The 121,896-nt window shown below is 45.5% G+C and overlaps 1 protein-coding gene across 1 annotated transcript; it reads left to right on the top strand.

Moving 5' to 3' along the window:
- Window positions 1-24,005: 24,005 nt before the first annotated feature.
- LOC131262434 (uncharacterized) lies at window positions 24,006-120,492 on the top strand. Its single transcript, XM_058264435.1, has 16 exons — window positions 24,006-24,324; window positions 71,084-71,206; window positions 87,090-87,260; window positions 95,002-95,146; window positions 96,461-96,588; window positions 107,226-107,807; window positions 110,541-110,954; window positions 117,904-118,144; window positions 118,256-118,647; window positions 118,730-118,893; window positions 118,958-119,315; window positions 119,382-119,446; window positions 119,516-119,744; window positions 119,818-119,945; window positions 120,017-120,127; window positions 120,208-120,492. Exons 1-16 carry the CDS (start codon window positions 24,006-24,008, stop codon window positions 120,490-120,492), a joined length of 3,855 nt encoding a protein of 1,284 aa, XP_058120418.1.
- The last annotated feature ends 1,404 nt before the right edge of the window (window positions 120,493-121,896 follow it).

Raw genomic sequence — 121,896 nt, forward strand, 5'->3', positions numbered from 1 at the left:
GCACACCCGGGAAGGGAGGAGTGTGCGATGATGGTGCTTTCCGTGGAATTACCATCGCTTCAAAAATCACCGGCATATGGGGCTGCTCCAGATCGGCGTGGTCGTAACGGCATCGACCTGGCAGAGGCCTGGGTGGGGCAAGGAATCGCGTGGCTGGGGGGGTTCTATTTGGCTTTGGAAATTGATCGAAATCCCGCGGGAGCTTTTACGCCTGCTTGAGAGGATGGTTGGGTTTTGTTTTGCTTTTTCTCTCACCACCATTTTCACGGATTTTCCAAAACGAAGCACGTAGGTGGTAGGTAGCGATGTAGCATCAATAATAGGTCCTAAAAGAGAGGTGGAAAAACTAAGAGATTCGGATAGGATTTCTTTTCGAAGCACGGCAAAGGGTATAAATCTTGCAAGTTCATTAACGGTAGTCAATTAGGGGAGGAAAGGTACAGCGGGAAAAGACAGAAGGGATGGTATTCGTAAAAAGCAAGCCGTCAAAGAACGGAACCGAATTTGAAAGTCAATTTAATCTGGCAATGGGCTGCCGGAATCGCTCGGAAAACAACCGAAACTGTCATCTGATTAGCTAATGACGTGAAGCGCCCATTAATGTAGTAATTTTATTGTACACTTTCCGCCTCCCGAAATTGCGTATCATATTGCGTGAGCTAATTAAAAATCTCAAATAACACCCATTTCCCGCTTGGAAAGACCTGGGCTTGCTGTTCGCTTCCTCCCCCCCCATTTTCTCTTTGTGGTCGGTACAGTTCGGTGCAGTGGCAATCCGAAAAGATACTCCAGTCTGGCGCAATCAATTTGAATGGCAAGATCCAAACCCCGGTGCTGGCGGTCGTGCCGTTGTGTTTGCTAATTAAAAGCTTTTCCCCCAGCCTCCATCCAGCTGCCCGCCGGTGTCGGTTGGATGCGGGGAGGGAGAATGATGAAACGAGTCCGATTGTGGCGAAACCGCAAGGAAACCAAGCGGCACTCATAAGCACACCGATATCCTTCCCAAGGGCTGCCAAGATCCGGCAGCTCTCCGAGGGAAAGATGATCCCATTGCCCGCGGGAAGAGCGCCGAGAGGGTGGAGGGTATTGTACATGGAAAACTAAGCGGAAAAGATAACGCCTAGCCTTGGTGCGCCAGGGGGAAACAAGGAAATGGAGGAAAGTCTTGCGTAGCCATCCGACCAAATAAAACCTGCCAGCTAATTTGCCATTTCCTGATTAAATTCATCGCTCTTCCGGCCAAGAGTCGAATGGGACGAAAGGGGCCATAAAATAGAGGGGAGGGAGCGGGTCTCAGACGGCTTATTGAGGTCCGAAGATAAAAGATTTGATTTCTGATGGGCCCAGCACCGTGGGCGGCGTGGTTCATCCTGGCGGAGCACTTAATAAGATTCACTTTTGATCTTATAAATTTGCTAAGTGAATCTCGGCTCACTTGGAGGAATGCCAGGGCAGGGTGGTACGGTCGTGTGAAGGGAAAAAAAAACTGGACATCGAATCAAAAACCGGATTTTAGGATTGCGTCCGACCCATGTTTCAGCTGGTGCTGGTTCCACGAAAGGCGGAGAAGATTGATGGTCCAATAAACATGCGACAGATGGGAACGATGCAAAACATCAGCAGCAAAAAAAAACAGATGTCAAATGAAGGAAAGTTGACTAAGAATACTTTTTCATTGTTTAGAATGTTCGCTACAATTTTCTATTCTCAGTACGACCACAAAGCAACGAACATCCTTTGGGGCAAAATTTATAAGCTGCCCACAGCTTAAATTGTTATTCAAAATACTGTCACGCGCTGTCCATCTGTCCAACACGGACAAAAAAAAATGTTATAAATTAACTTAAATTTCTTTACGACCTCCCATTCGGTGGGTAGAAACGAGATGGGGTGGGAAAGAAAATCGAAACACGAACCGGGAGCACTGTGAGCAAGAAAATATGTGTCGGAAACTTGGATGAAAAATAAAGCTACTGGGCAACAACAAAAAATAAAAGCTACCATAATCTCATCGCCCGCATATTTTCGGACGCTCCGTGCGGGAAGATTGTTGTCTTGTTCATCTTTGACCGTCGGTGGCTCGCTTGCTGATACGTTTTTTTTTTATCAATTTCGGTGGTGGTCAAAACAAGAAGGAAAAAAGTGTAAGACAAACCTCCACCTACACTGGGATCTTTTTTGCTAAAGAGCCAGGTGGGAAAAATCTCTCGAAAAAAGGAAAAGTTGAAGTCAACTAATCCAAAACTCACCTCAAAAGTGTCTTTTTGTGTTGACGAGCCCAGACGAGGCCTTCTCCTGGGCCAGGGTACCGTAGGCTAAAGTAATGCTATTTGTTGATTTTGTTTTGTTCGCTGTTTTCTTCTCCGGTTTCGGGGTTTTTTCTTGAGCCACCACACGCCACGGTACGGTTTGGTGAGCGGAAATGAAGACTGACAGGGCGAGAAAAATTGACAATAGCATGCACGAAACCGAGAAGCGAAACAGTGCGCAAATAAAACGAATGAAAAATAGATTAGGCGAGTGGAAAATCTCGCGGTAAGCGCTTTATTCCTAGGGTCACCGTTGGGTCCTACCGTGCCGAGCGTTTGTTGTAACTGTTGTTGTGTGGAAAATGAAAGCATAATGCCGTCAACATTAAAAGCATCAAAGTCGACGGCTCGACGTGTAGCGAACGAGAAACCGAAAACAAAACAACAACAAAAAAAAGATTTATATTTTAATTTGCCGCCCGCAATGGTTTTGATTTTTGTTCGCCATTTGAGCGTGAAATGGAATTCCATATTCGAGTATCAATCACAAGTGGAGCCCGGCGTAAACTTCCCTCACCCGCCCCACAACATTACTTACGCCACAGCCACCAATCAAACATTCCCACCGAACCTGTTGGTGTGCCCGCACACTGGCGCGCCGTACCGATAGCCGGGCCAGCGATGATTGGGTTGGAAATTGTTGCATAAAATAATCATATTAATCCAGCACCATTAGCGGCGTTTGGGTACAAAAGTGGGCCTGGTTGGAGGGCGGTTCTGTTGAAACCAATGCCGTTTGATTGTGGTTGTGCACTTCCGCTTTTAGAGTTCAAATAAACTGACCACTTGCAGGCAGTGCTATCGTGAATTACTTTGAATTTTATTAGCATTTGGTTTTGTTGAAAAGGACGTTTTGGTTTCGTTCTTTTCACATCAATTCAAAAACCGTCCAATCGGTGTTTAATGCTGGACGACCAGTTATCGGTAAATGGAAATGGTTTAGTATTTAAAACTTTTACCTTTCTTTCTCTGTTTACTCACATGCAAATACTGAACATCAATGTTTTACCGTTTAGCTTCTTGTTTACACTTGTTTGATTTTAAAATAGATCAGATGTTTAAACACAATCAAAATGAATAACTCATATCAAAAATATATCTCGTGCTTAAAACTGTAAAATAACACTATCAAGCTACCAATGAACGCAGGTAGTTTAGCGAAAAAGGTTGTCTCTTTTTGATAAACCAATAACTACAAAATGCTGTAATAGGATCTGACATTTTCATTCCACCTAGAACGGTCGTAAAACTGTAGATTAAATCAAATCGACGACGGTACGGTGCCCTTGCCCACGGCTTAAGTCCAGCTTTACTTCCGGTTACAACGGAAGCGGCGAGAACCTTCCTCACCGCGAGGTGGGAGGAAAATTTATTGTTTGATTGATCATCGTCGCCACCCGTTGATGTACGTCCTGTCGGGGGCGCTGCCAACTCGAAAATAGGGAAGGCAAACAGACCACCTTAACATTTCCACCCCCTCCCCGCTGTCCGCCGCTGTTTGTCCTTCCTCCGCGCGGTCTCAAGGCCAACGACTGCCGAGTCAAGACGAATTAGCATTTTTATATTCAATTTGACGTCTCTATTCGTCATTCGTTTGGCGGTCGTCGACTTGCCGACGGTGGGGAGGTCTCTTCAGTGGACACCTGCTGGTAGGGCGCGTACCAACTCTCCCGAAGGGTCCTTGCCAGGCCGCATTAACAGGCAATCGTCATCGTCGTCGTCGTCATCCTGACCAAAGACGGTCGCTTGGTACTTCAGAACGCATTTGCTCGTTCACCCGATGTGACTCACTTATTGAGTGGCTTATTTACGTTTCATTAAAACTGTTACGATTCACCTTCCGCCTTCAGCGTTTGCAGGCGCACCTGACTGGGGCTCGGAACGATGTACCTTTCTGGGGAAGTGGGACAGACGGGTTGCACCGAACAAAGGTACTGAGACCTCGCGACGTCGATGGAAAAGGAAAATGCAAACAATGTTTATCGATTACCGCTATATTTGTTTGCTTTCGCTGATTGGAGTTCGGAAATGCCCCACGGGACCACGGGAAGGGTGGAAGTAAATGTTCCGAACAAACACAGCGTTCGGCACAAGTTGCGTCACCGTCGTGGCCGGTTCCGTCGTTCGTTCCTTCGCCTTCAGCAATTCGCCAACGGAACGGAGAGACATTCTGGAGCGGGAATACCGGAAGAAACGCCATTTAAACGAATCATTTCCAACCGTGCGCGAAGACTGAAAGGTTCATCGTCGAGCCGAACGGGTTTTGGAAGCGAGTGAAGTAAAGCAAGCCCACCGGAAACACGCGCCGTCGTCCGGAACGTTTAATGAAAACTAATGAAGTGGGTTCGTTGGGCGGTGGGTTATAGGGGTGGAAATCGTAAAAATCTTAACGACCGTTGGCGGTTACGAAAAAGAAAAACCAGGGAGGTTTGTTAAACAACCAGCAAATAGGGCAGGACTTATCTAACGATCGCAGCTGTTTGCATGAAATGTCGATCGCACGCACACTGTCAGTTTTAACGCACGACTTAATTGAAACCACGTTGTTCTCAAGATGTGCTAATCGTTACGATCAAGATAGAGTTGCAACTATAAAATTGTATCATTAAAATATAACGGTTTATTGTTTTGTAGTGGTTTTTGTTTAATTACATGTGCTATATTAGATAATTTTCCTTGTTACTACTTCTGCAACCCTCTTTAACGTTTGTGTTCCTTTAGATCTTGAATAAGCTTATGTGTTCACACACCTATTTAACAGCCACACCTATTTACCAGTTTTCAAATGAAACCAAAACGATTTTTGTTCAATTGGATATGTTTTTAAATAATGCTTTTCTTATTTATTTTTTTTCTTGTAAATATATATTTGTAGATTGATAAGGGCATTTTAAATATACGTGCCAACATTTTTCCTATTTACCAACCATAGAAACAGTGTTACCAAATGAAAATGAATTTCAAAAGGATGTTGAAGCTCCCTAAATCCTTTTTTTTATATGTTGCTTTCAATTCGATAGCATTATTTCTGTTCATTCTCACCGATATAACAAAACCAAAATAACGAAAGCGAAAAACTTCCTCCCATAGACAGTCGACCAGTCAGTTGCAGACCGTTAACGAATGGACACAACTTCCGTGGCCTGTAATGTTGAAACATAAAGTCTATTCTTTCCGAGTGGCGCAATCGGTAAGGGTTAACCTTTCGTACCTTCCGGTGTACCTGTGGGCCGGCCCGTTCCGGCCCGGTCGGAGGCATTTTTATGCGAATGCGTACGAACCGGAGCGTGGCTCGAAAGCGGACTAGAAAGCAGAACTACACAGAGTGGCAAGAATAAAAGCGACGCAGACACAAAATCACCGCTTTGCAGCGCTAACCGAGCGGGTTGCCCATTTGGTTGTTCCTTTGCGGTCAGGTACCGCACACAACAATGGCGTGGAGTCGGGGTTTTTTTTGCTATATCGTCCAATCCCACCTACTAAATGACCGGGACGCAAAAAGGACTATGTTTCGAATGATGCACAAAGGGAAAAAATCGGACGTACGAAGGAGCACAACAATGAACAAAACAGAGGAAAAGCGGACCCGAATCAGTCCGACCGGAAAACAGGTTCACCCACGCAAGGGTCTCGCAACCTCACACCCCAAACACCGTCGGCCCGGTGACAATGGGCGAAAGGACCCTGCGTCCGGGGAGAAGGAAGTTCAAAAATGAGTGTCAACAACAGAGCAGCTACAAGACTAGATGAGTTTGATCGAAAGCTCCCTGGCATTGCTGCTAGATCTTGCCAAATCAACAGAGCCGACTCTGCCGGGGGGGAAGGAAGACGTGTTTACTCATAGACACCTCGGTCAACAGCGGGGGGTTCTGGGGGTCTGGAAAATCATAGTGCAAGCCGGCACGACAGCCTGTTTGTGGGGTTGGCCGTGAGAGGAAACATCAATTATTTAGATTTATGAGCGCCGCAGTTATAAAAACGGAGGATTTATTTGTTATAAAACTGCTTTGAATATTTCAACAGGATTTACACTCTTACGCCGTGTCGGTGGAGACTTACGTTACGCACCGACCGAGCTGGGAAAGGATTTCACCTCGTGCCATCCTCCAATGTACCCTGCTCGTGGAGTGGACGGCATTGTTTCCTTCGACCACCGTCGGAATGCTGTGAGGCGTTGTCAAAAATAGGATCCATCAACGGTCGGTTCCTAGGATTCAACTCCTAGCGTCCGAGAGGGGACCATTGTCGAAACCGGGTGGATTAAAATGCTGTCCCACCGCCGACGGATCAAGGAACCCACACGGAATAGAAATACCCAGCAACCGAAAGGATACCGAAATTAATTACATGATTAAATATGTATTATCATAACTTCTACACCTCAACAAACAACACTTCTACCCCTCAAACGGCTGGCACTCGGGGTGATAAAAGAAGTACCCCACTCGTACCGGCACACACACACACACCCTCACAAGGGCATTCTCAACCGGGGGTGCGATAAAGATTATGGGACGGGTTGAACCACAAAAGACGGTCGCACGCACGTTTTTCCTGCTCGGAATCGTGCAGCGAAGGCGGAAGTGCTTGGAAACCGGAGTGACATTTCTGCCGCGGGAGGCGCGGATGCGGGTAGACCTAGTTAAGGGTTAAGCTGTTGTTCAGGAATAAAATTTTATACCTCTTAAGCAGATTAACTACCGTTTACGGCCGTGGTTTTGCGTCGACGCTCACCGTCGCTGCCAGTTTATCGACATAGCGTTACGTGACGCAGGTGGGAGCAGAATCGCATGGTGTGTGTGTGCCTCGCTCTACGTGCCCTTTTTTGGGGGCATTGATCGAGGTGGGTTTTTCGCAACACAGGCCGATTTTCTATGGGAATCATCCGGCAAAGATAAACATTTTTGACAGAATAAGTATGCTTCAATGGGTTGACATTTGGAAAGGCGAAATGAAATGTCAACGACTTTATTTGCTTATGAAAAAGAGGGAGAGCAATGACGATATTCAATTATTTCTTTATCGTCTTGGGTATGAGTCTATTTTTCCTAACTAGGTGTTAACAACGGAGGGCTGGAAAGAAACTCCACTCATGCAAAACTAATAATTTTCACTACATTTAACCCCTCGCTGGTACCGTTTGGTGACTTCTTTTGTTCGGGGCGATGATTTACACGAACAGCAAGAGTGTCTAGTGCTGGAGGAATAAATTTGGGACACCATTTGCTAAATTATTGATGAGCGGAACTGCCATGAGCTGGCAAGAATCGAGCAGCAAACATAGCCGCCGGGAAGGAAACATAGTGGCGTATGAGAGTGATTCCATGGAAGCCAAAACCGATTCCGAGTTTCGGAGTGGGGCAAAACGCAAAACCATCCCCGAGGAAAAAGGGGTTAAAGATCGGATCTCGAGCGGGCCTCAAAAGGTTGATTGCGAATTTTTGATTAACTGTCAACCGCCCTCGGTCGCTCCGAAAACCCCTTTCGAAAGCACTCTCACCTGTTAAGCAAACCGCAAAGGCATCCAGGCAGGTCGAGGGCAGGAAGAAAGACAAAACGATGCGAAGTTGTTGGAATGAAACCGGACCGAAAAGGTACACCCGACCGCGCTGAGGGATGCTTTGGGTGTAGAATCTTAATTATTTACTTTCACATTCTGACCTGCGGGCTTCTGAGTAGGAAGGGGTGATGGGGTAAAGTCTCTCAGGTGTGGTAAGAATGTTTGGAATGACTTGCCGATGATTAGTGACTGGTATCACGCAAAAGATGTTTAAGGACTGTGTGATTTGAAATTTTATGTTGAAGGGTTTGTATAATATTAGCTTGCACTGTAGATGAAGAATATAAAGTTTACTGTTGATTATTACTAACCTGAGAGATTCATATGCAATTAGCATTTTTTAAATGGGAGTGAATTCACTATGCACACTCCTTTACGAAGCATTTTCATTTTCCAATCAGTAATGCTTCACAAACGATTCGGAAAAATGTTCCGTTTACGGCTCATTTAAGAAAATCAATACGTAGCACTATTCGTCAAGAATATCCTCCCACTCTAGCCGAGAAATACCAGGTTTGCCCAATTCTGCCCCCATCGAACACGTTCTCGACACATTTTGCCAACTAATATGATATGTATGTTCCACATGCGCCTCATTAGACACCTCGTTCCGGGCGGGAAGTTCGACGGCTTCGGGAGAGTTGGTCAGTTGGTCTTCCATTCCTTACGGCACGTCCCGGAAACGAATGTTCGTGCTTGAGTATGATTTGCAAATCGAACGTGGAAAATAGTACCTCCCAACGCTGCTTTCCGAAACGAAATCCCACTCGAAACATGGCGCTCCAGTGTAAGTGTGTGTGTGTGTGTACGGTTTCGGCGTGAGACAGCAGAAAGGGCAGCGCAAAATCAATGCCACAGCGTACCATCCTTACATGTATCACGAAGGTGGGCACATCTTTTACCTTCCCCGTGCTGTCCTCCACTAGATCGGACTACCTTCAATTCCGTTTCGAGCGTATCGATTAATCTGAAACGGTAGCAAGCACACTTGAACACTTTAGATCGTCCTTTTCAAACGGTGGTTTTGCTTACAAGCTGACGTGCGCTGTCAAAGGTCGAAAGCGAGGGTAACAAAAACAAGCAGGCAGTAGCGTCATAAGTTGCTAACATACAAGAACAAACGAAGTGGAACTTTTTGTCAAGAGTAAAAGGATTTCGTTGTTGCAAATATTAAGAAAAATAAAAAATCCTCAACATGATTCATTTAGTAACAGCTATATTTCATATTGGCCCTTTTTAAAATGAGCTCCGTGTGTTTATTCCGTTCGCTCAATTTATGCGTTCAGAACATGAATGAATAGCCTATATGTATGTACAGCTGGCGACCGGAAAGCTCTTACCCTTTCAAATAATTGACTGCTTATTGCCACAAAAATGAGCGCATGAGAGCTGTTCCCTTTAGACTTGAAAGAAAAGCCTATGTGTTAATGTACGTTCTACAATGATGGAATTCTCTTCATCCAATTCCCTTTCACTTGAAAAGCACTTCTAAATCCCATTCTTTTTATAAGACGGCTTTTCATAAAAATTACGTCAAAGGCAAACTCCTCCAACACAATATGCTGTGGTTGCATACATATTCATTGGGACTAATTTATGTAAACATTCGTAGAAAAAAAGTTGTGATAATGCTAGATGCTGCCAATGAATAACGATATTGTGTCTCAAGAGCAACCATTGCTGAAAAGCCTACACTTATAGAATAACGTTGACCTAATTACGAGGACTGTTTGAACCGACTAGCCGATTGTGGCTGCTGCAATGAATGCTAGAGCTGACTTTTCAGATTCCAAAGAAGGTTCACATGTTTGTTTATTATTTTTCTTCAATTTTTAAATGCGCCTCAACAAATTGAAAAAAACTCACCTGGTTGTTAAGGATGTGTTTTCAGCGTTGACAACATAGGTTCTTTAATAACATATTCCATTTCATAACATTACAAAGCTCAAACTTGTCCAACGTCTTAGTGAGCAGTTATGCGTGTCTTAAACATAAATAAAAGATGATTCAACCGAACAATGTCGAGCCTCTTATGTTAAAAAAAATACTGCTATTTTGAACCTATAGAACAACCATAATTGAAGGGCCTTTATTCATCCAATGCGGTCGCTTTAAGAAATGCCTCATATTACCCCAACGAAGCTCATCAACAGCTGCATGAGTCAAATGAAAAGGATTGCACCGTTCCTGCTCGCATTCCCCGGAGATGACATTTGGAGGGTCTAAAAATCCCCAGCCCTGCCATAAATGTGTCTCCATTACGGGCGGAACCACTTGGCGCCGACCGACCTGCTCGCGGTGCAAGCGTGCCTCGAATTCATTTCGCCCGCTGTCCACCGGTTTTCGCCTTCGAACCCCTTCAGGCCGCCAGTTTCGCTTAACGACCCTTAGGTGATACTCCGTTTTAATCAACCGGCGTCGCCATCCCCAGGATGATGAAAACGGCGTCCGTGGCGTTACGATTGCCGTACGTACTTGCGGCGCTAAATGGTGATACCGGTTTTTATGAGCTTTTTATTCATTTGGTGTCTTCTTTTTTCTCTCTTTTGCTCCCTTTTTCTCATTTCAAGCAGCGCGACCATGTGTGAGCCGTTGGGTTAGGTTGAGGACAAATTATTCTTCCATCCCCACGCGCCACGAGACGACCGTTAGACAATTTCTGGTCGGTGAATGAAACGCGACCGGGAGGACAAAAGCAGCACCGAACGCAGTTGCGCCATTTCCCGCGAGCCGCTCGCGAAGTGTTGACAGAGTGGCCACGAGCACAGCTTCAAGGATTACACCCGGGGGGTGGCGCGAAACAACCACCACGTAACAGTAACGAAAACATATCACCATGTTAGTGACACTGCTGAGAATTTTCCTCATCGTTTCCATTCTCGGTAAGTAAACAAACCATGTTTTTCCAGGAACTTGAGGGATGAGCGGGGCGAAAAAATAAGACCCATGATGACGAACGAAAGAAAATCCCCTCCATGGGAGGGTAAGGGTAGGGACGCGGGATAAGTAAAGCGGAAAACAAATCATCCGTTCGGTGTCAGCCTCGCGTTAGAGGACGCCGAAAATTAAGCCATCGATGGTACGACAGCTAAAGGCGCCGCGACTATAGTGACGGCAGGAAGGAAGGAAGGAAGCCATTTTACGATGGGTGGCAGGTGCACAAATATTGGATGACCTTGAATGAAGCCGGTTGCCTACTTTTTCTGGGTTTCCCTTCTCTTTTTATCAATGCATCCTGCTGAAAAGAAAATCCACAAGCTTTGCATGCGATAGGAAAGTTGGCTTTCCACAAAGCTCAAAATAATGTTTTATAGAAAGCAAATTTTACCCCAGAGCCATCTTTGCTTTGGAATAGAAAACAGTACGGCCATAAAGCTTTTCGCAATGCAACATCCTTATGGAAAAAAGCGCATGCGCCAAAGCATGCTAGCACAGCTTTTGTCCCAAAAGAAGTACAGCGGTGTTTTGAAATGTTTCGCCGTGTTTGAAGGTACATATTGCACGCAACTGAATGGTTCACTGAACATGGTTGTATAATTTTGCATAACTTGGTTTTAGAACTGAAAAAAGCTTTTTTAAAGCAGAGTGAAAGTTCATTAATATTGAATGGAAATTTGTCGTGGCACCGGTAATAATTTCCACAACGAAGCTTTTTGGCTATTTCAAGGTTTATAAATCCTTCCACTTTACACTTGTTTCGAAAAAATATTAGTAAGAGAAAGCATAATCGTTAATAACGGTTTTGATGGAGGCGCATGGTAGTTTATTCATTTTGATTGCAGCAACGGGAATGCATGAATATTACATGCGTTTTGTTTCTCATTACGTTTAACCATTACGAATTTGACAAAAAAAAAGCGGTTTTCAGGAATGTGGTTACTTTAGTTTAGTAAAGGTTATTCATAATATTCTCTGTTTTATGACAGTGACACGGGAAAGCTCCCCTTAAACTGCTTCAATCTGTCTATCAATCTATGTTTTATATCATTAATAAAAATATTATTTATACTTCACGAAACATCGTAACCTGAAACCTCCATATTCGCACCCGTTAACGATTGTCATTTTCGGAAAGTTTTCCTCACATTTTTCCGAGTGGTTTTGAGGGCGGATATGAAATCGAAATCAGCAGACAATTTATGGCACTAAGTTTGGGCCGCAACGCAACGGTACCGATTCCGGCTGGAGGAATATGTTGTGTATATTTCGTGCCCTATGGGCCAGCGTAACCGCCAAATGAGTAACAACGGCACTCTTTTCCGGGCACCAGGCGTTGCGGGGTTTTCGGCAAGGGAAACGAAAAACGGCGGAAGAATGAATAATTGTTCACTTTTAAAATGTAGCGTACGAAACATGGACGACGCCGGCCAGCATGTTATAGCATGACGCCGACAATACAGGTTGTTTCCGGTACTGTCGCAACTTTGTGCTCCCGGGTCCGTTTCCAAAACCACCCAGCCGCCAACTTTTACGGCACCTCCCCAAGCCGAACGAAAGAATAGGAAAACAGAGGGCCAGCAAAGGGCCAACCCTCGCGGTTGGACGGTCGAAAAGCTCCCACCGAAGGAAGCTTTCCCGGTCAGTTGGCGAATGGTGCAGATGCAAATTTGTACGATTAAATTATAATTAGCCTTCTGTGCACCGTGGCGAGGTCACATTTCCTGCGCCAGCTCACTCGACTCCATTGGCTTGCCACGCCGAGTCGTGTGCCGACTGCAATGATTTACCTACTCATGATCAACGATTTTTAATGGTATTTGTACAATCGTGTTCGTCGCTGCCGGTGGGTGGGGTGGCGGAAGTGGAGGTCGGAAACGGGTTGGAATATGGTTTGCCATATTTTTAATGTCGCTGTCGTTTCTCGTTCTCGCCCACCTCGCACCGGGAAAGTAATATTTCTGAGCGAAACTAACACACATGAGTTACGGTACATTGGTTTCTCACATGATTCCCAGCAAATGTGTTCCGAGTGTTGTTTTTTCGCTTGTTATTCACCGTTCACTTCTTTTGTTTGCGTTTCCTCACTTTCGTTCCTGAATGTCGGTCATTCAATTCGATTGTATGAATATTTAAACTATGTTTCTCTGTAAGACCCTCCATTTTCTATCATTTTCTGCTTAAGTTCCTCCTTTTTCTCTCTATTCTTACGTGGTTTATTCCGGTCTCTGCGATATAATATGAAATAAAGCACACTTTCAAGTGCATGTGATGCAACCACGGACGATTCTTTTGACCACCAACTGGGATCCGTTTTTCGAGTGTAGCCCTCTCCACTCGCTGGATGCTTTTCTCTGTTCACTTTTCCATCCATCCTTGCGCTCGCCCCTTGGACAGAACATCAGTCTGCAGCCGGTCGAGCACCGTCGGACCATTGACAACCATTAATGTGGAAAAATTTCATTATTTTCGTCTCAATTGATTGATAATCAGCATATTATGTACGGCAGCTGTCCTTCGTTCTAAGCGTTGAGTCCTTCCTCCCATCCATCGTCCACCACCCTAGCGGTATTCATTGTTCGACTTCCATGCTTTTCCATGCCATTCGCCGTGGGAACTGAGCGGTACTGACACACATAGCCTGCACGTGCATATCCTTCGCTGTTGAAAATTAAGATTTACCCAACCGACCCTTTCCCGTGCACGGGGAAAAATGGCTTCACCGAAGCGTTGTTAGATCTGGTCAAATTAGCGTTGAGCCAGCGGGATCGATCCGGTCGGGTTTGTGTGCTGGATGCCATCCGTTTCAGCACTTCCGCCCAGGATCCATGCCCTTGCACAAGGGCTCGCAGCATGTGACTTTGGCGTTGCATCGGGATGGCCACTGCTGGTCGATAAGTGATTCATTATTAAAGATCCTCTGAAAATAGCTCAATTGATTATTTGCCTCAGAAGCGATCGGGTAAAGGTTGAAGCTATGAAAGATATGTTTTATTTCTAGCTTGTTCCTCGTGTGCGGTGCATTTAGAGTTTTGAATATTGAATGAAAGATTGTTAACAGATTTAGATTCGTAAAATAAATTGATTTTTTAATTCCAAACTAAGAAATGGCGTGGAAGTTTTTGGATTAAAACTAACCTAGGCAATTATAATAGCCAAAATTAGAAGTTTATTGTGATCGTTCACTGGTAGATATCTTCAAAAACATATGTAAAGTTTCACAATTAAATTTTTATTTATTTTTATAGAGACTGCGTGATTGGAAATGAATTGTTTTTATCTCTCTAGTTCATACCCTGGTGTTTTATTTTATTCGCATACGAACTGGAAACGTCAAATTTAGTTCCAGAAATTAATAATTGAAAACAAAGATGTGGATTAGGAGGAAAGCTAGTGGAAAACTCTATGCAATGACCAATTGCACCAGATCGGTGGCTTATTTTCTAAACGGTCGAAAGACTCATAATCCGTCATTTAATCGCCGCCGAAAACATTCGCTCGTGGCACAAATCCACTGACAACTGTGCGACACTGACACCGTTCGGTCGAGTTTTCCACTGCCAAAAATCACAGAAGCGTGTCCATCCGACGGCGCTCGGCTTTGGGCGGATGAAGTCAACTTTACGACCATCCCCACCCGGGATGCCGTCGGACGAGCGAAAGTCCGGGAAATGTCATACCGCTGAACGGCGTGGGATTAGGTGGACTTCATCGGCATGTCAGGTCAGGTCTTTACGCGTCCTCGGAGCTCGGACGTCCATTTCCCCCCCTCGGGTGAATGTTTTTCTTTCCTCCATATTTTCCTGCGTATCCCGGAATGTTTGCTTGGAAGACATAATTGACACAAATTGTAAACTCCGCTGCACTCGAGGGACAGGAGCATTTTTGTTCTTGTCTCTCTCGCATTTTTGGGGATTGGGTCAACGTGGGCAGGTTAAGCTGGGAATTATCATTATCATCTGTGGCAGAGTTTTTCACACAAAAAAAAAATGAAATAAACCTAGGATGGCTGATATTTTCTTTATCTCCATTCCGCAGCCGACGGACGTAGAAGGATTTACGCGCGAACAATCGCAACCAGATTACAAACGCTTGGAGTCGCCTCCGAACATAAATTCACGTAGAACCGGGACTAAGCCACTGTTGGAGTTAATATAATCTAGGCTTTGTTGCAGACCCGGGATGCCTGTTTGTCAACTGATATCGATGTTCCGGAAATCGAAAGAGATGTCTTAAACTTGATCTGCTCGTCCATTGCTCATCTTAATTCTAGATAAAAGCATAAAGTGAAGATTAGTTTTAGTGAAAATTTGCTCAATTGAAACCAGGTAGTGGAAATTTATTCGTTTCTTTTTAAATTATTAACAGGTTTGCTTGTCAATATTCTGTATTTATGGATAAACCTCACGATTCAGTCTTTTAGTCTAAATCATAAACTATTATTGTACATATTGTCGCATTAAGAACTGCTTTTCCTAGCCGGTTTCGTTGCTATAGAAATCTTTTGTAACATTTCTACTATCCAAAGAAGGCAAGAATTATCTCTCCAAAAATCGTGCTCTAGATGGACACAACTTTCCTGATGGTTTCCGATTCCAACATACTTAAAATTCTGAATGTTCTAAATTGTTTTGTCCACACACCCTCGACGCCTCGCTTCACTCCAACAGCCGAGAGGTGGCTCCAACATGGGTCAGCTGAAAATAGAACAACACGGGCAACGAATTCCACTTGTCCCGCGATAAGGACACGATGTATTTTTGCAAATAGGTTAAAGTGCACCCTCTCTCCCACGTCCCGCTAGAGTGCAAGTTGGCATGTTTAACTCCAGCCACCCTCCGGCAAGGGTCGAAGATTTATGGTAAGTTGTAGTGTCACCCCATTTTTCGGACTTCTTCGGAGTGCATGCTGACTGTTTGTACCGCCTCCCGCTTTTGGGGTGCGGGGGTGTGTTTGAAGGAGTTTTTTTCCCTCCCAGGTAGGGGTGCTTGAAAACCACACACACACACACACATACGTCTCCCTGCCTTGCGTGGTCTTTTTAGCAGTCCTTCGCTTTCAATGGCACGCGTCTTCTGACAGCCCGCCATGTCCCGTTGAATAATCAATGTGTGCCCGTGCGACTGTACCTGTGTAAGTGGCACGGGGTGTGCGGTGCCATGAAAAGAACGCTTAGACACGACTTATTTACCACCGAGAAGTAAACGTTTACCATCGGATGAAGTACGGGAGGGAAAAAAGAAGGCAAAAAAAAAAGTTTCCGTTACATCACGGCCTGCGGCGTCTCAGTTTGGGGCAGGTTACGGAGCACGATACGTTTATCGCTGGGAATTCTTTTGTGGTGATCGAGACTGAAGCGGGGGAAGGAAGGGCTGGGTAGTCGAAGGGATTGAGAAAAACTCAGCCACAATTCACGCCCAAGGGGCCCAACCGTGAGCGACGTTGTGTCGCACGAAAGGAAAAGGCGACTCCGCTTTCCACTCGAGCTGTTACACTCACACACAGTTTTTCCGAAGCCAATGCATAAATTTCCACCCTACACGCAACCTGCAACAGTGCAACCGGGCGGGTGAGCGTGCCGGTGATTTCGTGTAACCGTCGGGAGCGCCCACAGTCAGAGGTCCTTCGGTCACATTCCGTGGAGTTGGAGGAGGTCTTGTGGTTTCTTGGAAGCTTGTCGAAATGATCCCTTGAGGGCGAGGGTGCGTTGGCGGGGAGGCAGTGGAGAAGTACCTGATTTGATTAACCGTCAGCCCAAGAGCACCCAATATCTCGACGAGGAGGTGCTTGGGAGCGTTCCTCACTGAAAATGGCCTTCTAGAACTTAGACCAGAGTTATTTGGTTCACGAATTGCAAATTTTTCCTTGCATGGGATTGAACCGACAGTTCTTTATAATGTCCTAATGTTAGAATTGCGTAACTTTATTTAAATTCTTTATAAAACAAGAGAGCAGTGAAAGCTATTTTAACACAAAAAACCAAACAGCGGTAATTTTGACCACAACAAGTATTCGATTTTAATATCTCAAAAACGACTGAATATTTTTACAGTAAAAGAAGATTTTTCCTAAAATCCAAAGCTACAACTAAAACAAACATTTCAAATTTTTCTGTTCTACTAGTTCAAGTACCTTTTTAAAACCCTCTTACTTCGCTATTTTTGAAGAACGAACGGAAGGAACGAACAAAGCACAGGATGGTAACAACTTATGAAAAATTCTAAATTCCACATCTTCAAGGTCAATTTGTACCGTAATTTTTTACCTTAAAAATATTAAATTAGTTTGTAAAGGTGTCCTAGTATAAAAGTATTCTAGCGCATGATTTCATAATGATACATTTTGATAAACTAAAGGTTACAAGGGATAAAAATCCGGTAAAATTCGATCTTTGATGCTTTACACCCATCAAGCGGAGTGATGAAGTGGTACATCAACATTAAAAAACAACCAAAAGATAACTGTTTATGGATTTGAAAATTTTTTAAAAATATTTAAGTTATAGAATGTTAAAAAGGGCGGTCAAAATGACCGCATGAAAAGCATTCTAAAAGATTCCAAAGCAATGTGTTCTAGTGTTAATTCTATGTTCAGATTCATTTCAACCTAAATGGGTTCAGCAAATGAACGCTTGTGAAATAGAAAATATGTTAGCATTTATAACGCTTAGTTTGGTGCTTGCTCAATTGTGCTTAACTTCCCCAAATATGTGTTAAAAACTCACACAACAATGATTTTCCCTAATTTGAACCAATAGCTTCGGCTAATTTGCTCAACCTTCGTCTGATGATGTATGGGGTCAAGTTTTGTCCATCAGCAAAACCATTCGCGTGTGTCTGCTTCATTCCGGCGCTGCACAGAAACTCACGCTTTTCTCATCGTATATATTCCAAATCAACCCGTGCGCCCCTTCCCTCTACTCGCTAACTGCTCCCCTGCCGTAAATCCTATTCGAGAATATTTAACAGTGTAATTGTCGTAACCGTTTTAGTACAGCGAGCACGATGCATAACTTTCCGTCGTCCGTCCGTCTCGGGGTGGGTAAAAATCACACACACACATTCATGCAAACGTGGTCGATGGCGGGGAAAACCATTTTCCCGACGCAACACAACCGGTTGTCCTGCTCGCCGGAAAGCTCGCCGGATCGGTGGAGCTTTCATCGACCGAGTTCGGGCAAAAAAGCAGCACACGCTTTTCGCTTCGGGTGCGTTCGGGGCCTTGTTTTGGTTTTGCGCTTCTGTCACACATTTCCACGCTTTTCCGTTGCAACCAGCGCGACGCAGCGGGTCCGTTGCAGGAAAACCCTTCGAGCCGAACGGGACGGAGCGTTCCGGTTGACGGGAAAGCTTTCGAGGCCGAGCGTTTGTTTTGGTGCGAATCGTGCCCGGATGCGGGGCAAGGGTGGAGGAACTGACTGGGATTCGGGTGGCAGGGAAACCGACGGGTTCGGGCCCCGAAGGAAAACCGCCGTCGACGGCCGGAGTCAGTTGCGAAAGGACCGTTCGAAGTGACGTGAGCGAAAAAACCCCCGTGTTTGACTCCGGTTCGGGAAAAAAGCGAGTTGCAAATTTTTGCGCTGTGTCGCTTTTTTGTCAGCTCTACCCCCCTGCTGTGGTGTGTTGTGTGCGTGTTGTGTTTTTTTTCTCCCCCATTTTCGTTTATACACTGCCTCTCGATCTCGCATGGCCGGGAGGGGGAAAATTTATGATTTTTTGAGTTCGTTATGAACCCCGCAAAGCATTGCAGTGAATTCTGGGCGCAGTCGATGAAACCGGTCCGTGGAAAGCTACGATCTCGCTGTCTTGGTGGTCCAAAATGGCGAACCGAGGAACGGATCATTGAGTGCACTTCTCATGGGGAGCGAAACGAAATAATTACTATTGATGTAACCGCAGTGCAAGCATTCGTGATGTTCGTATTGATTGGAACGTGCAAGTTCGGGCGAAGCTACGTTGGGTGTTTGTTTTCCAGAATTTCACCGAAGGAGTATCGTTGGAAAGCGAAATTTCACCGCAATTTACCGCAGCTTTAGATTTAGAAAACAATTTTGTCATTCAGTACCAATGGGTTGAATTTTCTGAAAACGAGTTCTACAAGATTCCTTTCCAACTCAAGTGGCCATTTCATAAAGAACAATTTTGTTTCATCAATACCAATACCACAAATAAAGCGAAATGGAACACACTGACTCCCCAGCGACTTCACTTTCGGCTCCAGAATGACCAACCAAGCCTAAGCCGAAAATAAGGCCACTTGCTCACGTAGGAAAAGGCAAACACCAGTGGCCCATGTTAGGGGTAGGTGGGAAAACTTCCTGCTTTCGGTGCGCGGCGGCTCGAAAGGGATTACAAATTTCGCGTGCACAACCGTGCGTTGCTTGTCGAGGTCACGAGCGCACGGTGAGGTTCTTTGGCACGCAATACTCAACCCGAACCCTAATGGACGTCGTCGATTCCGGGGAAAAGTGGTACCATTTCAATACACAAAGGAAAAATCCTTCAAGACAGTCAAGGCCAGCGTTGTGACACCTTCGACGAAAGTATGCTCCCATCGGAATCGATGATTGAGTTGCTGATTAATCATCGTTCGGCGTTCGTAATGAAGTTCCACCGGCAAAACCCCGGGCTCGAAACTACTTTCTCAAACGCGCCCTCACGTGTGTGTGTGTGTGTGTGTGTGTTGGCTAGCAGGATTGTGCCACAAATTATTCAACACCTCAATACCCTGTGGCACGAAGCGTGAGGAGGAATTTTAATTGCATTCTTGAAGGATTGTGCAGTTGCGATTGGATCGGATCGATAGAATGCACCGACCGGGACATCGAGACCATTATGGGGGTGTGCCTGAATGTGTGTGTTGATTGCACGGGATGATGACATCATTCAACTGTGGCCGGAAAACTCCCACCTCCCGCGGAATCACCTTAGCGTGAACGGTTGACACTTTCGAGTTTCGATTCCCTTTCCTTCGTTCGACTGCCTCAAGGACAACATTTTCCTCCGATCTCCGGGGCCGTGCTGGCGGTATCTTCCCCCTTGCGCGCCAAACACGGAAATTCGTGCCCGTCGAAGATAATTAGTTTATTATTCTAATTTGAACTTTGTGCGCCCGAGAGTTTGGCCAGTAAATAACGTCTCCGTGGCGCCAAAGTGGACCCCGGATGGTGGGGGCTGGAATTGCGGACCAATTGTTGGGCCAATTTAGTTTCGGCATGTTTTGTACGGCGCAAAGTGAAACAAGAACAACAATCATGGAAATTGAGTTTCACTAAGGTTTTGTGAAGACGAAAGGAACGAATAAAACCAGCTGGCGGAATTTGTGTTTCATTTTTTCGGAACGATTGTGAGTTTGCGTTCAAGCAAAACACATCTTCTCCCATTAATTCAGTGTCCTCTAATGGGTCCTCACTTTTTTTCTTTTTTCCTTTCCGTGTACTAATTGAGTGTCAACGAAAAGGGACATTAGTCAATTTTGTTTGTAGTTGCGACTCGTTTTTCAACTCACTCTCTCTCGAAAAACTCGCCAATTCGCGATTTCAGTCGAATGAATGGTTAACTCGTTTTTGATTTGCGTCCCAAGCGCACTCCACGCTCATTCGAGATCACTCGAGTCAATCTCGGTAATCAGTGATGGATCGGAAAACAGCTAGGACACATTCACACCCACTTTTTCGCCCATTTGTTTTAGTGAGTGAAAATTACATTCACTACTTTTTTCCCATCCACGCTCGACTTCAATCACGTCGAGTGTGAAGACACTTCCCAACGGTTAGCGGGACTTTGTTTGCCAATGAACGGGGAGGGCAAAAAAAGTCGGAGTCCTTGCCAGGAATTTCCCGGCTCAGTTTCGAACGAAATGAACCGTTCGCGATGGACTTTGGTTCGCGCTCGAAAAGCACCGAGCAGAGTTGGTGACGGCAAAATGATTGAAGTTTTTGAACACACTACTATCCAACGGGAAAACGACAAAACCGGTCGATGGCTCAGTTTTCGATGGCCACTCGGGGAAGGTCGTTCGGAGCCAAGGGAGGCCAGCGGGTGGCGCTGTTGCTTGCTGGAGCTGGTAGCGAATTTCGCGTCCACTTCTGAACTCATCAAACACTTTGGCAACGGTTCGCTTTTGCACCAACATGGTGCGATGGCGTCCGTTCGCTCGAGGTGCGGGCACATTAAATCACAGTCAGTTCATTCGTTCCGTTTGGAGGATAGGAAAAACAAAAACCCAAACCGGGAAAAGCGTGGACCGATGGCGACATGTGCGCGAACCCGGAAAAATCTAATAAAGAGTCGCAAACACTCACAGAAGAACGACGGTCTGATGCCGCTAACTGAAGCACGATGCACTCGGGGGGTTTTTTTTTGGACGGGAGCACTTTTCCACTGATCTGGTTTTCTGCAGCGAGGGAAAATTCTTGGAAAAGTGTGCTGTTTTCTGCCCACTGTTTTAAAACTCGTTCTCCTCCGAAGCGAGTCCAACGAGGTCGAGGTCGGGAAAATGGGAATTTCGTACCCGTTCGAAAAAGGGCCCCCTTGGGAGCCCTTGGTGTCCGGCCCGTGGTGGTGGCGGTGGTGGCGGTGGGTTAATTTAACGTCGAAAGGCTGATAAAATGTAAACCATAAACCAATCGGAAGGAGAGGAGTCCTTTGGACCCAGTCTCTCGTCCAAAACGTTGTACGGCGCTTTCCTCTCGATGGTGGTCGAGTTGAACGGTTCCACTGTGTTTTCGATTGTGAGTGTATGTGTGTTTCTGCCTCGACCCCATTGTGAGGTTAAAAAAAATGGCCCACAAAATGGAAAGCGCCATGGGCTTCGTGTGCGTCGATTCATTGTTATTTTTTTATTTCCACGTACGTGTCGCGTGTTAATATGTGTTTATAGCATGGCCATACGTCAGTGCTTGTGTGTGTGTCTGTGTGTATGTGACTGTATGTGCCCGAAATGTGGCCAATTTGAAAAAGTCGGCAAAGTGAAGTGCGGCCACTGTCTGCCATTTAAGGCTCGTTCTGCACTATGCCTTCCCTTTCCCCACCCTTGTTTTCCCGTGCGAATTTCCATGCATTCGATTTTCCCCCACCGAGCGGCAAATGCAGGTCACAAAAAGGCGGGTCCACACCGTTCCGCACGCATCCCCACCTCCAGGTGCCGCACAGATTGACGTGACGTATTGTGGTCGTGTCTGCGGGAATGTCGGCCAAAACGTATGCGAGCGTGTGTGTATGTGTGGGTCACATAAATCCCCTTCCCTCATGTCAAGTGCATCCCGGGAAAACCCATGCACGGGGGACAAAAAAAAACAAACAAATCTGGCACGAGGTTTTTCACGCAAGATTTTTTGGGGTTCATTAAAGGTTCCACTCCATTAGAGGCGTTTTTCATCGACCCTTCACGAATAATGAACGACGCGTCGAGGCTTCCACTCGAGCGTATGCGGGAAAGCGTCCCGCCGACAGCGTGACAAACACTCCAACACATTCGACCGAGGGGTTCGAGGACGCGGGAAAATGTGCAGTTGATTTAGGCAGATTTGTCCCGGGGCCTGGAGCCCGTGTGGTCGTGTGGTTTAGTTTCCTTTTTTTTGTTTAGATCCCCTCTTTTTCCTTACCATCAACTCCACTGACCTAGTCCTGTCAGTTTTTCCTCATTTTGTGAACCAATTTACCCCAAAATGGCGCAGGAAAGGTGGTCGTGATGGTGGGGAAAAAGGGCTATCGTATTTATGAACTGCCCGGACTTTCGACTTGATTTGCTTTCAAATCTCGCTAGTGGTCCGGATCGACACAATCGTGTCGTCTGGCCATTTCCACCATTTCCACCCGCACCCGAGCCGCAACAAAGTAGGAAGGCCTACTATCGGCCGAACGGGCAATATTGTAGAAACCCATTGCAAAAGCAGATCAATACCGTCTGGTGGCGTACGGGGAAGGGGGGAGGGGGGGGGGACGAAGGAAAAATAAAATGAAAGTGGCCTATTGTTTTTTTCCCGGGGCCGGACGGAAAGCGGGTGGATTTTCCCACGCCCAAATGGGGCCCACTTGCAATCAACGTAAAAGTTATGTTACAACTATACGGCCCCCAACAATCCCCCCAACAGTTTTCCCCCTCACTCTCTACTTTCCGCCTCCATCCCAATCCCGGGGTAGCGTTTTGCCGTCGATCTTTGCGTTAAGTGTAATGAGCGGACTCAATTCCGGCTGCGGTTCGCACCTGAGGCGAACGTTTTTGATCCCGATTATGGTCACGGCCGGCGAGCCCGAGCGGGTAGGATAAGGAAAAAGGGTGGGGTGGGTTCGGGAATAAACCCAACCAACCTCCCCACTCATCGCGGGGGATGGGTTATTATTTTTAATGTGTTCGCTAGTGCCGTCCACCCGTCGTTATCCGTCGTCGTTTTCGGTGGCCTTGAAACGCAGCAGGAAGAGAAGAAAATGGACCCACTCCCGGGAAACAGTGAACGGAACGGTTTCCCTCACCACAGCCCAGAAGCTGGCTACCGACGGCCTGAGTTGGGTTTCGCTGTTGCCCTTCTTTTCGGTGCGCTTTCCCAACACTGCGGCCTGCGGATCGATCGAAAGCAAACGAAAATTGACCGAAATAGCTCGCCCGTTCCCAACGGTTCGTTCTATTAATTAACTTTTACCGTAATGGTAATGGGCCTCCGGTCGACGGTGGGTTCTCGGGCCGGGGAATCCTTTTTTCTCTGCGGTCTTCCGTCTTTGTTGCTCTGCCGGTTGTCGTCGAGGTTGTCGGATGGGTTGTGGTTTTCTTTCCCCGGTTGAATAACGTCACCGTTTCGCTCCACAGTCTAGCGACGTGCCGTTTCCAAGCGGGTAGCTCACCGGAAGTGTTGGTGTGAAAGCAGGAAGGAAGAAGGAATAGAATTAGCGGCGGCCAGCAAAAAAAAAAAAAGGAATAGCGAAAGCGAAGCCCGCGTGTGCCCCCTTTTGCCTCACTAGAATGAGCTGGCATCGAGTGAAGACGAGCCGCGGAAAATGAGAACCAGATGCAACGTCAGCCGCCGTCAGCGATCAGAAGCAGCCGAACGGGAGGTCCTGCGGGGTCCCAGCATCGCAGCCACGGCGAGTGGTGAAGCCGGCGGGAGTGTGGAAGTGTGCGGGAGGAGTGAGAGTGTTGGCGGAGATGCTTACAGATCGACGACGCACGGTGCAAGGACGAGAGGGAGGCGCCCGAGGCCGCGGATGTCGGTCGGGCTTGCCGTGGCGCTGCTGCTGGTGACCCTGCTGGGAGTGCGCGGCAGCGAGTTCCCGGAGCGTGAGTGCTGCGACCCCGTCTACCCACCGATGCCCGAACCGGATCCGGACCCGGGCGCAGTCCACCCGACGACGACGATTTCCTCCTCCTCATCGTTCCAGACGGGCCAGACGGGCGAGGAAGGCGGCAGAGGGCGCGACAGTGGGACGGCCCTCGGCGGCGGTGAGCACGGTGGAGGAGGCCCGCCCGGCACGGGGCCCGGCAATCATTTGTCATCTTCGCGACCGATGCACATCGGTTACTCGGGTGAGTTTTCCACGAATGAAGGGCCGTTGGTGGGCGAGGGAAATGGGTGAGGTGGGACGTCATCGGCGTGTCTCCATTAGTTTCGCCAATTTCACAAATTGCTAATTACACGCCCGCTCGCCGAGGACGCGTTGATATTGCTGGGAGGCGCCATTTTTAATCGATAAGTGGTGGGAGGAAATGATGAACCGAAGAAAGAAAAACAACATGTTGGCAAATGGGAAAACGTGGTACACAGAAGCGCTTTCCACTATTTCAGATCGACGGTAGAATATTCATCTTCAAATCGGCATTCGACAGAAGTCAGTAAGATGTTGTTCTTGAGATTCGCCACAATTTGATTTTTTCTCATCAAGTTCTATCAAATATTTACTTTATTTTATTACTTTGGATTATTTTGAATGTTTTTAACAGGAAGCGTGTGTGTTATTGAAGTAACCGATTGGTTGCGTACGACAAAGCTGTTATGAGTTAAAATTTCTCATGTTTTAAATGATTTGTTGATGCCAGAAAAGCAATTAGGATATGTTTTCTTTTCTAAACATTTTTCCATCATTTTTGATATTGTGATGATGTTTTTTTTTAATTTGTGATTGCGTTTATATACCAAATTAAGCTTTGACATAGATATTAAAACTGAAGAAAAATTTTTGTTTGGATATTTTTCTTTTCGAAAGAATGTTGTTCCATCAGATTTGATATTGTAATGATGTTGTTTTTTATTTGTGTCTGCATTCATATCCCAAATTAAATTTCGGTACATATTTTACATCCGTCTCTGTCTTTGGATTATTTTAAATGTTTTCAAATGAAAACGTGCGCGTTATGGAAGAAATACATTGGATGCGCACGTTCAAGGTATTATGCGTTGAAATATCTTACGTTTAAATGGTTTACTAATGTTAGAAGAGCTATTAGGATATTTGTATTTTCTAGCAAATGATGTTCTCATGTTTTTGTAATTGTAATTACATATTTTTCCAATTTGTGTTTGCATTTATATCCCAAATTAAACTTGGGTACAGATATTACGACTAAGGAAAAATTATTCCTGGTAGTGCTGAGAATGTTTTGCAAGCTATGTTATTTTACTATAAAACAAACTATTTGAAACCCTTGTATTTATCTCGCATGGTATTGGCCCTTTATTTTGCTGCAATGTCTTCCCAAACCCCGGATGAGTTCGCTCGACAAACTATTCTTTTACCAACAAAGCGGCGAAAGGACAGACCTGTATCATATTTCATCTATTTTTAATACGTTCGCCCCTTGTACCGCCTTCGCTCGGGTTGGCGTTTGCGAGCGATTATTTTTATGAATTATACCCTCCGAATGTTTATGGGTCATTCGGTTCGGATATTTGTTCACCTTAGTTTTCAGCTCGCTCCTCGGTTCGCAGCTTTTTTCCTTCCGACCGAGTAGAAGGATCCTTTTTTTCTTGTTCTTGCCTTGCGTGCTTTTTTTTCGCTTCCCATCCAAATGTGCTTTGTCTCAAACCGGGCTAGCCATACGGTCTGGGGGCACGAAACCCCAACACCCGACACGAGGTCGACCGGGTGCCTCCGTTCCAGGTGCTAAAAGGCCTCGAAAACCCTCATTTTTAGCTGGCTTTATCGAGTGTGAATATGTGTACAGGTGGGCGGCGTGCTGACCCGGTGTTAAAAATGTGTGTGTGCGCGTGTGTGTGGCCTGCCTTACAAAGCCCCTTTCCCAACATAAAAAGGTCGGGTTATGCTCCGGAAAGGTTACGCCCGGCGTAGGCCTCCCTTCCACCTACCGGATCTTCGCCAAGCATTTCCCCCAACTTCCTAGGGTTTTTCATTTGATCCTCGGACAAATGCCGACGGGTTCAAAGTTCCCCCCTAGGATCGAGGCTGATAACTACGAGACGAGAATGCTCTCGCACGACCCATCGACGTACCATTTTGCACCCTGGAACGGTGTGCCGAATGGGTGTAAAAACTCTGATTGCCGCAAATTGTTCCTCTCTTTTTCCCCGTTTTCGTTTTTGTCGTAAAATAAACATCGAACTGGTCATGCATGAGTTTTCCCGACGGGAGAAGCCGGAACAGAAAAAAAAACAAAAAAAAATGAACAAACAAAGCGAAGCCATGGGGCAAGGATGTGATTTGCGAGAAAAACTAGGGTATTTGGTTTCCTAGCAAAGTTAGGAGAAATAGAGGACTTTTTCCGTGCCTTTGCGTTTGTGGATACTGATATGTGCCAGCGATTCAATCATACGATGAATAGTGTCGGGCAAACAACATAAAAATGCTATAATGGACTTGATTGGATTGAAAAAGCATACTCTCGAAAGCGTTTTTTAACATGTTTCTCGTAATTTTAGCCATATTGTTTTGTTAATTATGTAATAACATTGAGAACTATGTTGACTTTATAGGTAAAAAGTTTTCTGTTTCAATTCAAATTGAGACTTTGGCTTGCATCTTATTATATTAAACCTCTATTAATACTATTGCCCAACGTCTTTTTAAATCTTTTATTCATTTTCAAGAAAAAATATATTAACTTTGTAGCTTTGTTAAGCGTTCCTTTTACTATTTTATCGACATTCAAACGTTGTGATAATGTGCTGGTGACGTACTTCAATCAAACACATCGACAAATGTCACCTTTTGTGACAGCGCACCGTTTGATGCAAACATTAGACACATTGGCCTTCAAATCTTATCCTACGGTCTGCTGCACAATCCACTTTGTCCATCCATTACGGAAAAGGGCAGCCAATCGGCCGAGTGTGAAATTGGCATGTGAGCTAACAAAATGGCTAACTATCTGCCTCGGATTGATTGATAGTAACCGATTCTGACGCGACACTCGAAAGGGCATCCGGTAATGTTCGTATGGAAATGGTGCTTCCTTGTGACGACCGCGTTGAAGGCTGGTAATTGTTGAATTCATGTCGGTAAGCAATTTTCACCGGAAAATTGACACAAAAAAATGTAGCGAAAAACTCATTCCCACAGTTACCACCTCCCTGCGCCGAAAATGTCATAAATGCTGACGATGTTATTCGAGTCCAAAAATTGAAAATTTGTCATTATGAAGCCTAATTGAGTCGACGACAAGCTCCGGAAGGCTCGGCTCATCGCGAAACCTTTTTTTTGTTGTTGAGATCTACACGCGGCAGATGTTTTTATTTCATCCATCTCGCCTCCCTCCCTTTTCGTTTAATGTGCCACAAAAAAAAAAAAAAAACGAAGTGCGCGACGGGCCAATTTTCCCGAGTCATTTATCGTGATTTGCTTGCAGGCCATTTCTTTTCCATTAGCTTGCCGCCCATTTTCCAGCGGCAGGGGTTTCCACGAGCGCTATCGGGGGGTGCAAAAAATAAAAACCGGCATAAAGAAATTGAAGGGAAACATAACCATTTACCCTCCATCGTGAAACAAAAGCTCTCTCTCTCTCTAAATCCCCAACAATGCTGTATTGGGGGGAAAAAATATTAAGAGGATACGCTCGCACTCGTCAAACAAAGGGAAAATTTTCCGCAATCCTCCGCAAACGAGCTTCAATTGATTTCACAAGCAGGATAAAAAAACCCCGTCGGAGCGCTAGCTGTGAGGAAGGAAGTGAACAGACAAAACTAGGGCGGGGATGATACCAGCAGATGCAATATTTCGAGTTTGTCTTCCGACGTCCCCGGCCACGCGCTTGCCGGCGACGACAAGGGAAAACCATATTTACGCACGAGTTCGACCACGGGGGAGGAAAAACTGTCAAATATTTACGACGTTCTGTACGCCTGCCGTCAACCTATTCCGACCCGGCCAGCTTAACGGTGACCGGAGGAAGGCGTCCGGGGAATTGGTCTAGAGGGCGGTCAGAAGTATGGTCTTCAATCGTATCGGAACGATCGGCTCCGCGACCGACGTTATCGGTTTGTGCTGGCTTTTGCCTTCCATTCGCATCGCTGTATTTGTGTTGGAAGCCCCAAAGAGGAGCCCCTAAAACCCACCAGGAAAATATCCCTCTCCCTGGCACAACTCTATCTTCGAAGATGAAGGAAAAACTTCGACTCCATTGGGCCTTCGGGTTGCGAGGAAAATCGAACTCGGTCGCTCGAGTTGAGGCAAAAAAAGTGCAAAAGTAGAATGCGTAGAAGCGAACGGACGCCAAATGAAAGTAATGTCATTAAGGCAATCAATGATCCCTCGGGGAAGTGTGTCATCGGCATCATCATCATCACCATCATCATCATAACAAAAGCGAACTCGAGTTGGGTAAAGGAAAAAGAAAAACATAAAAAAACGCCAACCGATTGTCAATAGTACTTATCCAATTGGAAAGTGCGGGTGGAATGTTTGCTTGGGAGTGGTTACTGTTTTGCGTTCGTTTTTGCCGCCTCTCGCTTTTGAAGTTTTCCACCAGCACCATTTCTGGTATTTCTAGAGGAATTTCCACACCCCAGAACCGGGCCGGGGAAAGGCGCGCGGCCGGGTAAAAGCATTCGGAAAATCCTGCAAGAATTTATGATAATTTTAATGGTAGATTGAGGCATCAATGGGACGGAAAAATGCGTGCACTGCTCCCGAGCCGGGAGGTTCGAAAAAGGTTCACGCAAAAAAACAACCAAAACGTAAAAAGAGTGGATGAAGAGAGTATTGAGGCGCACGAGGGTGCAAAATATTGAAACCGAAATCGTTCGAAACACTTTAACGCACTTTGATTTCGCCATCGGGAGGGAGTGGGGGAAGGTTTTCGCCGGCGATAAAGATGGGAAAAAGTGGGAAATTAGTTCCCATTAGTTCCGGGGAAACTCGCCGATTTCCGCCCTACCCCCGGGGTCAGGGTTGTGGTTCTGGTTGGGAGTTTTTCCCCCCGTTCCGGAAGCGAACGCCTACAGGACGGCGTCGGCCTCAAAAACCACCCGGAATGAACTAATTATGTATATTGACCATCGACGATCGCTTTCCGGTACGCTTCGCGAGTTTGTTCCACGCTTTTCCTTTTTTCCCATTTTGAGCTCAGCAGCATCGACGACCTTACAAGCGGTACGCAAAGCAAACGGGTTGAAGCAAACAAAATGACAAAGTTTGGCTTTCGCAACGGTAAAGGAAAAAGGGGTCTCGATGGCGTTGGGATGGAAATGTCTGCGTGATAGAAAAGTATATGGCCAGCGCGTTTTCCCAGAGGCTCGCTTCTGGTGAGCTTTTTGTGGAAGGGTTTTAAAACGGCCGAGACACTTGCGAGACCGATTCGGTTCAATTGGTTGAGGCCGAGGCTCAATTTCGCGTCCATTTGCAACTTTACAGATTAAAGAAATAATTAAAGCATCGCGAGATGTGATATTACGAATTGTGAAAACTCACTCAGCTTAAACAGTTTCGAAAAATACGTTTTGAATGAAAAGGTATTTGAAACTATTTAATTTTCATTTTATAATTGTTATCAAAACATACAGTTTAAAAATGGAGAAAGGTGAAATTCTGCAGTAGAGAGAAATTTACCCAGCTTTTGAAGGTTCAGGAAAGTCCTCTGGAATGAAGAGTACTCTAGAAAGCATTTTGAAGTGTTGCGTAAACTGTTTCGTTTCAGTTAAAATTCAAAATGAAACTTTTTTAAACAGAAAAACGAAGCATTCTGCAGTTGACAACAATTAACGTGCCATCGAGAAATTTCTCTTATTGTATTTTATGTTTCATTCAAAACCAAAAGTATTAAAATGAACTGAAAATAAATAGAAGTGACAGGGGTTCATCTCTTTCGCAATCAAAACGCTTCAATTGCAGCAGAATGAACAGCTTCATAATGATCCCAATCATACTTAGCAGCATACCCACAATCCATATGAGCGGAATTACATAACGGTGCAGTTTCTTTGTGACCAAGCAATTATGTTGGCTATGCTCCAGAAATGAACAATCATAGATCTCTTCCTGCACCCTTTTCTCCCTAAGCCCTTCGTCGACATCGTTACGAAATCGGCCAGCTTCAATCATCCAAAACATGGACATGAACAGGAATTTTCGTTCTCCAGCCACACAGCTCACCCACCGCCGCCCGTTGCTTCGCCGCTTTCTCTTTACTCTACACCCGGTTCATCTCTCTCTCTCTCTTCCCCTCTAGCAAGTCTCCTGCTTCATGCGGCATTCCTTTGCGCGTGGATCGAAATGACCCGCGGTCGAGACTTAATTGAATACACATAATTCTTCCGTCCCGCCGTCCGCCGTTCCGCATACAGAATGTATGTCCTTGGCGTGTCGAGCTGGCCGTAGCCGTGGGTGATTCTATTTCGCATTTCACATTTCGAGTGACGTTTTCCCAGTGCGAAGCTGGTCGACGCTGGTGGCGTTTGATGACGAGCCGGATGATTCGGGAACCCCTCCAGTCAAGTCGACGTTTAGTCGAGGCGGGTTTTCAAAGGGCACACATACGAGCCGCGGGGAGAATGAACATGGGGGGGGGAGGGGGAGTGTTTCAGTTCCGTGCCGGACTTCATGATGCTCTCGTCGAGCGTCGTCTATCAACAGGCTGTTTGGGGACTGCATTAAATCTCTCTTTATATTTTCATTACCACCCTGCCGGAGGGTGGCTGGGAGAGGGAGAGGGGGTCCAGTATGCTCGCCGGGAAAGTCGAACCGTTGGTCGAGTGGTGCAAAGTGGCATTAGTGAAGGGTGAGTGAAGGCTAGAGAGTGATTTGCTCGCTGCGATACGATTGTGACCGCCGAACGAGATGTTAAGTGCCGTAGAGCAGGACATGACTCTATGGCGTGAGGATGTGTGTGAGAGGGAAAAGTATTTGGAAAATGAGTTTAAAAAAGGGATATACAGCAACGAACGACTGGATGTCGAGAGAAATGCGGAACGTGAGGTTGAGCTAGTCCAGCTTAAATGGGAATTTTCCACAAAAGCCGTGCGCTCTATTTTCTTTGACAACAAAACGCTGTGGGTTGTGAGCGAATAATTAGTACAAGCTGGGTGATATACCATCGTTCCGGTGCTTGATATAATTACACATTGTTTGCATGGATTGTTATGTCTGAAAGCATGAGTTTTAACATCAGCTTGGCTTCAATGTTTGCGTTAAATGGTCTTGGGGAGCGTTTTTGAAAGTTTTATTTTCTTTTTTAAATTAAATTTAAATTTAAAATGTTAGGATTAATGTAATACAAAATTGTTAAGAATATCATATTTAATTAAAATATTTTTAAATTACATTCAAAACTTGCTCAATGAAACTGAATTCACAGCATAAGAAAATTAATGGACAGCATATTAATTAGCCCTTTGTATGTAAAGGTTGGTATACGCTTTGCAATATAGTAATGCTCTCCTTCCAAAACCCGTCGAAGATAATGAACAGACTCGTTGAAACAAATCCAAACATGTAACGCTCGCCACATTTCGGCATGCAAACCAGTAATCGAGGTTGCTTTAATCAATCGCCACAACTCCAGTCCCAAAACCACCCGGTTGTTCGAACCCGGTGACCCGTTTTCCTAACCCCTCCCAAGCTTCGGCCTCGATGGCCTAATCAGCTCAAGGTAAGGCCCACCGTGGCCGACGAATTGGCGTGGGAGCCAAAAGGTGGTGGCGTTTCGATCGGAAAAGCGCTCCGAACCTTGCCGACCGAAACCAGGCCACCAGGGAGGGTGCGACGGGTGCGTTAGGATTTGAGCGAGCGGACGACGCACGGTGGTTCCTTTCGCTTCGGCCAGCTTCGTAGCCGCAGGAAGGAAAGGGCAAGAAAAACCCCGACACAATAAGGACGGGCGCGAAACAGAAAACGAGACCGCTACCGGACGAGGGAGAATAAAGCGTGTGGTTAGCCGAATTTGTCGGTTGATGGAAAAGGTTTTCCATTTCCGTCGACCCGTGTACGTACTTTCCGTTTGTGTTCCGCGCTTTGCGGAGCCAAAATCGGGACATCGCGGGAGCCCGAGCAGGTGGGTTCCTTTTCCGCTCGGCGGGCATCATGAATTATTCGATAAAGCTTTCCCGCCGGCGACCGGGTTGCGCACCGGAAAATGCTGGAAAATTCTGTGGACGGATTGGCGAACTGAGGGCAGGGAGGGGCGGACAAATTGTTCGCAAAACTAAATGAAAATATGAACCCAACGAAGCAGCGTATCTTTACGTCGAAGAAAACAAACGTATAATGTGTTAAAGGTCTCATAACAACACTGAATATAGCAAAACAATCAACTGATGGTAGTGAAAAGGAAACATAAAGAAAGAAAACATGATTCTCTAAATGGTTTCATATTCATAACTGCACAATCATATCGTAGTTGTCCGACATTGCCAATAATTGTCGAGAAATCGATCGCTCGAATTTGGCACGACGCGGGTGTTGGCAGAATGCCAGCTGAAGTTTTTCCAACCCTTCTCGACACCATTCGAACAAAGCAAAATATAAAAAAAAACGAACCGACCTCAAGCGACAAATGTAACAAACTGCCGTATCTTAATGCTCACCTCCATTAGGCGTAATCCGCGACATTCTTCTTCCCTTACATGCGAGAACTCCTTTCAACCAATTCACTCTCGTTCGTGGGAAAGGCGAAAAATCAATACCCAAATATCACTTAACTTGCTGCTCCCGGAGGAGCATTCCGGGAAAAGCGGGAAAAGTGAGCTGCCGCCGGATAAACACGTCCCGGAAAAGCCCACTCGATACCCAAGCAAGTCTCGTTTCCACTCGTCGGGGCGGTACGATAAGGGTAAGGAGAAAGAGGATAAGGTTGGGATAAGAAATGGCGACCTGTTTTATCGGTGCAAATAAAACTGGTGAAGGGTTTTATCCGCTCCGTGCGTGCGTTCTGCTCGCCACCTCCGGCTCGTTTACATTCCACGCGAGGGCAGGTTGCGCGAAGTGTAGAGGGGGGGGGGGGGAGGGGAGGTTGTGGCTAGAAGCAAGTCATGGAGGGGGGAAGGTCGTCACAATTCTTGCCGCTCGGAAGCGAACGGAACGCGACAGCAAACATACGTCATGGCGGAAAGTGGCTCTTTGGATGGGTCCTACCGTTGTGAATCGGCAAACACGCACATTTTTATGTGTGTGTGTGTGAGTGGGTGTGTTTTCCAAAGACGTTCGGAAGGCGAGGCGAAGAAAGAACTGATTCTTTCGGGCGTCGAATGGCAAAAACTAAATCCCCCCAGGAGGAATGACGATTGCAAAAGGTCGCATCGTTTCCGTCGCTTCCTTTCAGGCGGGAAGGTGCAGGGGGCGTGGAAAGGATAAGAGATCCTTGGGCCGGGGTGGCACGATTTATGTTTTCCTGTTCGCCATTTGTCTCCCCGATGCAATGATACGCCCCGCAGCCCGGCAAGGAAAAGGGAAAGCGTAAACCCCCATAACCCGAGATAGATACCGAAGGAAAAAATGCCAACCGGAACCGGGAAACGTGCGGCGTGGCACGGACCCGGAAACCGAAGGGCCGAGAGAGCGCCGTGGGAGGTGGCGTTGCCTTTTGACTTGTTGTTTTCTTTCGTCGGTCGTTCTTCAGCTCCCCGGGTCTGTTGTCATTCGATCCGGTTGGAGCTGATTAGATGGAAAGTTTTCGGCGAACGGAGGCTAGTTTGCAGATTGAAAGTTTTGTGCCCGTCATGGTGCTTAGAATATTTTTGTTCGTGATTATTTCCGCACTTCCGCGCCTTTGGCTGTCAGTGAGGCTTCCGGGAGGCAAAGCGGACAATATGCTGAGTAGTGCGGGGGGAATGTGCCGAATGTTTCGTACGATGGAAAAGAGGCTCTACTCTAGCGAGAACTCGCTATTCAAATCTTATTTTCCCGAAGCTGCACGGAAAGTTCTCACAAAAGCTGTCCTGCTCGTGAATTTCAATAAAGTACAGCCAAAAGCAAAAAGGGTGCGTATGAATAACTGAAAAAAAAATCATGTAGTAGCACCTTGGTATATTCCGACAGTAAGAAAAGTTCTTACTTTATGCCTATGTAGAGGAAAGGAAATAAGACAAAAATCATGAAATCCCTTCACTAAATAATAGAATGTAATTTAGGAACCAAAACCTTGAAAATGTGATCTGGATGAACCTATATCAGTAGTAGTTATCGCTAAAAGTATACTTTGGCACTAGACCAGGGATCGGCACACGTTTTCCAAAAAGGCCAGATGATTTAAGAAAACCCGAAGGCGCGGGCCGGATACTTTAAACGATGCTTTAATGTTTTCATACCCTTTGTAATGGAGAGAGGAACTTTCTAAATAGCAAAGTTACATAAAAAGTGGGTAAAGATAAAGTATTTTAAATAGATATAGATAGATTATCGATGTAGATTAAAATAGATATAGATAGATTATCGAAAATAGATATAGATAGATTATAGATATAGAATAGATTATCGATAAACATATAACAGGAACACCTCGTTTAACAATTTTCATCTTCATTTTTGGGAAGAAAACATCCCAAGCAAATCCGATAAAAATTGGGATGGGTTTTTTGTATGAAGCACTAAAATATTCTTTGCCGACCCCTGCACTAGACAAATAAACGAAGCAATGAAATAAGTTGAGAAATAATATAAACTACGAAAGTGTGAGCTAAAACATGTTAAGTGACACAACCTAGAAACTGAAATGAGCTTGTAAAACATTTACTTACCATCAATTCCTACCATTTAAAGTTCTATTTTGAAATACTAAGCGCTTTTTTAAGACGAACAATTGATTGGAAAACTAATTGAATCGTTTTATATTCCACTTCGATGATGCATCTCTCGTTTTCGAACCATTTTGTGTCACGTAATTTCAAAACCATCCGTCAATTAGGTGTTACAAAATAAAAGAGAAACTGTTTAAATGTCCGATTAAATCATTCGAAACTAAGTGCTGTCCGACACTTGTGGAGCATTACGATGCGAGAGGCACATGATGTAAGCACAATCGGAAAGGTAACATGCACATCATTCACGCCAAACCCCCCCGGGCACGAACGAACGAAGAACGTCAGCCTCGCCTGCACGACACTAATGTCCTTGTAATGACCACCATCCTTCCGGTGCAGGGCAACCTAGAAACGGGGCACAACCCTCCTCGACGCTTTCGAGCATGCGACCGAATCGTGATGCCACTCGACGGAGCAATAATTTGCAGCATTATGTTGTAAAAAGGGGAAACTAGTAATAATCGAACAGCGTGTTTAACCTGGAGCCAAGGGAGGGGGTCCTCGACAGCAAGAAGTTGAAAATCGACAGCCAGTAGGAGGCAAACCCCTTTGGGACATTTATTGTTATGACATGCTAATACCCACCGAGCCGGAGGACAACTTTTCTTTTTGGGGGAGGTTGGAAGAAAGTTCCATTTTCCACGGCGACAGAAGACACAGAAGTAGAAAAAAAGTGTCACTCAACGCACTCGAACCCGGGTGAAAACGAACGAATGGCCAGTGGAGTGGAAAACGCGCCGAATGACAGAGGAAATCCTCCGGCAGGCGTTCGATTGCGTGTCGAAGGTAATTTCCTTCGCCTAGTGTCAAACACACGTTGTCAGACACCTTCTGCGCTTGGGACGTCGGGGCGGTGCGTTCTATCACGCACGCACGCACGCACACACGTACACACATTTTACAAACCCACCCATGGATGTCGTCCGTCCTAGTATCGACCTAGTATTTTTGTAATTCACGGTCCCTTTCGGTCACGGGGCAGGAAAAACGAAACGATAGAAGAAAAACAAAAACCTAGGAAACGGACAACCCTTCGAAGGCTCGGAAGTGCACCTGTGTGCGTGTGGATGGGTCTCACCACGTGAGACAATTTAATTATAGGAATTGGGTGGAATTATGTAATAATTAAGTGTTGAAAGAGAACGGGGGAAATCTTACGGCGGGGGACATTATTCAATTGCTTCGCTGGCCGATTAGTGTTGGGTGAAGTTTAATTATTGTACCTCGTTGAAATTACACACATACAGAAGAGCGCAGGAAAAGTGACAGCATGTTGTGCCTGGGAATGATTTTGGGTTGGAAATAAAATTTTAAATGGATTTTCCAGCTGCTCCAGTTGAAACATACGTTACTAACTCCTTTTAAAGGCCACCAGTGTAAACACTCTTTTCCAACCACTGGCAAAGCCTTTGAATTTAGTTTATAAAGCATTACCCGTACGGTGTTCAGAACGTTCAAGCGTAAGAACTGCTCGAAGTAGCCTTAAACTTCCGCTCGGAACACTTCTTCCGCCAGCTGGTGTCGAAGAGAGAAGGTGTTTCGTGTCGTTGCGTCACTTCTTCCGCAGGCTAGCTCGAGTTTTCCCGGCTTGTGTGTGCATATAAATGTATGTGTGTGTTTGTTTTCCACGGTCGGTCGGAGCGCAACCTCAACGCATCGCAAACATGCACACACATGGCCGTTGTTTGCTCCGTGTTCCATGGGCCGGCCGTTTCGGAAGGAAGTCTCGTTAGAAGGCACGCAAAAACTGGCTGCGTCCAATTTCATCGCCAGCTCGCCTCCGCTCGAAGAAGCAAGCAACTTTTCCTTTTCGCAACATCCGGCTCACCTTAATGCCGGCCTCGATGCCGTCTCTACCATATTCCCTTGCGTTTGGCGTATGTCTTCGTCTGGGCAGGCTTTGTTGCACCGAACCGGGCCGAGTGAGACTTTTTCCCGTACACAAAGTTCCCGTACCGGGACAGGTCAGCGTCTTTCGTCACCTTGTTCGGGCCCCCTTTCGGCGTGTATTAGAGCGCTAAACCGCGGCTGGATCTCCAACTGATTGGGGCGGTATTTTGTGAAAATATTCACGGCATTTTCCCGGTTCCCGTGGCTGACCCCAAGTCCTCCGAACGACGAAAAGCAATACTAGGAAATCAGATTTGAGATACAAAAAAAACTCCATGCCTCCCGAAGGCGATGCCTGTGTGATGGGAAACTTTCTCTTTCATCTTTTGCCGAGGAAGTCCGCAACAAAGATCGGCCAGGGTTCGGTCGAGATGGACCGGAACACGGGAAACATTGTTCTTGGGGCACGGAAAGCGTAACTTTCGTGGAACGAGTTTGGGTTCGGTTTTTTCACCCGCACGCCCGGCAGGGGTGGGGGGGGGGGGGGCGGAAAGCTTCTCCCCGAGGTGAAAGGATCACGCTCCGTGCCCATCTATCGTCGCCGGGGACCGTAATGTACTGTGTCGGTTGGTTGGCTGGTATTTTCCCACCCCTAATTACCACGATCCGTGGGCCACAGTACGTTTACGAGGCAATGTTTGTACCCAACCGAACCCGGGCACCCTTTCTTCTTCATTAGTGGTCATCTGTGGATGCGTAACTTCAGGACGCATTTTAGGACTGTCAGTGTTGGCGATGATTGTTGGCGGCTGTCGGAGACAGGCGGGATGTGTTGGCGAGGTGGAGTATACGCATATGCTATCCATTTAATTGCCCAGTAAGACCGCAGTCATCAAATGTTTCCACACAATTGATGGTAACACGTGGTTGGTATGGAATGAGGATGCAACGTTTTGCGAATTTTAATAGTCGCTTCTTAATAATCAAAACGTTTTAACAATTATTAGTAATTTCAATGTATTATTCTTGGCTTGCCAGTGATATATTTGACCAATCCGACGTTTAAGATGATTCTCGATATTATCCTTGAGGTTTAAATAGTTATAAAACATGAAAGGTTTTTATTTAAGTCTGTCTGAAATAGTGATAACTCTCAACTCTTTTTAAAGATTGGAATCAGAGTAAACAATCGTCACGAGGATTCTAATCTTTAAGTCACTCTCTAGGAAAATGAGTTATTAGTTGTCATAGATATTTAAATCCTAGACTGGGATTCGAACCCCAGAAGAATGAATGAGTGAGTTAAAGAGTTGCTAGTCGTCATGGAGATTCGAATTCCAAATAGAGATTCGAATCCCACGAGTGAGTAAAGGAGTTAGTAGTCGCCATAGAGAGTCGAATTACAAACTGATTGAGATTCGAATCCACAGTTTGAGACTAGTGACTCTTTTACTCACTCTTGGGATTCAAATCCTTACTTGGGACTCAAATCTCTAGTTGGAATTGGGATTCGAATCTCTATGACTACTAGCAACTCTTTTATTCACTTATTCGCTTTGTTGGGATTCAAATCCCTTGAAGGATTTAAATCAAAAAGGAGTAATTAAAAGCATCCGTAACAATTTAAATCAACCATTCAATAGTAAGATTCACTTCAACCACTCATTCTTACTCAGTACGCACATCACTAGTATGAAACAGAAACAGGATGATAAAGAAGGAACCCGGAGTCTTACGCCTGGACATTTTAAAGACGTTTTTCTAGAATTGTAACACATGGATGATTTTAAAACTAAATATATTGTAATCAAGCATCGTTTTTAAAACATTTAAAACAAATTACCCTTTAAAACGTTCTCATTATAATTTCGAAGCATTGTTACAAACAAGCTACTGACATTTTGCTATCAAAATCAACTACGTTTCTAAGAAAACTGTTTGGTCACTTATAATAATTAACTTCTATTTATGATTAACTACTCCACGGTATGTTTTAGGGTCTAACAGGCGTTTAAAAATTAAAAGGTCAACCAATATTGGTCAAGTTTCATGACCTCTGCACAACATTTGCTACGCTGTTCCGCCCCATCTGGTCTGATCCTTTCGGCTATTTTATCTTATTAGCTATCGAGTTTTGTCTGGCCAAACTACAGTCAAACTACAGAAAAGCAAAGTAGGAAAAACTAAACGAAACAGCACAAACCTCAGCTGTTCGCTCGGGACCAACATGTTGGCTTAACTTTCATTCCGGTTCTATTAGTCGAGCACGCTGTTATCTTTTCACGCCCCCCCGAGCAGCGAATTTCTGGCGCAAAGGAAGGGCAGGTGGAAAGTTTGCCAACCCTGTTTGCTACCTAAATGGAAAAACAGGAGTTGCTGTAACTGTTTGTTAAATATGAACCGTTGCACGTGCAAGAATGCTCGTTACGCCAACTCGCCGAACCGGGCGTCCGCGTGTGTAGTTATTGTGTGTGTGTGGAAGCAATAAACTCATTACCGCAACAAAGGCTTACACCTCAAGAGTACCTCATCAGCTAATTGAACAAAATATTCACCGGGGGTACAGATTTCGTTCGTGTAATGTACGCACAGTGTTCAGTTCGGATGCAACAGTGCGGTGAACTGTGTCGGGGAAAGTTCCACCGTACAAAGAGTACACAAACATTAATTCGTTGGAAAAAAACACCGCTACCACTATCAAACGGATTGTTGCGAGAGAAGCGCAAGGACTTCGAGGTTCAACGGGTGATCCGTTACGGTGCAGACTTGGTCGACGTGAACGGTTCGGATGTTTATTTGGGAGTAGCCTTTCCCGCTTCCGTCCGGCCACAGGCCGAGGTTCACGCAATAAAAATAAACAGAGCGTACACCGAACGGACAAGGTCAGGATTTTCCACCGGAATGGATCCCATACGTCTCCGATCTTACGACTGGCTCCGGGGAGGTTGGGGGAGGTGCGGAAACGGTAATGCCTGCTTGAACCATTCTTAACTCTCATCCGCTTTTTGTTTCTGTTTTCCTTTCCCCAGCCTTTTCCGGGAGGGGGACTTTCCGGACTACGGGAAGCGTAAGGGTGGTTTTGGCGGGGTAATAAAAAAAGGGCCACATCCACCAGAATCACGTGCTGGCTTGGCAAGCTTGGCCGCCCCCCCCCCCCCCCTCCCTCCTACAACGACCGGAATCGTTCCGTATTCAATTATTCATAATGCTGTGTTGTACACATTCAATCCTTGGCTCCGCGGCAAGGACCTTCGCACCGGATCGGTTCGGATCCGACGGTCCAAAAGGTTACCGACGGGCACCAGAAACGTGGGGTCGAAGAAAATCATTACCCGGTGGTGGTCCCGCTCGGCCTCTTATCTCTTCTATACCTGTGTTTGTGTGTATGCCTATTTTTTCCTTCTCCACTTTCCTTTGCAAGACTTTGGCCCACAAGGGTGTCATCAGTTCCGGACGGGCGGGCAAACGAAGAAAATCAATTTCCGAGAATTACGACGAACGCAGCAGAAACTCCGTGTTTCCTCCCCCCGTCAGCTCGGAGCGGGTCCTCTCGGTTCGGGGCCCAACTCTTCCTTCATTACGCTTTAATGAGCGAAACGGTGCTTGAGATGAATGAGCAACGGCGCGATTCCCCCTCACGCACGGCACGGGTGTACGTGTGGTTCTCGTTCGTTTACCTTTTCCACCGGTGCGTGTCTCTGTCGGTGTGTGTGTGTGTGTGGTAAGTTATGGTGGGAAACTGCGTGTGCTGACCACCATCGGCTCAACTACAATCAACCGCGCGCCAAACGTTTGTTGCTTGGGGAAACCGCCATCTAGGCGGTGGATTGGCACATCCGTCGATCCGATCCGGGGCTTCGATTCGATCCGTTCGAGCGCCATTTTGACGGCGACGCTAACAAGCGTCGAGCCTGGGAGCGGCTGCACATGTGTGCCGCGTGCGAAACGACTCATTCCGAGAAGTAATTCAAATTACAAGCAAGAAATAAAAAAAGGCTTCCCGTAACGCAATTATCATCAAATGCGGAAGTTTGTTCATGAATAAGAAATGGTTCACTCCGGTCGCAGGAAGTGGTTCAAATTGGAAGAAAAGATACGTTGAAAGCATATGAAGCGGTTCGTTCCGACAAACAACTCGTTTACGAGTTTTCACTTCGGGATGATTGTTGCTGCGAAAGGAAACAAAGCTGTACTAATGATTGTTGGCAGCTTTGTTTGTGTATGTCTAGAAACACATGTTTAAATTTATTTAAGCTCTTCTTCCTTCTTATGGATCATAAGGTTTTACATCTTGTACAACTTTTAAATAAAAACAAAAACAACGAAAATTAATTACTTGAATAAATGGGGTTTTTCCCTCCCAAACTCCCGATAATCATCTGTCCGTCCTTGCGATTAAACGCTTTCGCACGGCACGTGTTGCGTCGATGAATATTTTCCGCGAAACGATGGCCATCCTTATCGCCACCATTTAGAAGGCTGCGGCCATCGGCGAACCAACGTGAAGCAGACAGATCAATCATCACGCAGCGTGCCATGCTCCAGAAGGCCACAAATAAAACCGGTCCACCACGAGGGGAATCCTTATTTTCCCCGGAACGAACGGAGTTCCAATGGAATTGACAAACAAAAAAAAAAGGTAAAACGGCAACGCGCAATGAAATGGATCCATCTTCGACGCCCTCAACCGGGCGGTCGCTGTCATGAATGCTAATCAGTGTGGAAATTGGGCCCCGCCGAAACGGGCGAAAACGAAAAACCGACCGCAACGAGCCGAAAGAAGAAAGGGAAGCGAGTGAAAAGAAAACCCCGAAGGAAAAGAAAAATCTTCCCAAACCGACGCCGAAGACCCAGGGCACCAAACTGGGTTTGTGTGTGTGTGTGTGTGCGTGTGCGTCGGGAGGAAGCGGGAAAAACTCCATTTCCACTCGTTTACACGGAAAAGATAACATCTCTGTTCGGCGGCAAGCTGGAAGCAAAAGCGTCCTTAGAATTCTATTCATGGTTTTCGATTCGTTAATTTGCTTTTGAGGGCCGCTTTTGCGCTCCCCCCCCCTAAGCCCAATTTCTTCCCGCTTTTTCACGATTTTCCACCGTGCTGAGGTTCTCTGCCGAAGTTAAATGGAATTATCGACCGGTGATCAGAGATCAACATTCGGGTTTTGTTGGGGGGAAAACTCGCTCCCGAAACCATCTTTGGCATATTGGATTGGGTTCCCCGTTTTCAATGGCTTTCCCGCGACAAAGGCGACATTTTCTCATCCTCATGTTTACCTTTTCGGAATGGTTTATTATCTGGCACCCGTAACGCTCCAAAAACAGCCCGTTACCGCCCGGCTTCAAAGCGAGCAACAAGAAAGCAAACGATCGTTCAAAAGCCAACCATCGCCATAAAGCAAAGCACCCGGAACAAGCCATCGATTTCTATTTCCGCCATCGACGGCGTCGTTTGTGTCGGCGGTGACATTCCACGGAATCAGCTTTGACACAAATTTGTCAGCTCACTTCCTTCGGCAGCGCTTCCCACGCGCGTCACGCCCTTTCCGTGTGCCTCAATCACCTTGACTTTTTTGTGTGTGTCTCTCCTCGCTCGCTATCCTTCCTATCGAACGATCATCGATAAGCTTCATCGGTAGGCGGCGGTGTCATTGTTTCCGGCCCATCTCCGCCACCGGGTGTTGTTTTTTTTTTCTTTTCGTTTTCCTTCAATCGTGCTCAGTTGCTCTTTTAACGCACACGGGTCTTCCCTTTATGGTAGCGACGGTTTTCAAATTGGAAAGGATTTTCCCGCAGGTCGGTGTCGGAAAAACTGCACGCACGGCACGTCGTCGCCACCGAATGGGGCCTGCCGGTGGGTGGATGTTTCGCTTAGGAAAGTCGCCCGCTTTGCCTTCGCCCAAAAGCGATCCAATGAAGACGTAAACTGACGCGCCGAATGTGAACGTGCGAATTTTCACTCGCCATCTGCCACCGTAGGCATCAGTGTACGGGTGTTTCTGTGTTTGTGTGTGTGTGTGTGATGCTCACTTACCTACTTCCGGCAGCAGGTGGTAGAAAATCCCTTCCTAAAGACGAACACAAAAAAAACACGTTAACCAGGTGGGAAAGTTGTAAGACATTGAGCAAACACACTCAGCCCGCACACAATCTCGTGGGATGGGTAAGTCGATCGGTCGAGGTAGCGATGCTTCATGATGGAGCATCATTTTGGATGGTAAGACGAGCAGACGAAGCCGCCGAAATATGTGTGCATTCGAGCGAACCACTGGCAGCGAAACGGCCCGGATGTTTTCTCTTTCAATCATTGTCTATTATTTATTAACAACCGAGATGGCGGGGAGTGAGACGGAGGGGTTGCGGGTGGCAAGGCCAGTTGGGACGAATTCCGTACACGCTTGGAAACGTCTCGGATGGAGGGAAGCTGATGGAGATGGAAATTCTATGAATACAACAACGAGTCGATTCGACGAACGAACGCCGGATTTTACGATCCTCGTGGGAAGTCAAACAAAATCCAGATTTTGAGGGGTCGAGGAAGAAAACGAGGACCCAGGGAGGGAGAAGTAAGAGGTGGTAGTTGGCTTAGCGTATTGTAGATTCAAACAAACTGCCTTTCCTCTGCGTCTGGTTGGGAAAGGCTCTCCGGGCCGTAATTTTCCCAGCAGACAACCATCGACCGACCGAAGGCTGGAATCAGATCACACTACCGTAAAATCATGGAATTCCGGGGTAGCTGACGCGCCGTTGTATTGTTGCGCTTGCGAACCGACCATCAATCAGCCCATCAATCAATCAATCAATTCGCGTTCGCATCGAACCGGATGTTGGAATGTTGGGGGGTGGTGGTGAGGGGGGGGGGGGTGCTTCGTTGCATTAGAGCGTTGCAACCGGCATCCTTAATCGGGTGATTATATCTATCTGCATTCGATTACGGCATCAAATCCCTTTCCCATCCGAACGGCTTATCACAATCGTCCTCGCGGCAGTACGGTCGCTTTTCCGGAGGGGAAAGATGAAAAAAAAAAATCTGGCCGCTTCCCCGGACGGGTGAAACGTCGGCTTGAGGGTCGGTGTGAGCGTGCCAACGCACCGGGAACATACCGCAGGACAACGACATAATCCACTGTCCGGACGCGCCGCGAACTTTCCACAACCCCGAAGGCGAGCTTTGTTTTGGTGCGTAGCTCGACTGCATAAACGAATCCTTGCTCCCGGGGTCGAAGGGCGTATCGATGGAGTATTAATTGAATCAATTGATAACTGTAACTCTATCAACATAAATTCCCCATTTCCCCACCCATCCTTTGCTCTCCGTTCACCACTGGAAACCGGGCGCCTGCGGTCCCGACCGGATGCTTTATGCTCTCTTGTCGAGTGCATAAATCGTACCAGGAACAGTGATTAATGTTTCACCGCGTGTTCGTAGGCCGTATTTTCGTGTTGCTTCGAGGAGGGAAATTCGAGCCCGGTGCATTGATTACACCGGCAATAATCGAATCGGCGAGCCAGTCGCCAGATGGGTTGCAGCGAGGCATTGGTGGCGGCGGGTGGGGTTTGTTTCGATTTTTCACAACGTTTCCGGTGGAGTTGGCGTTTTGAAGGACATCGACGATTCGATTAATGGAGGAAATGAGTGCGTTTATTTTGATACCCGATCCGGTGCACAGATATTTGCGGGAAATTCCATTCTGTTTGTTTTAGCTGCAAGGGAATGTGTCGGAATTGAAAATATTTATCCGGAGATTGAAATACTCAACAGTGCGACTAATATCGATTCTTTGTTATTTATTTGCAGGTGAGTTTCATTAGGCGAAAACGTTGGCGCTATATTGGATTGATACGAACCGGTTCAGGTGACATAGAAATAAGCATTTGACAGTGATTTTGCAACTAGCCCATAGACGCCTTTTTTAAACCAGGGGTCGACAAAGTCCGGCCCGCCAACTGATTTTATCCGGCCCTTAAGGAAATGTTGTTGCTTCATACAAAAACCCATCCCAGTTTTTATCAATTTTTTTCACGATATTGTTCAATGCTACGATTAAAATTGTTCAACAAGGTGTTCCTGTTATATGCTGTAAAACAAACAAATTGCAACGAAAATAAGTATGAAATTTTTTAAAAATGTTTATAGCAGGGGCGGATCAAGCGGTACGCAAAGTAAGCGGCCGCGGGGGGCCTCGAGCTGTTAGGGGGCCTCGAAGCAGCGATTGTGCCTAAAATTTTTTTTAAGCTGCTCTCACTAACAAAACATATTACATATTATGTAAGTAATCGTAAATTCAGAAGACGAAAACAATGTTACAAAAACAGAAGCAAAATCATTAATATCAAAAATGGAAAAATATGAAACAATCCTAATGACCATTCTCTGGAACAAGATTTTGCAGCGATTCAATGCTACTAGTCAGTCGCTACAATCTGTAGAATGTGAATTATTTAAAGGTTCGATGTTACTTAAATCGTTGAATCAATTTTTACAGACATTTCGTGATGAAGACAAGAACTTTCCACGCGAGCCCAAACATACAAGGAAGCTTTAGAACCTTTTAGAACTTTTTTTGATCGTCACATTTCTTTGGAAGACAATAGCAAGGCATTACAATACTTAAAAAATAGGTATAAAAATGATATTGATGGCCCTACATTAGAGGCAGAATCAAAACACTTTTCTGAAATAATACGAGAAGATGAGAGTAGAACTTATTATAGCAAAAATATAAATATAATGGACATATATAAAATAGCTAGGAATATGTCATGTACTTTTCCAAACGTAGAAATATTGAATATTTTTAGCATAACCTTTGTCCAACGCATCAGGTGAACAATCATTTTCAGTTTTAAAAAGAGTGAAAAATTATTTGCGAAGCACAATTTTAGAAGAAAAGCTTAACAATTTGACCATTCTCTACATAGAGCAAGAACTAATGGATTCTATTGATTCTTCAACTATAATAGATGACTTGGCAAGAAAAAGGTAAAAAAAAAATATTTCAAAGAGAAATTTTAAATATAAAGTTTATTATAAAACTTTCCTGTATCGCTTAGGATTATTTGTAATACTGAAATATACCATTGTATGTGGTATAAATTTGCTTTGAGATTATGTGATAGTGAGAAATTACGAATTTAGAATATGTGGTAGTAATAAAAAAAGCTCTTCGCGCTCCAAGTTTGATTGATCCCAAAAAAACACATACATTTTTTTTATTTGGGGGCCTAAAAATTCCTACCGCTGAAGGCCTCCAGTATCCTTGATCCGCCACTGGTTTATAGATAACATATTAAATATTTTATTGTCACTTTTTATGTAAATTTACTATTGAGAAAGTTAACACTGCATTACAAAGAAATTTAAGCATCGTTTAGGTATCCGGCCCGCGCTTTTGGTTCTCTTTTAACCATTTGGTCCTTTTTAGGAAATGTTTGCCGAGCCCTGCTTTAAAAACTGGCTATTCATTAATCGACATTTGATTCGTTGCTTGTCTAATCGACAGAAATGAATCTTTAGATGACAGACAATCATTTTCCATCATCGACCGCGTCGATTGGTTGTGATTTCAAGTTTAAGTTTAATTCCTACACGTGATTGAACGGTTTTGAAAAAGAGTTCAATCAACTATCGTGCAAACGATTCGTTACCAAAACACGCACGGCGATTGTCAATCAGAGGCTTGGATTATGAATTAGAAAACAGAGTGGGAATGAAAATCCACCCTGACTCGCGTGACGCACCGTTCGGGGTGGTTCGTTGTGGCCAACACGTAGCCAAGAGTAAGTTGGTTGGATTTCGGTTGCGTGGCGTTTGACGAGAAGGCGCTTTTTTGTTTTGTTTTTATTTTTGTACCCAGCGCAATGAACTTCCAGTGGAAAATATCGATTTGACGAATATCCTTTTCAAGCAACATTGGCATTGGGTGGTTAGGTGGCGCTGAGACGTTCGAGGTGGCAACGAAGTTTTCTATGATAAACGATCACCTCAGCCTTCATTCGCGCCTACCAAAAGAAAAAAAGGAAAACAAAAGCCGTCCCTTCCCTCCACTCGGACGCCTTTTCGGTCACTCACCCCACGCTTGGTGGGAAATTTGACGGTTCAAATCGATACGGCTGCGTTTCATTACGCCCTTCGAGGTTCGTCCTTCGATAAGTTCCCAAACCCCTCCGGTAGGAACAGGGAAAATAAATTGCAAGAAAATCCGAGAGCCGCTTACGGAGGCTCGAAATAAATTTGAAGTAATAAATATGCCCAGCCGAGGATGAGCATTGATTTTTTGGCCGCGTCTGTGGAAGAATGATTGAATTTCACTTGTTCTTCCTGGCGGAGTACAATCTCGTTTCCCCAAGAAAGGAATTGAAAATTGATTCCTCTCGGATGGCCGATGTCGAGAAGCTTAACATTGCGAAATCTTTCAAACGGTTCGGATAAAAAGACAGACGGCAGACGAGAAACAGAACACCGATAACCAAATATCCCTGTGGGAGCACAAGCCCGTTGCCCGTTCTTTTTAGAGAACTAGGTTTATGGTATAGTTTTTGTCCGCTGTGTGTGTTTGGCACTAAGGAGAACCACTATCGTACCCGAACCATCTACATCCTTTCTTGAGAAAATCTTTTGATTCTTGAGGGAAGAGGATAAAAGGCACCATAAAACACTTGTCCAGGCTCGGAGGACAGGTCCACCTCCAAAACCTCCCGAGAAGCCACTTCATTCCATGGCGTGGCGTTCCATTATTTTCCGTGCCCAACTCTTTCCCCCCCATGGACGCAGTTTGCCGATTTCCCAAACAATTCGTACGGTCAACCATCTTCGTGGTCCGGCTCTGTGATCTCACGCCAAAGCGAGGGATAAGGATGTTTTCGTTGGTAAGGGGTTTTTCTTCTCTTATTTATTTCTCCGCTGTTCTCCGGAGAGTTTTAGCTCTCGTGTTTCTTCCACGGTTTTTCTCGAGGCTCGGGGCAGTAGGGCATGATCGATGCTAGCAAAAAGTAAACTAGCGACCAGCCCCGTTGAGGTCCGTGTTAAGCTCGTTCTAGATGCTCGAGAAGAAACGATGTTTGGCTTCGGCCTCGTTCACCCCTCCGATGCGTCCGGAAAAGCATCCCGCTTTTCATTCTGCTCTGGCCGACCCGTGGCGTTAAGGTCCTTGGAGAAATTCAATGGGAGGATAATAATGGCAACAATCTTTTCCACTTGAAGCCACTTCCTCCGTGGCATCCGTACGCTGGGTTTGGGGAAAAGTGCAAGTGCAGGCGGGTGTGTCCTGTGGAAAACTCCATTGCGGTGTCGCATTCGGCTCGGTTCTTGCAGCCGCCGGTCCGGAAGTCCATCCTTTCGGTACCTTCGAGCCGTGGCGAAACGCAACTTCGACTTCGAAGAGCCGTGTTTGTTTTTTTGCAATTTCCTGCAACAGAATCCGACCGAAGGGGATGATCCTAGTGGAAAGGTCGAAGTCACTGAAGCCGTGCGGTGAGGGGTGAGATAAACTTTAAAATGGGATTTATTATTGTTCGTAAGCGCTTTGTGCGCTGCGGAACGGCGGGCCGGAACTCATTACTCCTATCGCACTCCCGCCGCACGATGGCCAAAAGTGCAACGGGCAGTACAATGTTTCGGCGTGGAAAATGTGTGCACCACCTTGGCGCCACTGCCCTATTGCACTTGTGCTCTATTAATAATGGGACGGTTGTATGTGAGGCAGAACCGTGCAGCTAATCGGATCAAACGAGATTTGGTGCAGTCCGTTGTACTGCATCGGGATGCGTGGTTCTTTCGCACATTTCCCTGTTTTCGCCACCGCCATGTGGTATTATTTTGCTGGTATTATTTTTGTTACTCCCTGAACTTTGCCAACGCACTCATGCCCTTCGCCTGACGCTTGTGACTAACGAAATACCGTTGCTCGTTCGTGTGCTGTTTTTCCGAAGCTCATCAGACGAAATGCCCTCCCCGTTCTGGCACTTTTATTTCACGCATGAATTATGAACCAGTTTTTCACTCTCTGCCCCAGAATCCACAACGAGTGCTGGAAAGGAAAAGTTTCCATCGGCACCTGTCGAACTTTAAGGATTCCGGTAAGCACTCACTAAAATCAGCTGTAGCTATTCGCGCTGTTGAAGGGCACAAGTAGCTGAAGGATGACGTTAATCCGTGTTCGGAAACGTTAGCATCCTCATGGTTCATGAACGGAAAATGCATTTTAATAGGAATTATACTTGTATGGTGTTAGAACATGGTCTTGTTAAATCTGCTACGAAACATTATTTATATTTCAAAAACCCGTTGCAAACCCGATTCATCCATTGGAAAATTGCCATGGACAAAACGTGTAAATGGAAAAGTTTGCTAACTCCTACGCGGAAATACGCGGGTCCGTGGATTTGTAGAGTTTTACGCTCAGCTATAATCCACTAGAAATTTATTAAACTCGAAGAAAAGTTTGTTGTTCCTACACGTCGGAGGTTGATTCGTTTAATTCCAACGATTTAATTTATATAAATTTAATCAATTTTACTTCAAAACCATGGTAACCCTCCTAACTAATTTTAATTGCATCAACTTAAAACAAATGCGGGCTGAATTTGAAACGGATCAAAATATTAAGTATTTTGAGTGGACAATCGGGGACTTTTAATTTCTGAGCAACATTATTAAATAAAAAATAAATATCTTCGCAAATCTTTCGTCCTTTTAAAGCCTTTCTTAGGCTGTCCAGTTGAAATCAATAATCGAACTGGCTCGAGCCAGGTCAGTGGCTCGATGGTAAATAAATAATTCAACTGTATCGACCAATAACTGCAACTGAACTGAAAACACTGGCAACAGTGCGTAGGATTGAAATAAAAATGTACCAATATCGTGTTTGTTGGGTCAATGTTCAGCCGATCGATCGAGACTTTATGTCAACCTTTTCTTATTTTTCACCCACACGAGCTTCGATCGAATGTTTCACAGAGCTGACGCTAGACGTCACGAGCTGGTAGGTAGCACTTTTGGACTTTTAGAGTGTCACCGCATAAAGTCCGTCAGCGGTCGGAAGACTCCACGGAGCCGCAATGCACCGAAAACTCCTTCATCGAAACCGAGGCCCCTCTTACACAGGCGGCGGAACATCAAAAGATCGACCCGGCATTCACGGTAAATTTAACATGAGCCAACGCTGATTACTTGGGAAAGAGCCCGAGGCCAGGTGAAAAGGTTCCCCGGGAGAGGTGGGGTGGGTGGCGGTGGAGGGCTAACGCAAACCGAAATGGGCGGCCGGAGGATAATGAATCACACTGGCATCCCGGGCCCCGGTCGGAATGGTTTCCTTGGGATGGGGTGGTGCTAATTTACTCGTAACTCAATTAATGTTTTAAAGGTGCTCATGCCGTGGCGATGTGCCATTGCGAGCGGATGATGGAAGGCGTATGATTATTTTTCCGGACACCCCTTTAAAGGTTGGTGTGCTTTAAACTCGGAACGATCGTCCTGGTATGCGCGCCGAACAATTCTTATCAGAGTGAACACATCCGAAAGACAGGAGATGCTCCTCGAAGTTGTTTCTTCTGGAAAAGAAAACCCATCGGTATGTCTTACGGCACACGCAAAGGCGGACCGCTCACTTGAGGCATAATAATCCCGATGTTTAGCGATAATCTCTCCGAAGTGTCAGGATAACGGGCCCCAGGACGGCTCCGAATCTCGCTCCGAGCGGGATTGCCGCCTAAGCCCTTCGCTCACAAAACCCAAAAGCCGGAAAATCGCAAACGCGTCCCGAAGCGAGCAACAGCGATCGAAGTGGGAAAGCTCAAGCGCAAGGCAAGGAAATAACAGAAAGGAAGAAAAAAAAAGCGGTGGTAGAACAGACAGCGTGAAGGGTTCGCAAGTGCAGAAAGGTGGAAAAAGATCAAAGCGAAAAGATTACGCAACAAACACACGTAAGCTGCCATCAGCCGGAGTGATCGGTTTGGGGTCGGATTAATTTTCGCTTCCAGAAAAAACCCCAACAGAAGCGCTATGGAACGTCCCGGCCAGGTGCATTGCCCGGCTTCCCTCGTGATGGGGCGGGGAAAAGCATGCCGAGGTGGAAAAGCGGTGCGCATTGATCCATCGAACGGCAAGTCGGGAGAATTCGGTTTTTCCTTCGGCTTACACACAGTTCGTTGCGTCGACGAAACAACGAGCAGCAAAGCGGACCATCGAGTGACGAACCGAACCGTAAGTCCTCGATTAGACAATGGTAATGGGAGGGGGCTTTTCCCTGCTTTTTCCACGATGTTCAAAGGCTTGCTTACGCCCGTGGCCGATTGCGAAAAGGGTTATCGAAACCGGTCTGCACCCGGGCGGCCATTTCGACAGACGACTCCGGATCTTCTCGATACGATAAGGACGCGCTGGAAACACATGTTCGGGTCTCACCTCTTCATTTTCCTATCGCTTCGGGCCACCGGGCAGAAGTGCCGCGAGCGTAAGCCCCCGATGCCGGGGTGAACTCAATCGAAAGTGGAGTGGTGAACATTCCAAGAAATCGATCGCCCCGAGCCTTATTATGGCTAGACGGTACAAACATTTCGGACCGGGTGCACCACGGAAAGCTGCCTCTTAGAAGGAAATCGAAAATGACAGCATCAGGACCGGGTCTTACAGCTTTCTGGGAAGCGAAATTTTAACATCAGAAGCCGTGAACTCTTCACACCGGCTGCATTTAACACAGCGTACACATTTATTTACCTTCCGAGAGCAGTCCATTAGCGCTTTTCCGAGTCGTAGAAAAAATCACAAATCCCTTTCGGAAACAACTCACGAGTCGCAGCTAGGATTACCAATTTTCTCCATTTTTCCCGACGTATGTAAAAAACAAGCGGTCAATTTTGGAATCTCTATTTTTGAAGCATGCATTTCATAAATAATTAAAATATGCAGAACCGCCTGTATGAGCCAAATTTGTTTTGTGAATGGAACGGTTTCAGGTTACAGCTGCCAATCAAAACGTGCACACGACAGGGAATACGCTTCAGAGAATGTCAAGGCTCGCAATAACTAACACAGAAGTTCCAAAAAGTACGTTCTTGCACGCTATGGGGAAAACTTTCATCCATCTGACATTGAAGTCCGGTCAAAGATCCATTGGAAAGCGTCGGTTTAGAGTTTTGGATTTAAACAAAGCGAACGAATTATTGAACATAAGTATTTTGATTACTATTTAATGATCGAATATGTTGTGAAAGAAACCGAAACCGCTTTGTTTTTTGGGGAGGGTTTTCGAGTGGAAAAACGCTTGGCTAACGGTCGGAAAATCGGCTCTTGTTCGGATAAATCAATCTCATACCTTCGACCCACCATGGCTGGTGTGGGTTGATGAATACCACCAACAAAACGGCTGATTGACGTCGAATGAGTGTGCGTCCGGTGGCAAAGCGGGTAATGCGGAGACACGAATTGATTTTCCACCCGACGCAGCAGCAAAGAAAAAAAAAATAACGGAACCACGGAGCCATCGTTTTCACTCGCAAGTGGCATACGAAAACTGATTAAAAATTGAGCAACTGACAGACAGAATGTCTGGGGCCAATGAATGTTTGATGCGCTCGGGAAACGAAACTTCTGGCCTGACGTTTCCGCTTTTCTTTGTGGTGGACGAAGGCGAAGGTGCTGCAATGGACACATTAGATTTGTGAACGATATGAAAATATTTTGCATTCGTTACTTTTTTATTTAATTTACTTAACTTCCTTGACTTAAAGCATCAGAGTATAGCATTAAATTGAAGGCAGGAATCGTTGCCTGTTGTTCAATTATTAAAACATCATTTAAACATGGTGGATATAAAAACAATGCTACACATTGAACGTGTATCCTTGTAAGCAATATACTAGCAAGAACTACCATAATAATGTATGTTTACATCGGTACGACATTAAAACGTAATTTATTTGATTCCATTTGAGCACACTTCCGTAAAAATGATGTCGCTCACGATGCTCTCTCTCATCCGCTTCCATTTCCTCCCAAACCCACTGGAACCTGGCGTAGTGGTATGATAAAAAACCATCGGGGTACTTTCTGTCCCCGGTAGCCCACTCTCAGCTGTTTCGATGTTCCGGGGAGTCCTCCAAACGACACGATGCTTAATACGAAGCGTACCGTAATGATCTGCAAGGAAGGGTGAATGATGTGGAGGTTATCACCGAGCAAGGATGAGGGGTTTTCAATGGTGGTGGAAGAGGGTGTGGTAAAAAAAGGGAACGGACGGAACGCAACATGGAACAAAAATGAGTGTAACGTAATTTATCGTAATTGATTCAACGGGGAGAAGGGCGAGATACATATCATGTGTTTATATGTGCCAGTGTGTGTGTGTACGTAAAGAGGGGGTGATAAAAGTTAATCCAGTGCAAGTGTTTCTGAGCGTTCGCTCGCCCGCACGAGACATGGGAAATCCATCCTCCGACACCAGGGTGCTACAGTTAGCGGCAAAAAGGAGCCTTTGAAGACACCTCAGGCGTCGGCTTACTGCTTCGAGTAGCTCTCAACCGTAACGCGCCCAGGGAGCAAGGACACCACCCTGGCTGGCGTGAAACCCTTTCACCGAAGGCAGACACACACACGCACACATGAGCCAACTGGCCAGAAGCAAGGCGTGGGAAGGTGGTGTACGTATAAGGATGTATTTTTCCTTGTCTCGTTCGGCAAAGCTACATGAGCACATAAATTTCAAAATTAATTAATTTGATTCAATTTTCCCATGCCATTCGCCCGCGGCGGGTGTTTTCCCCGGGTTTACGGCTAGCTGCTAGTCCCCCCCTCGGGTTGGGTAGAGTGAGGGTACAACACGGTGTGTGACAGTAAAGGAGCTTTTTCTCCCCGGCAACGAACCGGTTCAAGAGTAACGAGCGGCGATGCACCTCGCGATACCGCAGGTCGCCGGTCGGTTGTGTAAAATCTGCGCAATTCTCAACGGGTTTTCCTTTCGCCGGTGAAAAAACCGGGCACCATGGAAGCGGAAAGAAGACAAGGAAAACTCATCACGCCAATGATAGCATCGGCGGTTTTCCCAAGGCGGTTGCGAGCAAGAAGCGCTTTGTGGTTATGCTAACATTTCCTGCACGTTTCCTAAATACACTCGTCCTTGAGTCAAGGCTAATCCCGCACGTTTGCCAAGCTCGTGGGCATATCGGGGAAAATTATGTCTAAACAGATCCACGCTGACTCCCCACAATTGGACTTTCTAACTGGACCAGGGGAAATGTTTTCCGATAATCGAGATCCGAACTCATCGATCTAACCCCGGAGTATTGGCAAACGGCAAAGCGTATATTGCTTGCTTCCTGATCGTACTGAATTATCGCTTGCCGGAAGCGCTTGCCGTGGAATGTCACAGAACTTTTCCTCGCCAAACGGATTGCCGGGTGAATCCGGTGAGCTTACGCGGGCGCTTTATTTCGGCACGCGTCGTTTATCGAACGAAATGTAGCTGCGGCACGAGTATTTATTGCAGCACTTTGCTTTTCCCTATACAAACCCACCCCCACTCTAACCCGCCCCCGAGTTCCAGACGGGGAAGGGTGGGAAATTTTTGCTAGGCCCATAAAGGCAGATCAATATTTTATGTTGAGTTATTCGATAAACTTCAGCGATTTCCCCCCGAGCGAGAGGGGGGGCAGAGATTGTTTGAGAGGAAGTCAAATGTTGGTGTATTTTTTGCCTTGGTCTAATTTGTTCTAGGCTTGGGAAAACTCTTTAATTATTGCTGGAAGATTGCCGAAGGTTATTTCAAAAGCTTGGATGCTTGGATCCAAGGTACTTGCTTTTCATGGAGGTACTTGCTTTTCATTTACATTTCTTTTTCTTAACTTTTCCGACCAAAAATAAAAAATAATTGAAGCAGAGTCTTGAGCCCAATTTTGCTTCGTCTTTGTAATGCTATTCTTGCGAATCTCACATGAAACATGACCCTCGCTAATTAGTCCCAGACGGGCGGAAAGTTGTACGTAGTACGCAGATCATCAAACCATCGTTTAGTTGGTCCCTCAGATCTCACGAAAACCTTCATTGGGTCGCCGTCTTCGCTCACCAGCGGACGGTAATGTTTACTTTAAACCCACAAACGGATAGTAGTAGTGGATAGCCTTTGGCAAACACAAACCGTTACATGTTAGGCGAGCAAACATCGTCCACCCACAGGAGTTGGTTCCGATGACTCACGCAAATCCAACCATAGTGGGATCCGTTTGGGGCACGAGGCGAAATTGAAGCAGAATCGTCACGAATGGCGAGACGGTTCGGAAACCCGTCCTGGATGGGTGGGTGTGGGTGTATGTGTGTGAGGCAAGCAAATATTGACCCCCGTCTTGATGGTGTGGGAAGGCGGAAGGCGGCGGGAAAATGGCGCTAATCGTCTTGACGACTCCGCTGTTTGTGGTGACTTTTCCTGGTGACCGGGGAAAACCGAAGGTTCTAGAAGGGAACTATCTGTCCGGACAATCGATATTGCTTCGAGTCGGCGTAAGCAGGGGGGGTTGGAGGGCTGTTACGCGATAACAATAATGATGATCACCGACGTTCGCCAATCGTTACGTTTTCCTGGGTTAACTTCATCTACCGACGGTCGGTAGGTCGCTGGAAGCTGGCTTAAGGTAAGCGAAAATACTGGTGACGCTCGTTTGCTTCCAAAGCGGCGCAAAAAAAACACGACTTCTTCACCAACGACGACCAACTAATGGCGGTCAGCGGATGGTGGCCATAAATTTCAACACCCAGAACTCACCGTGGGAGGTGGACGGCACCAGAGGAAGAGTATCGGCAGACGAAGGAAAATCGGGCAAAACTCGAACCGCCAGCATCAGAATCGGTACGAACAACCGCCAACAAGACTCCCGGCCGAAGATGGACGAGATACGGACCAGATTTTATTGCGTCGTCAGGCCGCTATATTTCCGGCTGGCTTTCCCGGTTTTCCCAGCTTCCCAGCCTCGACGAGGGACGACGCACAGGATAATGAAGAACCGTTTGCAGATGAGCGAACTAACGAGGTCAGAACGAACGTCAGGCTCGAGGTAAAAAGTGCGTTCGAAGGCAAAATTAATGAACTCGATGCCACCCGCCGTGGGAGGCAAAGATTCCCGGGGAAAATGGGGCCACGCGAGCGGGAACGGAGTGTCATAAAAGTGTTACGTGATAAATCGAGAAATTACCGAACGTGATTGGTTTCGGTTGTGATTCGATTTTTGCTTCGGTTTGTAAGATTTATTCTTTTCTACCGTTCGAGTCTGGATAGAAGAAGGTGTGAGGCAACGACATTCTTTATGGGAGTTCGATAATTTTTTTGCACATATTTGTCACCGGCTAACGAACGATGTAACCCAGTTTTCCCTTGGTTTGTTTCTGTTTTATAAAGTGCCTTTTAATTCACCGGATCACGTTGTTCACCTGGCCATTGAACCACCCATTATTGCACCCGACCGGTGCGTCATTACTTCCGCCACTTGTCGGTGATTTCATTTTAATTGCCCGTTACCGCAATGACACACTTTGAACACAATTCAAAACCGGCTGTAAAGCCCGGCGAAACAACAAAAACTAATAACACTTAACCGAAGCATAAGCTAAAACAATAATCCATCCGGTCAAAAGCATCCCTGGCGGGCGGTTGGTTCGATGGAGGTGAAGCGAGAAAAACCCCGAAACGGAAAAACACAGAAATCCCACCCAGCCACAACCAAAACGGACGCTCACCGATGGGACGTCAAAAAAATAACTTTTCCAACCAATTTTATGACCCCATCAAATAGAGCAGTTTTTCATCGAATTTTAATGAATCATAAAGTGGCCGGGAGGGGGCGGTGTGGAAGGCAAAACAGTGGGTGGGCCAACATCGTTTCGTGTTTTCGGTTGTGGCGGATTGTTCTCGCTTTTCTCAATGCTTTTGCTAACGCTGAAGTCCGTCCGCCGCAAACCCACGCCATTTTTGTACGTTTCCAGTCGAGTTCGATGCGTTTCTTGAGCTGTTTTTCTTTTCCCTCGCCAGTCCAATGTCACCTGATGGCATGCACAGCGGATATTCTTAACTTTTGTGAAGTCACAACCCACTTCCCTCTTTCTCTCTCCTTGTGGGAGTTTGTCTGCAGGCAAACCGTTGTGTCGGTTTTTTTTATCGATCAGTTAACTGCAACTGAGACAAATGTTCATCAACAGGACCGTTTACATCGTTAGTTTCTTTTTGTTTTTAATACACTTCGTCCCTTTTGCCTTCTTCTATAATCGTCCTGTGAATGTTCTTTTTTTTACAGGCTTCATAAATTTGTTGGTAATAATTCAATTTTGTGTGGACGAATCAAAGGTTGTCTGGAAAAATGTTTTTATGCTTTGGGTTTATTTTTTGTTTTGGTTGAAACCTTAAGGATGGTGAGAAAACTTTAACCAAGTTTGACAAACTCAACAGCGTGCCATAATTGAGGCGCGTCATCTGGCCATCTCAGGCTGTTGTTTATTGATTCCCAACCCCGCCAAGAGTTGCACCAACAACCATTAATGAAACGGTTCAACCGAACGGTTATTACATCGGCCCAAAGTGTACTGAACCAACAAAGGAGGATTACAACAAACAACTCTACTTATCATGGAGTTGAGAAAGCATGTTTCGACTACATGCTGTATCGGTTCGGTGAAGCTTTTCGTTGTCGTTGGGGAAATCAGAGCAAAATCCTGGAGCACGCAAAGCGCAATAAATTTCATTTTTGGATTCGGTTCAAACCATGCTTGCACATTTGCTTTGCGGGCAATTCTGTCAGCATTTTTCACTGCAATTGATGCATCTCAACCGATGTGCATATGTTCCACTCTATTTTGAGGATGATCTGCGCGGGTAATATTAATTTCCCGAAGCGGAAGATGAACTCGTTTTGGGAAAGTTCAACCTATCAACGCAAAATCGAGCGCAATGAATGGTGGTTGTGAAATCGAGTGAGTTTATGAGTAGAAACTGCATTAACGGATGCAACAAAGTGCCTACGCTAGCAGTCAGTTTCGGTATCCATTTTACTTGTATCAGGTTTTCTCCATCCTGTCCTTTAGATAAGGCACCGGATGGCAGTGTGTGTGAATTTGTGTGAACTGTGTAGTAATGTTACAACCCGGTATTTGAAATTGTGTGTTTTCTTTTTCGGAGAACAGATTTATTACCGTTGACATGTGGTTGCAAGTGCATCGCCAACAGTAAAAGCAGGGAGAATATAAGGCTCGTTAGGAATCGAGCAACCCGTTTTAGAGGTCGTGGATCGGATAGTCTACACCGTCTTGCTCTTGAACGCGGTAGCTATCAATCAACTTTCGCCCGAGAACCAAAGTTTATGCGCTCCGGTCTGGAGGGCTCCGTGTTCGTCTGACCCGACTCTTGTTTGGTGCGCTTTTGGGAAACGGTTGGAAAAAGTTTGAGGGTGGATTTAGCGTAGAATGTTCGCCGAGTTTTACTTTTATTCTTTGTTAGCAGAAGCTTTACATGCTACCTTATGCTGTCAGATATGAAGTCTTACAAGATGTTGAAAAAAGATTTAAGACAAGGAAAACATTATGTTAGGTCTTGCCTTCGAACACAATGTACTAACCAAAGTTAATGCAATGAAATAAATAAAATGAAGTTTCCATTGTTTTAAATGTATTATTCTTTTGAGATTTAACAGAAAACTAATCTGTTGACAAATCCCGGGGGGATTAACCTTTTCTCGCCATCTTCTAGTCATTCACGGCGTACCGGTATTTGATTAATTCAAAAAAGAGCAAACATGTCGTCAAGGCACGTACCGACACGTTCCCTCGTCCACACTTCCGTTCGGTTTCAATTTGACGGCACCCCCCTTTCGGGGTGAAATAAACAAATGCTGATTCCATTCCGTATCGCAACCGACCCAAGTGCAGCATGATCGAACAGCAGCAGCAGCTCCACCGCAACCGAACGCCAGGCAGAAGGTTCACATTTGCATATCAATACCGATGTAAACCACCGGTTGTAAAGTGATAAAGCGCTTTCTCCTGCCGGTGTACGGGCGGGGTGTGACTACCGGATGCCATTTCCGAGCCAGGGCCGCGATGCAACGTACGTGTGTCCGAGATGATGGGCAGCATAGAAACACACATACACATAGTCTTTCCATTTCTATGCAACCTGGTGACGCTGCATGCATGTCCGAAACCGGCCGTTCACCTTCGATTCGGGTGAGCGAAACCCGGGGAAATGTTGGAAAAACATTAAAAAAAAAAAATGTCGATCCTGTTGTACCGGAAGCGAGCTGAAACTAAGCCGCACATTTTCGGTGCTTTTTTCGGGTTTCACCCCGAACCAGGTTTCACACGCCCCATGCAATTGCGTTGGATCGGTTTACGGTGGCACGTTGTCGTAGGCCACTGTTCCTAAATCCGAAACCCCCCGACTAGGAATGGAACTGCGGTTCAGGACGGACACTGTGGACATCGGAGGTTTGGTCGATTGTTCGGAGTCGCTTCGGAGGCCCGGAACATGTAAAAGAAGTCGATGGACAGTCGGGAGGCAACTCGGGCGCAGGGTCATTTGCTGGAAAGATAAATGGATTGTTGGCAACTGCTGCTCGGGCTGCTAGCTTCCTTTGTGCTGGCCGGCGCAGCTTATCCTTTGCCAGGTGTGTTCGCAGTGGCAGTGGCGAGTGATAGAACCGTACCATAATGTCCACCGTCCGGTACCATCACCGTTTGACGATGACGACGACGATGATGATGATGATGATGATGATAAAAATCACTGCCCGAAAAGGTGAGTACCGGTGAGTGACGGTCACGCCGTAGAGTGGGACATGCACCGAGCTAGGACGTTTCGGAAAAGCACTCCCGAAAGCATGGTTAACCTGGCCGTCCCTAAAGCCACCGCCATCGGTTGTGTTCGGAGCGCAGTTCGACTGATGTTTGACCAGATTCGCCCGGTACGTGACCGGGGGGATCTGTGGTGCATGAGGGCCCTCAGCCGAGAGACCCAAAAGGGGGCGAACGTACGAAGTGCGGAGTCACCGGGAGTCAAAGTAATAACGTCGCAGTGAAGGAACTTCTCGGTCGGTAACTGCACCCGATGACAATGTGACTGCACGGTAGTTTACAAATGCTCACCCAGAGCTGCCCTGAGCCCTGCTGTTTTGTGTACGTTGAGACGAAGGAGGTTGCCAACGACCCTCCCATTTTCCCTTTGCAATCCATCAACTTTCACCTTCGAATGGTGAAATGTATTCTCCACGCTTGCACATGCCATAATTTCGGACCCACCCTCGGGGCCATCCGGTCGTTGAACAAAAATGAGGTTCATTGAATGGACGCCACAATCATGGTGCGTCGGTGCAACCGTACATAGTTCGCCATTTTCCCCGATCCCGCATTATGTCGCATGATTGTTTGCGCACGCACCAACACTAGCACCGCGATGCAACTCCAACGCCGGGCCGGGACAAAAAGGGAGGCCGCATGCCGGGCGAACCCTCGGAAGCTCCTGCGGATGGAGACCGGAGCAGAAATCAACGATTTGATCGCTAAATTGAAACCAAATGCGCTTTGACCGTAGCCGGACGCTTTGATCGTGAAATTTTGCTGATAAGCGCGTCCGGGCGTCCCGTTTGGATTGCATAATTACTGTGGCCCGATCGAAGGCGCGCGCACGGAACACATTTGATTGAGAGGCGACTTGGCGTTGCTGGAGCTGGAGCATCGCCAGCAGAAAATTGCGTCCGACAAGCTTTTGGTTTGGTCGACATCGTTGCGTGCAGTTCGTTTACGTCATCGGAGTACCAATGCACGGAACCGGGTTTGTGTGTCCTTAGCATATTTTGGAAAAGGGCTCGTTTCATAATATGTAAAATATAGGCGTTATTAAATTATTAGTATTAACATATACGTGGCCCACAAATCGCTGTGTTTTAGTTTTAGATTTTAGAAATAGTGTTTATCTAGAATATTCCCGTATTTTTGGGCAATATCAAATTAAATTTCAGCATCTTCTCTGCCATTTAATCTTTCCGACATTAATATAGACTGTTTGATGTTTTGAAACATTATTTACAAAACTATTGTGCACCTTCATAAATGTCACATCGAAACACAGAATTATTTGCGAACGTGCCTCTTCCTGCTTCGCCTAACGGGAATGTCCATTTTACTGTGGAATTCACTCCATTTGCAACGAAGTTTGGATGAGTTTTTATTGCTCCATTCGTGCGGATGCCGCGGCCACTTCACACTGCTGTCACTAACTTCATTACGTGCAAGTTACGTTTTCATTTTGCAAATTTCATGTTCCTTTCATTTTATTTTTTCATATAAAACTGCAGCGTACCGACTGTTTGCACGCTTATCAAATGTTTTTGTTTGTATTTCTGCTGGGATGTTTCTTTTGCTCTTTCCCTCTCCGACACTTTTTTCCGTAAATCTGTTCTCAACGTTCGCGTTTTCCGTTAATTTGACGTAAGTGTAGGTTCATTACGTTCAATGTTGTATTTTTTAATTTAGTTGTTTCTCTTTTTGCCTCCATTTCCGTTGCCTCATCATGAAAAGTTGTGGGAGAAGTTGTAAACGGTGAATTAATGCTGTTGCCAGCGTCATTTAAACGTTGTATAAAGAATAACTCATCGAGATCATTAAGTCATAATTAGGCTCCGGACTACCTGCCAGCTATTCCACCGTGGTCCATTGATTCACCATTTTCTCTTCATTCATTCAAAGCTAATTTTTGCTTTTGCTCGTTTCAAAAAATAGTCAACCGCACATTTTTATTCGATTTAAAAAAACAAGCAAGAAATTACTGGTCGAAGTGGTTGCTTTAGATTGACTTTTGTTCGTTCGTCGACATTTTCGTTCATGAAATAGCAGCGAATAAAACAAGCTCACAATATGGAGCCATTTTGGAAAGCGGTTGGTTTTAGATTAAGCAACCCAGAGCCATATTTGTAGCCGTGCTGGTGTAGTTCTTTTAATGAAGTGAGCTTGCTTCGAATGAGGATGATGAGAAACATTAACCAAAGCGGAAACGGGTGGAAATGGACGTGGACGTTTGGGGCAGGAGAACGGAGAAAAAAGGGTTCCGAAGCTATCATTGTGAAATAATTGGTTTTATGAAGCCGTGCCCCGTTAGCCGCTATTATACGACATCCCGTTGCGGTGACATTTCACAGCGATCCACTCACCCGAGCCCAGGCAACACCACCAACTCCCGTCAGTCCACCCTCTGGACCCCCTTTTTCGGGGCTTACGGTAAACAACCCGGCTCCGATTCCGTAACAAAAATCTTGACACCAACAACCGGCCCATTTTCCGGCTTCCGGTTCTCCAGATCACTGTCCCCTCACCCTTACCCCCAAAAACACACAACAACATCCGACCCCGGAGCTGGAGCGGGAACACATCAGCAATTATCATTTAGTGCTTACAAACACAAAAAAGCCACACCAAACATCCTGCCCTTCGTGCGGACCCGATCCCCTATCCAGGGTGTGTCCCTCGGGCCCTTTGCGGCTTCATCCCAAGCAAACCGCCGGCCGACCCAACTTTGTCCCCACTTAGCCGCCCGGTCTCCCCTGCCCCGCCGAAGTTGAACACAACACACACCCTCGTCCGGAGCGCGTCCCTCGTTTAGAGAACATTTGAAAACTTTTCTATTATCCAAGATGAGCTTCCTGGGGGCAACGTGTCTCTTTGGATGGCAAAATTCATGCCCCCCTCCACCCGCCTTCCCGTCAACTACCGTAAACGTACCCACCACCAACGCTTTCCCCCGTGCAGTTCGATGAGTTTTCCATTCGGATGCGAAAACTACCCGAAGCAATCGGAGAGGTTTGGCCTCACGCGGGTCGCAGCCGTTTTGTGACGGTGGGTGGTGAAAACTCCAGCACAATCGTTTGGCAAAACCGTACCGCAAGCCTGCGTTGCGGGATGACGGTGAGTGGAAGAAGTTTCTACATTCTCAAAAACCGAAAGTACTTCCAGCCGTCAAGGAGTCCCGGGATGCGGCCGGCAAAAGAACACCATCCGGGGCTCAACCGACCTTGGCGGAAAACGGCCGGATACCCCCGGCGGTTTGGACAGCATTTCGGGAGAGCGGAGGTGAGAGGCGGGGGTTTCTTGTCCCAAAACTCATCTCACGTTCATACCCGGTCCCCGAGCGGCGTCTTGATAAAGAGAAAGTGGCATTGGCAAAAACAAAAGTTAATAATTGCTCATATCTCTCGAGGGGTTGTCGGGTGGAACACTGGGGTGGCGATGGGAGGGCTGCGTTTGGTTGAAGTGCTGGAAGATGGAAGCTAGATGTTTCCTTGGGGTTCCCTTTCTGCACGCCCCAAGTTGGTTTGTGTTGGCTTCTCGGTTTGTTTCTTCGCTCGATTTCACTTCCGAACGGAATCGGTTGGAGGACCGATCGCACGGTGGACCGGGGGAAAGGGTGAGAAAATGGGAAACTTCTCATCCACTTTTCGATCTTTGTTTGCCACAGTTATAAATGCTGTGCACACTTTGGTCCTCCCCCCCCTCCCCCCCGCCACCCGAGTAGAGGGCGAATGAAAGGGAAAACTAGTGACGTTTGGAAATGAAAATGCCTGAAGTGCTTCTTCCCGTACTTTTGCCACAAGGGTTACGGAAAAGGTTGTGCGGTTTGCTAAGATCGGCCTACTAAGATTGGTTTGTTTGGAGCTGCAGCAGAGAATGGTCTAAGCCGTAGAAAACATATGAGTAAAGCCATCTTGGTGCTCGTCAAGATGTATTGCAGTATAATTTCGCTTCGAACGTCACATCCTTGCAAGGTTTATTGATTTTAAATAAAATATTTCGAAGCTAGCTCTTTCTCTTCAACACATTTAAATACATTAAAACTCTATAAAATTACATTTTTACAATATGGCACTATTATAAACTTTATCAGCATTTCTTGATGACCATTTATTTAAAATTGTCATTAACCATTTCTTACATTTGTTTCATTGTTTCTTGAATCGTCTTCAGCTGATTCCGAACGTTTTTCAGTTCTTTTGGTTTGTTTTAACATCTTTCGTTGATTCGTCAATGGTTCGTTGATGACGCTTTATGAAATGAACTATGTGATTTTATTCACTTTATAACAAACCGTTGAAGTGGAAAGCAATAAAATTATTTACAATCAATTTGAAAATGGTCAAAAAGAACATTAAACAATCCATCCCGGTGCATGTTTCATTCTGACGACCGTCGGGCCATTGACCAAGGAAAAGTGACCTTTAAACTCCGGACACTAACAAATTTCATTAGTATTTTTATTGGCTCCGAATGGATAAATCATGTTTGCTCGAGCTGTGTCCAACTGGTAACGTTCGTTGTACTTTCTGTTTACCCTCCCGGGGGGGGGGGGGGGGGGAAAATCGTTGTCCTTGAAATGTACCTTTCGTCCTTTCCGCCCTCCGGTTGCGCCGAGTTCGAGATAAAAAGTACAGTGTGACTGCGTAACGAACTGCTGGGAACGACGAAAATACACAAAGTATCGATTGCGCTGACGGCCGTTCCTTCGCTCGACCTTTCAAACAATCCTTTCGAGTTGTAAATTTGGTTACATTAAACAAACGGGAATACAACTCACCAGTCGGATTGTTCATGGCCCTGCATGAAATCATAATGAACTGTGCTGCACACTCCCGCACCCGTGGTCCGTTTTTCCTCCTGCTCCGTGGGCCCGCCGTAGGCTCTTAAGGTTGTTCTCTTTTTTATTTTCGCAGAAGGGCGCAATGTTTAGGTACGCCAAGCTGGAAACTTTCTCCCAATAACCCAACTTCTGGGTGAACCTTTTCGGGGTTTCTTTTCGTCCCGCTGTTTCGCAACCGGGGTTTTTCGAATGTGCCAGGGGCTCCCAAGTGGGGAAGGGGCCGGTGTTTTTCCGGGGTTTCCTGGGCAAATAGAACCGCACCCGACGCAGAACATTCCCGTGGCCCAGTGGGTTTGCGGAACCACATTCCCGGCAGGAGAGTTCCTTTTTTTTGGATTCTCCCTCGACCCGTCGTTATGTGCACCATCTTGTTAAGTTTCCCGTGGAAACAATGGCAGACGTACGGTGGTGAAAGTGAACCGGCATTTAAAATTCACAAGATCATCAAACACTCGCCCTCGGTAGGACAAAAGGAAAAAAAACTCAACCTCAATTTCTTTGATTAACTGAACGTCCTCGCGTCCCTCGCCATGCTGCTCGGTTCTGCACGATCCTTATTGTCGTCGTCATCATCATCATCTCCATCGTCCTCCTGTCGTCGTCTTCATCAGCTCAATCCGTTTCTCGGAAGAATTTCTGTTTGCCAAACAACGAAAATACAGAGCGTATGTATGCGTGTCGGTGTGTGCGGATGGATGTTTTATTGTGTTTATTTTGTTCTTTTGGCAGTATTTTCCCAATTCCGGTGTGCCTTTGAAAGCGGGGGAAGCTTCAGGAGAACGCACCACTCAAGAAAATACCATCCCATCAAATTAAACCAACATAAACGGGGCGCGAAGACGGTGCGAAGAAACGCCCCGGAAGATCGCGGTACCTGCGGTGGTCGGGTTCGTAAATTTTCCCCCACCCGACCGGCAACCGCCGTCCGACGGAAGGGTCGGAAAATCAGCCACATTTCACAGCCGTGCAGCGATGCGTTCGCGGAGGCCCGAGCGGGGCAATAAGGCAAACAAGGAACCGCTGAACTTGGAAGGGCAAGTTTTATTTAAATTCTTATTTAACGACCAGCCCGAAGTGACCTTGCCCTACCAAACGTCCCGGTCTCGCGCGGGAAGTGGGGCACGCAAAAAACACAAGCGCTTTACGTTTGGGAGTTGTTGTTTCACGGGGGAGAAAACAGAAGAAAAACAACAACCTCCACCAACATGGGGTCGGTGGTTGGTCGGCGGTCATCAGCCAATTGTGTTAAAACCGCTCGTTGTTTACCCCCCTTCCCTCACTGAACGTCCCAAAATCAAAAAGCACTCGACCTGCACAGGTTTACAGGTTACAGTTTGGTCGATTCGTTCGAAAGGGTTCGGGAGCGGGGCAACCGTGGTTGGGGTGGGTTGAAAATCCTTTGCGTAATTTCCAGCCCACCACCGCAGGAAGCGAACGGTACGCGGAACATGGATCCTGGTAATGGAGATGATTTTTGAGGCAACTGATTGCTTTGGCCTAATTGATTTTTACTCTCGCGCCCTTTAGTGAAGAGGCACCGAGTCAATAAAACTGCACAATTCTTGGAAGAACTTGAAACCAAACAGAAGGTTTCGAAAGATGTAAAGTCAATATTGTTACGTTATGGCACTACTTTAAATAATCGTCAATATCAATAAACTATTTGATCGACGTCCTTTACAAATAGAGTTTCCCCACCAGAAAAATGAAAGAAAATATAGAGTGATCTGCAAATGCAGTATTAATTTCTCAGCGATTTAAAAGGCGCTTCACTTGAATTCCAGTTACTGCGTAAAGTAAGTTAAATATGGGATTCATAAAAATAAATAAAACCAGAGAACAAAGGCTGGAAAACGCGAACACCGTCAATGAACAACTCAAGCGAAATTGCGCAGAAGGAAATATTATAAAGCAAACATTAAAACAACTAATTGTACTGCGCTCGGCAAAAGGGGGATCGTCCCATGGTGCCGGTGCATAGTTGCGAGATGTCTCCGTATGAAGTGGAAGGTACCCCAGTTTAAAATGGGAGGCCAAACAGCGGCACAAACGGACGAACGGGGCAGAAAGTATGAGTCACCCGTGAACGTAAAGTAGGGCAAAAGTGCGAACCGACGCGCCTGAATGTAGTCTATAATTTTACCGTTTCGCTCGGGAGTTTTCCACCGGATACAACGGACGGAGCCACGACATTCCAGTCCTTTCCAGCAAGCAATTCTTGTTCTCTCTTCCTTCGAGTCGTTTCTTCGTTGCCAACCACAATGTCAGAAGGCAGGAGAAGAACGCTTCCACCGCAGCTTCCATCTTCCGAGAGGCGTACAGTAGGTGCTTGCAAGAGGACAGTTTGTGTGAGTGTGTACGAGATAGAGAAAATATGGAACAGGGAACGCAGAACGGGGAGGGGCAGGAAAACACACTTAACCTTTTCACTTTATGATGTTTTTAGCCATTCGGAGGGAAAGTTTTTTGCCACTCACCTCGAGCAGCCCTTCCTCACCATCATTGCTGCGCTCTCCCGGAACGCAACTGTTCTGCTGCACCTGCTTGGCGCTTCACTCTAGTGTCCCTAGAACATCCCCCAGCCGCAAACCGGGAGCCTTGTCGTTATGCTTTCAGCCTGCCGGATTTTATACGAGGGCGAGAAGTTCCGGGTATAGGAGCGGGGTGTCGTTTTTCCTTTGTTTCTTTTCGAGCAGTTAACGGTTGACTGAACCGTGAAATCCGCGAACGACACGTGTCTATTGAAAGCCGGTGTACACAATTTGTTTTTGAAACTAAGAAACAATAGCGGGTAAAGCACATGATCCCACTTTTTGGCACGAGCGAAACGACACACACCGACGTGTCATACTTGTAGGAGTTAAGGATTTTATGTTGTGGTTGTTTTGGGCTTTGTGCTTCTTTATGTTTTCTTTGCTAGTTGTCTTTCGAAAGTTAAACTCAGTTCGAGTAGCTTGAAAGAGGGGGGATTGTTTTCTGGAAAGTTAAACTCAAAGTTTGTTTTTGTGCAACTGATTCCATTGTTGACTTCTCTTTCTCTTGAATGCAATCCAAACAAGAACTAAGGTATTTAAAAGATTTAGAAAACTTTAATCGTTGCAGGAGTTTACATGCTTATTTTAGATGTTAACCACGGTTTTTGCCACATTGGAAAAATATTGATAAATAAGAATTAGTTAAAGCTGGTAGATTCGACTCTCTCAACGAAGCTGTATCCAACGCTTTACGACGTCTTAGCCAAAGCTACACATTTTCATTCCAGTGTGTAGTAGCTTACCTCGTTACATACATCGTGAGAGTTTTCCAAATAACCTCGACAAGGAGTCAGTGTTGGATTCTGCAGATAGTACTACTGCTGCAACCATCGCAGCATTGTTCCACTTCCTGCCTGGGAGCATCTGGTGCCAAACACTTTTCCAAGGGTGAGCTAAAGCATACTTTATGAGAAGCTTCCCGTGCCATTTTCAAGGAAAAAGAATAGAATGGTGGCCAAAGGCAAAGCCATAGTTAGTGACGTAAGGCGAACCAAGTGGGGAGATGCTTTCGGGAAAACAACGTGCCTAGGAAAAATCATGAACAAAACGGCATCGGGCAGGACATTGCTAGGCAAGTGGCACCGGCCCAGTGCATATGTGTTTTCCCATTTTCCGACGAAAGCATTCGCCATGGTTCGGAGGCCAACGCTTTGCTGCCGAAAAAAAAGGGAAAGATTGCAACGTCGATGAAACACAGTTGGGAGGGAAAATCATGGTCGCCATGCAGTCGACGTGGTGCTGAAGCCGGAAACAGACAAAAACCATACCACACCAATTTCTAATGAGGTGATAAAATGTTTATTACACGCTTGAATGAGCTCCTTTTGCTACAAAACTACCCTTTCGGCTCTTGTGCATAGTTCGGGGAAGGAGGTCACACACACATACAGGCAACGAGGCAGTCGCGGTGGGGGGGAAGTTTGCTGGGAATTTAGTTCACTACAAAACTGAAAACCCACTCCGGCTCCGGCGTTCGTTCGTTGGAAAACGGAGAAGTCGTACGAGCTGAAAATCCGACTGTACGATGGGGCGGAGGTAAAAGTTTTTCCACCCGCCGGGAAACATGACTCCCGTGCCCGCCCTCCGGACGTGGAGGGAACGGATGAACCGAAAGCTCAACTGTTGTCAGAAATGTGGCACACGGGCAACAAAAACGACAGACACACACACACACACAGAGGGAGACAAACCGGAAACGAGCGGGCTTCGAGCTTCGCTTAGAGCACCGATCGTAGTCATCGTTCTTATGTATGTGTGTGTGTGTGTGTGTGCGGTGTATGCTTTCGTGTGTTGAGCTGATGTAATGAAGTGGTTCAAATGGGATAACAATGTTGCCCATGCAGGGCAAGTCTTCAGGGACGAGACTCCGTTCGACCGTTTGCCAGCGAAAAGACGACGAACGCCGGGCTCGGAAGGGGATGCGTGTAAATTGTCTACCAGGGCGGTGGGGTTGGTGGGGGTGGGACGGTTTACAAGGTTGCTTGTTGTTTAGCTGTAATTCGTACGGTCGATAATCCGGCCGCTCCGTGGGGAAGACATTTAAGGTTCTGCTTCGCAGCCGGATTTCCCAGGGAAGGATGTGCGAGAAGGAGTTGAAACTGTTTGCGCGTGCTGTTACGGAAGTCCCAAATCAATTAGTCATTCGAAAAGTACATCCCCCACCCCCCGTGCATCATCCTTGGGTCGGTTTGGGGAGCTTTTAAACGAGCGCAAAGCACAACGAAGGGAAAAAAGGCTCCTTCACGGACGAGTGTGAAAACAAACCGAAAACGAAAAAGTCAAATTCCACACGCACCAGTGGAGTGTGTTGTTTGGTTTTTCCGACAATCGGCCACCTTGACGGGAGGCCATTGGCTGATTGCGTCTTATCGCGGCACTTCCATCTTCCATCCACCGGTTCAAACATCCGGACGGAATCTCAACCGCCTCTCTCCCCGGCCGGGGGTTTTGCGGGAGTCGCGTGTTTTGTTCGGGCTCGGATTTCGGATCATTTCACCTTTCCGTCACCTTGGCCACGGCCCAGGCATCGATCCGGGGTTGTTTTATTTTTCCCTCCCCCCTCCCCGGCCAGTCGTAAAAGTGGGCCCTTTTTCGTCGTAAACAATGTGCGACTCGTTATATTTATTTCGCGCTTGTGTGAAGAACAGATGGCGCACGGTTGCTAATCATGAGTGAAATTATGGAGATGTATTACTTTACAATGTTTACAGTGCGAGCCACAAACGGGAGCCGGTACGTGTTGGTTTTGCTGAATTGCTAACGGTGGTGTGAAATACTTGTTAGGGCATAAAGCGAAAATATTTTGGTGTTTGTTTTCCCTAACGATGGTAGGAAATCTGGTCTTAGTGTTGAGTTTTGTACGTTTTAGTTTCCAAAATAACTCTGACTTTTTGGGCGAAAAACTGTTTGAGAAGATAAAAATTTTAAAAGACAGTAAAAGAGTAATTCATAATTGATTGAAATTCATTCAATTTGTTCAAAAATTCAAATTTCTCCAGGTTTTTACACTATTTAGTTCTATATTTTTTAAATGCTACAAATTAACCTCTTACGTTTCTACTAAATTTGTCGTCTGATTGTTGACTGAGGAAAAACTAAACTTTATGCGAATTTTCTTTCACCCCTGTTAAAACTATTTCACACACTTATTGATTTTTCCATCAACTTTCCCGTCCGTCATACGAGCCGGGAGCTTTTTATCAGGATCTCCAAGACCGATCTGGAGCACGGAAAGGTACCAACCTTTTTCGGGCGCCAATGTCGCGAGGGGCTTCAAAACATTGTTTCTCGTGGATTACCGCACAGCTCCTTACAGCAACTTAACTGAAACCCGCACACACATAAACACACACACAAGCACGCACACGATTACCCCAAAAGTCCAGCCAGCAGCATTAATTTAGCGCCGGCAATCAACAGCAAACCTCCGTCCTTCCGGTCGTGAGCGCGCCGTTCGCACGAAGGCTCGAATTGATTACTTGGCCGAGGTTAAGCCGCCTTTTCCCTCCCACCCACCGCGTGTGGGATTTTCGTGACTCGAGCCGACAAATCCGTCCCGAAGAGCCCGAAAGTCACATAATAATGGGCCTCCCGTTAAGGGCTGGTGAAAGCACTCGGCGCTAATGTGGTGCTTCCACGCATTCCATGCCGTTCCGTGGCGGCCGATGAAGAACGCTACATATCGCACGCAATAACGGGTCCCCCCAGCTCCTCCACAGGCCCTACCGGACCAGCCCAGGTGGCCGGCTCACGTTTGCCTTCGAAGGGAAAAATCACACCCCACACACACACACATACACGTACACACTTACGGTCATGGTGGATGCAAATCCGCTCCGTTCCGTTTCGGTGAAGTTTCTGCACCGACTCCACCGAAGTGCACGGGTCGGGTGGTTTAATGAACAAGTTCCATTTACGGTGGCCACTCTGCGGCCCATCCGGGAAGACCGTTAATTTGTTTAGCCCAACCTAACGTGCCGGGAACGGGATCCGGCCGAAGGGGGACATTTCCACTGGAATGCTTCAAAAATGTACCGCGCATTTGGTGGAAGTAGCTAATGTGTCTTCTCTTTCTCTCTCTGTCTCTCCCACAGGATCGAATATTAAGACTGCAATAGCTATTTTAAATTGTATATTAGCACGACAACTGTGCTTCGAGGATCCATCATGTTCAGCCATCCTAGAGATCATCCCGCGCGTCTGCGGACCAGTGCCAGGTAAGTTCCGGCGCACTAAACGATAGAATAGTTTTCCTATTTCTAAGTTATTTTTCCTCGTAATTTGTCCTTAAGTTGTTTGGTAAAATTTGTTCAATTTGCGGCCCGATGACGCTTTGCCTGATGACTTCATGTTAATTGCAATTTTCACCCTCCGTTTGCACTGACACAAAGGTGACATTTGCTGGTGTTTGTTTCATTGCTGAAAAGAAAGGTCAATGGGACATGGTGACGGGGTTTTCCACCGCCAGTATGTCATCCCGGGGACAGTCTATTTGTCGTTCGTAATGATGGCGTGGTGGGATTTCAAATGCAACTGCTTCCTTTTGCAAAGAAATACAGCAAGCAAGCAAGCGTTGGAGGGAGCGTCAGGCTGGTTCACCTAACAAGGCTGGTGGTGCTTATTTTTGTTCAACCACTTCAATGCACGAAACAAGCGCCGCAAGCGAAGGACCTTGCCTTAAATCCTTCCACCATTCAACGGCGAGCGGTGGAGAGGATTGTTCATGCCACCCGAAGGAACACGGTCGCCTCACGGCAGTTGGCCCGGTGCATTCCGTCTCGTCGTGAGGTGAGCACGGGTTTTCCGCCCCCTTACCACCCCCACCCTATAACAACCCACTGTGGAACGAGAGTTTAATTAAAGTAGACGCCATAAAGTCGGCCCCGTTTCGGAGAATCGCACATATGCGGTTGGCGGGGCGGTGCAACAACTCCCGGTGAGGAGGTGCAGGAGGGGGTGTTTACATGCACCCTGACATGCACCGGTACGGCAGTACAATACGCGGCGACCGGAGGATCTTTTCTTGGCCGTTTTCCGTGGTTGCTTTCTGGGAACGTTAACGATGCAAAACTTGGTGGAAAATGGGATCATCAGGAGCGGGGGATGGGTGTACGGTCCGGAGCGAGGAAAACGTTTCGGTGAACGCATGAAGCGTGCGACTTTATTACACGCGACCGTGAAGGATGCATTTTCCCTATGGAGGTCGTATTTTATTGAAGCTTTTTCTTGCATATATGTTTCCTATACAAAACAATATTTTATTTCTTTTAGAATAAAACTCACGGGATTTAACCGGCTTAGTAAATGTTGTTCAAAAAATCTCCCAAATTCTAGAAAAACTCCTTTAAAAACGCATTTTCAAACACCTTCTAAATCACAGCAACATAGCTTCTTTTTAAGTTGGTTTTCAACGTATTTTATCCACCAAGAACCAATTCAATAGATTGACCTAAACAATTAAAACTCATCGCTCTTCTAAAAAGTCTACCGGCCTACGTCTTGGACTTTACTTGGAAGAGACATTTGACACTGTCTGACACAAAGGATTAGTATTTTAGCATTTCTCCCAAAATTTCCCACCTTACGCTATATTTATGATTTTTTTCTTTTGTATAGATAGATTTGTTGGTTTTGTTAGTTTTCTTCTGTTTTTTGTTTTTTTTTTTCTATTATCTTTTCCTATTTAAATGCAAATGAAAAGTACCAGGGGTTATTTTTCCCCATTTAAAATTGATTATCCATAATGTTACAGTACAATAAACTTCACAAATATTGTGTTAAGGTTCCACTAGCGAGGTTACCAATATCACTCTAATTTTAGTTATTGTAAGTGAAGTATGTAAATTTAGGAATAATAAATATTCTCTGTTACTACTACTTGCATTAAGCATATTTAACTAAACTCCACACGTTTTTCCGTTCCTTAATTGGTTCAAAATATTCAACGATATTAAAATGGTTCACAATCGAAAACCATTTAACAAAGCGCTCAAAGCTTAAAGAGACCACTTTTTGCATCGTTGAAGTGCAGCTGAAAAGTGCAACGATACTTTAAACGGCCCCTCTGCTTGTACCGAACGACTTGGAAAGTCATTAATATTCTTATCCCACCGCCGTCTCGGCCAAATCAGAACATTACGCTCCTCTGGTAACATAACACACACACGCGCGAGTCACAGCTGTGTGCCTTTGGAACAATTGTATACGGCGAGTAGGAAAATCGTTAAGGAAGAGAGGCCGATCGTTCTCGAACACGAAAATCGGCATAGATAAGGCATTCCCGTTCGGCACAATGGTTTGCCCCTCCCGACGGCAGTTGACAGGATGGCGCGGGACTAGCTGGGTAGAAGGCCGCGGGAAAAACTGTATCAAGTTCAAGTGTCGATCCTCCCAGGAGGACCTTCTCCATCGTGAAGAGCCGCACCCGGAAAAGGGAGCAACGCGATGCGCCTGGTGACGTGCGACCGCGTGTGCATTTTGGCCGGAAGTCGCTGCAGGCGCGCTTCTCACATGTCCGTGTGTGTGTGTGTGTGTGTGTGTGTGTGGGTGTGTGCGTGTATACGTGTATGCAGGCAAGGGGTAAATGTATGCAAATTTATGCACCAACTCACCGGCGCCTCTTTTCCATCGAAACCTACCAACCATCGAAAGCGACGGGGCTATCTTGGCGAACAGAATTTTCCGGACCGAAACGTTTCACCCTTTTTTTCCTGGCGCTGCGGGACAACTTTTCCGATCAAACCAGTCAAGGTTGTGGAACGCCGGCGGGAGGGGTGAAGGGACACGAATCGGTAGGTTCATTGGTCAAATGCTCACGAAAATCTGGTGCCCAACTTTTGCCTGGAACGACGACCTGCTGCAGGCGTCGGAAACGGGAGGAAAAAGGCGGACGAAAGTAGAAAAGTGAGAAGCGACTCTATGAGCCCACTGGACGCAAGGAAAAAGGGCACGAAAAAAGGATCCCCGTGCTGACCGAATGAAGTCATGAATGGATATGATGGGTTTACATTATGTAATATTCGGCTGTCAACTTTTCCTTTTGCAAAGTCGTTCCGAACGGAACCGGCCGAAACACGCTTTCGGACGCTACGTGATACATTTCATGTCGTTTGCAAAATTTTAATGAGATACCCGGCGACACCACGCTGCGGCTCGATCGTAGGCACGCGGAATTTTCCAACATTAGGTTCCGGGTTCATTTCCGAGTTTTTCACCTCTACCTGTGTGAGCCGGCAAAAAAGGTCAAACTGCTGAATGCATGTCATTGCTTTCGTTTTTGTCGTTGTTGTTAGCGCCCATATCGCACTGGAAGAGTATTATGCAAATAAACCATCACCGTCATCATCATCATCATCATAGTCAACATGGTTGTCGTTGTAAAAGTCTTTCATCGGAGAGAACGGAATATCTAACATCATCAAGCCCCAATTTTCCTCCAGCACCGTTCGACCGAGGGACACGAACCGGCGAACGCGGGGTTGCCTTTAAATGTAATCTTTGGATGATGAAATTTTGGAACCATTTCAGATAGCGGAACTAACTCCCCTCGTCCTTCGTAATCCGAAGTGAACGAATTTTTCATCGACAAAAGAAGCCGCCGTTCGGTTTCGAGGTTTCGGGAGACGAGACGAAAGAATGCGGGCGAAATACCATGTAAGCTGTTACATTGGCTTTTTTGTCGATGTTCTCTGCCACTGGTTCGAACAACCAGTGAACAATGCCTAATGGGAGCTTATGTCGGCAAGCAGCAGTACAAAAAATAAAGGTTGTATGCTTTGGCAACCTGTTGAACTACGTGGCGTCCGGGTTGATGATGTTTTCAAAATGAAGGATTAAAAGTGAATGCCCGATGAGTGCCCAGATATTTAATATAAAGTTGATCCATCGGGTATAGTTTCTTGTCTTTGCGAAGGGTCAAAAGTAGTGTTGTGCTTAATTAATCTTTTGGCGAGATTCATTCATATGAATCTTTCACCTAAGATTTATTCAAATGGATTCATGAATCTTTGCGGATTCGAATCTTCAAAGCTTAATGAATCATTCGAAACCTTCATGAATCTTCATGAATCTTCACGAATCTCCCCGATTCTTTCATAGGCGTGGACAATGCGACCAAAAACAAAAAGGAGGTCCCTCAACTTATTTTTGGTGACTATTCATCAGTTGGTTTGTCTTCAGGATTCATGAACCTCTCGACGAAAAATTCATAATTCCCTTATAAAGCAGAGATTCATTCAGATTCATGAATCTGAATCAGATTTACGCAACTCTAGTTAAAAGGTGACGAATTTGCAAGATGTAGCAAGAAAAAGGTGCCCTTTTATTTTTTTCAGCGCCTTTTCTGTTCCTAAATGTTTCGCGAAAGAGGGATATTTCGTAACGAGTTTAAGTAACTTAAACCTTCCTAGAATAAAGTTATGCTCTCCATTCTCCAATCAAAACAGAAAACTTCCCTTCCAAACGCTGTACAATGCCGCGTTATTTTCAATGCAAGGTTCACTTGCAACATTCGAAGACGCTCCTCGTAAATCACAAACTTTCGCTTTGCCCGAGCCAATGCAACTGCATTCACTGCACTAGGGCGCCAACACCCAACCCGCACCCGGGTTCGAAACCTGTGTGTTTAGTTATGTCCGCCCGCCTGTTTTTTGCCTATTACTTTTTATTGTGCCAGCGCTCTTCCCGGGAGCTTACGTTGGGTCGTTTTTCAAATGCCCACGGCATTTGACTTTTGCTGCAGTTCAGGAGGCGGCCGAGTGGGTGCAGCAGCGGATCCACCAACGTGCAATATACCTGGCCAACCCGGTGTATCGATTTTATTTTACCTCCTCAATACCGGCTGCCGTAAAACGGGTATGCTTTGTTTGCTTTACGTCTTTGCGGCGCCCCCGGAGGGATACTACGACCCTCACCCTGGTCGGAAGGAACTCACAGGGAATTCATAGCTGTTTGGGTATTCCTTGGAACCCCCTTTGCTGGTGATCCTGGTGGACTTTTGCTTTTTCCCACCCCCTGCTTATGTAACGATTGTCCGCTAGTGAACTGCAGTATTAAGTCCATTTTGGTTTCTTCATTGTGTTGGTGGGTCGATGTAGTTTTTTTTCCCCCCTACCTCACAAACACCAACGCTCGAAAACGGTATGCCAAGGTTCTGATTGGGCCACCAGATGAACGGGACGGATGCCATGGAAGATGCCTCGTGGGCGATGTATCTATGTTTTGTCGCTGGGAAAACTGCATCGGCAGGCATGTTTCGGTTTTTGCTTTTCATCCATTCTTCGATTTTTGCTGCCCCCAGCAATCGTTTTCCGGCAGCGTGGGAGAGTCTTCTACCGTTCTCGGCGCTCGATGGGAAACGTCACCCGTGTTTTACAACCGTTCACTCGGGGGCGGCATTTCTGGAGGGCATTTATTTGCTACAATCGCAAAACTTTTACGAGCATACATTTGCATATCAACTCGAATCGAAATGAAAACGAAGAACGCTTTGTATGGGGATTTTTGGTGGAAGCAAAGGACAAGCTGCGTCTACCCGAGGCTGACTGAGGAAGAGAAAAGGAAACTTTCGACCAGGTGAGGGTGATGAATTTGGAAATTCAATAAAGTTTTCTGATGGACACACCGTGAAGCAGTTGGCGCAAGCAAAATCGATACGAAGTGATTATGTCCTTAGTTTTTGATGTATTGGATTTTTAACTTGTGTTCTTGATAAAGATTATTTTCTCTGTGCCTTGTTTTATCAATAAACATTAACGCACAATTTCCCGAATCCAAAATTATGGTTTGCAAGTGCATTCAGGCATCTGCTAACTTAATATCTCCTTAAGGAACCGCCAAACTGTGCCTTAACAGTGTTATGATGATGTTAGAAACCAATGTTTCGGTGTGTAAACCCAAGCGTTTAGAGATAACACTGCAGACATGTCATCGTAAAACGGCTTTAAACCGAATTGAATTGAGGTGTATTGAGGCATAAATTACCCATAACGTGGCCAAGGAAACAAACAACGCAATAAAAGCGTTCTTCTAAGTAACCTTACGCCACCGCCCTCCCCATTCGCTGCTGTCAATTATGGCGTCCATCGACATCGGCATCTGCACTGCAGCACCCGGGACCTGATTTTCCTGACAAGGGAATAAAATCAATTGACCAGACACGATGGCGCAACGCTCTGACCCTGGCTGACCTCGAATTTTCGCATAAAACTCTTAAGACGACACAACAACCAAAGCACTGACCTGGACCTGGACGCATGTAATCAAAGCAATCCGTGTGACGACCGTGTTTCACCCTCGCCAATGGGTCGAAATTGATTGCGACAGACGTGACAGTGACAATTTTATTAATACACATCCGTCGAACCTCCCCCCCCCCCTCCTTCCCGTCGCCCTTCTACATCACGTTGGATACGGTGCGATGACAATCCGTTTCCTCCTTGTTCATTGTTGTTTTCTTCAGCCCCTTTATGGTGGCGCTAAAATGTCGATAAATGGTTCCGGTTCGGTTCGTCACCTTTTATCGTCACCTGCGTGGGTGGCAAAGGAAAACGGGATCGAAAAGTGATGTTTACAGTTGGGTTTTTGCTGGAAAGGAGGAAGTGCAACACCGGGACAGGAAGATGACTTCGATTCGAAGTCAAACCAGACGGAAAAGGATCGGTTCCTAAAACGGTGCCACTTACGAGTGAATTTTCCACCAGAGTTGCGTCAAACGGTGGAGGTGTTTTGTGCGCCCGAACGAAAGGCAGAATAAGATTGCCCTCATCCGTCCTTCGAAGATGGGTCAATGGTTCGATGAGGAGAAAGAGTACCCGATCAAAGGGTCATGGATGGACGCGTCCTTTTCGTCTTCCATTTCGATCGGGACGTCAACAGTAATGATGGTTTCGGGGAGGAAAAAAAACACCCTTCGATTCGATTGTTGTGTGACACATTTCCGACTCTATTAATCCCTTACACACACACACATACACACATCGTTCGCTGTTTTCGCAAAGAGGATGCTGAGAAGTAAGATCAAAGCGAACCTACGAGTCTATCGATGGACTAAAATAGGATACAATGACTTGACAAAGACTCGTCGGTAGTCGTCATCTTAAACACTGTCGGTTCATCACCTGCCACACTGCAGACGATCACCGTTCGCGTGAAGAAAGAATCGGCAGTCGGGCATCTTCGTTACGATTTGCTTCGATTGCGATGGCGATTAGCATGCGGTAAGACGCAATTTGCTCTGCCTCGACTGACATGAAGTGATCCGTCGGTTCATTACTCGCGCGTACCGAAATCAGCCTGTGTGTTACGCTTTTCTCCCAAAGATTGCCTCAAATCGAAACCTCTTCAGCGTGTATCGATAAACGTTTCAGCGATTGAGGCAATTTTTTTCTTGTCATCCTACACTTCTTTCCGATTTGCTTCGCCATCGAAGCCGATAAATCAGTTTCACTTAACGCGAAAACACCCCCGCGGGGAAGGAGGATGTAATCATCAACCCCTCCCTCCCCCCTTCCCCAGCATTAACCCTTATTACCATCCCCGGCATCGCTTACGGAACCGAACTCGGAGTACTCAAAGTGGCAGCATCATTAGAAGCGAACGCTTTGGCCTCATTAGTGATTTTCTCTGGATGTGGAATCTTTCTTTCTTCTTCGCCTATCTTTTCATGCCACTGTAACGCGCCTAGGTCGAGGTCCGATGCCACAAAGCGAACAAAAAAAGTTGAGCGAAATTTTCCTAAATCAGATCACTCTTTTTTGAGTTCCCGGAAGCGTTTAGGAACTGCAAATCTGCGGAGGTTGATAAAGCTGGCACTTGAGGCCGTGGGAATCCGGATTGAACCAAGCGGTGGGTATTTTTTCCCTTAAATAGCTAAATTGAGCGATCGGTTCACCACTGGGTAACCCTGATTGATGACTCGAATCGTGCTGTCATGCTTATGGTCGAACCGTCTGAAGAAAACTCTTCTTACCACGCGTGTTTAAACACACGAATTTCTTCTGAGACATGTATGCCTCAAGTAATCTCTTCACGAGCCGTTTTTCAACCCGAGAAATTCGTCGAACGTTCGCTAATGCAATCGGCAAATATTTAACCCATGTGCTCCTTGAAAAAGCACCCGGCACTTCACTGTCCCCGCCGTTGTCGTCGATGACAAAAGAAGTTAATTTAAAATCACACAAAGCGCCGAGCCGGGAAAAGTTTTCCCGCCGGTCGTCGATGTTCGGATTTTCCGTTCGGCCGAAAGGGGGCAAAGAAACGTGGTTCCGGTGGTGCCCGTTTTTCCCGCGGGATGTGCCCCGTTTCGGGGGGGGGGGAAATCTGAGAGAGCGGGACCCCATTTCCGGGACGATAACTTCCACCGGAATTCAATCGGTTTCGCGATTCGCTGGAAACGAACGGCTGATGATGATGATGATGATGATGCCGACAATGATGATGTGCTGTAAAACTTACCGTCGGGATGAGTTCGGTTTCGAGTTCGACTTCGGTGGCAAACGACTTAACGACGAGGGAAAAGTATGTTTCTTTTGCCGGGCGAAACATTCCTGGGAATGCCGGATGGCACGGGGTGGGGAGGGAGGTTTTCCAGCTCCGCAGCGTATCGCAACCCCTCGCACCAACCGCAAACCAAATTGGCTTTCTCAATTAGGGAAATTAAGATCTCCGTTCGACGTTCCACGAACGGACATTGGCGTCGAGCAAATGTGGCTTCGACGCCGCGTTTTTCCTCTGTGCGTGTGTGTGTTAGGGCTGTGCTGGGGCGTTTTCATTCTTTCGATTTTCCGCGGTTTTCCACCAATCGCAATACCGAAGGGCGACCGGTGGCTGGACCGATTTCCGTTTTAAGTGTCGTGGTTTGAAAGAAATGAATTACACGTCATTAGACTCCTCGCGCCGCTTTCGATGGGAACGATGATGATGCAGAGAAGGAGCCAGATGATGAGCGTGGAAAGACAAGACATCTTTCGAGACCATCAAATCACGCCATCCGTCCAGCCGACCACCATCCCCCCATTCGGCCGCCCAACCGGAACCGATCGAAGTGCTGTGTCGGTTTTGTTCAGTGCTGGTTTGTGCTGAAATTCCTTCATTCCATTTGCCCGCCCAGCGATTTTTCCCCGCAGATTCGGGTTTCCTTGGGCCAAAAAGAAACGTAAGAGAAACAACTGCAAACGACGATTGGCGCTGTAAAACAAAGCAACCCAGGGCCAAGAGGGAAAACAGGATGGTTCAAAATGTGGTTTAAACACCCTCCCAAAAAAAAAAAAAAAAAAACATCGCACCGACCACCCGGGAGCGAAGAGACTGGGCCGGGAAAATTAAGTGGCAGAACTCATTTAGATGGGAAGAAATTGACCAAAAATAAATTCATTATTGTGCGCCGTCGCCCCGCTCGGGCGACCGTTGTTTTTTCCCTTAATTCATTATCGCCCATCTGGGCCGCGTCCGTCCGACGGCCGCCCGGAGGACATTTTCCCGCGGCGGCAGACCAGCTGCCAAGGGGAACCGTAATCGTCAGTGTGTCCCATTACGCCGCACAGCATCGCACCGCGTCGGGAGAGCGATGATGCGCCAGGAAACGGAAAACGGTCGTAAATAGCAATTTGTCATTGGCGTTTGGAGCGTTAGTTTTTTTTGTTCCCTTTGCCGACGAACAGCAAGAAAAAGCCAAATGAAGGCTGGTTTGGCGGATGACGAATGAAGGGACAGCCACCGGAAAGATAGGAAAAGCGCTAACATGACATTCTTTTCCCTCCCGGCAAGCAACCAAATGGGATGACAACGGGACTAGCACACCTGTATTACGGGAGTTTTCCTCTTTCTAGTTTCCTTTCGCGTGACGTCTTGGCATCTGTTCAGCATTACCGTTTGTTTTCCTCTCGCCGCTTCCTTACCGAGCGCACTTTTTAACATCTCACTTGGGACCGTACGAGGGTGCGATCGGAAACGCACGGGCCACGATAAGCGTGCTTTCCTCGCTGTCCCCGCGTTTTCCCCCACGGGTGGAAGATAAACGGTACATTAAGTTGAGATATTATCAGGTGCAGAAAAGAGAAAATGCTTACGCGACACTCGCGGAGCGAACCGTGACGGAACGGCGGTCCGTTTCTGGGAAAAACGGATCTTTCGTCGTCCGTGTTTGGGATTCGGACACGAGCAAAACGGTGAAAAGATGGCTCAATCTGCGATAAAAATCAGGTTGCCGAGTTGTTATCGGGATTTCGAGGCTGACATTATGATGTGGATATAAAAACGAAAAGGAACGTTATGTTGAAACACTTCAGAAATCATTTTATTTCCACCAAAAAACAAGGAAAAAAACGAAAGCAACAATGATCAATGTCGAAAAGATACAGACTTGTAACTAGTCTTTTCGTAAGTTTCAGATTATTAGCAACTAGTTGGTTTATATACAATATCATTGTAAGGAGATGACTCTAGGCCATTTAAAAATAAGAAAAGAATCGAAAGATAGAACTAAACTAAACTCATGAGCTCAATAAATAGTGAATGGAGTGATAGTAAAATTAAAACGATCGTGTTTCAAATAATTTAATAACTGGTTAAAGACAAATTGATCGATAAACAGTATGAAACTTCAAATGGACAAGCAAAATACGGGAGTAATGTCTTCATAAAAAGGTTCTTGTGAAAACATTATCTTCAACATAAGTAATCAACCTTCCTAAAGCACAAAAATTCTTACCCGAGGGCTCGGAAATCCCTCGACGCACTTTCGTACGTTTGATGGCACCTTTCCGTTTTAAAGCACTCCCCCCCCCCCCCCCCCCCTTTCCTCCCCCATGGGGTGCACTGTGTTTACTGTCACCATCGAAATGTTTGTCGGGCGGTATTGGAAACCATAAACCCCGACCCTCCTTTACCCTCTACCCCCAACAAGAAGTGCACCTAATCTGAACGAATCCTTCCCACCACTTGGTTGCGTTGTGGTAATGTTTTCATGAGCTTCGCTCGAGGTTTGTGGGACAATTTTTCGGTCCCGGCAAGCAAAAAACAATCGACCAAGTTGGGGCTCGGTTAAAGGGCAGATTACAGGCTGTGTTAGTGGTGCCTCACTCCAGTATTGCCCCCAACCGAACTACCCTGCCGGGGTTGCCGCTTTGAGAAGGGTTAATTTCGGTCAGGGCAAAATTAATGACATCGATTAAGCTGGCCAACGATGGTGCGAGATAAATGCGCACTGCTTTTATGGACGGAGTGATTTTATGAACTAGTTTTCGTTAGCCCACAATTACAAACATATTTTACGGCCTTATTACTGCGGTGAGGCGGGCGAGGTGCAGTTTTGAGTGGGTTGAGTACTCATCTGAAACGGTTGGAAATGTTTTCTGAAGAGTTGTTGTTTTGAATTTCAACAAACATATTCAACACGTTTTATCGGGATGTTGAGACGCTTTTCTAAATGTTAAAAAGGTATAATTTTACAAGAGTTTCTTGCGTTAAATATCGTGTAAAAATTAATAAAACCAAAACTTGTACTATTAATCAAATATCATCTCCGGTTTAACCACTTCCCTCCCTGGAGTAGTGCCAATCGCGATATTTCTCGTAATGAAAAATGTTCCGATTTCCGATAGTGGTTACGAAATGCCAGTCATGACACCGAATATCAACTGAACTACCAAACATACCGGTGAGCATATTTGTTCCACTTCGCGAAACAATCGTGCTAATCGATACGACTTCCAGCCGGAGTGAGTGTGCGAACCATGGCAGTGTGCGACCAGCAAAGGGCCAATCCACCGCATACCTGTGCCGGTCGGCGATTGTGGTAGTGATCCATCCGAAATCCATGCAAATTACCCCCTGCTATCGCCGTGGTTGATCATTTGGCTTCGCGCGGTAACCATCGCGTCAGGCACAGGAGAAAGAAAGAGAAAGGAAAAGGCAAATCTGTTCCGAAACTCGTGGCGTTTCGAGGCGAAGAAAAGCCAAATCAAAAGAAAATCAAATGCTTTCCCTGATGGGAGCCGTTTGCTTAGAAAGGGGCACGTGGAAAGGAAACCTGCTGTTTTTCCCTGGCCACAAACAGACACGAACACCGGTCGGAGCGTTCCAGTTGTAGATTTCGCGAACCGATAACCGGCGGTACGGTTTCCGCAAAAGGATCAACCGTGTGCCTTCGGCCGGTTGTGTGGAGCTCGGGGCAGATACAAGAAAGGAAGAGAGGAAGAGAGAGAGAGAGAGACGTTTTCTTTGGTCGAAGCGTTCAATGCCATGCCGGACGATGTTGCTTACCTTGAAACGGCACGAAAGGGAAGGCAAGAATAGACGTGAAAGTATAATTACACGTTCCGTCCGTTTTTCCCGCAAGTTCGCTACGGCCGACTCGACGAGGCTCGCTTGGGAAAATGCTACCTCGCAAGTCACTCAAAATTGTTCGATCGTTCGCTTGACGTCGTCGCAGCTACACCGCTTGTTCGCTTAGCTGGACGTGGAGAAATCGTTCTACTTTTTATGAGCAAATGAGAATCGGAATGTACACGAAACTTGCCATTGTTGCCAGTTCTATAAGCTTTTACATTTTCATTCCTCTTGCATGAGTTGTACCTGGTCACCATAATCATTTCCAATGTGAAAGCATTTGCGCAATCAAATAAAATGATTTTATAGTAAAAAAAGTGAAATGTCTAAAGGAAAATGCTGATTTGAAAAATGGTAAACCAAAGAATTCATTATACATGAAGATTAAAACATTCATTAAATCATGTGCTTTGTTTGAAATTGAATTTATAGAGTAGGCTAAAATTCGTCATACTTCTAAATATGTTAAGAAATTAGATGACTCGGTTAAATATTTTTTTAACAACATACAACTGTTGAAAATTATTGGTTTTTATCTATACATTTTGATTGTTTATTGCATAGGTGCCATGCTCTGTAAAAATCAAAGAGTTCAAAACTCTTTTGGATACCTTACAGCTTCGTGGGAGTTGGAAACTGGATCGATGAAAATATATTATATCAAATCCGACCCAAGTTAACTTAACAAAATACTTAACAAAAAGTAGTTAACTTAACAATAAAACTTAACAAAATTTGTAATTTTTACCAATAAATTAGTTTTCTAGCTTTTGAAAAGAGGCGATTTGTCCAAAATCAACTCACCACGCTCTGTGAAAAGGCATGCTGCTTTAACCGTTTATACTTGCGAGTTGAGATTGCACTTCATATGTCAGTCCCAAATGTAAACAAACAAACCATGACCATGATACAAAATCGTAATTTATTAAAAAAGTATGTAGCTTCCGGACATTTGATATAATCAAGATCCTATTCTCATGTCTAAGAAACATTTGTGCAAAGTTTGATTGAAATTGGTTCAGCCGTTCAGGAGGAGTTTAACCACTAACACCGTTAGATAAGAATTTTATATATGTAGATACAATTCCATAAAAATTGTTCACTGCAATAGTTCGATAAACCTATGGCTGGAAAAATCACCCCCAGCCGCTCACGGCGCTTAAAACCCACTAGGTAAATTCTGGACCACCTCGCCTTCGCCCACTAAGTATGATGAAAAGCTTTCTTCCCACGTCCATGCCCGACCCATAAACTATTCAAAGGCTACACATCGATGGCGAAACGTATACATACTTAAGAGCACATATTTTTCGTCGATGGAAAAAAGTAGGAGAAAGACACGAAATAAAGTGAAACCTTCCAACTGCCCTCCATTCGTGCCACGCCACGCCACGAACACCTACACACACGTACGCACGCGTTCGAGCAAACAGGTTCTTAACCGCAATCTAGAAATACGGCAGCAACACCCCACCACTTCCACCTGTTCTTTCCACCGCCCGCCCGTAGCTCATAAATATGGCTTGTAAATAATTTATTATCGGCCGATAATTGCCTTCCCGCCTGCGGTGGGAAAATCAAGGCTCCCCGGGCCAAGGGAGGAGCAGGTCGTGAGGATTGAGTGAAAAATGCCCCAACCATATGTCCTCTGGGGGTCGTGGGTCGAAAACGTGTGCGTGTGTGTGTGTGTGTGGGAATCTTAACCAAAACTTCATTCATCCTACCCATCCCACGCCCCCGCCGCACGAAGGTCACTGTTTGGTGGGGTATTTTTTCGGTTTCTTTCCTTCCTCGAAGGAAAAAAACGTAATGAACTGGCGGGCATATTGACCGAGGCCCGTTGAACGTTTGACGTAGTTTTCGATCCCACTGACGGTGATGGTGGGGGTGGTGTTGGTGGTGGAGGTGATCCCTAATTTTGCACGCTCGTAATTTAATGTTGCCAGGGTGTTCGAAACGCGGCTAAGGGAAATGATGGCATTATAATATGAATACGGCTGGGGCAAAGGATAAAAATATCATTTTTCATCCTGCCATCGCTGGAGTTGATTAAGTGACTTTGGACTTCCACGGTCAAGCAGTTCCTTTTAGCGCTGCTCTTCGCCCGGCCGATGAAGGATTCACTTTGACTTTTATAAGCAAAAAAGAACACACGCTTACAATTAAATAAAGAGTTTCCGAAATAACCAGCACCAGCATTAAGAATGTGACGTGAATAATCTTATTGGACTACATAATTATGATGCCCTGTCCTACAATGGGTTAAGCAATGAATCATATTCATTCTGATGGTATAATATTTCTGTATAAAATATAATACATTGTGCCTCTACAACAGGTGTATTATTTTTTAATTTGAAGACACGTAAGTTTTCACCAGTCACGTTCTTCTCGAGGTCATTTTATTTTCGACCGGTACTGGTACTAACTTTTCAGCACGAGAAACTTAAAGCTAAAGCTAAAAATGTTACTGGCAAGCTGCATAACGAGACAATTTTTCCCGTCTCCACACTATCTCAGATGTTCTGAATGGGGATGAAAAAATAGACATTGCAGAACAACTTTCACTCAGGCGAAAGAGGGCGAAGATCATCCTTGGTGAAAGTGGTACACAATTTATGCTCGAACTCGTTGGATAAGAGATGGACACCCCGGGAAAACCGTACGTCTACGAGGAGGGTTCCAGTGACATTCGCCTTGACTATGCAAAATGGCCAACGGAAGTGGATAAATTATTCATAAAAATGTCCTTCCAGCACTTCAGCGACGTTGGTGCGAGAAGAAGCTTTTTATTTATTACCTCAAATGACAAGTCCTTTCGTGGAGGAAAAACTGGAAGCAAAAATGGTATTTGGTGAAAATCCCTCGGCATGCAATTGATAGGAAGGTATAGTTTGCTAAAAAAAAAATCATTTACCGCTCCGATAATAAAATAAGGATACCCTTACAGGGATAAAAACGGAAACGCACAAAACTGAGTAATTGATAAAATAAGCCAAAACCATTTCGGAGATTTCTTTCGCTTGCAAACCCTTCGGTCCGGTCCGGCTAGGGGAGACGAAAAACTTCGCTCTGACAGCACGGAGTGGACCGAGTGGAGTGCTTTTAATAGGAATTAAATTTTCATTTTCCACCACCTGTGCCGGGTAAAAGATAAACCGCAAAAATTCAATCCGCAGACTGGGCGAAGGAGGGCAAAACCGCGTTTCCTTCCTTTCAGCAAACCCGAACCTCACCCAAACTTTTTCCTGGGGAGCACTCATAAAAATTCATTGACACATTTGGGGTTGCCAACAAAGTGGTCGATAAGAGGGTAAGAAGGGGAAAAAATGAGGTTCGGAAAAAGGATCGAACCAAAAAAAAAAAACGGAGGGTCAATATAACGAGACACGGGAAGGGCAAAGATATCGATTCGAGCAACAGGGAAAGCAGAGCCAAAAGGTGCGAACGAAAAAGTGTACAAAATCGTTTCGAACCGTTCGAGGAACTTGAACAGGGTATGTGAGGGTGTAGGATATTTGTTTTTCTTTTAATTTTTCGGTTAATCTATGCCTTCGCAATTTGAAAACTCCTCTTCATCCCGGATTCCGATGAATTATTTTTCAATCCTTCTCAACTTCCTTCAGGTACATCAACAAAAACAAAAACCAAAAGCCCGCAAAGAAAATATAATAGCTGCGTAAGACGTGGAAATATGATTAAATAATCAAACCGAACCAGCTATCCCTAAACCGATCAGCCACACACTAATGTTTCTTTCCCCTTTCCTTCCAGTCGCCTGCAGCACCGTCACCGTTACGAAATGCCAGGCCGCACTCCGGACGCTGCAGGCGTTCCCATTTTTCCGGCCCACCTGTCTCTGCAAGGAGCCGGGCATCGATCCGGACTGTAATTATTTTCGGGATTTCCTGTTCGATCATCCTTGCGGCTTCGTGTCGAAGAAAGGTAAGTGACGGGTTTCGGAAAGAGTACGAAGGGTACGTCAAATTTTGATTGAACACATTTTTTTTCTTAGCCTCAGGGAACCGTACGCCTCGACGTACGAGGATAAGGAGATTAAGGATTTGGTTTTGACAAGCATCGAAGGAGAGGAAGGAAAAAATATGTGTTCAATTAAAAAACAGGCCTTTAGCGAATGTTCTTTGAAGCTTTTTCAAACATGATCAACCACGGTTCGTAAGCAGTGCTTTGTTCAAGTACTACCAATTTGATTGTAATGCATTTGATACAAGTGAAAGAAAGTGCTGATGCATTTTCTTACAAAACTTTCCACTAACTGAATCCAACTATGAAGAGCTTCGAAGAATACAAGTGCTGCTCTCATCCGGTGACTGGAAACCACACACTGCTTACCGGAATGACCTCTTCAGTCTGCCATTCAACTTCGTTTAATGACGTACTTGAGCAACTAGTTGCAACTATTTGACGCGTTTGTAGCGTTCTTCTTTGGTCGAAAAATGTTACCTTGCAAATGGATGCTCTTCGTTTACCAACCTTTCAACTTGATACAACTAAACTTAGTGTTCCAAATCGAACCCATAGTCATTACTTCCGGCACGCACCGTTAGATCGCACCGTGTGCCGGAAAACGGGTGTTCCTCTCGCGAAAACCCAACCAGCCAACATGCACTTCAGAGCCGAGCGGCAAACAAACCCGAGCGAACCGCTTGGGGAGTAGTTTTGGAGTGACTTTTCAAAGATCTAATTATCTGCTCGTCAGAAAAGGACGCGACGTCAGCGTGCGCGCGGTGACACGCGTCATCAAACGGGAAAGTTTTCCACCCAAGCGGAGGTAGAACGCCGGTGTCAACTGTGGTGGAAAATTAGTAGCACTCGGCGACGTGCGGATGAAACCACCGTTTTCCCGGGACGTTTCCGGCGGTGCGCGGAAACGGGGTGCACGTTGAATGTTGAACCCGGTCGCTGGTCAAAGGTTAAAACAACAGAATTGTTGTTCTTAAAAGCATCTTCAGATACGCTCGAGCGCTGACGAGATGATGCCAGCTGTATTTGTTAAGTGCATTTCGAGACTTCATTACCTTAGAACAATGTTGCACACAGTTCACTGATGCTTTGCATCGTTAGAGCCTCGCTTTTTCTGGTGCCTTGTATCGCAAGTGCTTTTATTTACTCCTTCCCGAATGATTACGACGATTCCCCAATGATTATTCAAAACATAATTAACTTAAAGCATTATGCAACCTTAAGTACTGCAACAGTTTTCAAAATATCTTGCGTTAGATCTACAAGTGCTGAGTAAAGTAATCATTTGTGATTCCTTGTTAAATAAATCTATTGGTAAACTCACTCGTCTTACTTATCGTTCACCGAATCGTAGAGCCACTTCTAATCGATAATCTAGAAAAGTATAATTTTACGCCCAAAATATTTTGCTTATGCAGGATCTGAATAAACCTCTCCCAAAATGATCCTCAAATTCTCCGGGGAGCTTTATTCTCTAAGGTTACTGCCCCATTCGACCTCGTAACTTTTTACGCTGCAGATCGAGGGCACGAAAAAACACTGGAAAAACATATAATTTCCTGCTGTCCTCTTTGTACGCAAGAAAAACAAAAAAAAGATAACTGGATCACGGCAGCACAATTTATTTATGAGCTCACAAAAAGTTCTTCACAGACCGGGGGAAGAACTGGAAAAAGGAGGAAGGTTCTCACGGTGCGAGCAAACTGAAAGGAAGGTCTTCCACTCTTTCAGTGCTCTCAAAAGCTGACTGACGAGTAGACTGAACATGACAGCGTATTATGGTTTCGGGGCGATGGCATTCCAAGCCGGTGGCAAACCGAAGAGCCGAAGGACGAAGGCTGAGTAAAGGGCAATGTTGGAGGACGGGGACAAAAAATCGCATACTCGTACACACACACACATGCATCCCGCCGCATGCCGGGTGCAGAATCGGGTAATCCTTTCCCGTCAACTCCGATGCCGGGAAGCTTCAAGTAACCGTGTTCTCCGGACCGAGAGCTCCGGCTCTGGTTATCTTCTCGAAATCGATCAGCGCTACAAAATTACGCTGTTTTACACGGCTCTGGTCGGATCAACCGGTGGCGAATGGAAAGCCTGTAAGTTTCAACTTTGTCTCCCGCCTGCCCGCTCCACCCAGCGAGACTTCGCATTGGCTTTACAAAGTTTTCGTAATTCTTCAGCGGTGTAAGGAAGCGGAAAAAATTGCACGGTGGTTCTGGGCACCGGTTTGACGGCCGATTGGACACCGTATACTTCTTTTGGCTGCCAGGGAAGCTTCTGGTTTTTCCCGAAGGAATCACACTTCTCTTGAACTTGTCACATTTTCGAATGCAACCAGACGGGGGAAAATTACGAGTGCAAGTTTTGTGTCTTTGCTCTTGGGTTGCTTAGGGTAGTCGACTCTGGTTCTCCGTCGATGTTACTATGGTTTTGTGGAAGATGCAACCAAAGTAAGCGTTTTTGCAGCGGAATTCATGTCGAAAAACGGAAAATGTTTGGAAACAAAATAACATCGCTTTGTATCCTTTCTATATTAATTCCGCCTGAAATGGAACTGCAGGAATATTCATGAACAATTTATAAAACTTTTTCCCAACACTGCAATTTCTAAGAAAAACTGAAATTTATTTCAGTAAACTTATTTCAATTGCACAATGATTCTTTAGAGTTTTCATCACTCGCTCAGCACATGAAGTGAGTGAGCTACAAATCATTTTCCACATGCATAATTGTCATAAATCAGCATCATAGTACCTTTTTCAACATCATAATGATACAATAACGGTAGGCAAACACATCAGTGCTGAATAAAGGACACTCGCACTCTTTTCACCGCGCGAGTATTGAAAAAGAACCCTCTTAAGGAAAACCCGGAAACGAATTGGTTCGCAAAGCGAAGCCACATTCGCGCTGGTAGCATAATTTTTTCGCTCCAATTTATTGCTCTCCCGTGCGCGGTTTAGCGCAGCGTGGAAGCAGTTCTGTTGCCATATGCGCCAGGAGCGGGCCAGATCTTCCAAGGACAGCGTGCAGCGCGCAAATTCAAATCACGTTCCGTTCAACCTAACCTAACACTGGAACGCGCCGAGGAACCTCGATTGCACAAGACCTTTGCGGATGAAGGGAGTTTTTTAAAAGGCACCTTTCTTTCTTCACCCCAACGATGCCGATTCCGATAAGGAGGAGAGCAGCACACCCAGAAAAGTAAATGTGCACTTGGTGTTTCCGCGTTGCAGCATGCCGGTCCCTGGGTTGGTTGAGCAAGCGAGAAAAATAATTAACGAAACATGCTGACACCCGTTAGCTTCCTTAATATCTTTTCACGGGCAGCATTTCTGGGTGTGTTTTTCTTTTTAAAAAACCACATCCCCCCAAAACGACAATGTGTGAATGAGCTCCTGTTTATTGCACTTGTCCTACACGCAAACCAGCTCACATGCGACTAAGAGGCATTAGTGTCAACCGGGACGTGATGGGATTCGATACACTACTCGACTGCACTCGAAGGCTACCTCGCTCTGGAGGACCCCTTTTTTCGCGAACTGAGGGCAGAGAACCCCAAGAAGTTGGAACCAGGCAGAGCATTGGACCGGGGAAGACAACACGTACGGGACGTTTGTTAAGAGCAGCGAAAAAGCTTTTATTGCCTGCGCTCTTCAATCGTGCTCCGTCCGCACCGGGAGACCTCGAGACGTCCGCATTTAACTTTGCGCCAAGAAATGCGATTTTATGGTGGCCACTTTGCACCCGACCGTATTGGGTGCAGTAAAACGCGATGGTTTTTGCCTCTGGGGCCCTTTTGGCCATTAAAGTCGAACTTTACCTATTTGAACGGATTTTGCTCGTCGTCTTATTAGGCGCGCAATCAGCAGACTCAAGCGAGAGGAATGCCTTGAATGCAATAGACGGTAAATTAAATTAATTCTTCAATAAGAATTACATGTGTACAAACAATGACATTTACTTAACGCTAGAATATATTGCTTTGGAATTTTGCTCGAATGATTATTAGGGGTCATTATGACCCCTAGTTTTAATACGCTATAACTTCACTATTTTGTAAGATTTCGCAAATCTGTAAACTGTTACTTTGTAGTATATTTGTTGACTATTTTTTAACGTTTTTGATTTTTTAATGTACCATTTCTTCATTCCGCTAGCTCGGTGCAAAGCAAAAAAGATCGATGTGAATCGAATTTTAATGCTTTTTTTTTAATTTATCGTGTAAATCCAGAGAAAAAGTGTGTAACGTGTATTTCATTTTTTTAAGATAACAAATGACGCTACAAATTGATCTTGAAGATGTAGATTTTTAGAAATTGTCCATAGGTTGTTCGGTCCTGTGCTTTGTTCTGTTATCCCTACGCGAGCATTTCGAAACGTTATACACGATTTATAGCATAATTTGTTATTGTTAAAATATGATTTTAATTTTGAAATGTTCCTCAATATACCAACTTTCTAGTGCATATTTTTTTTCTGGATTTACATTATAGATTTTGAATAAATAAAAGCTAAAACAAACTCATTTTCAACCGTTTTTGCTTTACACCGAGCTAGCGGAATTATGAAGAAATGCATGAAAACCAGAAATGTAAAAAAAGTCAACAAATATACAAAAACGAAACAGTTTACGGATTTGAAAAATCTTCAAAACTAGTGAAGTTATAGCGTTTTAAAAGTATTGGTAAAAATGATCCCTAAAAAGCAGTCTCGGGATAGTCAAGTTGGTTATCGGAAACGATCGAACAGAAAAATCTGAAATCTTTGTTTTAGATATAGCTTTGGAATTTAAGAAAAGCGTTATTTTTTTGATGACCCCAATTTGAATTCTAGTATTAAGTTTAATAATCAATCTTCTTGTTGTGGTTCTCCTATTGTGAAACTTGAAAGCAAAAATGGATAGAGAGTTTTATGCATTCAGTTATTCGAATATTGTTGATAACCTTTTTAATGATCTTATCACACAATATTGTAATTTCTTTGAAGCTGTGATTTGAAATGTAAAATTATTCCCATGAATTGAATCAACCTCAGAATGGCTGACGAGTCTAAATTGTTTGTAGAAAAAGAAACCCCATGACTCCACAAATCAAACAACCAAAAGGATACGTCGTCCATCTTCCACCGTCCGTTTAGGAAGGCATGAAATACGATACGGTCAAACAGTCCCTTTGTTCAAAGTCGTACCACAACGGAAGGGATTCCACTGCAGCATCAACCGGGGGGCTCCGTTTTGGAGGGTTCTCCTCGCTTTGCTCGCTTATTGTTATTTTAGTGTCTTCGGTGCACATCCACCCGAGGAAACCCCGAGCGTCCGGACGCGTGTGCACTGTTTAATCGTGCTTGAACAAATTTCCCTTTTCGTTATATGATTACTTTTATGCTGCCATTATCGTCCCAGCGATCCACCATCGTCAGCCGAACGAGCGAGTTTGGCCCACGGAAGGCACGCGGAATGGCGCCCTTTGTGGAAGCAAATCGCCCTCGCGCGGGCGGAAATGTATGAAAGATTGCTTTGTTCGCCCGGGAGCTTCCATCATCATGCCGGCCGATACCGCTGCCAAACCGTACGGGGCCAATCGTCGTCGTTGCCCGGTTTGAGAGGACGTTTGAGAGGGCACAGATTCCAGCGAAAGACTTTTCTCCTCCCGCTCGTTTTCGAACGACGGACGCAGGAATGTTGAAAAAATGGTTGCCCGAAGTCTCCTCGCCCACATGTCGGGAGTAATAAAAGGCGCTCACCAAGAAGGAGAAGGGTAAAACGCGGGGTCAAAAAACATCACAACCACACCGGATGACGGCGACTAGTGAACAGATTGCATAGTAAATTACTTCAAGCAGAAATTTATTGCAAATAACAGCTGCACGGGGACTGCAATCTCCTCCGCTGGGCTTTGGCAAGAAAAGAAACCGCAACGGCAGGAGCCGGAAAAGAAAAAAAACCCGGAAAAATCCCCCCCCCCCCCAAGCGGATTGAACATGCACACTCCTCGCACAGGTAAGCGGCAAGAACAACGCTCGGGTCAATTTCTTTTGTTTGGCTCAACTTTTGCACAGCGTTCGAACGAACGCCGGAAGTGCATTTTTCGAAAGCCTTCCCGTTTCGGTTCTTCGTTCTTTTTTTCTTGCCCCAGAGCGGCGATGCGACAAAAATTGCAGACCTCCGGGAGCGTGGAAAGCAATGCGAGCCCTTTCTCCGGTGGGTTTTGCACAGGAAAAGGGGTTTTATTGTTTGAAAATAATCGGACCAGACCGAATGGGCTTCCGGGTGTGTGATGGTTGAATGTTTTCCTCCACAATCGCATTTGATGTTCCAACAACAAAAACAACGAAGCAGCTGGTGGAGGTTTTCGCATACAATACGTATGAAGTTTTCCGGTACTCAAAGTACATGCTTTTCAAATAGAATTAATTATTATCCCATTATTTATTATGCTGCGTGACGTCAAATAGAATTTTACATTTTAAAAGGGAAAATTAGGGTAAAAGCTTTAATTGTTCGTCAATTTTTATTTTTTCCAACGATAGGAGGCACACATTTGCAAAAAAAGTTCCAAAGCCACTAGATTGTTGCGTTTGTTATTTATTTCCTCAGTTGACCTCCCAGCGCCTTTTTGAAGAAGCATATTTGTTTAAACCTCATCAGACCACAATGCAACCGCATTGCTTATCTTTACGGAAACAAGGATGAAAAGGAAAAATGGTATAAGAAAACATCCACCCCGGGAACTTGTTACCAGTGATTCGATTCATCGTATGCATGTCATGCATCTGGGACACCCCGATCGGGCACGGGCGCATGGCATGCAAATCGAGTGCCGTTCTCCGAACCGGGACGAATCGAACCGGGACGAGGCACTTGGAGATTGGCTCTCGTGATCCCATTGGCGAAGAGTAAAGAGCACTTCCGAGCGCGCACTACAAACTGCTAAACATCTTTAATATCAATAGAACGTAGCAGTCCCAAACGAGCGGAGACCGTTCGAGCGGAGGCCCTCCTTGAGTCGTTCAAATAATCCACGTTCGGTGAAGGAAAAATCAGGCCAGCGTTCAAGACAACGTTCCCAGCGTCTGGCCGATCTGGCGTATGGACGTCGTTTTTCGTCTTCCCTCCCCCGAGATGGTCGATCGATTGTTTGAACTCGTAAAACCTATCCACAACCTCCCGTGCACCGAAAACATGTGTCCTGCACGGTTAGTGGAAGCGATCGGTAGAAAACATGGGTGGCAAACATTATGCAAATCAGGGCAGCACTGTCTCTCCGGGAAGGAGCTGCTTTTCTGATATTCTTTCCAAGACATCAAACCAAACATACACAGACACATTCTAACTCAAACGGAGTACACACGGAGAGGTCCTAAGCTTCTATTGGAGCGTCGGAATCGGCGACATGTGCTGTGGACAAACGGTCCACTCGGAACGAACTGGACGGTCGATGGTATTAATGAATTTCTTATGAAGCAGAAATATAAAAATCTTTGCCTTCCGCCCTCCGGGCACACATTGTCCAAACGTCGACCAACGGAAGGGAAGGATTGGGCTGTATGAGGGATTTATTTAGTCATATTTTCCGCTTATCTGTACCTCAACTAACCTATTTTTATCATTCTACCCATCCCTTCTCTCACTCTATCTCTCTCTATCTCTTCTTTCTCTGCCCTCCCTCCCCTCTCCCTCTTTTCCTCCTTCTCTTTGCAGAAAAAGACCCGTACCCGGTGGATGCACTGCCGACGTGCAACCATGCACTGTCCGTGTGCCAGCAGGAGCGAAAGTGCATAAAATTGTTCGAAGATTTCAAACAACACTGCAAAGTGCGGGAAAACAAGTGCCGCATGGAAGATAGGTATGGGTTGGGTGGCGTGGCAGATGAAATAAAAAGCAGATAAAAGGAGTAACGCGCTGGGGAGTTGGAGAAACTCGGGCATGCTGGGTCGAACAGAGGGAACAACATATTTAATTTCCGATTCTGTACGATAAGAATGAAAGTCAATCACTCGTGGTGATACGTGATTGAAAACAATTGTTATTTTTGTTTCTGCATAATTTGAACGTCTCTTGAAGTTTTATCTTGAATTATACTAGACAATATAAATACGATTGTGAAGAACAGGTGAAGAATGCGCAAGAACTATTTTCATGTTTACTTGAAGTTGAATCCTGTTCTCCTTTGTTGCAACTTCATGAGGCAAAACATTTCTTAAAACTCCGCAGTTCCGTAAACTAACGAAGATTATTGTTATTTTAAATTTTTAATGAAAGAATTAAGGACCGACAACATTTTACAAGCGTCTAAATTACCTTGTATAAAGCGGTTTTTTGTATTAGGTCTGCAACTAAGTTCTCTCTGTTTTTCTATGAAAATGTTTGTTTATTTTAAAAATAATGGTAAAAGATTACTCATTCAAAGTCAATTACTCGAAGAAATAATAATTTAAGCTCGAAATTCAACATTTTCCAGTTAATAAAACTATTTTATGTAACACTGAAATCACCAATCTGGCGATACAGTTTGTTTACTATATGTCTAAGCTACAATTATGACGATCCAGGTACGTCAAAACTGCCATTACAAGTGATATTTTTTTACAAACAGCGAGAAGTTAGTTGCAGACTCAATATATGATTTTTGAAAACTGCATAAGGTATAGAAAAAAATACAGCTTGAAAAATAGCAGTTTGTTTCATAGAACATTTATTGACTAATTTTACTATTCATTTCATATTGAAATTATTTCGAAGAAACCATAATTCAACCAAGCTAAGTATCAGGCATTAAGTGACTGAACAAGACAAGCAAGAATGCTGAAACAGCATTAATAAGGCCTGGCCGTTCAAACTTAACTCAATAATAATAATTTTACCTATCGAATTCAGTTCAAATTCAATCCATAAAGCCTGGGTTTCTCCAACTCCATCTCGATTGCAAACAAAACGCAGCGCTTGGCATTGAACGTTGCCAGCGGCCTCCGATGTATGAAGTGTATGTGCAGTGAAAACCGAAGCCAACTCCATGCCTGAAAATCGAGGCCCGTGCCAAACGCCATGGTTCCGACGAGACCGTGGTGCGGCGCTCACACCGGAGACGGAACACACCGAACCAGCGCTGCGTTCACGATCACTCAACCGTGTTTCTTTAATTATACCGTATATTCAACAGGGATTTGTGCTACGAGGCGTGGACTAATCTGAGATTATCGCCGATGTTCGGCTGCATCTGCCCGAATAATCACATGAAGCGTAGATGTGATAAAATATTTAGCGTTGTTAACCATAATCCTTGCGTCGGTAAGTTTCCACTAAACCACACTAACAGCATATTGCGTTCTGCGATCGTCCCGATCCGCTCGAAATGTTCCCTCCACCTTGGCCGGCGTTGCGGTCGTGATGGTGGGCTTGGACGTAGGTGAAGTTGTGCTGGTAAACCAAAAACACCATTCCATACCCGGCGGACAGCTGTTTCCCACGTGGAAAGCAACTTTCGAAATGGAAAAAAAGCAAACCAAACACTTCAAACGGCCGTGGCCGATTTCCCGTGCCAATTGGCTCGATGGTATTAAGTTGCTCGCGCTCTTAAACACCTCCACCTTCCAAATCACCACCATCACCACCACCGATGCCTGATTTGGCCTGCCATCGGTTTTGCAAACTTTGGTGCGAACTTTGTGACTTCGAGCAGTTCGGGATGATTTGTCTCTTTGTTTTAAAGTTTACCATTGGATTTTGTGTGTCTTTCTTCTTTTGCTCCACGCTTTTCCTTCTTGTTCGTTCGGTGTGTTTGTTGTTTTTCTTTTTTGTTATATGTTTTTCCTTCCCTTCATGCTTTCGTTTCATGGCTCCGCGTGCAAAACATTCCTTTCATTGGATGTGTGAAACACATCCACGCGGAAAAGAAAATCCTCTCGGTGGAACGGAAAATCTTTCCTTCCTTCCAAACTTATTGAACAACTTTTTCTTCGTTAGCTTTCGTTCCCAAGGAGGTCTTTTTTTTTTCCTCCGATTTCTTCTTCTAAGTTCTTCAGTCAATGCTTAGTGTGAGTTTCGTACATACCATACCATTCTTCTCGCTTGCATCCCGTTCAGCGCCGAGCATCGATTCGCGCGAGCAAACTTTACCGGCTAATATTTACGAGATTTCTTTAACACTTCTTAGCAAAACTGTTTCCCTATTTCCTCCTTGGTCCCGTTCGACTACCTTGCTGTTTTAGTGCTTGTTTTTCTACTTTGGCCACTGTTTACACACTCACCATCCGACTTCTAGGCCATGCCTCCCGACCAGCTGTCAGTGAGGGATTGCTTTTTATTCATTGCCAGCGCATTGGAATAAAGTCATCTCGAGTTTTCTTTTGCATTTGCTAACGCTTCCGTTTGTTTTCGTTTTCTTATCAATATGTTTTTTTCCTTTGCTGGATATCATTTTTCACCTGTTCTACAGCGGCAATGCATTGCCATATCTGTGTTATTTCACCTGCCTGTTATTCCGGGTAGCTTTCCTTCATCACTCACCGCACCGCAACACTTCTTTCAACCATGCAAACGCCTCCATTATGGTTTGTGTGTTATTTTTCTTCCCTTCTGCGTGAAATTATCGCCATTACCCGCCGCCCGGAAATGGCCCCATCGGTGGGGAAGGTGTTGAAAAGTCCGTCTTAAAAATCGCACCACATACATATCCGTCATCCTGCTCAGTTTTCCATTATGTCTTGGGTTGTTTTGTTCGGGTTGTGAAACACACAAAACGCGCCATTTCCATAAACTGTCCCCTAAACCGGAGGAAGGTAGCATGGCGCATTAAGAAAAATAAATAACATCGCAGGGAATGTGAAACAAAACGCGTCAAACTGTAGGGATTACGTTGCGTCGTCGAGTTTCATCCATCATATTGTTTCGGGTGTTTTGTAAAAATGGTTAACCCCTCTCCTAGCGAACACCCGGAACGGAGAAAACGTGTTACGTTTGCAAACTCACCTGTTTGAAGAGGGTTGTAGAAATGCGTGTTAATGGTTCATAAACCAATGTGAACCAATTTAAAGACCAAGATATTTTACTGAAGAAACTACCTTTACTAATGATTCGTTTGCCCCACGTCACGAAAAGGTTCAGTCAAAAAATATAGAAATTTTAAACGAATGACGTTTGTAATGTATAATACACGAAACTAATCGGTGCATGAAATGGATAAAATATGTAGCTCTCATTCTATTCTATTTTTAGCTTAAAGATAAGATAAACGATTGCCAAAACAGTTATTATAAAACAGCGTAACAAGCAATAGTTAACCACCGGAAGGAAAGCTAGAAAAAATATCAAAACAAAAATCATTCTAAAACTTTAAATTTGGAGAATAAATTTCAAAGTAAACTGTGTTAAACTGCGCCCCAATGTGCTGGCGCTTGTGTTTGCGGTCGATGATGTACGATGTGTTATTGCTGCAGCGAACAATTTAGTGAGTGTCGATGGTGCAAAATTGGCCGCATACGTCGAACGAACATGGCGAGGCGTCCGAACGAACCATAAGTCAAACCCGCCGGAAACACCATTCGCTTCCATCGTTCGGTACGAACAAAAGTGTATACAATGCCGGAAAATAAAAACCCCGGAGGTTTCATCGCTTGCGAAACTGCGGGGGCAAAAAAAACCCTTTTGATTTACGTCGTCGGCAAATGTCAGTTAGCAAAAAAAATGTGGCTCCATGGTTTGTTTGTGTGTGTATGTGGCTACCATGGCTGCGACAACATCCTTATCAGCATCTACCTGCTTCGAAATCCGGTTTCACGGCTCGTTTTAAAAAGACGGAAAGCGTACGAACAAGCTCACTTCTTTTGCCCCACCCCTTTCTCGAGCCCCGGCTCAGCGCTACTAAATACACCCACTTGTACACGCGATCTAATTAAGCAAAACTTTCAAGTAGACCCAAGCCCCTCGGGCTGGCGACAAGTGGCGTATCCTTTCGCGCGAAAGGCCTCTCCCGTCTGAAGCCTCGGGCAATTAGTTCTATTGAATCGGCCAGCGGATGAAGATGTATTGTTGATTTTCCCGTGAGTTGGCGATGAGTTTTACTGCCGGCACGGCCCCCAACCCTTCCCCCCCCCCCCCTCCCCCGGTGGTCGAAGGCGTTGTTTAGTTTCGTTTTATCGTCCATCGCGTGGTTTGTTGGTTGTTGAACCCAGCGCGAGTTGAGAGGCGTCATGTCAAGTACGGAGGAGCGAGTTTTTGAGCCGTGCTAGGTGCTATGCCGTGTGTAAGGCTTAAAGTACAGTACACATTGTCGCAAACATCACGCACGTGGAAGTGCCTACAGCCCACCACATCAATCGCGGGCGGGCGTTCTTGAGCAGGAGATTCATCGCTTCCACGGCCGTATTATTTCGTGGCAAAATAATAGATCCACCGTTGGTTTCCTTTGGCAACCCTTGGGAGGTGGGAGGTGACCGTCGCTTTCCGGTTCGGGCCATACACGCATACACCCGGGGGGCAACTCCGTCACCGGGCGACACATTCCATAATGGAACGTGTGGAATTATGGGCTTCTTAAATTCCACCCACCGGACGACATCCCGGGCACGCAAACCGTGCGCCCTGGCCTGCGTGGGAGGGGGCGGGATTGAGGTGGCGGTTTTCCGACAGTGAATCCTTTTCCGGCCCGCGGCCAGCCAAGCGTACATTCCCACCGGGACCGTATCTTCCGTGCGCCGGAGATCCGTGGGTCGGATTTCGGACCGGTAGGTCGTGTGGTTTCGACGTGTGTGTGGGAGTGTATGTTTTGCAAATGTTTGTGTACCCCATTTTGTTGCTCCCAGAACGCATCGTCCCACGGCCAGCGCATTAGCGAAGGGATCTGCCGGAGGTCCACACGCACGCACACGCAGGTGAATCAATTACAACGGAACGCTTCGGGCGTGTACCGTGTTGTTTTCCATCAACGTCCACCAACACCACGGCAAGCGTTTGTGGGATGCTGATGGGGGTGATGAGAACACGAAAAAAATACATTGATGCAAGTAAATAAAAGAAAAGGCTCAAGCCACTTCCTTCCGTTTGCCGCTCGGATTCGCTCGTTCTTCTGGCACGGGGGATTCCATGCGTTGGGCACTGCGGGGCGGGTGGAAGATAATTGAGTTCCTGCTATAGTGGGTATATAAAAACAAGATTTAACGGGTCACGGGAGGCCCACCACAAAAGGTTTAGGCGCGTAAATACCGCTACCTTTGGCCTGGTTGGGGGAAGGAGTTGGCCGGAATGTTCCGGCGTTGGATTGTGCGGGTGGTTGAAGCAATGAAAATTTTAAGCTCCCATATCTCCCAAACGTAACCGGGGCCATTTTACACCATCCACCCTCCGCGTTCCTCGTCGGCTTGGGGAGTAATTTGGTTTCGGTCCCCGGGATCCCGAATGGAATGCGCGCGAGCGACATTGTGTAGTTTGCTTCCGAAACGGACGGCTTAGCTTCTTCGGCCGAGCAATAAGTCACGCGCCGGTAGTTGGGACGAGGTGCGTAGCGGTTGTTGGTTGCTTGGTTGGTTGGCTAAATCCACTCAAAAGCATCGATCGACGCTCGGCACACTCGCTTGAAGTGTCGTTACGCCGGAAACGCCCGGAACGTGCGATTACGTTAGAGACGCTGGAATGTGTCAACCGGGTCCGCCGGGCACCGACGCCCCGGGGCGTGATGAAGCGTGAGGCCGCCCGTGTCACGTACCGCCCTTTGCCCGTCAAGGAAAATAATTGGTTGAGAGCAGGGCGGTCCCGGGGACCCGAAAGTAAACAGGATACGATCGGTAAAGTGTCGCCGTTTGCACGAGGCGACGCCGAGCGAAAGTTATTAGACGGAAGGGAGTACGCCTTTGTGCTGGTGGCCCTTGGCCCTTTGCTGCAGTTTCGCCCGAGGAAGATGCGCATGGATGTGTTTGTGATCTGTGTGTGCAAGAAGCATGTCGTCTTCAAGTGCAACGCTGGACACGAGTAATCGTTGTAGACTCCCGAGTGACAATTCAACTGATGGGGCGATGCGAAACGGTCTGGCCATACTCGTTGCCGTTCGAAATTGGTGAAGAAACATTCCAAGGTATGCTAGTAGGTGTTAATATAGAGAGATGACTTTCAAGGATTAAAGTAAGCATGCATAAATATGAAATAGGTTGATAAATATAGAAAAGCAAAATCCAAAGTATTCTTTGTTGAGACAAGCAAATTACAATTAATCGAGAATCAAGAACGAATTAGGTCCTATTTCCTAAAAAACACTTGTATATCTTCTTTCTTCTGTGTATATAAAATTCTTGTGTCACGGTGTTAGTGGTTAAGCTCCTCCTCAACGGCTGAACCCATTTTAATCAAACTTTGCACACATGTTTCTAAGGCATGAGAATAAGTTTTTAACTATACCTCAAGTCTGGAAACATTATACTTTTTTTAATAAAACGTGTGTTCAAACATTAATGTCGCTGATAAACTCTATTACAAAACTACATGTATTTAGTCCAACACGCTATGATTAGTATCGAGGATCTTTGGATGGTAATTGAAAATTTGCCGCTAAGTTATTATTATGTTTTAAGTTCGCCGAATCGAAGTGCATCTAATTTGATGGACACTGAAATAAGTCGTGAACTGCAGCATAACATTGCAGTCATGTTGGATATCGTTTCTCACAACGTATCAATGTTGACTGATGAACAAGCATATGTTTACGAACGCATTATCGCATTAAGCTACTTCTAAACATCAATAGGAACCCAAAAGCCGTATGAAACATCAAAAATCAATCACTCATGGCCTAGGTCATGGAACAGTGAAAATAAAATTATCTGGGAAAAATGCACCATGGCAAAGAAGCATTCTCTTGAGGCGCTGTACAGAACACTCAAAGACGTGAAGTGTAATAAAGATTGTTCCAGTAATACAGTAGGTCCCTGTAGTAGGCTATACTCGATATACGCGAATTCGCAATTCGCGAATTTTTACAACTGACAGCTCATAGGGTTGCTCGACTTCTGATTAGTCAATTTTACTTTGTTTTGGTAGAATGAAGTTTTTAATGTGCACTTTTTAACAGAGATAGGGTAACTGTACCAATAGTGGTGCACTTAGTACTGTAAATACCAAATAGGTGTAATTTATGAGTGTTAAGAACACAATATTCTACATATTTGAATCAATTATGATCGAAACATGACGTTTCTTCTGAAAAACATCTATTTTCACCGTAAACCATACAAAAATCACGAAAAAAACGTAATTTTCTTCCTAGTCGGTTGCTCTTATTATGGTGGTATGGTTCCTATAGTTGTGGTATCGTGTTCCTATAGTGGTGGTAGTACGAAAAACTTGAATATATTTTGACTATTACTTATTTTTGAAGCATATTTCAAACAGAACGTTAAAATACTCCTTGACCAATGCGTTGTCATTGAAAAGACTGTATTGTTTTACCGAAATATGTCCAATTTTAATTAATAAAAAATGCTCTGAATATTACAGCTAAAGCTATAGTATATGCTTTATAGCGTATCCTACGGTCGCTTTCTTTTTTCTTTCCTCTGCTTCTTCTGCTGAGCTTTCTCTCCAGTTCCGCTTTGTTTATTTTGTAGAAACAGAATAAAATCTCTAAATTTACCTGATTATGTTGGCCAAAACCGGAATAAAACTAAAATATACTTGTGAAAAAATCTATGGCTACTATAGGAACAACTCTGGTTTTTGTGCCTATAGTGGCACTATAGTAAAAGCTATGAAAAAATAATAAAATTATGCTAAAATGCACTAAGTTCGTATAAATCAATTATATTGGGGTATGTCAGTAGCGAAATCATATGGTTTTAATGATTTTGTAGTGATTTATAACCTTAAGGAAATCATGATATTCGTTATAGATTCTTAATGAATGCAGCATGTTGGGACAACCTGTTTAGAAAATATGAATTTTGGAGCTTCTATATCACAGAATGAGATGGTTCATCTTTTTAACACTCCGTAGAAGATCAAAGAACATTTCATAGAAGAACAAATAACTCCATTGTATATATATCGGCGTAGAGCTAGGATTTTATTCCACTACATCCACTAATGGTACTAGCTCCACTATGGGTGCACTTACCCTATAATGATACAAAAAAAATGGAACACTTTTTAGTGATTTGGATTGAAGATATGTGAAATAAGCGGTTCCCTCTCAGTGTCAACTCTTCAATATGAAGTATAAACGATATGGCAGAGGAAATCCACAATACGCGAAAATTCGATATACGCTATTGCGTTCAGTCCACCTATGCTGGTAGTGCCACGATCCACCTATGCTGATAAGATCACCTGAACTTGCCTTACTCATCGGTGTTGTGGAGCAATTTTGAAAAACTTTAGCTAAGCATAAACAGGCACGTCCAAATGCTACAGGATCCATCAGCTTCTACTTTCTCCAAACAGTTATTAGATATCGGCAATACACCTTAGCAGATTCTTAAAAAGCTCTAATAGAAACCCGATTTAGAAAACTAATATGTTACCAGGCGTACATAAAACATCGTTCATTCAATTGGTCTGCTTGATTAATAACAAAATAAGGATGATAATCATTAGCAGCCTCACTATAAGCTTATTACGACGTAAAAAGTGTAAATAAAATGAAATTAATGTACTTAAGAAATATAATGTGACCTTTAAACCAATTTTTAACAACATCAAACGGGTCAGCTAGTCATTTTATAAAATTTTTGATTGTTTTCTGACAAAATAAACCCCTTGCAGGTAAATTCCTTTGCTTCAAACACAGTTTTCTACCCCTTTTCTCAAAATCACGCTTATCTACTAAAGTGTACATTCGTATCCGGAAATGCATCACGACGTTTGATGTTACGCATTCGAGATCTTTCTCACCTCAGCGTTGTTGAAAAGAGGCACGGAAAAGAATGGAGCTACGCTTAAACTTGAAAGCTAAAATGGAACCATATACTCCACCGATTGCACGTTTGGCTGCCAAGCGAGGTTAACGAGCAGCGAAATGTCAAGGTGATAAGTTGAATGCCGGTGAAATGGAATGTCATGACGAAATGAAACGATGCACCGACCAAGCCGTTGGAGGACACTATGCTGCCCGAAAAAGGAACTGGCCGGTTTCCTCCGGTGCGCGCTTCGAAGCAAAGAGTCTACCCAAAAGCGAATGAAATCACGCAGCTTGTGGCCGGTAACGGTGGAGGCACGTTTCCCAGGCGAAATGCTTCGCTGCGGTGCTTGAGTATTCGTTTCTGGCGGACAAAAACGGTCAACAATAGGCACCAGGCGCAAACGTTCACACACTTTTTTGCCTATTTTTTTCAACGAATGCCAAGTAAAAGGAAAGTCATACTAGAAGTTGTTGGGCAAAGAAGGAGGAGATGATTTTCATTTGGTTAGACACGTTTCATGCCGTGCCTGGCCGCTTCCTGTTCATGTGCGAACCTGAACTGGATAATGATATTGAAAAATGTCCTCTGTGGAACATCAAAGCACAATGTTTTGTTATCCATTTGAAATAGGAAGGAAAGCATTTTCATGAAAAATAGTTTACTTTGAAAAATGCTCTCCTCAAATCGTGCAAAAGACAATCAATATTCACATTTCATACCAATCATACAAACGAGACAAAAAAAAGATTGCTTATCATGTGAAAAGTGTTGTTGATAGGATAGGGTGAAAAATAACCGGGCCTACATCAGCTCGTTTCCGAAAGTTTTCCCATTCATCCGCATCGGGCACGTGCCATCCTTAAAGGCATAACATTCCCATCGAACCGTTTACTTTCCAATTAAAACAAACTTCACCCGACGAATTGTTGCCAGATAAAGTTTTCTGATAGTGAAACCGTGGCGTGGAAAGGATGGATGGCTGAAGAACGAAGAACCAAACATCATACGCAAGAAACACCTCATTCCGGTCACTGCTTCTCGGAATCAGCGAGGCAAAGGAAAACAAATATTCCGGAAGAAACTTTCTCCTTCGACCGTGCTCGATGGCCAAGAAGTAGCCTCCTCAAGAAAGGATGTGTTAAGATCCGGAACCATAGAACAAACAGAATGCACGCCCGGTTGTCTGCTACTGGTTTGGGTGTGTGTGTGTGTGTATCCATTTTTCATCTATCCAAGCGTAAATGAAGGGTAGAAATGAATTTTATGAAGGTTTTCCATGAGGCAAACAACACCAAACCCGTCCCGGAAAGGTAAAGCGTTCCGAACCGACCGGAAATGAACAAACGAAAGCGAATCCCATGCCCAAGACCGAGGGCCGAGCTGGGTTCGACCGGGCGAGTTTCGCAACATTTTCCCTCGTTGCCACAAGGAACAAAACAAACGCTTCCCTTGTGAAGGTGCTACAACGAAACAGATACCCTAGTCGATAGGGAGGACGACGATCTTCGAGAAACGGTAAAAAATAAACACTTTGTTCCACGGACCCGGCACATAAGAATGACGTGATCTATTAAAGTAATTTGTAGTTTCGCTAGAATGCCCCTTACGGTGGGCGTAAGTTCACTTCCTTGAACGGCGCAAGGAGCGCAAGTAAAATGCAGCCCCGAGGCTTCGGGTATCGTTTTTCTGACGTCCCCCTATTGGATGATAGCGTTTTTGAAAGCATGGTGGTCGACGCAGTGGTGTGATGTTTTTTTTTATGTGTGTTCAAGACGAAACACCACAACATCCGACACCCGTAAGTTCGTAAGATGGAAGACCACACGACTCCACGATGATGGGCCCGCGTTGAGGAGTTTCTTACTAAAAGAAGCATCGTGCACTTCAATGAAAAATTCTGAAGACGAGCACGACGTATGTGCACCTCGTTTGCCACACGATGGGTTTCAACTTCGCTGACAGAGAATTATGAACGTGGCAAGATTTGTTTCATCCTGCTCACTCGTCCTCGACCAAGCTCCGGTTGGACGAATTGTTGTCCACAAGTCAGGGATGCTGAAAATGAACTCTGTTGGAAAACTTTTACTTGCAATAAACTACGAGCGGCAGTAAGTAGCATCATATTAATAACAAAATTTGTTTCAAGAACCAAATTGTCAGACAAGTTTTTAATTTTTTTCTTGTGGTTTTAGAAAGCAGGAAGGAGGGAGGGTTGACTGCAGTAACCATGATGGAGTTACTGGCATCAGCAAACTTTAAAGCCAAACATCACATATTCGTGTGCGTTGTTTGTAAGCTCCAAGATTTTCTCCCTTCAGTTTTGCATGGAAAAAATAAACTAAAGTCATGGGTGGATTGCAAAGATTTCCTACAAATTGTTTTCAAACAATTTAAATGAATCGGACATGTTTTTTAATGGGGTTTTATACCTTGAACAAAATTTAAGCTTTTCGAAATATTTGCCTAAAAATTTCTTGTTGGTTTGGGTTTAAATCTTCGTGTTGAATGTTCTTCATTATAAACTCAGAGGAAAAACAAAGCAAGACCTCTTCATATCTTTGGAATTAAACCTATTCGAACCAAACCTTTTGCTTTAGTAGTTATCAATTGCAAGATACCACACACGTGTTCGAACATGTACTTTTCCTTAGTTACGACGTTATTTTTGATGATTTAATATTATACTTGTTGAGAAAATATTCATAGACAATATACTGTTATGCAGTGAATCATTACGATGAAATGGTGTTTCCTCGTGGTTTGGCTTTCGGTTGTTCAAGATAAATGAAAATAAAGAATGAACAGGATAGTTATGATGAAGACCCTTGATAGTTCCGAAAAAAGTCAACTTAATGTTTTGATCAAAAATATACATCGGTTCTGCTGCACTCTATCCATAGGCAAACTCCGAATCAACAAAACCAACCATAAATCAATTGAAACGAATAGTTTCTTCATGTGTGTGTGTATGAGAGAGAGTGTTTGTGTGTGTTATCTGTTTTATTGTCTTTCTTCTATATTTGCACCATCCTTTCTCCGTTCCAGATGTGCTTCCCTCTGCACTCGATACATCTTCTGGCACCGCCACCAACTCCATCTACCCGAACTTCTATCCCTCCGATATTATCGAAGACCCTCCACCCACCAGCACGTACCCGTACTTCCTGTTTCCCTCGAAAAAGTATCCCCCCTCGGCGTTCGGGTCTGCCACCCTCTACCACGCCACCGTCGACTATATCAATCTGCCGGACGGTGGTGGCGTCGTTGTTGGTGGCTCCCCGTACGCCAACGGCACCGATCATGAGCACTCTTCCACCTTCTCGCACCGGCCAAGCCATGCCGGCACCGAGCACGGCAACTATCGCACTAGATACGAGCACAATTTTGACACCAGCATGCACCATAACCAGCACCCAAGTACCACTCACAGTAACAGTAAGCACAATGCACCGATCGCTAGCGGCGAGCACCAACCGCACGGCCACGGCTCCCCGCCCGACCAACAGCACCAGCACCATCAGCACCAGCACGGCCGGAACGGAACCGCGGCTTCCGGCGAGCTCGGCACGGTGGGCCGGTGGGACAGCATGTCGGTTCCATCGGACCTCCAGCAGCAGCCGGAGACTGGTGAGAGTACCTCGTTATCGTGTTCTTCGTTTTGTGTCCATTTTCTTCTTCTCCTTCCTTTGCGGCAGGCGGAAGAAAGTGGATGAACAAACCGATGGGTTAAGTTGTCGATTGGCGTGAGAGCTGCTGTTGCATTCACAATCATTTCCCGAGTAGCACTTCCGTGAGCTTCTTAAGTGTGGTGTGATCGAACACACCAGCCACACGCTAGGGAACAATGGCGAAAAGAGCTCCCAAGTAGCAACTGCATTCGAGAAGGCAATTCGTGTCAAAATCGAAGGGATGAGTTTACTCTTCAAATCGTAAAATCTATTGTACTTTCATACTGTTTGCTTGTATACCTCTGGTTCTTGAGAAAACTCTTCTCGTCACTTAACATTGCTTAGAAGGCTCTTTGAAATAGTTCCAAGAAATACCCACTCAATAGTTCAAAAAGAACCGTCCCATTTCTTCGGTAATACTCTCGCTAATGCAACCCAGCTCTCACGAACAATCCGTTCTGCGATCACAATCACAGCCAAGAACGTGGCAATGCACTTAGTTTCTCTTTCTCGTATCTTTCAGAATGTAATCACCTGCACCATCTGCAAAGTAAAACAAAAATAACACATTTGTTTGACGCACTACCACCATAATAAAACCTCGCACTTACGCAAGACTGTGACCACCGTACTAGCACTCTTCCGACGCACCGCACACTGTATTCACACACCTACACCCACCTTGTGCACTCTATGACTAACGCACGCCAGCACGCCACGAGCATGGCACCGAGCACAACACATTTCTCATTCCGCCACGCATTCAATACGCATTAAATTTCATTAACCGGTAACATTATTTTCAGGCTCACGTGGGATTGAATAATGAAAATGAATGAGGCAACAAGGGTACATGAAAGGATAATTGTTGTATTCGACAGCGGTTTCGTCTAATTCGAAAAGAAACGAAACATTGCAAACCGACAAGTGCTCATTGAACAAAACACTGGGCGCCTCCATCGATTTCGTAAAACACCATGCGCCTCCATTAATTTTACAAAACACCATGCGCCTCCATCGACTAGCGTGAAGTACCGTGCGTCTCCATCGATACACGTGAAGTACCGTGCGTCTCCATCGACAAATATGAAATACCATGCGCCATCAATGACTTCTCTGAAAAATGGTACCTTCTACATCCGACAAATATTTCCACCCAGCGCACATGAGCGTTGGTCTTCAGTCCTACTGTATTAATCCGTCGTCCTTTTCTTGCCCGCCCGTAGGCAAATTGCTTCATACATCGATAGTGTCATCAAGATTGTATCGATTGAACCCCATTATCCCCGTTACGAGCGTATAAATAGTCGCTCCGGCAGCATGTTGATAGGCTTTCTTGACTTGCTTTCCATGTGGGTAATGAAACAATTACACACTTCATGTAAATTATCTTCCACTTCCTAAACAAAGCTCTGAGGCAAATTGGTGTCATTAGGCCCAAATGCATGGTTTGTAGAATCTATTTGAATATGGTCCGCTATAGAATGTTGTTGAATGTACATCCAAAAGACGTTTGTTATGAAAACGCTGGATGCATCGATAAACATGCTAATTGAACGATTATTGATGCGATAATTTTCCGTTAATTCCTCCTCCCAAACAAGAGCAATTGATCAATCAATTTGTTAATCACTCTACTTTTGAATGGATCTTTCAAATAAATCACAAATTAACCAATATTCAAGCTATAAACATTTGGCTTGCAATACGTTCACAGTACAGAGGCGCATATGAGGTTAATTTGAATTGATGTGTCGTTCAAGTTTTAATTTAAATTAAACCACACACCGGGGCAGTCCCTTATTAAGCCTCGGTACATCATTGGCGTTGAAACCCAACCTCCGAAAGGCAATCGACCGCCAAGCAAACAAACCTAAAAGCCACACGTCAACTGGACGGTTTATGGCTTTTCGCTGTTCCCTTTTTTCGATGCGGAGGTCTGAAAACACGTGAAATAAGCAATGGAAAAGCCCCTCCTTGCTCACCGTCTTCCCTGCCCTATCTCTCTCCCTCTCCAAGGGTATGCAATAAATTGGGTAGCTTTTCTCTTCAAAAATGACGCATTCGTTCATGAGTCGTTTTCCAGATTTATTCTTGATGGCTGGAAAAAGCGTCCGTGTTGTATCAAATATACTGCAATAGTTATTGTCTGGTATATTTTTTTTTTTGGGTTGTTTTAAACAGCCAGCGGTCATGAATCAAGTCCCAAAAAATAAACAGCAATGAACTATAATGAACTAACTGGACGAAGAAAATGGAGTCTGGGATACGGCTTACGTTGGGTTAATTGCAGCTGCCCCTTTCGCGCTCTTGCTCTCTCTTTCTCTCTCTCTCTCTCTCTCCCTCTCCTTTGGTTACCCGTGTGTTTTGTTTATTTTGATTTCAATTCCACTCATTGCACTCTCTACTTCTCGCTCCCCCAAACACTCGCAAACTAGCCTTCTGTTTCCGTTCTGCACGCGTAAACCAAAATGTATGTGGAAAATGAGCCGCGAAAACAAATAATATAAAACCACACGCGCTACGAGCCACCCACAAACTCACCACCCACGCACTCAATCACTCTATAAATCTCTATCTCTTTCTCTCTCTTCATTTCTCTTTCTATCTCTCTTTCTCTTTCTCTCTCTCTCTCTCTCTCTATCTATCTGTTCTCCACCAAACATTTCCTCCACTTTCTCCGTCGTTGCAGTCCGGGCAATGGGGGTGGACGATAATTATCACCGTCTGCTGGACCAGAATATGGCACTGATCGAGACGCCGCTGGTAGCGCCACCGCATGCCTACTTTCCGCAGCACTACAAGACGGCACTGTATCCGTACAACGTCAGCGGTTACCACCACCTGCACCAGCACGGAGCCGGTGGCCATTTTGGCCCCCCGCACCAGCATCCGCACCACCAGCACGCCCAGCATCCGTACGAGTACGACGGTGGGTTCGGGGGTGCCGGTGGTGGTGGGTTCGATGACGGTGCGGGGGGCCTGATGGCCTCTTCGATTGGTTCCGCGCCGGTGGACAATATTCTTATCAGTTTGAACGGTGGTAACGGGGACGCGGCCATCGAGTTCGAAGGCTCGAGCTACGAGCACACGGTGGACAAGCAATGTAGGTAACCCAACATCAAGCCACCACCGGAACTCTCCCCCCTCTCACGCTCTGTGTCCTCTTTTCTGTGTCCCTCTTCTCGCTGTCCTCCCCCTCGCTGTCGATCCCTGGTACGAGCGAAGTCCTAATACTCACCCTGTCTGTTGCTGGTTGACGATCTTTGATGAGTGTTATACAACCTTCTGTCGTATCCTTTGCCTGTTAAACGTTCCGCTTTGTGGTGTTCTCCATTGTGGTGTTCTCCATTGTGTGTCTCTCGTTGGCTTTCCTTGTGCGTTTTTCAGGTGGCTGCGCGTATCCAGAAATGGTGTATGAAGTAAACATATCGGCGTCACACAATCTCCATCGATAAACACCTTGAAACACATTCCACTTGCAACACACAATATCGATCAACGAATTAACAACCTCTCGTATCAATTATTTCTACTTCAAAAATAATCTAACTCATTTTCTTTTCAAAAGTTCTCGTTCTTTATATTAGTAACGAATTCTATCGTTAATATTAATTTGAATTGTTAGTTTGCATCACTGGATAATTTGATCTGGTAGAGTGATCAAAGTCACAGTTTTGATGAACCTATTTTTTATAAATTACAGAAGAGCTGTCATAACGGAAAACCAGAATATTTCAATATTTTGCTGAAAATTAAAATAAATAAGCAAGAAATAGAAAATTAAAATTAATAAGCAAATATGAAACATTGCATCTTAGATTTTCAAACAAGTGAAAACAACCAGCTTCTGCGAATACAACAAACAAGAATCGCATTTCGTTTACAATGTTTAATGCTCTTTTAGTAGTAACGATAGAAGTTTGAATCCAAGCTGAGTCCTTTTAGAAATGTAATGTGATGGGACTGAAGAATGTCCCTTGTAGGGATTGATCAATGAAGAAGTTCAGAATAATACAGTAAGCTATCGGTATATTAAGTAAGTGATGAGTGACGTTTTGAAAAGCTTGTAAGAATGCTTCCGTTCAAAGTATGACTGGCTGGTTTATGTACGAATCTCTTAAAATTTGTCTCACTCGTTCGCCATTTGCATTAAAGTTTATACTAGGAAAAGTAATATTCGATACTGTTGAACAAGAATTGCCAAAAACGTCCCTCTCTCTGTCAGATTCTTCTACAGTAAAAGCAATTAACTACACTACAAAGTCCTTGTTATTCTGACTTGTCCCTTTGCAAATCTTCAGCAGACAAATATTTACTTTCCCCTTCTTTCACGAGCAAGTGCTTTCGAAAATTATTTGATGGCACCGCGCATAAAACAGAAGTCGGGTTCGATGCGATTGCGGACAGACAATTTCTTTGAAATTTATGACAGAAACCCGTGCACTTCTGGGCGCTTCAAAGCCGGCCGATCCCATGAAGTAACTTCAAAAAAAGCATCCTCCAATCACTTTGGATGGAAATTATAACCACTCCGTCTCCTTTCCGCTGATGTTTTCTTTCGTGGGTTTGAATTCAGGGTGTTTTTTTTTTCATAGCGTGTTTGTCGCTATTCGTTGGAAGTATCAACCACAGTGAAACGTGCGCTGGAGCGTGGAGCAGGATCAACGAATATATATTTATATTTCCTGTCTTAATTTATTTTCCCTCTTATGCGATCTCCGTTTCGCTCGAATTTCATCCACAATTTATTTCGGTCTGCTCTACTCGGAACACGTTCGAGTCCTTGATGTGTGGTTCAGTGTACAAACAAAATCTCTGTTCCTCTCTCTCTTTCTCTCCCTCTTACACACGCTCACACACACACATACACAGACCATATACCCACGCGTCGAGGGGTTTATTTGTCGAATCGGGATGCTTGTTCAGGTTCATTGGAATAATTTTAAATGTTGATATTTTTATTTGATCCTCCCTTCCCGGCACAGACCGAAACATGTCCCCAGCGGGCTTCGGCGGTTTCTTCATTACGGAAATCCGCCGTGAGGCCCGTCAGCCGTGTTACTTGAATGACGTTTTCTCCATGATCCGCGCGCATCGCGTTGTGGTTTTCCCCGGAACGTGTCCCATACCCGGGTGGATGCCACCAGAGTTCAGTGAGCAGGCATTCCCATTACCATTCCGTTAATCCGGCGATGATCTGTTGATTCAGTGTTTGGTACGTGGCCCCGCTCCTTCGTGGTTATGGCATCACCTGCGCGGGCCTTCCGTTCGCCGGTGAAGAGGGACGATTTTTGTTGTCCCTTGTGAGTGAATAATACCTTTCGCGTGCCCAGTGTAGATAGAGCGCATCAAGCCAGTGATAAACAGTTTTCCTTCGATCGAGAAACACAAACAATGGAAAATCGGGCGTTGGAAATGGAACGAAGCACCCGAGCAAAGTGATGGCGGTGTCGCCGAAGTGAGTTGTGTTCGTTAAGCATTCATACTGGGGTGAGCACCGAACCCCGCGAGCTTTCCATGCCCACAGGGTTGCGTTAACGTGGCACACAGCATAAAACAGCTCCATTTTCCATTACAACACAAACAATTAGTCATTTTCTGTGTTGGGAAGGTAAGTTTCCTTGGGTAGATCTTTTAACTGTTTGGTTTTGCATTTTCCGTTCAGTATGGATTCGTTTATTTTATTTTATCTTTAAAAACACCTAAAACACTTCAACACACTTTTTGCATCCAGCCAAAGAACACCTTACGATTGCAGTACAGCCTTTCCGTTAATTGTTTACTTTCGTGTGCGGGTATTTTGTGAACTATTATTTTATTTTCCTCCCTAGGGAAACCCGTGGATTGCGTGAAGGTAGCATTTTTTGGAATTTTCGTAAACGAGGCAAACTGAATGTGAATTTTTATGTAGTAAGAAACTAAATCTTTATTTCTTATGAGTTTAGTTTTGATACAGGCAAAAGAAATCACTGTAAAATGAGACTTGCGCATTTTTTCGTTTTTGTTTTTGTACTCTTAGATACTACATAGAAGCTCTCGGCCTGTGCACATGCAAATGATGAATCGTTGAAACAGAAACAAATAAATCAAGTTGTTAGTAATATCAAAAGAGAATCCAAACGATTCCTGAAAATACAGATAATATAAACATTATGAAAGTGAAAAGTGAGATGAAAAATGAAGTGAGTGAAAAATGAGAGGTACAACATATTTTTTTAGAAATTGAAGTTTGACATGAAAACTAAAAGAATCAAGTTTTGAAAGCAGAAATAATGCTTATACTATACCGTATTTTTTATATTTTAATTGCAGTGCAAATAAATTAAGTCAACTGTAAAGATTATAGGTACTTTAACAATAAGCTTTTGCAATTCCAAATGACTTTTGAATATAAAATAACGATTATAGGTGGATCTCTCAATTTAGGTTATTTGATATGTTCCCTCGTATCGTAAATAACTCTTTGAATCTCAGACCGTACAAGCGGCAACCTTCCGTTTTAAGTACTTTAGTCAATCGATTGCATAAGCGAACAAAAAACTATCCAGACATTGCTCAAAAGAACGTCCGGTGACCAAGTCAAAGTACGCCACCACGTCTGCAACACACGGGGACGTTTTACATCGCCAACCACAGTTTGGCGATGGTTTCCGGGCACTCCGCGGTCATACGGCCCGACTTTTTGTAGTTTTGGTTTTTGCTCTCCCTCACCTCCGGTTAAGGGAAACCGAGCAAGTTCAGCAGCTGTAAATTTGTCTTCAGGATATGGCTGTACACGTTTACCCTGACGGGTAAGAAAATTTGCCTTCCGGTAATGTTTTTATTATCGTCGACCGCGTACGGCGGCTTTTCCGGTTCGCTTTCGAGTCAGTTGCGCTGTTGTCTGCCCCCCCGGAGCCATGATTTACGATAATTTTATTTCGCAAGCTTTTATTGATTGCTAGCGCTGCTGGAAGGCGAAGGACTTTGGATGGGGATGAAAAAAGTCTGCTCGGTGGCAAAACGTTACTCAGTTTATTTCGTTACATCCAAATCCTATATTTATTGTTTCCGAGTCTAGTATCGAAATGGGGCGGATTTGCTGGTTGGTTGTGTGTTTGTTCTAGAAGGCATAAATATGCCAACCTTAAAAACACTCGAATGAACATGTTTTTGCGCGTTTTTTTGGAAGAAGTTTTAGCGTTTCAAGTTGCACCATTACATCAGAATGATCTGATTTTTCATTTGAATATATTCAAATATATATTTCATTTGAATATATTCCCTGCAAAACGAGCACTTCCTCAGAAAAATATTCTTTTAAACGCCATTAAACACAACTTGAATAAAATATTATGGATAAAACATGAATGCCTTTTTTCATCAAACATGCTTTTAGCCAAAAAAGCAGTATGAAGCCGACTGTCTACTGATTTCCCGTACGGAAGACGTCAGGTTTTTGACTTTGTATTCGTTTCAATTTGCATACCAATTTTGTTCCTCGAGGCAGGGAATCTTTACCTGAGAACACTTTAAGCGACTTATAATTGGTTGTTTTTTGCCTTTTAATTTAATTAAACTCCTAACCGAAACATTCCCGAGAAAGGAGCAGCTCTTTTCTGTGCGAAGGTGATTGCAGTTTCATCCCACTGTGCAAAAGAAAAACCACCGACTAGCTTTGCCCGCTGTTCGTCCACTTCAGGCGCGGGAGAATTGCGGTCGCGGATTTGAATGCAAATTTATTTATTGAGTTTTTAATTTTCTCCTCATTAAAATTGTCACCCAACGTTGCCACGTTTCCGTTTTTCCGCTCCTCGTTCGCACGCTCGCGATCTACACTGGCCGCGTTCGGGTTTCTTTTCCCGCTCAGCTTTTACCCTCACGCTCACCTCCCGGCCTGTTGCCTATCCGTGCATACTTTTCGCATTAGAGCAAAGTGCTGCTGCGTCGCCCGGTCTGGTTTTCCATCCACCGCTGCCCTCCGGAGCTAGTTGATTTTCCTTCCACCGCCTCGCTTCCGCAGAGCGTCCACCCACATCTGCCACGCTGGTGGAAATTCTTGACCAGCGCACGCACACGTCACAAGCATTCACTCGCATACACACACGGACACACACTCAGCCACACCCTCATATGCCTGCAAAGTTGCTTCGAAAGCTCGCAAGATCGACCGCCAGCCGGTTTCCGCTTTCGTCGAGTCGGGTTTCGCAGACGACTTGCAAATTATCGTCATCCGTCGTTTCGCGGAAACGTCAGCTGCGTCCGCATGGTGTTCCGTTTCCCGTCGACGCTGAACTCATCCCCCCCCCCCCCCCTTCCCGACCCCACCCATCCAGCCTTCCTCAAGCACCATTGCCTCCTAATGCGAGCGATTTTCCACGCTGCCGTCGGAACAGCCATTAACGTTGCGAATCTCCAACGACCGCTTCCATCCAATTTCTTCCACTCAAACATCCCAAATGCTCCCACTCTCTCATTCTCCCTCTATCTCTCTGTCTCGCTCTACCTTTTTCTTCGGCTTCTCCTTGCCTAACCTAAGCCCAGCTGTGCACCAGAGGTCGTCCCCGTTCCATTTCGTCAAACAATTTGCAGCTAAATTTCAGATTTATGTTTTATTTATTAATATTTTTCCACCCTAACGCCCCGGCGGGGTTGAGAAAATCGAGGGTGTGAAAAAGGACGTTAGTGTGAAGAGAATGGGGGAGGTGGAGTAAGAGGGGACACAGACGTCTTTGCTTTGGCTGCTTCGCTTGCGATTCGGCGGGTCGTGAAGCTTGCCGGTTGCCACAAGAACTTGATCGCCCGTTCTACCACTCAGCCTCTTGGTTTAATGGCAATTAAAGCGATTGGCTTTAAATTGATTATACAGCATTGTTGTTGTGTTTGGTGGGAAACTTTGCCGACACTGGCATCCTCCCAAGTGCATCTCCGTTGCCGTCGGCTGAGTTATGCAACAGTTGTAGAGGAATGAATGCATTAAAAATAGACTGGTACCCGTCTGTTGTGATGAGGTTTCATGTGGGGTGTCAACATTTAAAAGGGGTGAACAATAGCGAACTTAAAAATATGTAAACTAAATTGATGCGAAGTCATGCTTAAAGATCCACTGAATAATCAAAACCAAGCCATCAACAACGATCATTCATACGCTTCATCATTTACAAACTAATCTGCACTTTAGAGAAGCTTCTATGCTAGTTTAGTCGTTTCGCATTTTGCCTTGTTGTTATCGTTTGTTATTATATATATTAGCCTGTGTTTCTTAGCCTTGTTTACCGTTGTTTTAGCGTATAGGTTATATAGATCTTGTTTCCACGCTTACCACCTTCCCGCCTACGCGAAGGTGACCATTGTAACTGAATCAAAACTTACCTCGCAACGCCTACTGAAGCTCTCGAAGGATTACTGCGTGTGCGAACCTGACCGCCCGCCACTGGTCGTGTTTCTCACTCCGCCATGCTCGGTTGTGCCATCTTCTCTCCATCATGTTTCAGCGCCCCTTTGCATTGTTATATTCGATTTTCGTTTCCCTCCACACACACACACACACACACTCATCACGATCGTCTATCAGCAATCGTCAAAGGCGGAAGTCATACTTCAAGTCATAACTCTTTCTCGCTCTCGCACTTTCTCTTTGTTACATTTTTCGCTCTCTCTCTCTCTCTAGCTCCTTCTTTTTCTCTTTTACTACCTTTGTATGTTTCATCTCATTTCTACTCAGCAGCGTTCTCTGATTGTCCTTCGTCAAACTTTTTTCTTCCATTTTTCTCCATTCCAACGGTGTGCTCCATTTTGTAATTAAATATTGGGGGTGGGAAATTTTTTACTTCTGGGAAAACACGAACACACTCCGTACTATACACGCGGTGCAATACTTTTCCAAAGACGACCCATAGCCTACTATACACCTGACCAATTTTTGACAACGACGCTAACAGAAACCCAAACGAAAGACCCAGGTTCCGGTGCAGATGATTACCGACCGAGAGTGTTTTTGTAGCCAGATTTCCAGATTTAGCGTTCTGGTTCCAAACGTGTTCTGAACCACCCTATTGCCTATTTTCCCACAGTCGGGTCCGACGATATCGAGGAGAAGGAGGCGGAGATGAGTTTTATTCATTTCCAAAGTACCTGCCATCTGGCGCTGCACTCCTGCCGGGACGATCAGGTCTGCTCGTCCGCGCTCAAGACGGTGATGATGCACTGCGACCAGCACCGGTGCAACCGGAACGCCTGCATGGAGTCCCTGCAGAGCTTCTACAAGAGCATCCACGACGATCTGAGTCTGGACATTGCGTTCTGCTTGTGCAGGTACAGGCTGGCACCTGTCGTCAGCTGGCTGAACGACTCGGGACCTTACCGTCTCTGCCTCTATCTCTTTCCTTTCACGCTCACCCTGGTGGTATGGCTTGCGTCGAGCAGAAAAACGCCCAACCGGCACGACATGTGCATGAGCGCCCAGGAAAAGCTGCACCCCGTTTGTGCCCAGCGGCCGCCGGAGAGTCTCGCCCAGCAGTCTTCATCGCAGGCCGGCAACGGGGTGACGTACAATGCGCCACCGGCGTGCCATGCGGTCGCCGAGCTGTGCCGGGAGGATGAAGACTGCCGCGCCCGGCTGGAGGTGTTCGAGCAGTCCTGCGCGGTGGACAGTGTGACCAAGAAGTGTGCCGGAAAGACGAGCGCTTGCAGGCAGGCTATGCTTGGCATTCTGGGCACCCCGCTGAGGACGACCTGCGCCTGCCAGGGCTCCGACATGCAGCAGCTGTACGACTGTCTCGGCTGGCAGCGGCTTCTCTGGCTCAATCCTTGTGTTGGTGAGTGCTTTCACGGTGCAGAGCAGACAAGAACATTTCATCAAACACTGCCCTCTGTTCTTTTTGACTCCCACAAAACCAGTTGAATCGCAGAAGGACTTTCATCTGAAGCGGTTGGCGGAGCTGGGGTTGCTTACGACAACCACGACGATGGCAACCACCACCACCACCACCACGACCACCACGATGAGAACCACTCGTATTACCCTACCCCCGACGCAACCCCCCACAAAACCAAAACCAGTGGTAGGCCCAACAAACTGTTCGACTGCAAAACCGACCTCTAACTCTAACCTTCCCTTCCGTTCAGTATCGCCCGAAGCCGACCGAGGTGCATACGATCGAGACGAACTACGTCGAAACTCCCGACACCCGACCGGAAACGTTGCTCCACAAGAACGAGCTCATCGAACGGACAGACTTGCAGCCACATCGGCCGCAGCAGCCGGATGAGTACGATCGGTCGAACACCGGCAAGTCCCGCTACCAACCTCCACCGGTCGAACCGGATGGGGACGACGAGGAGGAGGTCCACAACAAAATCTACCAAAAACCAGACGAACAAGTTCTGCACGTGCCCAGCACGGAAGTGACGGAGATGGAGACGCTTCCACCGACGACCGTCACAACGACTACGACTGAACCCACGACTACGCCGGTTCCGATCCGTAAGTTCGCGTGGTGTTGGGAGCTCGAAGAACAACGAGGGTAAAGAACCTATTTGTCTTTTGCAGGATATTGCGTAGTCCAGAGGTCCCACCAGCCGGATCAGCTCATCGCGGAGGGTAAAAGCCGTAGGGTAGGTTTCTCACCTTGAAAGTCTCAAATAGTGCCTAAGTGTAACGTGCGTGTCTTTCTTTCCCTTCAGCTGTACATCCTCGACGATGCAGAGTGCAGCGAACTCTGCACGTGCGGGGGTGGAGACTCACTGACCCTCAGCTGTCACGCGCTGTGCGTTCCGTTGGCACCGTGCCGGACAGCGCTGGCGTACTACAGCCACGCCGCACCGGCGTACCAGGCATTCCGGGGTCGATGCCTCTGCTACTCGGGGCGGTTCATCTGTATGCGACCTCCGCCGGGTGAATATCAGCTACCAGGTACGAACTCCCAACTTGCAGTCTGCCGCTTTAGAACCCCTGAAACTGACCAAACATTTACCCTCTCCTGCAGGTGGCATCTTTCTTTTACTAGGTTATAGTTCAACCGACGAAGCACTGTTAAGACCGCACACTAACTTAGGAGTACAGGATGCCGTACGTGCCCTCCAGCAGTACGTTCAGCATCATATTGACAATTCGGTAAGCTCGGAGCTACACAGTTCATGAGGGCGTCAAAAAGTATAACGGGTCCTTTCCATCCCTCTTTCCAGACACAATGTACATTAACACTGTTCAATATCACTGAAGAAAACATCATCCTATCGATAAGGCTGCCGCTCGACCCGAAGCTCACATCGATGCAGCTGCTTAAGCTGGAAAAGGTAAGAAGCTCTCCCGTGGAAAAACCCCTGGGCTATTGCTAACGACGTGCCATCTATTTCCATCTACTCCACGGTATCAGGACCAGTGCACCCGCATCCTGGAGACGATCAGTCACCAGATCAACACGCAGTACGTGGAGCTGTCCGCCCATCGGTTGCTCAGCATTTTCAAGATGGCCGAGGTGCAGATCGTGTGGCCGGAAGTGAGTCATGGACGGCGGCACGCGACCCCCACCGTGGCGGTCAGCATCGGTACCGGTGTGCTGACGGTCCTGCTCACCCTCTGCGGGACCCTGCTACCCCCGACCGTCCGATGGTTGCGCCCGCACCAACCGTGGCCAGCCGTTCCGAGGGCAGTTACGTGACGTTCGACACCATCGTCGTAAAACGCCACCGACGTGTGTCGAGTTGTGTCGTCTCCCTATTCCACTACCATGCTCATCAACCATTCACCGAGCATCACTTCAGATATTCCATCCTCGCCCTCCATCGACGAGTAGCGCAGTGTACGTGTGTAAGATGGTAGTTTACCTTCAAGGCTCCTGCGGGATCCTCCAAGTAACCCGTTGAATATCTGTTTGAGTTCCTTTGACTTTGAGATATGCTCCCGAAGGAGGAGGAATCGGAGACATCACCGGTATAATAAGTATTGTAAGAATAAATCAAATCAAAGCATTAAAAACCAAACCAAACCCAACAATTGAATCGAATCACATTTGACATGCTCTCGAAAGGTGCTATTAGTCATGCTTTTATTATTACTACATTACTAGTACTATCAATACACCACTACTTATACGCCTACTACTGCGAAACTACTAATCGCGCTGATTACACAAATTGCTACATCTTAAAACCATACCAAATCCACTGTTACGCTATCATTTCCTCTTTCCCAAAACTACTTACAGTACCTCACTCACGAACAGAATAGAACATACGTCGTCCGACGATGACATGAACTGTCCGTGCTCCAGTCCATGGGGTGTAGCACTGTGCACAGTGGGCTTGGTATACCAATTCGCGTGGAAGGGCTTGAACTACGGACGCAACTCGGGACGCAACTAAGCGACATTTGAAAATGAACCCGGTATGTGTGTGCGTGTGTGTAAATGTCACCGATCGAAGGACTGCTTGTAGGTAAAGGATGAATGGGTTGTGTTTGATAGTTTAAAGGACGTTTGCTTCGCATCAGAGCTAATGACATGGGGAGTGTTTCGGTTGCCCGTAAGCATCTTAGTAGCCGGTGATCCTTTCTGTAAGTGATTTGTGTGTGTGTTTGTGCAAGTGTGAATGATTGAATGCGTGAGTGTAGTTGAGTGCGACTGTATTTGTTAGCGAGTGAATCGGAAAGGTTAAGTAACCGGAATCAAACCGGTTCAGCAGGTGATGAGAAATCTTGAGCCGAAAAGCATAAATCATAATTTTGTTTGGCTTTGCACAAGGATGTGGTAGGTACGCAGTGTTACATTGAACTAATAATATTTGAATGGGTCTGCGAATGTCGCGGAAAATAGTAACAAATCAAACGATTCCTCATATATGTTTTTACCTTAAGCAATCTTCATACAACAATGCTTCAGTTGTGTCGAACGCGGAATTGACGAATTTTCATAAGTAATTTAAATGCGATACGACCTTTATTAAAATTCGATTTTCCTGAGAATAACAAAAACATTGCCTTGCTATGTTAATATGATTCGAATTTAAAATAATTTTTCAATTATTTTTAGTAACATGTTGGGCAACAGTCATGTGAGTACTGTCAA

The sequence above is a fragment of the Anopheles coustani genome, chromosome 3, assembly GCF_943734705.1.
Source record: "Anopheles coustani chromosome 3, idAnoCousDA_361_x.2, whole genome shotgun sequence".
Classification (NCBI taxonomy): Eukaryota; Metazoa; Arthropoda; class Insecta; order Diptera; family Culicidae; genus Anopheles; species Anopheles coustani.

Excerpts from the sequence above, each read along its gene's own strand:
- LOC131262434 (XM_058264435.1), top strand. The coding sequence starts at position 24,006 with ATGTCGGTCGGGCTTGCCGTGGCGCTGCTGCTGGTGACCCTGCTGGGA. Across the intron at positions 110,955-117,903 it reads GCACACGGTGGACAAGCAAT|TCGGGTCCGACGATATCGAG; the intron begins GTAGGTAACCCA and ends ATTTTCCCACAG. Across the intron at positions 120,128-120,207 it reads AGCTGCTTAAGCTGGAAAAG|GACCAGTGCACCCGCATCCT; the intron begins GTAAGAAGCTCT and ends CCACGGTATCAG.